This window comes from Gavia stellata, chromosome 1 (assembly GCF_030936135.1).
Source record: "Gavia stellata isolate bGavSte3 chromosome 1, bGavSte3.hap2, whole genome shotgun sequence".
NCBI classification, from domain to species: domain Eukaryota; kingdom Metazoa; phylum Chordata; class Aves; order Gaviiformes; family Gaviidae; genus Gavia; species Gavia stellata.
The window spans coordinates 19,733,409-19,877,587 of NC_082594.1; the positions used below are offsets into that span (position 1 = coordinate 19,733,409).

Below are 144,179 nucleotides of genomic sequence, written 5' to 3' on the forward strand. Positions count from 1 at the left end.
AAGCCATGGTGCGTAGGTTGCATCTGGTTGTGTAGGGAATGAATGTTCCTGGGTTGTAGCAAGATGTTACATCATACTATTAAGCTAAGCTTGAGAAAGAGCTGCTTGATAGCTCCATACAGTCTTTACAATAGACTGAGGTTTTGATCATCAGACTTACGAAAAGTCAAATGATAAAAAGTGGCTTTCTATAATAAGGAAGGATAAGAACTCTTGGAAGTAGCTGAATTAAGGAATTAAATTATGTTATGATCAAAGAAATGTCAGGGTCAGGAATTGATCATTAGAACCGTATAGCCTCACAGAACATTGAGACGTGTTCAGATTCATCTCTTACCTGATTGTTTTGCTTAAATGTTGATACCCATTCCCCAGCTGAAGTCAGCCGGACAGCCATAGGACAAAATTCAGATTTTGAGTAAGTGGATAAAGCTTCCATGAGGCTAGTGACATTTCTTCTGCATGTAAGAATATTACTATTCTTCTACTAGGTTAGATTAACTGCTGTACTAGTTTAGTAGACAATTCAGTAACATGTTTGCAACAGTGATGTCTAGGAATAGAAACTTGGCAGTTATAGCATGATTTTTCTGCAGGTGTATGCTGGTTTTCAGCAGCTGGCTGGCTAAGGACTTTCATAGAGTTGGCTTTGGACCACTGTGTTTAACAGTCATCAGTGCATTTATTTTCATGTTTGCCCAATCCCTATTTGAACTGGTTGCATTTCTGGCCTTCTCTGAAAAGGGGGTGACCTGAACAACTCTGATAAAAAAACATAGCTCAGCAGCATCTTGCTTATGTAGTGACCGATGTGTTCTGTATTGTTCTTGATTCTTCTTCTTTTATATTGTTTTTCCTCTTTGGTCAGTGATGATTTGAGTAGATTTGATTTTGAGAGAGTTGCAACTTGGATCTTAGACTTCCACTTTAGAGGAATTGTTATATATGTAGTTACTCTCTTCTCCCTGTTCATTACCTTGCATTTATCACTAGTGATGTTGCCTGTCATACTGTCTGAGCATTCAGCTCTGCGATATCCTTCTGTAGTTCTCTACAAGCAGTTTCTGTTTTCAGCTGCTGTGAATAATTTTGTATGCTTAGGGAACTGTCACTTTGGTAGTCACTGTCTCTTATGGTTGATTTATGTATGTTGACCTATATAATTTTATTTTGGAACCCCTCTGGTAACTTCTCTTTATTGTGATAACAGCAAACAACACATGATAACATGATATTTTTCTCTTTAAATAATTACAAATCCCCCAGAGAACCCTTTCCCAAATCTTCATTATAGATAATTTCAACTGCAGTCTTCAGTGAGGAATGTGTTTGAATGCCTTTTGGAAGTCTTACGTGCTGTACACCAATTTAATCAGGGTTGGTCAAAAAGTATATGAACCCTTCAAAAGATCTGACCGGTAGTCCTGTGAGGCATTACTTTTTCTTTGCAAAATCCATGTTAATTCTTTCCCCATATATTATTTTTTCTTTTGAATATTTATTCAGCTGTAGTTTTTATCAGTCTGTCTAGTGATGGAGTTAGGACTGTAGTCTGTAATTATTTGGGTAATTGTTATCACCTTCTGCTTAAGTAATTGGTTACAGATACTGAAATACCAGATTGCTGACTGTCTTTGGAAATCTTATGTGAATGCCATGTGGCCCCAGTGATTTTTTTCTAAAATACGCCTATGTTAGCACTTTGATATGACATTTTTTTCCTCTGAATTGACTCCTAGAAAAAGAGCTTAGGTGTGGTCTTCCCTGATCTTTTCTGTACTGAACATCAATGCAAAGAGTTTATTCCATGTTTTCTGCTGTGGTTCAGGCTTCTTGGGTACTCCTTTAGGAAAATTTTACTGTTTGTAAAATTGGCTATGATTTGCATTTTAGACAAACCTTTGCTCTGACATAGCTCACTAGCCTGTCTTGAACCATGTCTAGCAAAAGGTAAAGAATACGGCAAATGTACTAGGGTGAAGTTTCACATACAACTCCATCATCTTTTTAGCTCAGAGCCTTCCTGATAGTAGTCTTAATGGTTTTTTGAGGTATTTAATTGTATACTTAATATGGTGAGGTTTTTAAATGGCCTTCATGCTCTCAAGAAGCTTTTTGTTCTTCTAGCTGCTCCATTTCATTTCCTTTTAACTGGATTTCTCACACTTATGTGATTCTCCTTTTTGAAGTCAAATGTTGATGTAATGAATTTTTTTTTTTTTAATTCCCCTGGGAGTTTAAATACGCTCTTCTGTAGTGCGATCTGGATAATTACATCTTGAACTAAGTTGCGTGGCTCAGAATTAGATCAGGAGTTGTTTTTTGTCCTGTTAAGTCTTGTAGCTGGTTGCAGCTGGCTGTAAGAATTTGTCTCCATGATTCAGTGGTGGGGTTTTTTCTTTTTTTTGGTCTGACCTGGTCTTCCCCTAGTCTGCATGCACAACGGTAGTTGAAGTCTTCTGTTACTACTTTGCAGCCTCTGTTGTTCCCCTTATCTCGCATGTGCTGTCGCCATTGAGTGGAAGTAATTGATAGTATACCATTAATACCCTATTTCTTCTAGTTTGTATATGGAATTTAAATGTAGCACAGTACCTGTTGAGGTAAATAATTTAGTTAGGATACTGTGCTTTCTTAGCAAAAAGTAGTATTCCTTCACTGGGGCAAATCAGTCACTCTTTTCTTGTTCCTATGTTTGTACCTTAGTATAATAATGTCTCCTGAATTTTGTTCATCCATTCACTTTTGAAGATGTCTCAGTCACGTATTCTCTCAATGGCAGTCTTTCAAGTTTTCCTTCTTTATTTTTAGGCTTCTAGCCTTAATATGGAAGCACTTGCACATGCTGGTCCTACTTTAGATGTCTGTTTCAAGTGCCCTGCACTGGTGGAACTGTAGCTTTGGCTGGATTTTAGTGACTTCTTTTGATTTTTGTGACTTTGCTCCAAGTGTACATAACCGTGACTGTGCTATTCTATCACCTTCATCCCAGCTGTTATTAATGGCACTTAGTAAAGGCTTTTAAATTCTAATTTCTGCTTTTGTTAAAGTAGAATTGACTTTTTTTTTTTTTATTTTTAGGCAGACCCACATGCCACCCCAATTTCTGCAATTCATGATAAATTTAAAACTCTATTTTATCATTCAACTATGGAGATAAGACTTAGCCTCTGAAGTGTTACCTAGCTGTCTGTCTTTAAAAGCTGTAGTATTTGCCATCCTTCCAGAGAAGTGCCTGCATTTTCCTTTTATTTCTTCCAGCAGTTAAGCCTTGAATGTAGCTATGGGATTGTAATTTATTTCATCATGAAGACTTTTATAGATGAGTGGTGTAGCCTAATTTAAAAGGAGAACACACAAAGCCTGGTTCAGGAAGGACTGTTGTATATTGGTAGTGCCTCTGTTTCCATTTAACTGTAATTTTGGTGCCTGTGTGCTACCACAAAGCCTCGAGCTCGTTCTGCAGCAGTATTGAACATGCATTTGCTGCAGACTAGGTTTCAGCAATTTGTGTTTTGTTGGGTCTCAACAATTCATCCAGTGATCAGTCTAATCAGTCTTACAGGTTTCTAGCAATTGTATTTCTATTGTTAAGCATCTTTCTCTGTTACCAGTTGTGAGGTGTGAGGTTTTTCCTAGTTTCGCATTCTAAACCAATTCTTTTCACTCTGTAGGCCATTCCTTTTCTGGTAGTTGTTCGTTTAGAAATGCTGACTGTGACATTGCCTATGTAGTCTTTGTGTTTCTCGTTGGTACCAGCATTTTTAGAAAACAAGCTACCTCATTTTGGAAATTTTTGGAAAAAATACTTCTGATTTTTTGGGGTAATTTTGTTACTGAGTTTTGCAGAGGTAGTAGCTGATATTTGTGAGGAAATAGATGCAGATTTTACTTATAATGTGCACTAACATTTAAGCACATAAAATTTTCTTATTTTTATGTCATATCTGATAATACAGGTCATTAAAACCGTTTTTAAAGCCTTATTATTTGCCTAAATAAATGTATTTAGGCAAAAAGATGCATGTTTTGGGTCTTTGCTACATATTATGTGCATGTACTGTAATACAGCCCAAGTCTGTCTTTCTATTAAGGATCTGTAAAAATAGGAATAGCAAAGATTGGAGTCAGGCCTAAGGTGTAGTCTTGGCATAGTCTCGTTTCTTCTTTGCTCCCATCTGTTCAGGTATATTTAAAACTTTATTAAAACCTTTATGTGCTTGTGATGCTTTTGTCCTTGTAGAGAAAGAAAACATGTGGAATAAATCTGGGATACTTTAAGAATCAGTTACTGAATGAATTCTTTTCAGCAAAAGCTGAGATGTAGGGAAATCTAACTTTGAATTATTCAGCCCTAGAGAGAAAAATAAGATAGGTAAAAGAGAATATTGGATTAAATTAATTTTCAGTGTAACTGACTGATTTCCAGGGAGGTACAAGCCAACTGCATTGATAATACTATATTTTTTTTGGTAAGAAAACCTCTTTCGTTCCAATAGAATGCTACCTTTATTGCAGTTCAAATGCTATTACATAATGGCATTAGGCTGTAACGCTACCATATGAAGGAATTAAAAGGTGGTCGCCTCTCTTCTAGGATTAATCTGGTTCACAGCTTTGCTCTTTGGTTCCCTGCACCCCCACCTCGCTTCTGCTCAGTTAATGGACAAGGGGGCTTGCATAACGTTGTAAATGCGTAGAAGAATATTTGAGCTTTATTCCTCTGGGCCTCTTTACTGTTTGGGGATTTTAAGGGCTGTCCTCAAACAGTAGATAACTACACAAGTTGATACTCTCTATTTTAAAAATGCTGCCAAGTCTGGGAAACCTAATGACTGTTATAAAACCTGAAGAACAAACATAGTCCTGGACTTTGAACATTTTCAGTCTCTTGTGAATGATCACATGTGTTAGTATAAATGATGGATGCCTGAACCTGTGCTAAGTATCACTGCAGTGCATATATACAATTTGAAAATTATTAGCAATGTAAGGTTTATATTGCATTGTAAGCATGACTTGTAATGTATGTTCTGTAATTTTCCTTTTGCTATATCTTAATTTTAGCAGAGTATATTCTGCTACAAGCATCAAGGAGGTTGACACGATAAAAAGCAAGGAAATGTAACTGCTAAGGTTTCTTTTCTCTAGCTCAGTTTACTTGAATCATTTATTTCCTTAATACTCTATTACAGATACACTTTTAATTATAGTTTTTTATAGTTAAGTTTAATTACTTAATTGCAGTTATGTCTGTCTGTCTCTTACCAAACATTGCATTTTTTCCATCTATCTATAAAGCATCAAACAAAGGATTCTGGAAATGTGATGTGACAGAGTGGAAAATCTAGAATAAACAGTACTGTTCCTGCTTTACTTAGGGCAATGATTGTATAGGCTGACATTATCTCTTTAATGTTGTAGGATGGTAGTGCTAAAAGTCAGGTTTGTAAATTTGGAAGGAAGTCAGTGTAATGAGTATAGCTGGTAAAAGAGGTTTGAGATGAAGAAACTGTTTCAGCTATGTAATGTTTGTTTTAACCCTGTTTCAGAACACACTGCTTTTGTGGAGGGCAGCAAGTTGATACGAGAAGAGCAGGTTCCCCACAGGAAAGAAAATAAAAACTCTTGGAGCAACTTATTAAGGTAAACAGATTGCAGTGGATTTCTGGATGGGTAAGTATTGATGAGCAGGATATTGCTACTTCCTCTATTTACCTTCCTTTATAAAGGATTTATAAAAAAGCACAGAAAGCTATTTCTAGCTGTTCACAAAAGCTGAGTGATGTCACACATTAGTGTATACTCCAAGACATACCCAAATTACTATGTAATTATGTCTGTATTTTTCTTGTTGTGTATATCAAGATCAATTTAATTTACCGATTTTTAGTACAGATGTTTTTTTAGAGAGATCTTAGGTCCTTTAGCACTGATTTTATACAGATTTGGAATGACAGGTACAGAAATCATCTATGCAGGTTGCCTTTTATAATTTTTTAATTCGTGTTAGAATTGACAATTATAAACAACAGATTCCCCAAACTGAACAATTACTGAAAGCAAACAGAAACCACCAGGGAAAGTAGCTGTTGGGAAGGAGCCTGAAGAAGCATTGCAAAGTTTTTGAAAGTTGCAGTGGAACATGAGGTAGTAAATTAGGACCTCAAATAAGCTGCCTCTGGTAGTGGCTAGAAATGAGAGGTTGCTGTGCATCTTCTGCTGCTCAATAGTGTATCTGTTCTCATCATGTGCAGCAGTTCCATATCTCTTTTGCTTACTTCTGTGTTCCAGTTATATTTGGGCTACCTAAGGAGCTTCGGCAGTGTAGGATTGGGGGAAAAATCAGTTGAATGTCAAAGTTGTTAATATGCAAAATGAAGTTGCTTTTTTTTGTTGTTTTGCTAGGCGTCTGGATATGTGCTTCAGTCTTTTATTGTATAAGTTTATCGATATTGAAACTAACATTTCTAGTAGGAATGAAATTTAATAGGGATTCAAATTTTCTTTCTTCATGTCTGTCTTGCTTTGCAGTCTAGCAATAGCAGTGTTAGAGAGCCATTGTCTACATGGTGGGAAAGGGACTGAGAAATCAGGATCATGTTATAAATACCATCAAAAATTCTATTTCCTGTGTATTGCTAAACATAATGATGTGTAGCTATTTTGTGGGAAATGTTGGTAATGGCAGTATTTTTTTGCTAGTATAGGATTAGAAAATAAATGAATGTTAAGGCATTCAAAGAGCATAGAGAAACTTTGTTTTTTCTTTACATGATCTCGGGAAGAAAACAAAGCAAAAGCTGGAACTATTAATTCTGTGGTTATTTTTAAGAACTGTTATTGGAAAGTTACATCTTACTCTGAAGTTAGGTGTGTTTTTTCTTGCTTTATGTTTTTCTTTAAACAGCTGACCTGGAATGGACACAAGTCCTCTGGGAGGATTAGAACTGTCTGAACATACTCCTGGTCTACTAGGGAATACCACCATGGCAGCAGGTCTTGCAAATGTAGGAAATACATTTGGAGGTCCACCAAGTTCTTTAGTTTCCAGACCTAATAAATTCCAAAGCTCACCTGTAGAAGATGATGATGATGTAGTGTTTATTGAACCTATACAACCTCCACAAAATTCTACGTCACTGATAGCAGATCAAAGGAACACTGCTTTTACATCATCAAAAAATGAAGAACTTCAAGGGAATGATTGCAAAATGCTTCCTCCTCCAAAAGACTTAAATTCTCAAAAAGGGAGTATAAGTGAAACTATTATTATTGATGATGAAGAAGACATTGAAACAAATCAAGGTCAAGAGAAGAATGCTTCCAGTTTTAATGAACGAAGACTTCCAGAGTGTAAAAATAGAACCAACGATATGGAATTCTCAGCTTCCAGTTTTTCAAGAAGTAAGGTAAATTCAGGAATAGGTAGTAGTGGTATAACCACAGAACCAGACTCTGAAATTCAGATTGCTAATGTTACTACATTAGAAACAGGTACCATGAGCTCTGTGAGTGATGGTCATTTAGAAAATGCTGAAGGGCGTGACATGAACTTAATGATTACACATGTTACATCACTGCAGAATGCCAACTTGGGAGATGTATCTAACGGACTGCAGTCAAGTAATTTTGGTGTTAATATGCAAACATACACCCCATCTTTGACTTCACAGACCAAGACTGGTGTAGGACCTTTCAATCCTGGTAGAATGAATGTGGCTGGAGATGTATTTCAAAATGGAGAATCTGTGACTCATCATAATCCTGGTAAGTTGCAATTCTGAACATTTCCTTAAAAGCTGAAAATAAAGAATGATTAAAATATTTTTGGCAGTGGCGCTGCTTAGTTTTTTAGCTTAACTCATATGGAAGATCTTGCTTCCCTTCATCCCCATCAGAATCTTATCTGTGACTCTGGAATAAAATATGCTCAATGACATAATGTATTAAGTAGGTAGACTATCCCAGTTTAGCAGTTAGTGACACCTTCAGATATTTTGAGACACAATTATTTGTATCTAAAGCAAAGCTGTCTTTATGACTTAAACGTACCCCTTTTAATTGATACAAATAAAGGTTAGTGTATCTATGTAACTTTTTGTACTTTTTTGTGAAGTTCTGTGACTGTATAATGCATCAAAGTTATTTAAGTATTATTTTGCTGGTCTCTTGTCTTGCCATCTGAATATAACTTGACATGCAAAAAACCTGAATTTGAAAGCCTGACCTTAAGTTGTAAGTAGCTAGTAGTCATAATTCATTGCATACTGAGCAGTTATCGATAATTTACAATGCTTAACACAATGGGGTCCAAGTTACTTGTGGACTTGCATATTCCTGCAGTAAGTTATATACACTCTATAATTGCTGTTTAGTCACCTGTGATAATACGTATTTCTTTCATACAATATTAATTAGTTTGAATTGGCTGGTTTTGTTCTATATCTCTGTGTAAATAGCAGTATATTGTCTCCTGATTTAGCAAGTAAACAGATATTGCTAAAAGCCAAATGGGGCAGCCATGAATGGTCTTCTGGAACTGCTAGTCTACAGAATTTAAGCTTTCACATAAGCAATTTAAAACGTTCCAAGTTCCAACATATGCTGGTACTCTGCTGTCCAGTTAGGCTAGAAGTGGGGGAAGAAGCCAAATTACCACTTTTGCTACAGGTTTAACTTCAGACTAGTTAGGGTCATTTTAAAAGGAAAATTTAAAACAGTTAGAATCTAGGTGCAGTAGACGCTTGTTAATGCATGATTTCCTAACTTGCTCATGTGCTGATTAAAACACATGGATTTTTTTTAACCTGTTTTTCAATGAATATTTAAATAGCACAGTTCTTCAATTTGGTCATATATTACCAAATGTACTTTTGCAAAAGTATTCATACCTTTCATGTTGTATTATGGAAATGGCAGTATGAAGTTAGGCTTGAAGTAGGATGTTAGGTTGTGGGTTTTTTGTGTTAATCTTGAAACTGATTTCAAAATTTGACTTCTGAAGTTGAAAGCTGGGAAGTTTTTCTAGTCTGGATGTCTCACGGAATAATTTAGAAATTCAGTTCCTAATGTTTTAAAACCAACATTCCCGCTATTGCTAATTGATCCCTTAGACCTGGGGTATAATAATTACATTATCACAGATGGTCAGGTATTCATGGATGAGAACTTAAATCATTTGTTACCTTAAAGTAGTGCCTTTGTTTTTCTTTGAGAAAATGCACCTTAAGAAAATCAGCATGTGCTTTCCCTTAAACTACTGAACTTTTATTTTTGGTGTGATTAACAGAGACACACCAGAATTTTGCCAGTATGAAGTCTGATAGGCTGGGACCACAGCTGTATTGAAATAGATTGAGTTCAGAGAAACAGGATTAGTGGCTGGGAGTCCTTTTAGGGCCTTGATGAAAAAGACTCCCTCAGAAGGGAGGAAAAAATATGTTTACAAGTGGATATGAGAGATGTATTTCAAGGTGTACATATATAGGATTTTTTTTATGGCTGTGGTCTTTGTATGTGAAAAATAGACCAGTGGGTTCAAAAGGAAGCAGGAAGGGCTACAACAGGTTAAAAGGGAAGGAGAAAAATACCAAACGAGAGGAATTAGAAAAATGGCAAAGAACATGAGAAGAAGAAACAAGAGGAGGAAAGAGGGAAGACAGCTATAGTGGAAATGGCTTTTACACAAGAAAAAGCCTGAGACACGGTAGGTGTGGATCATTTACAGTTTTTTGTACTTACAAAGATGTAAAGGAAAGGTGTTCAAGATACGTTTCAATTTTGTTCTTTTTCCCTGGAATTTGCCTCCTTTTCTTCTAGAAAACCTTGTCAGTAGAAGCTAACCCTGCCTATTAGAAACTTTGACAATATGACAGGAAGTATTTAAATATGTTTAACATATTCTTCGCAATTCCAGTCTAATTTTGCTAAGGATAGATTCATCTTTTCTGGATCAGTGGCATTCCATCTGTTCTGATATCCAGATTTCTAAAGTATTTTCAATAGACATGAAGATGCCTGCTTAGTTAATTTAAGCCTACTGATGATAAAAATGCTTTGATTTTTATGTAATTTGAAGATCATGGATTGAAAAACACTGCTTATAGTTCAGAAATAGGATGTAAGAAGTTGGATAGCAAACTTCGTTTTCAGATACCACAACTTTCTTTAGATATTTGCTAGTTGGCATTTGTTGAATGTGAAAACTTCGCTTAAGGACGTAATACCTCAGTTTACAGAGCAGTTTTGCAAATCTCAGAACTAGCCCATTACCTAAAGGCATTCTAGCTTGCATCTTGGACAAAACCTGTTACTCATGTTTGCTTCCTACATAGAGGATTTGAAGCCTTGAAAATGCAAACATGTATTGTTTCCTGATACTTCTTTTTTTCCCTAGTGACAAAGGAATTGGGACATGTGACATCTGTATGTTCTTAGAAAAATACTAGATCAAAACTGTTTGATATTGAGGCTCTCGCAAATACATTATATGTATTTGTGTCAGAAATAGTGTGACCAGGAGGACTAGGGAAGTGATAGTTCCCCTGTACTCGGCACTGATGAGGCTGCACCTTGAATACTGTGTTCAGTTTTGGGCCCCTCACTACAAGGAGGACATTGACATGCTTGAGTGTGTCCAAAGAAGAGCAGCAGAGCTGGTGAAGGGTCTAGAGAGCAAGTCCTATGAGGAGCAGCTGAGGAAACTTGGGTTGTTCAGTCTGGAGAAAAGGAGGCTCAGGGGAGGCCTTGTTGCTCTCTACAACTACCTGAAAGGGTGTTATAGCAAGGTGGGTGTTGGTCTCTTTTCCCAAGTAACAAGTGATAGGGTGAGAGGAAACGGCCTCAAGTTATGCCAGGGGAGGTTTAGACTAGATGTTAGGAAACGTTTCTTCACTGAAGGTGTTGTCAGGTATTGGAGCAAACTGCCCAGGGAAGTAGTTGAGTCACCATCCCTGGAGGTATTCAAAAGATGTGTGGGTGATGTGCTTAAGGACATGGTTTAGTGGTGGACTTGGCAGGGTTAGGTTTACCGTTGGGCTTGATCTTAAAGGTCTTTTGCAACCTAAATGATTCTATGATTCTGTGTGTGGTTTGGAAGATTTCTTCTGGATCGGTGTTTGTCTGTTCCCCTCAGCTAAGAATGCCTCCACTGTATGGGAAGCAGTAGGTGCATGACAGAGAAACTTCTGTCCAGCACATTAATTCAGAACCTAATGTCCCCAGTAAGCATTGGAGTACATTTGATAGAATAGTTTGGTTTGGAAGGGACCTTTAAAGATCATCTAGTCCAACCACCCTGCCACGGGCAGGGACATCTTTCACTAGCCCAGGTTGCTCAAAGCCCTGTCCAGCCTGACCTTGAACACTTCCAGCGATGGGGCATCCCACATCTCTGGGCAGCCTGTTGCAGTGTCTTGCCACTTTCATCATAAACTTATTCCTCATGTCCAATCTAAATCTACTGTCTTTCAATTTAAGACCGTTGCCCCTTGCCCTGTTGCTACAGGTCTTGATAAAAAGTATCTCTCCATCTTTCTTGTAAGCCCCCTTCATATATTGAAAGGCCACAATAAGGTCTCCCCGGAGCCTTCTCTTCTCCAGGCTGAACAACCCCAACTCTCTTTGCCTTTCTTCACAGGAAAGGTGTTCCAGCCTCCTGTCATTTTTTGTGGCCCTCCTCTGGACCTGCTCTAACAGGCCCATGTCTGTCTTGTACTGGGGACCCAAGATCTGGACGCAGTACTCCAGGTGGGGTCTCAACAGAGCAGAGGGGCAGAATCACCTCTCTTCACCTGCTGGCCACACTTCTTTTCATGCAGCCCAGGATATGATTGGCTTTCTGGGCTGCAAGCACACATTGCTGGCTCATGTCCAATTCTTCATCTACCAGTATCCCCAAGCCCTTTTCTGCAGGGCTGCTCTCAATCCATTCATACTCCACTTTGTACTGATATTGAGGATCGCCCTGACCTGGGTGAAAGACCTTGTACTTGGCTTTGTTGAGCTTCATGAGGTTCATGCAGGCCCATTCCTCAAGCCTGTCAAGGTCACTCTGGATGGCATCCCTTCCTTCTAGCTTATCAACTGCACCACTCAGCTCGGTGTTCTCTGTAAACTTGCTGAGTGTGCACTTAATCACGGTATGTCGTTGATGAAGATATTAAATAGTATCAGTCCCAGTACAGACGCTCGAGGGACACGGCTCATTACTGGTTTCCACTTGGACATTGAGCCGTTAACTATAATTCTTTGGACACAACCATCCAGCCAATTCTTTATCCATCAAATCCATATGTCTCCCATTTAACAGCAAGTATGTTGGGGGGGACCATATCAAAGGTCTTGGAGAAGTACAGGTAGATAAACAGAAGTCCATGTAGATGAGTTTCAAGTGCTTTTGGAGTGGAACTTAGGTTTTGTTTCTCTGAATGGAATCTAGTTCTTGTGCATCAAAACTGCTCCAAAAACAGAACCAACACCTTGTAAGTTGAGGATGCAGTTCAGAATTTCCCTGATCTGAACCAGGTCATTAATGCAGATGTAGGTGAATATGTTTCAAGAGCTGTATACCTCTGTAAAACTTCATTACTGTCTTCCTCCCCATGTCTGCCCCAACTTGTGCTGGTACAGTTCTTTCAGCTTTTTTTTAAAAGACATAATTTCATTGAGCCATTTTTGCAAGATGGCTCCACAAATAAATGTATTGATGCAAATGAGAGTAAGGAATCATTTTATAGCAGTTTAGAGCAGGAATGAGTATGAAAGAATGTGAACACTCTGAACAGCCATTATAGTAAAAAGAAATGGAACCTGAAACTGTACAGTCTCATGAACTTGGCCATTAAAGAATTGCAGATAGGAACCCGAAGGATAAAGACATAAGGGCAGTGAAGCATGGAAACTCATCAGGAGTCAACTAAGGAAGTGTGATACACCTTTTCAGGTCAAGGACACGAAAAACAGACTTTACAGACCCTTTGTAGAGAATATAAAGTGGAGGAGGTAACATGGTTCAAAAGTGAGATGTGATGAAGACTCACAATATAAAAATCAACATCTCTGAAGGTGTGATGTGGAAGAAGTGAAAGCAAAAAAGGAAAGGCAAGAAGATCTTTAGATGTTCTTGTGATATGTTTGTGGAAGGAGAAATGCAACAAAATGTCAATTAAGGAAGGCTGTCTGAAGCCTTAAGATACTAAGGAAATACTGAAATAATCTTAATGAGGTACTAGGAAGTCATGGTAGAAGTTTCAAACTCAAATGAGACTAGGAAACTGAAGTTTTCATGCGTGGCAGTTACACGCTGCTGGAGTTAAAGCACATGTAACTTTACTGCATGTGCTATGTATTCCTGATAAGAGATACCATGTGTGCTCCCACTTGAAACCTATGAGAGAAGAGGAGAATCTCAAAATACTTTGAGGTGTTAAGGTGCTATCAGACTATAAATATATCTGAGGTAGTAGACATAATAGCATAGCAAAGTTTGAAGAAGGCACTCAAGTGAACTTTAGCTTAAAGCACTGTGGTAACTTATCTTAGTTTGTCAGTATGGACACTCATGCCTTCAAAGGTAAACCTCTTTAATGGTTTAAAGAGGAATGTATTTTGTTCTGCTTCCTTTCCCTCCTCCTCTCACCTCTTTGTTCCAGCTCTTCTATTTACCCTCAAGCATTACAATGGGTAAATTTCCAACTTGCCTTACATGTCTGAGAAATAGGACATCCTTCACAGCTACAAAGTCACACTGGAAAATTATCTACTTTCTAAGGAATGTACGTTGTTTGTTGCTGTGACAAGGGTTTTTGGAACTTTGTCCCTAGAAGAAATAGTAAAGCTATGTAGCAGAATATGTTGTTAATAAAACCCTCTTGGAGGAAGAGAGGACTTTAGAAAATAGTATGAGGAAAGGGTGCCTTCTATTTAATGAATGATTATAGACCAAGATAATGTCCCTTAAGAATAAGGTATGGGCACTTGCTGAAGTCTATAGGTTAAGGTTTTTATTACCTGAAGTTACAGAATTTTAAATAATCTTTCTTATATTTGGTTGTTAATACTAGTTGTAATAACACTCCAGGAATACAGTGAGTTCCTGCAGTAAGACATACAAGGCTTTAGTATTTTTATTTGGTTACAGTGTATTTACTCTTTACTTGAACGTAGTAGCACAGGTACTACCAAATACAGTAATATTTATGCAGGTGTTTACTATTCAGTAAGTAACAGTGTAGTACTGTTCTAGATGCTGGGAATGAAAAGCTTGAAAGGTAAGTCCCAAGTGCTGTGACAGTATTTGGGATAGCTGACACATACTATTGAAAATGTGTGTAAGTGTTTTTTATAATGAAAAGAAATTCCTATTCAGGTTTTAATTCATGCTTAAGTAATGTCTCATTCTTGGCATTCTTCAGAAGCTCAATGTTCCTAAATTCTGGTGATAATTATTTAAAATGAAAGCTTAAATTCCAGAGAAAAGCCTAGAAATGACTTTTTACTGGGGGATTCCCCCCCCCCCAACTGTATATTCTGCTCCAAACCAAGATACCAAGCATGTAATTTAACAGAAGCATGTGATCTTTCTAGATGTATTTCTGTTGGAGAAAAAGTTTTCCTTAACTTCTTGTTATGCAGGTTACTCTGTAGCATGTTATGCTATAAAGGATCGGGCAAAGGTGACTTCGTTCCGTAGTAGTCTATTGTCCAAAAGTACAGACGGAAGATTAATGGAGTCTGGAACACAGGGACATGGATTTGTGTACTGCCAGAACTTAATGAAGTAGTATTTTCTAGGCTCATTGATTTCTACTGAGGAAGACTTGGAACTCTCATGACTTTGCCAGTTTACATATTAAGTGGTATTCTTTGCATTGAAAAGGTTATTGAGGAAAGCAGGAACTCTTACAGGAATCAATGACATAGATGCAGATGCCAGATGTGGAGCCACCGTGCTTCGCTCTAACTGCAGTATAGTTGTCTGGCTGCAGGCTGGACTAGGAAACTAGTATGGGGAAGCCCAGCTCTAGGGTTTATCACTGAGGTCGCACACATGAACATTTACAGATGCTTGTTAAAGCTTTACAACAAAATAAGTAATGAAAATCTAAGATTTCATGTTCTTATAAATTTGCAGAGTTTATATCTCAAACCTTAGTTTAGAAATTCCATGTTCTTGGTTGTTTTTTTTATTGCAGTTGGTAATTGCAGTTTTGTTTGTCTGAAGATAAAATTCCCAATTTGCAAGTGAATTGAGGTCTGCAGAAGTTGTCACTAGATGTAGGATAGGACCATCCTGAAATTTGTTCACGTTCTGAAGTTTTGTAACAATGGCGAGTGGTACCATCAAAGAGCATTTTACTTTAAACTTGAATTTCTAAAATGTCATCTTTCTTCTGCGAATTGTCAGTTCCAACCAAAAAATGATTTTATGATCATAGATCTGTGAATATTATTCTATATGTATGTACATGTCTGTTCACTTTACTGTTTGTTTGTCTGTTTTTTTTGTCTTGAAGATTCTTGGATATCCCAGTCAGCTTCCTTCCCTAGGAATCAGAAGCAACCAGGTGTGGATTCCTTGTCACCTGTAGCATCACTTCCTAAACAGATTTTCCAGCCTTCTGCCCAGCAGCAGCCTTCTAAACAGGTTAAAGTCACATGTGCAAACTGCAAAAAGCCTTTACAAAAGGGACAGACTGCATATCAGCGAAAAGGATCAGCTCACCTTTTTTGTTCTACTACCTGCCTCTCATCATTCTCACACAAACCCACTCCAAAGAAACTTTGTGTTATGTGCAGAAAGTAAGGGATTTTTTTATTTTGTTTCATATTAGCAGTTAAATCCAGTAATACTTGAGATTCTCATGCACGTATGAGAATTGCTCTGTTAATGATACAAAATCTGACTATACAAGTACTTTATATAGTGTCACTTTAATGTTGTTTGGAAATATTGACTTCACTGTGTCTGCTATAACAAAAGTCTACCAGCTTTTGAATTTGGAGTATGGCAGATTGTTTCTATGAAAGCCAATACACTAAAAATTACGGAATTTTTTTCTTTTAAAGACAAGGTGTCCAAGTTATAATATAGCCTGTGACAAGATGTATTCTTTATATTTAAAGTCGTTTATGAAAAAAGTGGATCTTCTGTTGTATAGAAAGCATTCTTTTTGATAGATGAAGATACAAAATCAAGAGGCTTTAAAAGAAGAAGCTGATACTTGCAAGAAGCTGGAAGAAATTTGAGAGCTCTTCCACTGTTGGCAGTGTGGGGAGAGGAGAAGCCTTAGACTTTTCCCATAGTTAGGGGCAACTATGGCAACTCCTGAAGCTGAAGATGCCTTAAGTGGGCAGTACAGAGGGAGTGACAAGCATACCTAGAAGTGGCTTATTCTAAATTATTGGTTAGGTTTGACTTGCAATTTTTCATTATTTTCCAAACTTAAAATAGAGATGTCTTCCCTAATTGTACTATTGTAGTGTTAGGTGTACAAAACAGCTGTACTATCTTTTTCTTTCAGTGTGCTGGTTACTGAGATACTTGCACTTTTTCATATTTTTTCAGTAAAGTCTCAAATCTAGTATACCCAGCAATGACACTGGTTAAATGATGAATTCTTGCTGAACTAAAGAAGGCTTGCAGTAAAGACTGCCTTCATTACTGTATGCTTTGGAGAGGGTGCTCTTTGCTCAATCACATATTTAAACTAGTGAAAAAGTTTTACTTCAGTATGCAGCATAGTGGATTAATGGCTTATATTCAGATGAAAGCTACTGATCGGAGTATCTTTTATTTTTCTTGAGTCTCAGTAAAATTAAACAATAGAAGGTATTGATACCCTGTGTATTCCTATGTTGGTACACTGAAAACCTAGCAGATCTAACATATTTTAGCTTTGTTAAATACATGTAAAACTCAAATTCTCTCAACCCTTGCCTCTACAGAGCTAGTTAAAAGTACTCTGTACTCCTTCTGTTGGCTTGTACATGTTTATACACTATTTTTTAGAAGTAATCTGGTGACTACCTTATTCAGCTAGCTGTATTGTAGATAAAGATGAAGATTTGACTGATCTTTGTATTTCTGACTGAAATCTTGAAAATTCATGGCTAAATCTGTGCTTTCTTGCAACTTTGGAGATACTTATCTGTGTACTGTAAGAGGCTACGTATAAAACTGCCCTAAGTGAAAAGGCTTTATTTTTGAATTATGAGGAAAAGACCTCATTTCTAGCTTTTGGGATTACTTAAAATAGTTTGTTTAGTGTATTTGATGTCTAGAGGACCTCTGTGAAGTCACCTTTGACAATTTTTGAGGTGATGTTGGTCTTTGCTCTTCCACTAGTATGCAGTTGCTTACTCAATCACAGTTAAATAGAAGGCAGTATATGCATGAAGTTATTCCTCTGTAGCACGGCTTCGTTGTGAAGCCCAATCTTAGCCAGGCTTTTTTTGCTTTATTGACAATTTTTTGCTACCTGGTGGTAGCAAACTCTTTGCTCCATACTTTCTTCTGTGTTCCTTTCCTACTGAAGCAGACATAAGATTGTCAGATTGCAGTTCAGTGAAAGGATAAGGGAACTCTAGCAAAATCCAGGAGATCCTGAATGTAGGTTGCATAGATGATAGTAGTTGCTATGTCATAGGTCAGGCTTTCAGAGGTAATGCTCAGATTTATCTTTACATATGTAGATTAATTTAAGTGGAAAAAGTGAAGCCTACAATTATTTGTTAAAAAAATTGTATAATCCCATTTGAAAAGTCAGAATTCTTACGTATTTTATTGTAAGCCACTTTTCTAGAACTCTTCTGAACCTTTTGTAACTACATAAACAGCATAGGAATTACTATAAGAAGGAAAGTATAAGAAATATCTGGCATCCTCCTTAGTGTTCATAGTTTTTATTGACTTGTATTACTCATTTTGACTTGTGTCCTTTGATACAAGTTAATAATGTTTAGAAGTCCTGGTGGAATCCAGCCAGAAACTGTAAGCTCCTCAGGGTAGGAGCTCTGGCTTTGTTTTGCAGAACAGAACTGATAACACACGCCAATACAAATCCTTACTAGTTTACCAAAGGGCAAGCCAAAATCTGCTGACTTTCCTTTGATGGAAGAAGGCAGGTTTGCAAGTGTTGATATCCAGGGGTGGTACAAGTTTATTTTCAAGGGATTCTGTCTAGGGAAGTATAACAGCATTTTTCCAAGGTTTTCCACTCATCCTAGTTTTAGGGCTCCTAGGTATGAGTGTCTGGGGCATGTCTTTTCCAACTGGTGATCCATCATGATGTCAATACAGATCCAGACATGCCCAATCAATTTTTAATTTCCTGCCCAATAGCATTTCCTGTATGTTGATAATAGTTTTTTTACGTAACAGGGTAGAGGGGGAGGGTTTTATTTCTTCTCCTTACTGCTTCTACTTTATCGTATGTGATAGTTTGGGATTAACAGTGAGACTACGTTAGAAATGGCCTTAGAAGTTTGGGAGACTTGATAACAAAGGTGCACTGACAAGCATGGTGTTAGCGACTTTGCTAAGTTTGCAGCATGTGCAGCATACAACTGAAGATCAAGGAAGTCTAGAATTAACTTCAGTGAAAAACAGTGTAAGTCAGTTTGGTTAGAAGAAGGTTTATTCTATTTCAGATTAATTTTATTGATGGTTGCTTGTCTGGCTTAATGGATTAAATTGGTGCAGTTCCATGGGCAACTGCATCAACTGTTTAGGTGCTTTGGAACTTTAAAGTAATGATGGCATTAACTTTTTAAAAATTTTAAATTATAAAACTTCTAAGCAAGTTAGTGGTAGTTTTTTAAGCTTTTTGGATGTATTTATGAGAAAACAATCTTCTCTCCTCCCCTCATCCTATCCTGAGATTAATACTGGAAATGGTGGAGTTACATACAAATAAAGACCATTTCCATGTCTTTTGCTATAAATTTTGAATTTTTTCATATGAAACTTAAGTGTAGCTTTTGTGTAAAATGGCAGAAGGGCTAGTTTGAATTTGCTGTGTTAATTTTTTTGTATACGATTGAGTTTGCCACAGCTAGTACCTAATGGTGCATTGATGTTACTTAGTTCTAGAATAATGTAATGGGAAAAAATAAACCCAATCTAAACAAAAAATAGGTTTTTACGCAGGAAAGACATGGTACTTGCAGAACTTGTTAAAATATTAAACTTAGTGTTTGATATGTGAATAACAACTACACCCACAAAACTGGTTTGAAATGTAAGCATTAAAAGGAAGGATGAATCTTGTAAGATGTAAAGTGTTCTTGTTTAATGCATATATGTATGTATACACAGGCACACTAGAGGTTTTTTTGTCTTTCAGAGATATAACAACAATGAAAGGTACCATTGTTGCTCAAGTTGATTCAAGTGAGTCTTTCCAGGAGTTTTGCAGTACATCATGTTTATCCTTCTATGAAGATAAACAGAATCCCTCAAAAGGAGTTTTGAATAAATCAAGATGCACTATCTGTGGTAAACTAACTGAGGTCTGGTTGACTGTTTTTTTTTCCCTCTTATCTTTCTCAGTAATGACAATATTAATAACTTATATTCTGAAATAAGAGTACTGAAAATAAGGAAATTTAAAATATGATTCAGTATTTTCATATGCAGTGAGATATTAAGATACGCAGGCTTAATATTCATGAAGAGCAACTGAAGGAAGAAAGAATTCAAAGAGGTTAATATTTGATTTTTGTTTCAGAAACTTGAAATGCCTTTTGCTGATATCTTGTAGCTACTGTCAACAATTTTTAGGTGTAGAATCTTGTAATTATAACCCAGATCTCCCATGTAGAAGAATTGCTGTTGAAAAAAGTAAAGATGTACTGTATTATTTACTTTATTTTTACTCTATATTTTGAAAGACTGTGCAAATGTTTTTAGAGATATGTAGAATATATGTAATTTTAAATTCTCACTAATGTATTAATTTACTCTTGATGCCGTTACTGGGCCCACCATAGTTTCAGGCTACTGCTTTACACAGCATATGTGTCTGGCCAGTCTTAATATGCCATGTTGTTAGCCTGCAAATTAAGTATTTTATAAAATTACATAAATTGACCTCCTGCTCTAATATGCAATTATTACATCCTTCCCTGTGATCTTTGCTTCTAGGCTACAAGAACAAATGGGTCCAAGATTTTTTTTCTAGAATTTCGGAGACAACAGAAACACCAATTTCCTTTTCTGTATTTCATGGTCATTGCAAGCATCTCTGTTCTTAAATAGTGAGCCAGTATAATCTGGTTTTAGTTATTGTACTTGAATGTAAGACTTTTGGCTTGTCTAGTAGTTTCAGGCAACTTTGTGCTTGTGTGGTGATAGAATACATTTTTTTTATTTTTTATCTTTTAGATTCGTCATGAAGTTAGCTTTAAAAATATGACTCATAAGCTGTGCAGTGACCATTGCTTCAATAGGTACAGGATGGCAAATGGTTTAATAATGAATTGCTGTGAGCATTGCGGGGAGTATTTGCCCAGTAAAGGAGCTGGAAACAATATTCTTACTATTGATGGTCAGCAGAAAAGATTCTGTTGTCAGAACTGCGTTGGTGAATACAAGCAGGTAATTACTTCTTTACCTATAGATTAAATAAGTATTAATAATCCTTAAATTTATCCTGCTATTCATAACATGGCTTTACTTCTCATTAGAAGTCTTAAGAAACAAAGGCTTTTAAAAATGAAATTAATTCCAGAGAGGGCGGACTAGCCAGAGTGGACCTTTTACTACTGGCTTTTTTGATGTTGCTGTAATAGCAATACATGTTTGTTATTAATGAAAATATAATTAAAATTAAACTTTCTGTTAATAATTTCTATTTTTTTCTAATGGGTGTCTCATTAGTGTATTAATAGCAAGCCTGACACACAAGCTTACTGGTCCTTAAGTGATGTTCTTTTTTAGATACAAAAGCTCGCTTGTATGCGATCGAAACACTCAAAAATGTGCAGAGCATACAGATCGGACATTGCTGCGAGAATGCTCTAATGGATTACACATTGTCTGTGTACCTGTACTATGTCTAGTCTCCTTCCCTGTACAGCACAGGATTTCAAAATTTATTGTTACTTTCATCCTTCCACATGTTAAATTTTGTGCTTTTATTTTCTTTACTTGGTTTGTTTTTTATTTATTCTTAAGACTGTTAAGATAGTAATAATTGTTGTGGTTAAAAATAATTCCAAATCAAGAAACCTGATGCTGATGTCTTTTACATATTACAGAGCCAGCTTAGCTCTGAACCATTGCTAATGCTGGCTGGAAGGTTTTAAATGTTAATCACACTATTTATGGTATAATAGGATAGCTCTGAAATATTAAATATTTTGGGGTAGCATATGCAATTTGGGGATTTTTTTTTTTCTTTGGTCTTTTTGCTTGGTACATTCTGCTCTGAGTTCGTAGGGATAGTGTTATGAAATCTGAAAGTACTGTTTTATTAGCAAGAAAATCTTTGTCTGATTTTGAAGCTCACACTTGAATATGGGAGTGGCCCCAGTGCTGCACATTGCTTTGGGTTCTTTCTTCATTTCTTTCCATTTTTAAGAAACCAGTGATCCAAGAGAAAAGGGAGTGCAGTGCTGAATGTTTTTAAGTTCTTTAATGTTGCATCATGTATGTTTGTATTTTCTCTTTGGACATTCAGTTCTGATACTTTTGGGGATGGCTGAAAGTACTGTTTTATTAGCAAGAAAATCTTTTGTCTGATTTTGAAGCTCACACTTGAATATGGGAGTGGCCCCAGTGCTGCACATTGCTTTGGGTTCTTTCTTCATTTCTTTCCATTTTTAAGAAACCGGTGATCCAAGAGAAAAGGGAGTGCAGTGCTGAATGTTTTTAAGTTCTTTAATGTTGCATCATGTATGTTTGTATTTTCTCTTTGGACATTCAGTTCTGATACTTTTGGGGATGGCTCTTCTTGTGTATGTGCAATGTGCAAACAGCAAATCTGGAAACATGCATATGTAAACAACGTAACTGAAAACGTAACATAAGCATTATTCTTTTGTCACAGCTATACCAAAAGGGACAGGATAGGTTTCCAAGATACTAAAAACATAGTCATGCCCAGAAGCCATGGAAAGACTTGAAGAAACGTTGAATACTGTCTCTCGAAGAAACAAAAAGGCATGAAATTAACTTTGAACTTGAGACATTCCCACACAACCAGTGTAACATGCACTGCACACGGAATTATGAAATGAACATGGAATTTTGAGAGGTCAAATGATACATCTGTACTTAACTCTCATTACAGACTGTACTCTATATTTGTTCAGATATTTTTGTATTTTGTGTTTAGATATGTATTTGAGAATGAGAAGGATATGGGTAGCGAGTTGTATGTTCTGGTTTGATTTGGGGTGAAGGAACAGTTTGCAGTACCAGGAATCTTCACAAGTAGTGTTGGGTATCGTGTGTTATTGTGAGGATCCTTAAGAGAACCTTTAAAACTGAGACGCATTGTTTTGGTCCATTCAATTCTGACAGCAGACTGTATTCAAGCAAGTTCTTACATCTTTTGTGGAAATATTTGGTACTGGGGAACTGTAATAGGGTGTGAGAAGCTTAATTTCTAGTGCTCATGTGCATCTGGTTTGGAGTGGTGATTAAGTGTAATACTTAACTGGTAGGTTTCAAATGTTCCTGGATTGTGGGGGTTTTGGGGTATTTTCGATATTAAGAGAAACTCAACCTACAAAGTCAGGAGATGTTTTAGTGTATGTTGTTGTAGGTGCCAAAGTTGCTCAGGACACAATTATTTGAGTATATTTAGTTGTCTAGTAGGATTTATTTAGGTTTGAACTTCCATTTGTTTTAAGGTTTTTTGAACTGAATGTATTCAAGGAATTCCTGTTTTTATAAAAGGAATTTAGACTTCGGAAAATGTGACTGACAACTCATTGGGTGACAATTGGTAAATTGTAGGTTGCTTTATTTAGTTGTAACAATGTTTTCTTGGAATTTTTTTATTAGATCTTGTTTTTAAAGGAGAACTGGTGAAGGAGAGAATATGGGAGAGTCACTATTACATACTGAAATAAACTCCATCGAATCAATAATACAGGAAAAGTTGATGTATCATTTGATTAGAGCATTGTGTTGTACAACTGATTATCGTGTGTCGCGTAACAGTTTTAGCAAATGTTTTCTTACAAACAGTTGTAAAATACATAGGTCTTACTGGTATGAGCTTTGTATTAAGCAGTTTATACTGTAAATGTCATACACGTATCAATATGCTATACATTTGTAGTAGTAATAAATGAAAACTGATTCTTATTACTTGTACCTATCTATATACTTGATCCCTATTTTTTTGAATAAATATTATACTGATTTGAACAATTCATTTTCAATAACTTATCATGGACATTTTTTCTTCCTGGAATGAAAAAATTAAAATTGTGGGTAATAAAAATTACTGTGGCTCTTGGAATGGCCAGTGAGTGCAAATAATCCATCGGCTACACAAGGCTTCTTTCCTCTGCTTTAGACTGTTGGTGGGAGTAAGAAACAATGTTATTCCTGGTATGGGGAGTAGGTTTTTTCTGAAGCGCGTAAGTCACCTTTCAAGGTGATGGATGCGCTTGGCTTTCTACGTCCCAGTTTCAGAAAATGCTTTAAAATGGAGACACATAACCTTGAGCATTGCATCCTGTGTTTTGCTTTTCTGAGAGATGATGGCTGTTTTTTCTTACCTAAAACTGAAGTAGTTACAGAGCTTAGGTTTCTTTCATAGAAAAAAGCTAAGAAAAATAAATAAATAAATTATGTAAGAAGGTTTAAAAAATTAAATAAATAGACATAGCCTAACTAATGCTCACTGTGGTTATATGAAAGAGCATGTTAATTTCCTGATGGCACAACAGCCATTCATGAAGACAGTTAAGTGGAAGTCAAGATTTTTTTTAAAAAAGAGAAAACAACAATAAAACCCTTACTCCAAAAATTAAATCACTGTGACAATTCAGATAAAATGTCAAAACAAAACCCTTATTGAAAGTGGTTATTTTTTTAAACCTGAAGACGACTACCACTTCTAGATCATAAATTCTTTACCTGTTGCGCTGAGGTTCAAACTCTTTAACATGTTAGAGGGGCAGGAGGGACTTAAAGAATGATGCTAAACAAAACGAATTAAACAAAAAAAAAGCTTGAACAGAATGAGATCATATGTGACAAGGAGTTGGCTAAATTGTCTGTGTAATTGTGCAAATAGTGAAATATTTTATTTCTTTGAGTAGGCATTTCATGTAATTAAAATGACAACCATTTTAAAAATTACTGATTATTTAAAAATTAGTATCTATGCAACAAATTGAAACAGACCCCAAATATGCCAGCCATGAAGAAATATTAATCAAAAGCACATACATCTGTTGTTCCAGTGTTTTGTTTTCTGATACTATTGCATATTTTCTGTCTCTACAAAATTAGTTGACTTTCTTTTCAGGGCAGTTGCAGTGTTGTTTGTGTCGGGGTTTGCTGGATCTGGGTACAGGCTTGACAACCTTGTTCTAAGGAACAAGTGAATTCTGTGACTTGGCTTGTGCAATGAACCGTACCTTTTAATTTTCAGCTGTTCAACTAAGATAAAGCTGAGTCTTTAGCTGCTTTGCTTGCTGGCCGAATCGGTCCACAGTGTTCTTGATTCGGACATGAAAGCATTTAATGCTTTACTAGTTGAAAATGTTCCTTTACTTTTTTTTTTTTTGCTTTGTTGCTTTAAATTTCTTGTTAGAATATGACCTGGGATTTGCTTGCTTTGGGTGTTTCTTAAAAGTTACGGTCTTCATGTGCTGTCAAAAAAGGGGAAAGGAGCTCTAGCTATTTCTTCATAGGCTTCTTAATAGCTCTGGAATGAAGTGAGTACCAGGTGAATGCAAGCCAAATGAGTATTTTCCTAGTTGGAGAGGATGGTTGCAGTGTCTTTTCACCTAGTGAAAATTTTCCTTCAGTATTGAATAGAAGTGCATTTGATTGACTTCCTTGAGTAGATGAAGACTTACTACTGAATGTGCTTCGAGACTAACCAGGCTATGCCATCCTTTTAAGCTATTAACTTACGAGCAATAGAAAAAAACGCAACCTAGGCAGTTGTTGCTTCCTTGTTTTGAATTCTGCTCTATGCCACACAACTGCTTTTCTAAAACTCTCTTAAAACTCCTTTCATCCTCTTTATCTGTGTGCAGGGGTTTAGGAGCCTTCACTGTATACAATAACACGTGTCAGCTCTGCAACTTATGATTCATTGCTTATGGAGAGTTTGTATTTAGTTTCACAAAATGTATTTTTATCTACTGGTTTAAATCTCACTGAATGCTATGCTAAAACGTCTTGTCATATAGCACTTCAGTGGAAGCATCTAGGGTTTTCAACTTTGTCTTGTCCCATGCGGTGTCTGTTCTCTTTCTGGGCTGCTTTGCTGTTAAGAGATCTGTCCTTCTTTTTATTTTGATAGTACAATTAACTGCAAAATCTGCTGCTTCCTGCCGTTGTTACTGCTTTGTAAACTCTTGTTTCCCCAAGTGTCTGTTTCAAGAGTAAGCACTGTTGACAAAACCAGTAAGAGTTGAACAGCTCCTTAACATTGAAATATTAGAAATACTGACTTTTCAGTTATTTTCAATTTTGTTTTTTAAATTTCTGGTCACTTTTAAAGAGAAGTTCTATGGTTTCAGCCAGTTCAAACTGTGGTTTAATAGTGGAATCTCTTCCTCATATGGTAAACCACTTCTGTCTCACTTGAAGTAATACTTAGTTTGGTATTAAGTAATGGCTGATAATACTGAAGTCCGATACTGTGTACACTTCTACAGACAGAGATAGCTAGATGCTTTTTACTCCATCTACCATGGTTGAATGACAGAAATCTTTATCCACCAAGAAATACTCAATTCACCTTCCTTCCTGCTTAGTGGTGTGGGGGTTTTTTGGAGGCCTTTTGGTATTTATGCCTCTGGTTTCTTGCGTTTCTGATGCAAATCAAGTTCTTCTAGAAACTATCCTGTTCTTCTACCTTTTCTTCTACCTTTTATTTACTCCTGTTTCTGGAACCATTTATTTTGCCATTTCTGCTTCAATTGTCTGTCTTCAGCTGTAGAATTTGCTGCTCTTCAATAACTGTATAATCAGTTTCCTTAAGCACCTGAGTATCATTCATAGTAAGTGTTCAGGTGTTGTTTTGTCAATATTTCAGAAGATAAAATGGGATAGGTATAACGGAGATGTTAAAACAGCTTTGAAGTTCTGAAGAAAAGTACTTATGGCAGTCAAAATTGGGAGGTGCGATCTGTATGGGAGCGATCTGTATTAGGAAGAGAAAGCAAGGAGGTGATAAGACTAGGTATCAGAGTTAGGACAGATATAACCACATCTGTGCACTGCTGTACCTAGAATAATTGAACAGGATTGAGGGTAAGAGAGAGAAAAGGCAAAACAGAAACAGCTGAAACATTCACTTAATGTAAGAGTAACTTGCCTTTTGAGGCAGGGGAAGAAGGGATTTTCAGCTCTGCTTTTCTTGAAGGTATGAAGGCAGGTGTCCTGAGAGCGGGAACAAAACTGGCAAAAAGAGGGAGCACTGGCAGTTGGAGATGCCAAAAAAGTTACTGGACAAGTTACTGATTTGGCTGTTTGCAAGAGTTCAGCTGATGGAACATAAACACAGATAACTTGGTGTTCAAGGGCCACAAAAACCAATTATTTCAGCTTTTGCTTTTAAGTCTTGGGCAAATGCTTTTGAGGTGTTATTAATCTTAATCTCTTTTGTTGGAGCAGGGAAGAGTTTACAGTGGTTATTTTGGGGAGGAGAGATGATTTGGGTGCAGTATTTCAAAAGACTGTATAAGTAATACAGTTTCTTCTTTCTTTGCTGTTACAGATTCTGCTGACATCTGGCTCTTTTCTTAAACGTGCGTGTTGCTTCTGGTTCCATCCAGACCATCCTCCTTTCAAATACATCTGAAGTAGTTTAGCTGCTATTTTCTTGATTGCCTTACTAATGGATTTCTGTTACCACAGAATTCCATGTAGTGCTTTTGTACTTACAGAAAATTCCTATCTTCTTTCTTCTTTACCTTTCTATTTGAACACAGTTTGACCATCCCAGAATATTCTTTTCTAGAAGATATCCTGGTATTTATCTTACTGCTAATCTGAAGCTGTTACTTTGTAAAGCTACCAGAGCAAAGTTTGCCTGGATTGAGAAGTATATACTGATCTGTTTTACCATGGACCATGTGAGTTTAACTGCAAAGCATTTTCTTCAAATGGAAACAAATCTTTGGGCTGCTATGTAGTGTTGTAGCAATCAGCTGGTATTCTGGTGTTCTCAGTCCACTGGCCCTTGCATGGGAGAAGTTGTAGCAAGAATGCTGTCTTGCACTGTAGGCATGTTCTTCATTCTGGTCTCATTCCTTTTGAAGGCACATGAAGCAGATCATACTGCTTTTTTTTCAGCCAAGAATAAAAGTCTGTAGCACAGATGCCTAGATGCAAGGCACTAACAGCTTTATTGAAATACTCTTGCAGCCAGAAAGTTCAAGAACAGAGACTTTCATTAGTTTCAGTTGCAAACAGAAGTAAGGCTTACTTCTAAAATACCATGAAATTACAGTATTGGTCTGATACTTATTTTGGGGCTTCATCTTTCTTCCTAGTAGGATGTATGCAAGATGAGCTCTAGACTTCAGCTTTCGTGATCCTTGCAGTAAGATGGAAGATAAAGATTCCTTCTGAAATGATTGTTGCTGATAATGACAAGAATCAGAAACCCTCCAAGTGAATTTTCTCTTATTTCCAGGAACTTGGATTTCTGTTGCAACAATACTTGTATTGCTGGAATATACCCCATTCATCTGTTTTGTCTTGCATTGCGATAGCTGCTTTTGTAGTTGCCAATTTGAGTTCAACACTGTCCTAGTGGACAGAATGAAGATTTGAAATGTATATAGAACTAGTAACTTGTAAGAATTCTCAAATTGTGTGAAGTGTTTTATAATACGTCTTTTCTCAGTTATCTATCATGAGATACCTGTCATGAAGTAGACCTGATTTCTAGGATTAAGTCTCTAATAGGTTATACAAACAAGTCATGAAAGAGTGAGTGAGTTTAGAATCAAATATATAAGAGCAGAAGAATATTCAGGCTTCTGCATTTTTCTTAGACTTTATGCTTTGGAAGAGGTCAAATCCGCAATGGGATCTCGCTAAAATTAGGTCATCTCAATGTAGAATCTAGGTGGAGTAGTGAGGGAGAGGTGTACTCAGACTACTTTGCATCAGGCTTCCCCTCAGAGGGCACTGGGCCATTATTCTCTAGAAATTTTGCCTCTGGATTAACTTAATTTTTTTTTGTACTTAGTAATCTAATTGATAGGATTTTCTTTACTAATTTGACAGCAGTGTTTTTACTTAACATTTTCCTTAAAATAGCAGTCCTTAAACTTGCATATATTTTCATAGGTCACTGTAGGTTGAATTTGCCAGAAGTGGTGCATGGAAGGAAAATCCTTGATACTTTCTCTTGTGGATTGGGTCTGAGTTAATCCATCTTGGAAGGAAACATGAAACTGAGACTAGTTTGAATGTGCAGGTTTTTGTCTATAATCACTTCTGCTTACCATTGAAGTATCATGGGGAATGCAAGAATAAGCCAATACTTCCTCTGGAATGGAAGATAACTACCAAGAAGGCAGCTGTGGAGAAAAAGACTTGCGTGTCCTGGTGGACGACAAGTTGAACAGGAGATAGCAGTGTGCCCTTGCAGCAAAGATGGCCAACTGCATGCTGGGTTGTATCACAGAATGCTTGAGGTTAGAAGGGACCTCTGGGGGTCATCTTGTCCACCCCCCTGCTCAAGCAGAGTCACCTGGAGTAGGTCATCCAGAACTGTGTCCATTTCAGTTTTTTTAATATCTCTAAGGATAGGGACTCCACAGCCTCTCTGGGCAACCTCTTGCTATATTAGCATGAGTGTAGCCAGCAGGTCAAGGGAAGTGATTTCCTTGCCGTGTCCCCCCCATCCTTCTGTACTTCTGAGGCTGCATCTGGAGCACTGTGTCTAGTTTTAGATTGCACAGGATGAAAGGCATTGACATACTGATGCAAGTTAGTGGAGAGCTACCAAGATGTTTAAAGGGCTGGAGCATATGACATAGGAGGAAAGGCTTGGGAGACCTTAGTTTGTTCAACCTGGAGAAGGCTGAAGGGGGGTCAGTTATCTAATGGGAGGGTATAGAGAGGACAAAATTGGATTCTTCTAAGAAGTGCACGGTGGAAGGATGAGAGGCAACATACACAACTTGAAAATGAGGGGAAACGTGATTTAGCTAGAAGGAAAAGCTTTTTTTTCTTGAGGGCGGCAAAATCCTCCAGACAGGTTTTGGAATGCTTGTCCTTGGAGATGCTCAGATTTGACTCAACAAGATCCTGAGCAATCAGCTCTGCACCTGCTTTGAGCAGGAGGTTGCACTTGACCTCTGGAGGTCTCTTCCAGTCTACATGATTCTGTGATTCTATACTTCTGAAACAAAGAATTAAGCAGTGATGTATAAAATAAAGAGTCAGGACGTTCTGTATTTTTTTTGCTCCCTCTTTACTTAGTCAGCAATGAAGATTTTGGTATTCTTTGTTCTGTTTTTCTCTCTACTAGTGAAGTTTGTTCTTTTGTCTCCTGACCATGAAATATCGACAACAGTAATGCAGCTTTACATTTTTCTTAATTTCTTTTCTGAATACCCACTTCTCCTAGAGGATGGTTAAAATATTCCATTAAAAAGAAAAATCTTGTGTAATAAGAAGATAAAAACAGCTATTCTGGTTCTGAACAGGGATCAGACTCTTGCAGTGTATGTAAGTGGGCATGCAAGGAAGAGTAAGAACAGCACAGGTACTTTGGATATCTTCCCCTGAGCATACTCTTAGCTTCTGACCCTCTAGAGGTCAGGGGATTTCTTGAACATTATGCGATGCTCCTGTATGCTGCTTTTAGTGAATCTCTTCAAGTGCTTGCCCAGTCTCCTTGTGAACACATACAAGCAGTTTTTCCATCCATGACGCTTTGGTAAGAAGTTTTGCTGACCTGCTGTTTGTTATGTGAAAAGCTGCCTCCTGTTGTTGGTTGTGAACTACTTCTGTTGATATTCATATGATTTCCCATAGTTGTTAATACTAGAAAAGACAATGAACAGTTGATCCACAGTGCCCCACATTTATACCATTTTTGGTTCTGTCATTATCCTCTTAAGTTACCTTGTTTCCAGGCCAAAAATCCTTACCTCTAAGAACGCACTTTGACCCTATGTATTACTGTAGTTCTCCTTACTTTTAGTGAATTTTCTGTTTTGTTTATTCCAGCTAGAAGAGTACTTCTAGGGAAAGGATTCTCAAATCTTTCTCTACAGAATGAAATTAATACTGCAGATTCTTAGAGATGAAAGACAACATGTTGTGATGAATGTGAGAGTAGAAATGTAAGTTACCCAAGAACCTTGAGAAGAGTGTGTCTTATCTGGAAAGTTGACGCTTAAGATGTCCCTGCTCACTGCAGGGGGAGTTGGACTAGATGACCTTCAAAGGTCCCTTGCAAGCCAAACTATGCTATGATTCTAAGAACAAGAGAAAATTCTTGGTTTGTATTAGGGCTACCTAAAAACATAGGGGATAGTACAGTACGAGGTTCCCTGATGTTGTCAGTGGAGGAAGCCTTTGAGTTACATAGACTATTTTTGAGACACCTGTATAATGCTGATTGATTAAATACTTCCAGGTATGCTTTAATCTTTTTTATAACAGTGTTGTACTCCTTGGGTTTTGAATGGTTTTAATATTCAAACTTATAAGTTTGGGGAGTGCTGACAAGAGTAATAAAATGCAGGAAAAAGTTCAACTTGAAGGAGATAATGATTACGAGGTTTGGGGAGCAATAAATTTGAAGAGGTTTCAGGCCTTTTAATTTTTTTTTTTCTTCACTGGTGTCCTATCTCCTTCACTTGTGTAATAACAAGTTGAAACTTCTGATAATGCAGAAATGCTCAAACATTCTTCTGAGTTGCTGTGACAAGAATAAAGTGAGAGCTTTGCTGTTAGGCTTTTGTTTCTACCCAGAGAATCTTCTGCATCCTTGGTATGTTTTTTGGAAATTCATGTTCTTTGTAATGTTGATAATTTAGATCTAAGTTTGCTAGATTATTACTAGATACTGGCAAAGTTTCTTCATGTTGCTTTTAAATCTGAAAGATCTAGGATGAAATCCGTAAACAACTCCAGTATTTTACGGATGTTTGAAATTTGGAAGTGGTGGACATGATGCTGCACTGCACTTTGTGTGCATCATCCTTTCTTGACATCAGTTAAATAATGAGATACTTGATGTTGGTTAGCAAAAGCTATTTCTACTTTCAAGGGATTTTTGTTGAAACGTGTGGTCTGTTGACACAATGAATCTTTTCTGATTATGTTCTGATCAGCTTACTATAAATTAATTCATTACAACCTGTATTTTCATCTTGCTGTCTCTTGAAGTCATCATGGCCTCAGTTTGATTTTTCTTTCAGACCTAGAACTTGCGAAAGCTTCACTTACCTGCGCATGGTTTTCTGATTATATTCCTGAATGCTCTTTGTTAAGCTGTTTGTCAGCATATTTGCACCAGTGCTTCTCGATTCACATTTTGGTTTATTCTAGAGGTACCAAGGCTATCTGTGCATGCAGGTTTTTTGATGGTTGTTGTCCATTAAGCTTGTTCCAAGAAGTCAAGTCCTCCGTAAATTGTGACCTCCTGTGTTCTCACTGGTAATATAACTTGAACTATTCTTGATGTCCTGCTTTTGTCTATTAGCCTGTCAGAGGAGATGAATGTATATTGGAAGAATAGCTCCAACTCATGGAACGATATAACTGCTGCATTTTGGTCTTGGTACTTAGTGTGAATTTTGTCAATATTGTGGCTGATTAGGAGGATTATTAGGTGCTGGGTAAAATTTTTAAAGGCACACAGAAAAAAATGAAATAAGATGGGAAGGAAGGATCCTGGAGTTGCGTAAAATAACCTTCTCTAGGTAGGAGCTTGATATCTTGACACATACTCCTTTTTGGAGGAAATCCACAGCAAAGGTTTCATCAAAACAACATCTGGAAATTGTGAAGTTGTGTGGTATCTTGAAATTTTGCTGGTCTCTGCAAGATGCTACACCCAATTTGTGGCAGAGGCATGTCTATTTGTACGTTTTTGTGTACATGTTTTAATACAGGAAAGATGATACGTGTTATAAAACTGTAAGTTTCTTCTCTGGCTGGCTGTAAGACTGGATTTAGCTAGTTCTCAAATGTAAGTAGTTAAAGATAGGACGAGTGAAGATACCCACTGAGGCTTCTGTTACTCTGAACAAAGTGAAGCATCTATGAAACATGCTTTGCCTTTCCTTCCCTCTTCAATCCTTGAGAAGAGGGAAAGAGGGAGAGGTAGTGCCAAAATTATTCCTCAACAGAAGGGAAGAAATCTTAAGTGCCTAAGTGTCAATAGGGTATTTTCTAGTACTCAATAAGAAGAGAGTCTGTCTGATAGGAGACTGGTCACTGTTCAGATGAGGAATTCTCTGTGATCACTGTCAAAACCATGATACTATTTTTGTGGGCAGGGAAGGTGTCTAGACAGTTTTTTCTGAAATTTGCTTTATAGTGCTTGAGATGTTTGCCTAACACTGAAGTATGTAATACATGTAGCAGATGAGAACTATTGATTTTGTGTGCTGTCATTGGTATTACTGCTTGGTGCGACTTTTCTGTGCTTTTTATAGAACATTTGTTCCCTTCTGTGAAAAGTGTTGAGTGACTGACTGCTGTGTTGAGAGATGTCAAAATTGAATCTTAGCAGGTTCACGGAGTCACAGTTCCTCATTGGATCCAATGAGGAGCATAGGAACTCTGCAGTGTGTTTCTCCTGCCTGGAAGAGTGGAACTAGGAGAGTTGAGAAGTTAGAGGTTCTCCCCACAGTGCTGTTACCAAGAAACTGCTACACCTAGCTCATACTTGATAATATTAAGGATGTTATCATTTGGAGAGTACAATTTTTTTTCCAAGTTTAGCACCTTTATTTATCCTTCATCTTTGCTGTGCCAGACTCCTGTTTATTTTCTTAAAACCGTTGTCCTATCAACAAGGAGAGAGGAACAGCGCTGTTTCAAACTCTCCGACTCAGCACAACTTGCTATATACTTTCACCACAGCTCACAGTTTGCAGATTGTGGAGTTTGGGATGGATTTTTTTTGTTGGTTGGTTGCTTGGGTTTTTTGAGGGGTGTGTGTTTTTGTTTTTTGTCTTTACACAGAAGTTTAGTTTTAGCCAGGTTCCCCCCAGGAATGAGAGACCCAACCGTAGTGCTGAATGCTCTTGAGAGGATGATCGTTAGAGTTAGTTAATGTAGGAAGGTTCTGATGGGGGAGCAAATTGCAGAAGTAATTAAGTAAGTTTTCCTCTGTGTTCATAATACCATAATTTAAAACCAAAAGCCAAACATAGTTTTAACTAATGCATTGTTTTGCTTTGTTTTATGTTTTAGAAATATGGCAAATTAACATCTTGTACTGGCTGCAGAGCTCAGTGCAGGTTTTTTGACATGACTCAGTGCATAGGACCTAATGGATATATGGAGCCATACTGCTCAACTGCATGCATGAACACACACAAATCAAAATATGCAAAATCACAAAGTAAGTGAAAAGGATGATGGATTTTCATCACTGATAAGAGTAGATTTTTTTTTTTTTAAAGTTTGAACACTGGGGGTGGGTTGTTTTGTTTTAGAATCAATCTATGCAAATATGGCTATAGGTTTTTAAACTTATTTAAAAAAAAAAGGAAAAAGATCATCTTATATTCAACACTAGTAAATGGACCCATCATGGGTCATTTTCCCTGCTGGCCGCCTTTTTGCTTGATGTCGGAAACCATTTTCAACTGTCTTGAGGCTTCTGGGGAAAAAATGTTGAGACATAATGTGCTCTGTTGTGTCACAGAATCATAGTGCAATTTTCATGCATATGAATTAATATTCTCTTGTCTGTGATCCAACCCCACTCCTGAAGCAACAATTGGAGAAGGATGGAGGTAGTTATAATGTATATGGATATTCTTTAGGTAAGAGTTTTTAATCTGGGTGAAAGGAACTGGTAAATAACTCAAAACGTGTGTTCTTTAATATGCAAAGCAGGCATTAGATCTTAATTCAGCTAACTCAAAGTTGAAAGTGCTCTAGTGAATTTTATAGAAGGTGCTATTTCATATTTAACGCTGGTCTTCAATGGAAGAATTCAGCAAAACCTCTGCAATTTCTTTAGTTTTATGTGACTTACAGAAGCTGACTGGAAAACAGACAAATCTTAACTTTTTACATTGAAATGTGGGAAGAACTGACCTGTAATCCAGTGGGGTTCTTTTACGCTACTATTTGGTGTTTATTTTGTTTGTAAACTACGTTTTTTTTTTAGGTATGGGAATTATTTGCCACTTTTGTAAACGAAACTCTTTACCTCAGTATCAAGCCACAATGCCTGATGGAAAACTGTACAACTTTTGCAGTTCCAGTTGTGTAGCTAAATTTCAGGTTAGCTGTTGTGTTAAATCTTTTCCTCCCTAAATATTTGTGTACCTGTGTTTGTGTTAAGTATTTGCATATTAAACTAACTTGCTTGTATATACATGTTTATGAGTTACAATTAACATAACAGATGCTTCTGGCTCATAACCATTTCTTTGATCAAAGTACTGTTTCATAGTGATAACACTAGCCACTATCTTAAACTTCGAAAATCGGATAACAACAACCCATTTCTTCTTGATACCCTAAGAAAACGCAGAGCAATATCCCAGCTCATCTTATTTTTACCACCCCAGTCTCTTTATGGAGATGAGCCTTGCTGTTTTGCATTGAAGATCAACAAATTTCATCTCTTTTATACTAAATACAGTAACAGAATTCTTGTGTTGAATATGGTACTAACAAAGGTGTGTCATGGGGAATAGTGACCGCCTGTGAAATGAAAGGTTAGAGCCTAAGCCATTAGAACGTTTATGGATGAAACTAGCCGTTTAAATTATGTCAAGAAACCAAAGTGTTCCAAGCCTAATGATAGGCACACTGGAAGAGGCTGCTATGCTTTTTGAAAGTATAATATTTTTAATACTAAAAATAATTATTTTAATTATTTTAATAGTAATAAAATATTAATATTTTAACATAATATTTTAATGTTAACTTTTAAGGTTAAAGTATATGTAAAATCTGTTGTAGTGATTAATCTGTAGGTGATCAAAGAACATTTTAAAAGAAAATACTACAATTTTTTTAAAAACAGCTTTCCCAGATGTGCACTGTGTGATTGATAATTGCCTTCTCACGTGTTTTTGAACAGTTATACCCATACAGGGTTTTCCCATTTGTCCTTAAACTTCGCTGTTTTCTGTCAACTGGAAAGCAAATCAGTTTCTTAATTGCGTCCTTAATATATCCTGGATAGGACCTCCATCATGTAGCCCTGTTCTGTGCTTCCATGCTAACCAGTGTAGTAGATGTCTGTCAGTAGAACTGATGAACAAACTAGATATACGGATTGTTAGTATGTAATGACACATCTGTAATACTTCTTGCAAACTCATTCGGCATTATTTTATTCTACATGGACTTACAATTGATTGCAGCCCCAAGAACTCTCAGAACAAAACCTTTCTGGTATTTGAGTGAGAAAAATAAAGCTATTGAATGACAAATACAGCCTGGGCCTTCTTGGATTTGCAGATAAGTCAAGGTGAAGCAACATTATTGAATATAACTGCCGGATCAGTTGATGCTGGTTGTGAGTTTCTGATCTTACTGAGACCTTGCTGATGCTTCTGTTGCAGTTTTAGTGCTACATGTAGATTTGTCTCTTTAATGTTGTAGTGTAGTTTAATTAGAGCAGCCACAGAGTCTGTGAGTTCTCAGTAAAGACCCAAGAACGGGTAGGTGGTCACTTGCTTACAGTTAGTTTGCTCAAACATCTCTGTCAGATTCTGACTTTTGATAGTTTTTATATATTCACTGTCTAGAAGAGTAAAATGTGTTCACCATTAGTTAAGAGTTGATTGTATGAGGACAGCTTATTTGTTCTGTTCATTTAGTATTTAGATGGAAAGGATGGTATACCACAATGTGAGCATTGGACTGTAAGTGTTCCCTTGAGGCTTTTTTATACGTTGTGATACATAAGGGATCAAACCTAAATTGAGAAAACCTAAATTGAGAAAATGATTTAATCCATTTGGTCAATTGCAATGCTTTCTGCAATGATATTTTGAAAAAATGGCTGATTTACTATGGTGCTCCATATTTTTCACTGTTTACTAATGCAGATAACTCTTGTTTTAATTTTCTGGCATTGTATTAATCCCTTTTACTTACTGTGCCTGTTCTTCCTATATGTTTTTCTTTTGTTAGGGTTACCCTTCTCGGAACAGAATAACTGCTGTTTCAGGTCTGTGTTGCCCTTCTGCAAAAATTTTAGTCCTTTTGGTTTACAAATGGGTTGGAATATTTAAATTCCCAATTTGTTTACAGTACTTTAGGGTTGATTGTTTTTTATGTTATGAATAACCTTTTGTTTCTAGCTAACTGTTGTTTTAATGCATTAAAATATTTGAAAGATTCAGCTGAGCTGCTTGTTGTGCAATGTATGTCCATATCTATAGTCTCCTTTGTGCGAACAGCTTGCAAGAGCATTCATCCTTGTAATAAAGAGGGTAAAAGAGGGAGAATAGCCTGCTTGATGTGATTTTGTTTGGTAGTTGGTGGTAGAATAGTGTGACTGTATCTTGTCATCTTTCATGCTGTCTTGGAGAATGTTATTGCGGAGTTAAGGACGGAACTGTTCCCAAGTTGTATTGTTTTAAGCCAGTTTTGCTATTGGTACCTTTACTGGGTCAGTTGAAGATCTTGCTCTGAACTTGTCTCTTGAAGAAAAATAAACTGCTAATTTATTTATTGTGAATGTGGAGGCTGTAGTACAAATGTCTTCCCAAAGTCAGCGAATGTATAAGTGTCTTAAAGTACAGGCTATCTTGCAAAACATGAGTCTGTGCAAAATTTTCAGAAAATTTGTGCTGAAGCTTTGATTGATTCCCCCCCCCCCAGTTTATGGATGTATGTGGAGAGTTGTAGGACTAGTATGTCTAAGAATAAGTACAATGTTTTTTAGCAGGTTACTCACTCTGGTTATTCACTAATGTTGTGTCCTCTTTCAGCATCATTATGGTGTCTGTAAGTGTTCTTTGTTACATACCTCTTTCTCACACACAGAGATACATGTCTTTTAAAAAAGCAGTATGTTGCAGTGGGAAGTGTGGAGGAAGCTTGGCATGCTTGTCACAGAAATATTTTTCCAAATTTGATCATAATAAAAATATTTGAGTCTTCCATGCTGAGGCTGGAAGGTCTGTGTGTGCATGAGCGTAAGAGGAGCGTTTGATTCCTTCCCTGTTTAATTTGGTGCCTCTGATTTTGCTTGTGGAACAGTTCTAGTGGCTATTCGTATTTAGAAGATTCCTCGTACGTATTTGCTTCTCTTTTTCACGTTAAGAACAACCTAATTCTTTCAATGTTATTTTTTAAGTAGAAAAAAAACCCTGACCACAGTCTGGTTGCCTACTAGCCCTTCCACATATACATTTATGTACAGAAATGTTTCCACAATTTGATTTTTGTGTTGCTGTGAGCAAGGATAACCCCCTCTATCGCTTATGCTGCAGTGGCAGGGGCAGACCAGAAACTGTGCTACTACGCTCGTCTTCTCAGAGGAGTCCTAGGCTGTGTCTGTCTACTGTTCATTAGTAATTTAGCAGCTTAGAGCAGTTTGAGGTGGTTGCATTGAAGGCGGAAAAGGGCTTTACAATGATTTTTCACTTTGCTTGGTACTTCCCATGCTCCTGTTGTTCAGGGCAGGCTCAAGAAAAGTCAGATTAAACAAAACTGTTTCTTGATTTAATCTAAGATATTCTAAAGAGCAAATATATATATATATATAGAGAGAGAGATGATTTCAAAGATATCTTTGATAAAGCACAACATGGATAAAACCTTGCTGTTCGGGGTGACATGTGAAAGATTTTAGTGAATTTATGATCTCTTTGCTGCATTATTCTTTCTGTCAAATAATGCTACCAAATAATTCCTAAAGATATTCTCTATTCTAAGCATCTTGTGAGTTAGAGGAGAAGCAAGATGATGAAAATATTGTGTGCATGTCATCTTGACTCATTAAAATACTATACAGAAGCAGTCCTTAATTGTAATCAGGATAATAGAAACTTTGAGAAGGCATAAAAAATCATCATGTGATTAACCATTGTTTTTACAACCATCTTCTGCTTGGTTTAGAGCTTTCAGTAATATGAATTCAGTTCTTTACTGAGTTCTGTGGGAAGATAATTTAGTCAACCTTAGGAGTTTGTGATAAAAAACCACTGGTTTTGTTTTAGAAGCAGTAATGCTTAATTGTTTAGATTTTTTTTATCTACAGTTAGATGTACGTATTCTTTAAAACAAGTTTTAATTTTAAACAGATTCAAACTCCATTGTTCTCACATCTCTAGCTTTTGTTATTGTTCAATTACCAGCCCCCTAGACTATGTAGGGCCTAAATTTCTACCACAGTAAACAGTTGGGAAAAGAAATAAAAGAAGTTAACAGTACCATACATCAGAAAATAACAAAAAAGCATGTTTTACTTGTAGCCCTCACAATAGGGTGTTTTGGTCCCATATTTAAAGGTAATTATAAACATCAAAAAATACAGTTGCTTTTCACTTGATGAGCACTTAAATATATTTCATCTTCATTCATCCCTCTGACTTCAGTGTTTCTGTACAAGTAGTCACATCTGCTAGTTCTTTAACATTTCCTTCATTCCTCAACTGGAGGTGGTGCATATACTTGCTTCTTCATTTCTTTTTGTTCTCAACCAGAACTTCTAGGACTTTCATTGTGCTTGCATAACCCATATGGCAGCACATGTTGAGAATGGTGTTTGCTCTGTGAAGGAACCTGCAAATACACAGATTGGACCTTGACCTTAAAATGCCTTTGTGGCTCCCATGTTAGCACAAGTTTTCAGCTACCTATTTAGAGCAGCCATAGTCTAGCAAACCGCTCTAAACCACAGGGACATTTGCTGGATATAGTGGGGAAAAATATGACAATACTGTATGTGGGCATCAGACTGTGTTAAAGTTGTTATGGGACAATGGACCGTTGAGATAAAGGTGGCATCTTTTCTGCTGTATGTGGCATTTTGTTCTCGGGTCCTGTCCGTGATTGGCAAATGTGCATGACTTTAATGTCTGCAAACTCCTGATACAGAATTAGTGCATCTGCATAAAATGATACTGTTTGCACTGCTAGCTAGCACTCAGCAGTACCAGTCCACTTATGTGAGGGGTTATATCAGTAATCAGTCTCATCACAGTTTTGGGTTTTTTTAGTGTAGGTGAACCCTTAGTAACATGAGAGTCTGAAGAAAAGTATCCTGTAACAGAAATGTTTTTACTTTTTCACTGTTACAAGGTGGAGAGGTAGTAACAAATCTGTCTGAAGAGAACTTGTCATCTTTAAATACATTTGTCTTGTTGCAAACGGCGTGGGAAAGTTTGTTGAGAAGATGGACATAAGAAATTTGTCCTCTGGATTCTTCAAGTGACTATGATCACTACTGATTCAAATTTTATCTTGAACATTGCATGTGCAATACACCAATAGTTGTTGCTTGATCTAGGGAACGTGCAAAAGACTTATGTTCTGTCGACATATAAGACCTACTGGAAGACTACAGATACTGTAAAATTGAATTCTCTATCTACTGATTGCCTCAGAAATGCATTAAGTGAATTATTCAGTTACAGAATTAAATTTTCATACCTACACATGCAATCTATAGTATTTTTCTCAATCTGAAAACCGTTAATTGTTTAGGGGCTTGCTGTTTGAATGATTGCATCTTCCTGCCATGGTGATTGAGGCCAGCTAGGACTATTAGCTAGTTTTCTCTTTAATCTGAGTAGATGCAGAGTTTCTTACTGAAGGCCTTTTACTTTAGTATTTATATTTTCAAGTGGTATGCTTAGGTAAGGTGTTGATAATCTGCCTTTGTGAGGTTTGGATTTGAAAATACTTGTTTATAGGTCTTTGAACTTCTGTGACCAAAATAAGGCAAGCTGTGAAACATATTTATCTGAAAATACATGTTTTGTGATTAACAGTTGTTCAGTTCTGGGAGACTGGTTTTTTTGGCAGTTATAATTACCCTTAAATCACAGGCATTAGAAAGGTAAAGTAAAAGCAATACAACCTTGAAGTAATTACAGTGGAAGTGTGGGTAAAGATTTGAGATTGGAAAACCTAAGATGACGAGGAAGAAGGAATTAAGGGAGAAGACTAACCTGTTGTGCTTTTGCCAGAAATGCTCCTGAGTTTATTTATAAACTCTCAAATTCTCAAACGCTATAGGCTTAATTGAAAAAACACATTTTAAAAGTAACTTACTTTGTAAGTGATGTGTATGTATATTTGTGTTTTTCAGACTCTCAGTGTGCAGTCTTCAACAAATGGTCAGTTTGTCTCTCCCAGTGATATTCAGTTGAAATGTAATTATTGCAAAAGTTCTTTTTGTTCAAAGCCAGAAGTACTGGAATGGGAGGTAAGGGTGTTTTTGGTGTTGGTTTTAGAATGATGAAGTGTTTAAAAGTTGAAACCTGTAACTCCAATACAATTTTTCAGATAGCTATTTTATAAGGTATTGAAGCTTAAAAAATTAAGTTAATAAAAATCGACCTGGTTCTGTAGAATATCATTTAACTTCGGTATGGATAAAAGCAGAAGTCTTTGTTCATAAATAACAAATACAAAAGCATCTGTGGAATTTAAAGAAGAATGTAATAGATCAGCTATAAGTTTGAAATCTGCTTTCATCTTCAGTTATTGTATGACTGTAGATATTATAGACCATTGTTACTTCTCTCAGTTCATAGAAAAGTGTATCTGAAGAGGATATGCTAAGATTGATTGGCATATTTTCTGTTTAGCATTTTCATATGAAATTGAGTATTTGTAGCACTCACTGTCAGCTTGAGTGAGAGTTGTTAATTTTTAGCATTAGAAGTCATACCCTAATTGTGCGTTTGCACTTCTGTTTACTTTGCATGTTAAAGTTGTGTCTTAGTGCAACTTTAATAGTTTGCCATTATCCAGACCTTAAGATTTTATGCATTAACCCTATTCGTCACGCTTTGCAACTTTGCATTTAGAACAAAGTGTATCAGTTCTGCAGCAGAGCATGTTCTGATGATTATAAGAAACTGCACTGCATAGTTACATACTGTGAATACTGTCAAGAAGAGAAAACGCTGCATGAGACGGTGAATTTCTCTGGCATCAAAAGACCCTTCTGTAGTGAAGGTATGTATGTAATTGGTTTTTTTCTAAGGTATTGGTCATTGTAGTTTTACTGCAGTTGACTTACTATGTTAATATTTCATGTTACAATTTAAGGTAACAACTCATGCTGCTGTACTTGAGGCTAAAACAGAAGTTTCTTCATTATTATTAATGAAGTGCATGTACCTGTTATTAGTAGTGCATGTACTGTTAATTTATCCAAGCTGCTTTTAAGGTCTTTTGTTGAGGTTTTTCACCACATACTCCAGGTTAAGGAAGAGTGGGCAACACTCTTTAAGTGTGTGTGTGTGTGTGTGTGTGTATAAATACATACACATATGTATGCACATACATATGCCCAAAAAAATTGTATGTAAATTCTTTTCTTGAAATTTATGCAGTGGAGCCTATACCAACACTAACTGCCTTGAGGAATACCAAGCTTTCTCTTTGATTAGTATTTTCAAAATCTAATACAACAGTGGAAATTCTGTTTGGCTTAGAATGGTTATTCAAGCCGTAACTCGAATGATGCCTGTTGATGTATGATGATTACTGTCATTATAATTTTCCTGACTAATGATTTGGATTTTCAAAAAGAAAACAAACTAAAAAGGAGGTATATGGGCATAGGAGTCTTTTAAGTTGCATTAAAATACTGTTTTAGTAGAAACAGCAAAATACAGTCTTAAGGAGAACCTATCCTTTCCACTTCTGGTGAGCTATTCTTCAATACTTGTATTTAATCTTGATCTTAGAAGTTTAACTACAAGTTTGGATGATCTATCTCTGGAGCATATAGTGAATATTTTTTTCCCTTTAGTTATAATAATAATACTTTCACTATTGTTTGATAAACCTTGCTGAAGATCTCTGCTTTCAAGCAGATTAAACAGCAGATGTGCCAATTTACTTGTAGCAGGATCCCGCTAAGCTGGAGAGGGGTGGACTGCGGGGCTGGAGGCAGCCTTCCCTCCATGCTGTTCCCTTATAGCTGTGGACTCTGCAAGCTTTTGTTTCTGATGAATGCAGTGTGGTGGCTTAGTTTTCTTTGCCATCATTACTTTCTTCTTGTGTTCTGGACTGCAAAGTGATAGCTGGAGGGGAAAAAAAGGACAAAGCAAGGCACAGTTTTACAGTGTATCATTGCAGTGCTCAGTAACATCTAGCTAGAAATTGTTTCTGTGAATAAAACGATTCCACGGAATATATTCAAAGAGCAAACTTTTTTTGGCCTGGAGATTACAGTATACGCTGGTATACTGTGAATACTTACGACTCTGTCGTTTTAAAGTCTGGTGGCTGTAACAATGAAATCGGTAAGATTCATAATGCGAGCTATGCCATGTTACTACTTCTGTAGATAGATTTCTGTATGAGGAGGTGTGAAATAAATGAGGACTTGTATTTCCTATTGGAAAATTTGAGGAAGGAAAGAAACAAAAACAGTCTCCTGCATGAATACAGTGGGGAATCCGTTGCCAGATGTCTTAGTGTGGGTCCTGAGTTTGCATGTGTTGGACTGCCAGCTTGAGGATCAATACACCAAATGTTACCATTAAAACAAAGTTTATCGGCTTACTGTGATGATCTGAACCACTGAGTAATAGAAAGGAGGTAGTCAAAAGCACCATTAAGAAGAATGTAACTTGAATAAATATTGCTCACATCTGCTGGCTGTAGCTTAGGTCTGCTTTGTGATGCATATGAAAAAAGCTGTCTGTGTTACCTGATGAAAATAAACTGCTGACCTGCACAGAAGCTCTGTAGAAACAACCTAGGCCCTGTATTTTAAAGGAAAACCAATGATTGTCATCGATTGCTGCAGAAATAGTGGAATCCAAGAGTTAACAGTGTTTAGATCTGACGTGGGGAGGAGAGGGCCAGGTCTTTAGATGGACTGAGTGGAAGTCAAGTTCCATCATCAGAGGTGATACATTTCTCTTCCCCCTTTTCCAGGCACCCAAACACCACCAGTTTTTCCTTGATGTCATAGCCTTTTTGCAGAAATATGTCCATCTGTTTGTGAAGTAGAAAAAACTAGTAGATGTATCAAATAAACTTGTTGGATATGGAGGCCATGCTGGTTTTGATATTGCAAAGTGTTCAAGAAAGCTCACCAACATAGATTATGTTGTTGAGCATGCAATTATTCTTCATCAGAAGACAATGTATAACGATTTGAGAAGAAGTAACTTAAGGTCCTCAGTCACAAAAGTTATTGGCATTTTTGGAAGAAATTGAACTCTCAAGGGAAAATACTGGAAAATTTCAGGTGTGTGTTTGTAAAAAAAAAAAAAAAAAAAAAAAAAAAGCTCCTAGATAAAATTAACAGGTGTTGAAATTCTGCAAGAGTGCTTATTTGTTTGTCTTCAAGCAAACTGATGGGAAAGCATATGTAAGATCAACCACAAATACCACTTGACTGCTTATGCGTGCCTAGGTGGAGTACTGAAGATGTCGTCATTCCTCTGCTCACATTCTTCATACCTGAGGGTTTTTTTTTACACATACGTATGTATTTACACACAAATCCTGGCACCCACATTAAAGTCTCTGGGATCAGTATTTCTGTGCAGTTTCACTCCAACTCGGTTTACTTATATGTTTCTCTTAAGATATTTAAAAATAGGTGCAATGACCAGCTGAAAATTCCATTGCAATAAGGTGTAATTAGAACTGACCTATCATTTGTGCTAAAGATGGTTATTAATTATTTTGTGGAGCACAGTATGCTTTTTCTGTTTCTGTCCAAAACTGGGATGCTACGTGGAGGATGAACAACCTGAACGGACTAGTTGAAAGAGTTTAATCTGTTCCCCTGGTACTGAGGCTTTGGAAATTAAACTGTCCTGGAGTTTTGCCACTAGAGTGCCTCATTCCAAAATACCAGTATCTAAATTAAATAAGATGTATGTTGTATATGCTAAAGCAAGAAGATAAAGTTGCTTGTAGATTTTTATGTATGTATAGTTGCATGAGTGACAATTGAGGATAGGCTGTGCAAGTTTTTAATCCTGAGGAAATCTTCAAGTTATTGAGGTTTAGGTTTTTTAAATATATATCCCTTCTGAGGGTCTAGGAGAACAAATTAGTCTTTGGCAATCCAACAATGGAACTATTTTATGATGAGTTATCACTATAACTTTTACTTGCAGACTTATTTTCCATTTAATTCATCTTTTCAATAGAACTAAGTGCTATGATTTAAATAACAGAGGGTTTGTAATAATTTTATAATGTGAATTTTAATAACACTGATTCATATACAGTGGCCTGCTTCTTGGAAGGAGAAGGTCAGTAAGCTGTGGAGTAACTCAGTTATCTGATGCTTGGGAGTTCCTTTCAAATGTATAATACAGATAAAAGCCAGTTATGAAACTATCAACTGTACTGTCATCTTGATAGTGTTTCTGGGATTTATGGATTCTGCAAATTAAACTCAGTGTAGACAATTCTGATATTTCATTTAAGTACAGATAACTCGCTTTGAAATACTGTAGAGCTGACAAGTGGAAAAAGAAATGTAGGAAATTAAGTGATTCTAGAACTGCGTATGTCTAGGAAAGATGCGTATTTAGTTAAAGCATTGTAGATTTTAGAGTGGCATTTTTCCATTCACTGCTGCACAGTGGATTGTTCAGTAAAGTATACTATTAAATGTTTAGTTGATTAATTTTTAGATTTACATGAAAACATTGCAGATATGTGAATAGCCTAAAGACAAGTGTGTTAAATTTTATACAGGTGCTTACATATGAATGTTTCACAACCAGTTAAGATATTACCTAAAATTTATAGCAATGCCTGTTGTTACTAGAAACATTAACAAACTGGTTTCAAAACTGATGTGTGATATGAAGTGTTGCTAAGACTTAGTTATAGTTGCTGGGCTTCTCCGGTAGGTGGAGAACCGCGCTGAGGAAAAGTCAGTGCGCTGGCCCTGCCGCGCTGCGCTGCTGTGTTCCCCTAGGTGAAAGGGGTTGCCATCAAGCCTGCTTGAACCTCTTCATTCCTGATGTCTGGTTTCTTTATTGTTAAATGTGAAAGCTACAGAAACTGTTAAAACACAGCTTTTTTTATAGCTTACGTTATCAACTATCTATTTTTAGAGACACTGTTATACCTTTTAAAAATAAAGTGTACAGAATTTGAGCTAGTGTGCAGAAATTTTTGAAGACAGTAGTAAAGCACCCATTTTTATGAAAAATTTTATGGCATAATTACAACTTCTTAACTGCATGCTACTTTGCAATAGGACTGCATAAAGCTATCAAGGATTGGTAAGTAGTATAGAAGGTAGTTAAAGAAAAAAAATTCTATTTAGTATATGTAAAATTTCATATCACAGTTAGGTGTTTTGCATAATAAATGTTCTGTTACAAGCTCTCGGGTTTGTGCTTCACAGAGCTGTTACTTCCCTCTCTGCAGCTCTGACAGTGACTTAACCGTGTTAAAATAACTTGTGCTTGCTATGGTGCCTTTTCAGCTTTAGCCTACCATGTTAGACAGTTTGGTTTTGCTTCTGACCGCTTCTTTTGGCAGTGTCTCTCTGAGACGAAACCTAACCTGAAATACCAGCTTCCTTGTGGCTTTCTTTTGAAGGTTTATTTGGTGCTGAGTTGGAATATCCTGGCAAAAGGGGACAAATGAAAAGCAAAACACATCTTAAATACTGTAAAATGTATGATACATAAAAATGCCCTTTCACAATTGCAAGAGTCATGTTGTTACTGAAGGAAGGTATTCCTTTCCCACCAATCAGGTTAGGAGAAAAGTGGAAGCCAACTTTGGAGGGATTTTGAGGTGCCTGAGTCACTCTGAGAGAATACAATCTCCTTTAACTGCTATGGACAAAAGTTACAGTGAGACATCCCTGACATCCATTTGAGCCGCAGCAGTTTTCATTAGAGAACTCTGCATGGCACAGTGCAGTTGTTCAGGCTATGTCATCTCATTTAGTAGTCTGGTATTAAATCTTTGAGCTGCAGATGACTATTCCAAAAAAATTTTGTTACTGTAAAAGCTCAAAGATACTTTTCTGCTGATAAAAATGAATTAAGGTAAAAAAGACAGCATATTCAAATCAGAAAAGTCCCTTATGAACTATGTAACAGGCTCCCTTGCTGCAGAAGCACCAAGTGAATGCGCTTGGCTATGCTGAAGGAAAGCACAGGTCCACACCTTCCAGACAAACACACATGGAAGAGCTGGAGAGCTGGTTATTGTGGTATTCCACTCGTGTAAGAGTCTGATCATGTAGATGTAGTTTCCAGTTAGCGCTCGGTGGATGCGTATCTTCTGGAATGACTTGAAAATTTTAACTTGTTAACCTGGATTTTGATACTTCTGGCATTGTTGTTGTAGTTGAAAAATTGGAAAGATAGAACTATGCTGAGGAAGAGATTCTATGTTTATCTTCCCTCTGTCTATAGAGGGAGAACATTTGATACACTTAATATAACGTCATTTAAAATGTAATTTGAGTACACGTGCTGAATCTTGAGATTTCTTGTTCATGGAGAGCTATTTTCTAACATGGTAAAGAATATCAAGTGAAATCTTGTACATTGTTCAACTACAGTAGTCCTTGTTAAATTGGTGTTCTTTGGTGTTAATTCCACTGTTGTGTCTTTGAAGAGGTTTGAGACAGGTCTTCACTTGAAGACAACATCGGCTATTGCAGATAAGGGTGATGAAAATTTAAGGTGCTGAGATTATGAGCACAAGAAGAAGAAAGCTTATAAAGATGCTTCTTATTAACCTGAAAGAATAATCAACTTGAACAGATTTAAGAACAAGCAAAAACTGAGTAACTGGATGAGAGTAGGAGGGAGGAGAAAGGAAGGAGCTAGTATCTAATATAGAAAATACTAGGATAAACTGAGGGTTTATAAAAGTTGAGTTGAATAAGAAAGTAATAAAACATTCTTAAGCAGAAGACTAGGAAGGAAGTGGGTTACACAGCCTCTCTGTAACACAGGGAGGGTGGGGTCTATTTTAATGGTAATCCAAGCAGGACCCACAGTTGTATGCATTGCATCTGTTTTCATAAGGATACTGATGTTTACTGTGAAGCCAGAGACACCGGATTATAGGAATGTGGGTATGGAAGAGGTGGCTATTGCATTCAAATCAATACAGAGGGAGGCAGCAGAATGATGTGGATGGAACATAGCTCCAGAAATCTTCAAGACCTAGCTTGTGATCCTACAGGCTTCTTGGTACTGTAGGCTTGTGATATGATGGGCCTGTTGTTATTCTTCTCTAGATGAAGTTGTTAAAGGATAACAGTTGAAGTTATTACAAGATGAGAGAACAGGTAAGTTTTGTATGTAGCTTGAAGGAGGAGAAAGGTAGTCTAGTAAGTACAGCCTTTCAGAGGTAAAAAACTAATTTTTTTTTAGGATGAAATTATTACTTTCTAGAAAAGATGTTATTCTCTGTGGTAAGGAGAGACTGGTGTTGAGGCCTCAGGAAGTGTTTCTAGTTCAGCATTCCTTTTTCACAGGTGCTTGATGTGTGAATGTACTGAACTTCCCATAATTCAGGTAGATGCTGCTGGTAGAATAGGATCAGGTTCTTAGTAACTGGCTTGCACTGAGTCTGCAGACAGTCAAGTGAAGCATGTTTCCTACCATGGGTAGCTCTGCAGTGCTGGATCTGGCAGTTCTTGGGTCTGCCAAGAGAAAGGAAGCTCTCTTGACCTGGAACATGCCTGAAGTAAAGGTTTGGAGGAACTGCTTGTGTGTTGTTCTGTCAGTAAGCCTCTGTTGCGTGTGTTCAGATCCTTATCCTCTCTCTACAGTTTATGTGGGGAATCAAAGTTCAGGGCTGTTGGAAGGGATAGGTTTTGTGTTGGGTTTTGCTTGGAAGCCAGAATTCTAATAGCATAATTAAGGATATGTTACGTTGATTTAGCAATTACTCAACTACTTCTTTTTTTGCCTGGTTCAGATTTTGAGTTGGAGATGTTTCATCTGAAAATGTTCCTTAACGGTCTCTCTGAGACAGTTGAGTTGCAGGGTGGTCTTCTGTTAGAACTTTGCTAAAGAACATAATTGATTACCTGTGCAGCTTGAAACAAATGACCTGCACTTACATTTTTCTTTGAAATTAAGAGCTGTTTTCTCTTAGAGACACTTTAAAGCACTAGAGATTTCCATCTGGTCACACTAACTTGTGTGTATGGTGTTATAGCAGAAATCCTGAGCAACTTAGGCTTTTACTCATATATTTTTGTTCAAAATGTTGGGGCTGTCAGCTGTTTGTCTTAGGCAGTGCTTATACTCATGAACCCCAAGTCCCCGGGGGAGTTAGGCTGGCCAAACCCTCAGGATTTTAGTGTTGATATTGGGAAGATGAAACAACAGGACTTTTTGTATTACTCGTCCACAATCTACTGTCAGTCAAAGTCTACTTCTTGGTCTCATCTACAAAGCCAGCATGGATGCTGCTGCTCTGTTGATTCAGGATTTACATTGTACACTGTGAAAACCAAGTTGTTAGAGCTCAGAATCTGTTTTGCCAAAGGCGAATACCTTTTTCCATACTTCAAAGAAAGTCTTACTATTCCAGTCAAAACCATAGCATTATAATAAAAAGTTATATCCTAGATACGCACAGAGTACGAAGAACCTAATTAAAACACATTCTATAAAAAGAAAGGCATTTTTTCTTCCTTTTGTCTGAAGTGACATGATCTTGAAGCAACCAAATGTTCCCTGGTCAGGTGGATTAAGTTACCTATTACAAGGACATAAAAAAGTATCAGACAAATCTAAAGAATTTTGCTCATGATGTTGCAGAAAAAAAAGCCTGTACTTCCATTTTAAAAGTCTTCAGTGTTCTAAGAATCTTCTGTCAACATTTGAAGTTTTATGAAGATGGATTTTCTATCTTCTGTAGAGGCCTTCTTCAGCAAGAAGCCCTGCAGCCAGTGATCTATAGAAAACCCCATGTTTTTCAGGCATTTAGTCTTAAGGGCTGAAATTTTGGACTTTTTGTTTCCCCTTACTTAATGTTCACTGCTCATTATTTTCCATGAGTCACAAAGATGTGGGAGATGTTTGACTGTAGAATGGAGAATTTCTTACCCGATAACTTTTTTTAATGTAACAGCAGTATCTTCAGTTTTACTCCCTACAGTTTAGCAGCCAAGAAGAATGTCAACTTTGTCCGTTCCTTTTTGTAGACTATTTAGCCAGATGCACATAGCTTACCTGATTGGTGGTAGAGTACTTCTACTAATCTAGTCTTGCAAGGTTGATGCAGCATTGAATGGCTTTTTTAAGGCACAGCTGAAGAGGAGGATACACTGTGGTGCTGAGCTATCTCTGGAATTGTAAAGAAGTGGAAAGAATCTGATGCCCCACACAATAATGAGAGATACAGCCAGCTGGAAGAAATACTGATGAGAAATTTTCAGTGCTTTAATGGGTACTTCTAACTACTAGCTTGCGCACACTGGTATCTTTAGGATTATTATTTCCTTCAGAGCAGTGTATTTAACATCTGAATTAGTTGCACTGTAAGGATGATTGCTTGATTTGGCACTTTTCATCTGCACTGCCTGTTTTGTGTGTTAGTAATTTTCTTTCTTCTGTTGTTAAAGAATCAGATCTATAACTAAAAAAACACAGTTGAAACCAAAGTTATTACCTACAGTGTTTTATTTGTATGATATTCTATAACTGTCTTTGTTTGCATTGCTAATAAATTCAATTTGTTAGCAAAGCTTGTAGCATTGCAAGTTAAATTTCCAGAATAACCTTTTGCTTTTGGAAGATGCTGTCTGCTGCCGCTTCCACTTGTATTCTTGTGCTTTTAGTGATTTTTAAAATGGTATCAGTTTCACACATATGAAATTCTACCCTAATAGTCAACAGCACAAGTCACTTAACTGAAATCACTGAATACATTATAATTATAGTATTTTTATATTCTGTATGCCAGAGGACATGCAGCATATATGTTACATATTGAGTTTCATAACTTACCAGAAGTACAGAAGTCTGCATGTGTTAGACTGTATGCCCTAGCAGAGTGTGCACTTAGAAGATGTGAGTTCTGGTCTTGGCGGTACTGTGATATTTGGGAGATCATGAAAACAGGTGCAGTACCTTAGATGAAAGGTCTGTGTAGATGTTACCTTGTCCATCCAGTGTTAAATATAGACAGTTACTTCATCTTCTTATACTGTAAAATTAGCACAATTAGACATGTTTGGTATATGATTTAGGCATCAGCTGAATAGACAGTAGATTTGAGGTAGTTCAATACATTATATTCTCAAAATAGCTTATGTAATAGCTACAGTATTCATCTTCTAATGCATTTAATACATTAGAATGTCTTTTCAAATTTGCTTGAGGGAGGATTAGATTATTGAAGAATATACCTCTCATTATGGCAACCCTGAAATTATGACTGCATAGCAAATGCAGAAAAAAAAACACCTGATGTGAAAAGAAAAAAGATGCATTGCATACAAATCCTACACAAATTTCATATGTAAACTCCTATCATTGCATAATTATTCTCAGTACTGATCATTGCTTACTTTATAGTTACTTTTTTAAGAAACTCCTCAGTTCTTAGGTCATCTTGTAGCTGTTAGTATTCTTAAAAATTAATGAGTTGTCTTAAGTGGTTTCTTGTATTAATATGAATGAAAGTAGTAATAGAAATAAGTTGATCGTTGAAGATAGGTATCATTTTAGTGGATAGTGTTGTCTAGCTTAATTTCTGCTCGTCATTGTCTGGATATCTAGCATTCTGAGGATGTGTAACTGAGCAATGTAATTTGAAGTCAATGCTTTTGCATGGGTCTATATGAAAAGAAAATTACGTTTTTTCCCTGACTGTTTGTTCAGGGATTCAGTAAGCGCAGATTCAAGCATAGTGTTTTGAAAAAGATGCAGACATCGCATGAAACCATAGAATTGTGCAGGAAAGATATTCAGGTAAAAATGTCTTGAAATATAGTCTATTATGCAACCTGAATTTTTCTGAAGCCCCAATCGTTAGCTGTTGTTGTATTCATTTAATTTTCAGTATTTAACTCTTAACTGTGATATCTCTCTGTAAAAATTACTTTGTTCCTAATGTTTAAAATCTGTTTCCAGGCTGCAAGCTGCTATATAAACAAGACTTTGCAAGACGGTTAGGACTGAGATGTGTTACTTGTAATTACTGCTCACAGCTGTGCAAAAAGGGAGCAACTAAGGAACTTGATGGTGTAGTGAGAGATTTCTGCAGTGAAGAGTGCTGTAAAAAATTTCAGGACTGGTACTACAAGGCAAGTAACTCAGAATTTTTGACGAGAGCTCCACAGTTAAAAAAACCAAAAATGCACGTGTGAGGATATCTCAAGGACTGTGCTGCAAATATGGCTTACTTCAGCAAAGCATTTGCCACACAATAAGCAAATTTAATAATTTCATCATTTCAGTTTTCTTAGATCTTAGAGCAGCATTTCTACCATCTGATTTTATTAATTTATTTGGCAAGGAAGTCTTGAGTTACAGAAAACCAAGAAACTACTATGTATGTTTGTTACCTTACAATTCCATTTTTTTTCTCAATTGATATAGTATTTTTCTTGTCAAAACTTCTTAAATGTGTATTCAGACTGTTGAAAACACTGTTAATAGCAACTGGATGATACCTTGAGTTGACTGACGATAAACTAGGTTAGCAGAGTTTTTCTTGTTCCTGTTTTTGCCTCCGTTTTTGCCTTTTCCCTTCTCCCACAGTTTGAACTGCAGAGGCTTTGATTGTTCAGTATTTCCCAGTGGAAAGGATGCCAAAGGGAAAAGCAAGACCAAATGGATTTCTAATAAAAGTTTAAATCATACAGATGGCATCTATTCCTAAATCTCTGGAAGCTTAACTACCTTGTGAAGCACAACCAGCAAAGAGTTCACGTTAAGAGGGTTTTTTCTTTCTTTCAAAAAATGAAAGCAAGGTGAAATTGGACTGGGTTTAACCTGCGATTAGTACCATGGATAAAATACTTGATCTCTGGTGTGAACATCCTGGAAAGCTACACTGATAATATCAAAACAAGAACTACACTTGTGGATGCAATTGCAAAAAAGACAAAATTCATCACCTTACCAAAACTGTACGCAGCCTGGAAGGCAATAAAAAGCTTGAAGTGTTAGAGGGCTAGATACAAGTCCTGTAACTCAAGATGATCCACCTACCATAAAAGAACTGAATCTGAAGACATATCTGATATTTTGGAATGGCTGGTTCCAGAAATGCTACAGCCAAACGTTGTAAAGTCTTTATTTTGAATAATGTATGTAGGGTCCTGTTAGACGTTCCTGAAAGAAAACTACTGAAGACCAGAATGTGTTTCTTCTGTCTCATGTGAAAATAGGGTGACGAAGCTTGGCTGCAAAGTTCTTAAACTTACAAAAATGTTAACTTCGTACAATCATATTTAATCTATATGCCTTAAAACTTGAGGTATGGAATGAAATTTATCCCTGCATAAAAAGTGCCTTCTGACAGAGAACTTAATAAAGCTTCAGTGTGCTTTAGAAATCTCTTGGTGATTCAGCAAAGAATATAGCCTGGGGTTGTGCATACCAAACTAGTTTCATGTACATAAACTTCTATGGAAGCTTGTACTCTGATTCAGGTTTGAGAACCACTTGAAAACTCTGACTTCAGGTTATGCTTCTGATCTGCGGGATAAGGCAGTAATAACTTAATTGGCCCATTAAGTCTGCTTAAGAAATGCTGTTGGTACTGTGGTACAGGAAAGTTAGACATGATGCCATGAAAAGGCAATTTAATCTAAACAGACTTGCTGGTAACTAGCGACTTTTGATACTTTTGATGATACTGAAGTGTTAGATATTTTTACTTTTTGAATCTTACGCTTGCTAGTGGAACTAGTGTTACATGATGTTGAATTGTTGATTGTCATTTTTTTTCAAATACTTAAAGCCTTTGCCTAATTCAGTTCTGGTTATAAAAGTTTGGGATTTATTACATGGGGAAGACATGTAATAGGTTTTGGGAAATTGTGTGTTGTGCTAAAATTGTCTTTTTTCTTTACATCTTTGCTGGTAACTTCTCCCTCTTTTATGAAAGTCACTCCAGATATCTTAGATTTGGTAGTGCATTGTTAGCTGATGTTCTTACCTAGCCATAAATAGATAATGATCAAAATACAGGAAGACAGAATAGATACGGACCCCTCCCCAAATTTGTACTTCATTTGCTGTTTTGTCTGTTAGCTTCTTAAAAGAATAGTTACATATGTATGAGCTTTGTCTCATTTATGCAATGTCCAGTGTAATTTTGGAGTTTCAATGAATGTATACATGAAGAGAAATAAGTAGTAATAACCTAGTAATGTTTTAACATCAGCATTGTGTTCATTAAACAAGTGTTTGTCTCCATCTTCTTTGTCTACTTTTTTTTATGGACACATCTTTCTCATGTAGTATTATCTGGGAAACATCTTAACCTTTAAAAATAATTAAGTATTATGGGAGAGCTTCCCTGAATGCCAAAATTCTCTTCTCAAAAAGCCAGAAGAAGGTAGCAGTGGTAGAAGCACAACAGACTGTTATCTAGAAGTATTAGAAGCACATCAGACTTATCTAGAAGTGTTCTTCAAAGCTAATATGAGGGATTGAAATGTAAAAGAATAGTTCAGTCCCAATAATCTGTTGGGTGACAGCTACAGTTACCAGTTGATGCCGAGTTCTGAGGAAATTTCTACTGTATGGTGTCTCTGCACCTCTAAGATGAGGGGTAAAATTTTTGGTGTCTTGAGGTTAGCTCCCAAAGTTATTAGCGCTCCTCCTGTAAACTTCAATTGCATGCCATGGTTTGGATGTCAATCTGAGAAATGCCTGGGAAATTTCAATATAAATACTTTAGTAGCCTAATGTTTGATGACACTTTCAATCATTTGATGTTACTTAGACTACAGCATTGAAAGTACCTTGAAAAAGGGTATACAGTTCTGAGAACAGCACAGAAATCTTTTTCTTTAAATATACTTTGTGAAACATTGCTGAAAATACTGCAGCTGAAGTGCACTTAGAGATCATTCAAGGCTACAGTGGAGTATTGATTGTACCGAGCATGTATGATGATGACTCTCTATTCAGTGGAGGTCAGGTGTCTTTAGCAAAGACTAAGCAGGACACAGGGAACTACAGTCTGAGGCACAGAAAAATTACGGTGGCTGGTAAGCTCAGATAGCAATGGTTGTCAACAGTGGTAAAATTTGAAACAATGGAGCCAGCATTAATCTAAATGGTAAAGGCAGGAAGACAACCTTGTGGAATTTATCTTGTCCAAATTTAGCCAGTGTATAGTTGGGCATCTCAATTTCAAGTAGATACTGCTTCAGAACAGTTGATCTCCTTTCTCTTATAATTACTCACGCTCTGGAAGCATCACTTGCTTCCTATTTATTGTGGATTGAACTCTGAATAGACAGTTAAGATAGGTCAAATGAATAGCAGTCCAAACCACTGGAGAACATTTAGGAACAGGTCCTTGTAGGATTAAAAATGTAAATAAGAGCCCCACATGGGAAAACTTTGTTTTTAAACCAAGTTCAGGGCAAACGTTAGTGATTTGTACTGATCACCATGCCCATTTGAACATTTGAAGTTGGACCTGGAAAAAGAATTGGACCAAAAAGCAGTCATGAGTGGCAAAGGAGTTATGCGCAACTGGAGCACAGAGAGTATAGATGGACTTTTTGGAAACAGAGATAGAGCAGACCTGAAGGCAGGTATTTTGGAGGTTCAATTAACATACAGTGCCAGTATCCCAAATGAAAACAAATGGAAAGGGAAAGGAAGGAAAAAGCAGAAAATCCTGAATTCACACTCTTGCTTTCAGTTAATTCCTTGGTCAGGGAGGTGGGGAGAGCAAGCAGGTAGTAGGAAACTTCAGTGCGTGGAGCAGTGTATAGTATTGACTGCAAGCGTGACTATGGAAATGGTAGCATTAAGGTGTAGCAAATGTTAGGGATAAGAAGTGAGGCATCCTTATAAAGAAATCTTGGGCTTGCTAAGGAAAAGTAATTTCCATGTGGAAGCAAACTAAAATTTTTTTCACATAAATACCTTAGTAGCAGCCCAGAAGAGACAATAATACACTTATTCAAAGGCCTAAATGAAAGAGCAGAACCAGGAGAGGAAGAAAACTGTTGCAGGAAGGCTGTAGTTGCTGCATTTGACAAGATTTGTCACCTTTTTCTTTCTTTGAAGGATGAGAGAAAAATGAGCAGAAAGTGGTGCTTTGGTAGTCAAGCAGCATGCAGTGGGTCAGAATAGGAGGGCTTTTCTGTACATGGGTCAGCTGTCATTCTTAATCTGTGTTAGGCGGGCTTGAGATTTAAAATTAGAGTGAATTATAGGTAATTTTTTTTTCTACTGGTATTTCAGCCTTTTGGTGGCTTTGGAAGATGCATTTGCATTAAAAGTGTGAATTCACAGTTTCCCTGAACTGATAAATCTAGGCTATTTTGGCAACACTCCACATGTCATCTTCTTCCCCACTCCTGTCCAAGAATACAACTTACTTGCTCTTTTATCCCACTGACATCATCTCTGCTGCAAAATGAACTGTGGATCAGCATCAGGTCAAAGCGACAAATGTAACAAAAATTGAGGGAGGATGGGGGTAATGCAGTGCTGTAAGGTCCCTGACCTTGTGTACCCTGCGGGTGCATAAGCACTACTGCTGACACCTGCACAGAGGAGGGGGAAAAGAAGTACCTGCCCTTCCAGGGGCACCTGGTGCTTAGTGTGAGGTGATCCTGGTGCCACAGCTTTAATTGCTCCCAGTTTCAAGCCGATTATACTCTTAGAATCGAGTTTCTCTGTGTATCATCTTAAAATACTTGAAAATTGCAACTGAGAGCTGAATTTGCTACATGGACCTTTTTCTAGGGTTGTTTTTTTTTTTTTTGAGCCATTAGAGCCTTGTGCATAACTGCAATGTTGTGTATGGTTTTACATATTAATGTTTTATGTTGTATATTATCATAACTTCCCTCTTCCTCTCCTGGCTATATTATTAGGTTGACTTATTTTGGATTCCTGAGCATCCATAAAACTTCTGGTTTTTTAAGGACTGCTTTAGGATGGAGGTTGCAAGCAATATCAAGGGGAGTAGTAGTGCAAACAATTCTTCGCTTACTTGAAGATATGAAACTGGGGCTACCACTGTTCAGATAATAACTTATGCCATGGCTGATTAAATTCAGTGGAATCTATTTTGGAGAAAAACAATGTCTGTCTTAGTGATGCCTCGTGAAATTATCATGTAGGCTGGTGAAAGATATATTACTTAAATGTTTAGCTAGGGATACAGAAGAACAAAGTTTTGAGTTTCAGGTTACGTGCTAACTAGATTTTGTGGAAACCTCTTTAGTTTGAGAGCTATTGTTGTTTATAAATCATAGAGAAAGTTTGAACTAAATAATTGGAATCTAAAATTGTTGTCAAACTACTAAAGTAATGAAAATATAAAAGTTATACGCTAGAGGGCTCTGATTTGGTACCTAGATAAGTGATTCTCTTTGTGACTTAAAGGCCAAACTCTTTTGGGGAAAAAACCCAACTCTACTTGTCCTTGTTTCAAGAGAGTCATTAAGGAGTCTCAGTCACTTTCTGCTCTTGTTTTGCAGACTGCTTCAGTGGAATAAATTACAATTGATGCATAAAATTCATTTTTTACTGACTATCTAGAAGTGAGCAATTTCTAAAGATTTAGTAAAGACTTAGGGAAACAAAGCAGATTTATTAACCCCCAGCAAACAATTGAAAATAAAGTGACAGATACGCCTGTATGCACAGGTTAGAAGGTAGTGAAACTATCATATAACCTACATGAGCAAGACTTAACTGTGTAGTGGTAATGATTCTTCAGTACTCTTACAAAATGTAACCTTTTAAAATGTAGAAATAATTTTTTTCGAAGGCTTGTTTAAAAATGTCAAAATCTTCCTTTGTATTAAGGCTGCACGATGTGACTGTTGTAAGTCTCAAGGAACTCTCAAAGAGAAAGTGCAGTGGCGCGGCGAAATGAAACACTTTTGTGATCAGCACTGTTTACTCCGTTTCTACTGTCAACAAAACGAACCAAATCTGGCAACCCAAAAAGGACCCGAGAACTTACACTATGGTATGTGCTGCTTTATGGCTGCTAAATGGCAAACAAGATGCTTCCTTTAAATGAAAAATTTAAAGCTGCATGAATTATTTATTTGTTGTAATAAACTGTGTTAAGGATTACCCTTTTTTATTTTAGCATCAGAGGCATCATTGAGCTGCTTGCTATTTTTATCTTAACTCTTTATTGCTTTTTCAAGAGCTGAAACATTGTCAGGTAATCAAACAATTTGTAATCACGTTTTAAAAAACAAATCTTCTTTTAGGTTAAGCATAATTTTAGTGTTGTATCATCATGGGGACAGAAAATGTTTTCCTCTTTCATTGTGCTCAGGTTTGTCATTACTTGCTCTGTGCAAACACTTCTTTTCAAAATGTGTTTTGGTCACAGAAAGCAGATAAATGCACTAGGAATGAGAAAAGAAATAAATGAAATTAAAAGGAAATACATGAAATGGAAACTAAATGAGAATGGAATGAAAGTATCTAGATAAGAGGAATACATTGCTTTTTTTTTGTTGGCAATAGGTACTGTGTAAATTTGCTGATGATGGCTGAATGCATGTTTATGTAGTTTAAATGGCAAGTCAGGCAAAGTTTAAATAAATCAGCTTTTTAATTAATGTAATTATAGCAACACAACTTCTTTGTATGGCCATTTTCATATTTGAACATTCTGGTATTTACTTTTCTGAAAGAGGCTATATTCATGTCTGGATGGAGCATTGATTTAGCATTTGCCTTTGTGTAAGGTTCAGTACTGGAGTATTGAGGTGCCTATGAATGAGAAGTCTTGCGTGCAGTTCTCACCTGCGATACAATACTAATCAATGCTGTTAATTTAATGTTATCCTGGTGATGTTGTCTGCGTTGCTTACTGAAATTTGCTTTGATTCTGAAAAAGGGAAAAAAAATTCTAAAAATGTTTTCTTACATTTTTAGATCAGGGCTGTCAAACCCCCCGAACAAAAATAACAGTAAGTACATATATTTAACATATATATAACATAATTAGATGTATTTAAAATGTGAGATCCTGGTGGCTTAAAGGGATGCTATTAAAACCCAAAAATTAGCATCTTTGAATAATACTAAGCTAAATTTATGAAGTTTTTTAGTCTTTTTCACATCAGTAGTTGAAATGTTGAATGAAACTTTTAAATGTTCGTATTTTGTCTTTTCAATGTCTTTTGGGAAACCAAATCATCAGCCATGTATTTTACATCTATAGTGCATGAAAGCGTTAATCCACAAACTACCTGTACCTTATTCACGTGTTTAGGCTGATGATACGTATTTATTGAGTGTAGAAAGGGAAAAGAATTTCACTGGTCGATTGGAATATTAAGGTTGTGTCTCATCTTTGAAAGGCTGAAAATAAATCTTCAGATCTTAAGTTATAATTCCCAAGCGTAGAATAATTGGTGCTCAAGGTCTGATTGACTTTGCTGCAGGTGACAGAGTAGGGAAGTGTAACCTTTTGCAGAATCACTGTCTGAGAGGGTGGGGATCATCAGTGGAGCAGCAGCCTTCATTTTTAGTTTCAGTTTTTATCAGCTTGTCAAAAGTATTACTAATAATAATTTTTTCACTTAGCTTAGTGTATTTTGTTTGAAACTTAGTTTTGTTTTGATTTGTTTGTCACATGGAAGATCTCAGAACTGCCTATTTTTCCATTAAAAAACTGACTCACCTTTTTAATGCAAGTAGGCTTCTGTAAGGTGAATCTTAGATTTAAGTGAAAGCATTTTGATGGCATTACAAAATACATTAACGAAAAACATGGAAAATAAGATTGCTTAGGTAACTAGAGATATAAGACAAGCTAAACTGTCATGTTAAAAACATCTGGTATTTTATGTTTAATGATGTTCATTCAGTCCATAAATTTTTAAAGATCCCATAAAAGCTATGTGTGATACAATTTTTTTTAATGTATTTTAGAAAGTGTACGCCTGTTAAATCAAGTCTACTGCTGTTCTTATGACTTGACTTTCTTTCCATATTTAAAAGGATGTGTGGGGCTAGTCTTACTACATATAAGCAAATAAAAGTGACGGTCTGTTTCTTAAATCGCGTTCTAAAACAGGTGCTAGGGGACAGAAACCATGTCTGGAACAATAGGGGTTTTTTACCTGTTGACTGTGAGGATGCAGTTTGAGCACTATGTGATGTTCCCAACTGTTTGTTGTCACTGTTGTAGGGCCAGCAGGGGGAGCTCGAAGTTCATATTTTAGGTATTAAAAAAATGTTTAGAGCTCTTTTCTTTAGAAATAATTTTTTTAAAAAACGTGATCTTTGGATTATAGCATAGATCAAGAAGGTTAGACCTTGAGGCAAAAGTATATTGTGCTACTTATAGTGAATTCTTTTTACAGCTAAAATTAATTTTTAAGTTATAAAACAGCTTAAATTGCTATTTATGAAAGTTATACTAACTTTCACTTAAACAAGAATGTAAAAAAGAATATCTCAAGAGTATCTTAAATTGAAAAAAAAAGAAAAGGAAAATGAGCCAGAAGTTGTTAATCAAAACTGAGCAAAATACAACTCTGTTACATTCCTGGCAGTGGCAGCTCATTACTAGAAACATAGAATAGCTTGCAATTAAAGAAGAATAATGGGTGCTGTTGTGTTGTGCTGTTGTGAGCTTCCTCTTCAGTATCTCATATATAAAAAGTATAAACTGATACATTAAATCAAGAAATTTGTACTGAAATCAGTGTGGTGTAACAGCACGTTCTCTTTTGTTTACTTGTCTGTAGGGTTCAGCACCACCACCTTCTCCAACACCTAACAGAGAAATGAAGAACAAGGCAGTTCTTTGCAAGCCTTTGACAATGACAAAAGCCACATACTGTAAACCTCATATGCAGACAAAATCTTGTCAGACAGGTAACTCTTGAACCGTACTGGAACTACTCATTTCTTCATTGAAGATTTTTTTAATTGTTACTGTCTGGGAACGTATTGCAAATATTCTGATTTTTTCCCTAAACAGCAAGTGTAAAGTATATTTAAGTACCTGGCAGTGTTTGCCTTTTTCTTTTTTCTTTTAATAGAAGATGATTGGAAAAAAGAATATGTCCCAGTGCCTATTCCTGTACCTGTCTATGTTCCGGTGCCTATGAACATGTATAGTCAAAATGTTCCTGTTCCTACAACGGTTCCTGTTCCTGTAAGTGAGACTTCAGCTTCATTTTTAAATTGGCATGCATCCATTCACATGCATGTGTGGGACCACTTTGTATTGTTGACTGTTTTCACTCTGGTCCATCTAAAGGATTGCAGGATGCTGTGGTACTATTTATTGAAAAAGCATTAGAAATCTGACAGTGGCACTTAATTTCCTGATTGTTCTTTAGGACCCATCTGCCTGCTTTCAGTGTGAAAATCTTGTGCTGCTGAACTTTTTAGGAACAATTCTGAGTGATACTTTTGAGTTTGCTGAATAAGTATTAAACAGCAAGATTTTTTCTGGTAATGGGGTGTTGTGGTTGCCCCAGCCGGCAACTAAGCACCACACAGCCGCTCGCTCACTCCCCCCCAGTGGGATGGGGGAGAGAATCGGAAGAGTAAAAGTGAGAAAGCTCATGGGTTGAGATAAAGACAGTTTAATAGGTAAAGCAAAAGCTGCACACGCAAGCAAAGCAAAACAAGGAATTCATTCACTACTTCCCATGGGCAGGCAGGTGTTCAGACATCTCCAGGAAAGCAGGGCTCCATCACGCATAATGGTTACTTGGGAAGACAAACATCATTGCTCCGAACATCCCCCTCTTCCTTCTTCTTCCCCCTACTTTATATGCTGAGCATGACATCATATGGTATGGGATATCCCTTTGGTCAGTTGGGGTCAGCTGTCCCGGCTGTGTCCCCTCCCAGCCCCTTGTGCACCCCCAGCCCACTCGCTGGTGGGGTGGTGTGAGAAGCAGAAAAGGCCTTGACTCTGTGTGAGCACTGCTCAGTGATAACTAAAACATCCCTGTGTTATCAACACTGTTTCCAGCACAAATCCAAAACTATCACTTAGGTGCCAAATCTCATCCAAATGGTGGGAAAAAACACTGAATTCCTAAAATTCCATGTTTCACAAGGAAGCTGCTAAAACAGGATGCTTATTATTAGTTTGAAGTTATAGTCGGACAGGTTTGAAGCTCCAAAGTCCCTTCTGTTCTTACTTTGACCCACTATGTTTTGTCATATTTAATTTTTTACTGTATCCTTTTCTGCTTTCCCTTCTGTTCTCAATCATTTATATTGAATTTTTTAACCTGTCAGCATTTTTTTGTTAGCCCAGACTGAAGTGATATGTTTCTAATCTGTATTAACTCTGTGTTTTAGAAGAGGGGTGTAGGGTTTGTTTCTGTGTTGACTGCTATTAATGCTTTGCAGCATTTTTTCTTTTCTAATTATCTTTTCCTCCTTGTCTGCACAGGTGCCAGTTCCAGTTTTCTTGCCCACTACTCTGGATAGCAGTGAGAAAATCCTTGCAGCAATAGAAGAGCTAAGGGGAAAAGTTCCCTCGGGTGCTCTGGAAACTGAGCTACTGAACTTGTCAGGGATGGTACCTGAACATGATGGAAAAGCTGAAGCTTCTGATGTGGCCAGTGAGTTTTCTGCCAAGTTTTTGACTCTTTGGAGTGCTGGGGTGTATGTGTGAGTGTGTGTGAATCAAGAGACAGGTTGGGATTTTTTTTTTTATTTTAGGGAAAAATCTTTGAGTACAACAGTGCTATTATTAAGTTCTTATATTAAGTTGAAATCTTAATTATTTAAATATTTTTAAAGATCATTTTAGCACATTTGAAATAGAGGAAACTTTCTGAAGTCTGTTGTGTGACTTCAGTGTGCTGTACCAGACCTTTGTCTTTAAAAACACAGGCATTCCCTTTGCTTGTGCCAGCTCCCTGGCTGATGGCAAGCCATCATCCAGGATTGCACACACATGTTTTCTTCTCAGCATAACTCAAAACAAGCCAAAACCAATCCATTCTTCCTGAAAAACTCAAGTCAAAAGTTTAGGGAAAGTGATCTTCATAGCTGTGTTTTTACAGGTGTGAACACAACTTTCTCTGAACAAGGTGGGATATGACAGGGGTCTGATGTCTTTGTAGTAACACATTACTTACGTACATGTTATGTTGGGTGTGGAAAAGCAGGGACTATTAAAACTAAGAGAGACATACGTTTCACAAGTGGAACTGTGGTCAACAAAACCATGTGACCTCATGATGCTTTTGCTCTTGATTGATCCTGACCTGCAAGTATCATCTCCTTGAAGATAGTAATGCATCAGCTGATAGATCATGGGGGTTGTGATGCTGAAATGGCTTGGCATCCCACCAGCTCACCTGAAAGGAGAGAACTGTCTGGGACAACTTTGCAGCTGAAGATAAAAAATCGCACATATCCTGTAATGATATTTTTGCAGTGCACATACCTCTTTGCCCCTCTTTACTGGCTCTGCCTCCCAAAATCCTCAAGTTTCTTCTGTATCTTCCCAGGATAATTTCCCTTCTCTTCCAAAAACTAGATTTTTCCATGACTCGGGTGAAATTTGGGGTTGGTTTTTTTTTTTTTTTCCCCCAAGCTCTTTCAGCAGATGTCTCAAAGGATGCTGATGAATGACATAACTTACGCTTTGGGCCTGGTATATAGGAGGCCAATGGTGCTGCAGTCCCAGGAGGTCTACTGTTTTCCAAACTATTGCCGTTCTGTCAGTAAAGATGGATATTTCTGGTAGTGCTGCAAGGTTGTCATTTGCAATTCCTTGTTCTCTTTTGCTAAGTACAGCTAGCTGAATGAGTAGATGAATGGGATCAGAGCTTGCTCGTTTGCAGAGAACTGAATTTGGAGAAATCCGTCTTGGCCAGAAGTTGGAAAGAGGTCAAGCTTTTGTTTCTCTCTGCCTGCCTGCCTTGTTTACTTTTGTAGTATCTCTTTCACAGACTTGAAAGTCTGTTCTGTTGCAGGCAGAATCATGTAGAAAAATAGATAGTTAAGTTTGTCAGGCTTGTTTGAGTTCTGTGATTGGTTGATATGATCCAGATTCGCCAGTATTTGATTTTTTTATACACATGCTTTCCTGACTTATGTTAATGAAGAAGGATAGATGGGCTAGTAAGTATCTTTTCTGTTTGAAGGAAAACAGATTGGAGAAGTAAATCTGAGATCCCAAGAACAACAAAGCCTAGGATGGTGATGAGCAGAACAAGCAGCTTTTAGAACACTAGAAGCTGAGTGGTTCTAATCTGCCCTGTTTTGACTAATCCATGTGTTGGTTAAAATAATGAAATAATGAGAGGTTTTCCTTTTTTTTTTTTAAACAGGTGTGATAGTTGAGTCAAACCTACTAAACTCAGAAATAGAGGCACGGACAAGCTTGCCTGATGTTCCATATGAACCAGACCTTGATATTGAAATAGACTTTCCAAGAGGTATTTTTTCTGTCTTTTTAGTAAATATTGTGAAATGGAGATTGTGGGCAACCATCGTGCTTTATTTCATCATCCTTTCAGAGGAGCTTTATTTGATTGCAAGATCCACTTGACTGACTGTTAGGTAAAACTTTGCCATGTCTTTGCAAGACTGGGAACTTCTGAATTAGTTCTTCCATCTTTCTAAATACAGTATTTGAAACAGAATGCAAAGAAAAGGGAGAATTAACCTTTCACAAACTAACTTGGCTGCATCACTTGGTTTCGGACATGGATTTAGGAAAGCTATTTTGAAGGCTCAAAGACTCTGATGGCATGTGTCATGCAAAACAATGATGAATGCATTCTTCAATCACCAGGTATTTCCATGGGAAATGGTGGTTGTAGAGCAGAAATGACAAAAGGGGAGATTTCTCACTCAAGTTTGTTAGAAAATTGCAAGCTGGTATGCTGCACATCAGTTGTGTACCTTTTAGTATCTTGTTAATGTCCATACCTGTATTTGAAAAAGGTAGCATTATTTGAATTAGCAGGAAAATTACTACTTTGAGACCTTTCTTGAAAGTAGGTCTTGGGTTTATGTATTACAGTTTCTACCACTCTACAGAATGCAGGCAACAATGTCTGTTTCCTTATACCATGTCCTAATCAATTCAAGATCCAAGAAAGCTCCTGGCTGTAGCTAGTGTCTTCCTTGACATATAACTCTCATACCTCCCCTGGATAGCTTCTATATCTGATGTTGAAAGTCTCCTTTTGCCTTGTGCCATAGATATCCACACCAGATGCCCAGACTGGGTTTCTTACTTTGCTGCACGTCTAATTTAAAGATCAAGTCTAGGGGTCAGTCTGACCTTAGTCTTAGGAACTTTATTAGCCAGATACATACTAGATTTTTAACCCTCGTTACAAGTGAGGCTTGGTACATGAGAAAGAAAAACCATGGAAGAAAAAAACAATCAAAGTGGAATAGTAAATAATAGCAGTTTGTAATCCATATTGATTACACTGAGATAAGTTTCTTTGTGGTAGTAGGAGAAGGACTGGTGTTTAGTCTGGGGCAGAGTTCTTAAATCTTTGCATGTGAGTACTATTTCATCTGGACCAGTTTGAGTGGTGTCTTGAGTAGTAAGGTGGTGAAATCAGACTAACTATCAGAAGAGCATTCAGTTTTGAATTAAGATATTGTTTGATGGCTAAATGAGGGATGAACCATCTTCAGTAAAGTAAATAAAGGTGGAACTTGCAACATTAAATCCATTCATATGTTGTCTCATTCTGCTGTGTTGCGTGAAATAGTCCTTCATACTACCGCTAAAATATTAAGTAAATAGTATTTTGACATATTACCATATATCTGTTTACTGAAATTACTATAATATCCATCATGAGTTAGACCTCCACCACTTGTATAAATATAGATGAAAACCAATTCCTCTGAGAGTTTACGTTCTGATTCTTAATGTTTTTAACCAAGTATAATGTGCCATATAAAATATAAAACATGAATGGAAATGATGGAAATATATGAACAAAAGTGCATGTAGTAAGTTCATTTGTATTTTTTCCACTCACACCTGCTCATTCTTACCATAGCTTAAACTTCTTAATCCCAAAGACTGCCTAGGCGGGAAAAATCGTGTAAGGATCCATAGTAGGAAATGCTGCTATGGTGACTTCAGATAGTGATTTTAAATGTTGAGCAATGTGTCCTTTACAATTTATTTAGAAATAAACATTTTGATAGCTTTGCCTTACTTTCAAAATAAGAATAGGTTTATTTCCTCTTATCAAAATCCAGTCTTTGGTAGTGTTTATATGGGTGCTTTATGTGGACCCCTTATGTTAATACACACTGATATAGTTCATTGTTTTTTTCAAACCAACATTATTCAAAATATGTTTAGAAATAAGTTTCTGTCAATGTATTTTCAGCAACTGAGGAGCTTGATACAGAAAACGAATTTTTGTTGCCTCCTGTTTTTGGGGAAGAATACGAGGAACAGCCAAGGCCTCGGTCCAAAAAGAAGGTAATTTTTGTCATGCTAATTAAAAAAAAAATATCGAAAAAGCACAAAATTTAAGTGGGCAAAAATATGCCAGGTTGTGTTTTTTTCAAGTCTCTTACTGCTCTAAAACGTGTTACTGCCTATTCATATCTAATATCCTATCTTTATGATGTAAATTTATATATTTCAAATAATAAAATCATTTCAGTCCTATGTCTGTTGCAGTTAACTGTTGGATTTAATAGGACTGTGATTTCTAAATTCTGATGCCATTTTTGCTTCACATTGGTAGAACTGTTGATGTAATGTGCTAGTGGCGCAACTTGTGGCCGTTTCCTCTTGTCCTGTCACTCGTCACTTGGGAGAAGAGACCAACACCCACCTCTCTGCAACCCCCTTTCAGGAAACTGTAGAGAGCGATGAGGTCTCCCCTCAGCCTCCTCTTCTCCAGACTGAACAACCCCAGCTCCCTCAGCCGCTCCTCATCAGACTTGTGCTCCAGACCCCTCACCAGCTTCGTTGCCCTTCTCTGGACACGCTCCAGCACCTCAATGTCCTTCTTGTACTGAGGGGCCCAAAACTGAACACAGGATTCGAGGTGCGGCCTCACCAGCGCCGAGTACAGGGGCACAATCACTTCCCTACTCCTGCTGGCCACACTGTTTCTGATACAGGCCAGGATGCTGTTGGCCTTCTTGGCCACCTGGGCACACTGCTGGCTCATATTCAGACAGCTGTCAGCCAATACCCCCAGGTCCTTTTCTGCGGGGGAGCTTTCCAGCCACTCATCCCCAAGCCTGTAGCGTTGCATGGGGTTGTTGTGACCCAAGTGTAGCACAAAGCTGAAATGGTTTTGTTGCAATAACTGCAGTAGATACTGCAGTTTAAAAAAAAAATAAGTAACTTCTAATAAAGCTTTCTAAGAATAAATGTCTTTCTATTTTTAAATTTGGAGTCTGAACTGTTGGTATTATCCACTGGACATTATTCACATATCCACTGCTGGACATGCATTGATTTGGGACCAATGCTGGCTTTTCCATTGATGGGTTCAGTTGAGCCTAAAAGTTGACCTTCTGACATAGATTTGTAGCATCTTTAACTTCCTGTGCATTAGCACGATGAAATCCTATAAATACATGGAATTATTTGGTGCATCATGTGTTTGTTGCTTAATACGATATAACCAATACAACAACTCCATTATCAAAAATTACTCTGTCTGTGTTAGGAACCAGTTTGAAAGGCAAGTAAGAAACAACTGTCAGCTTAAGTAAATACTGTCCTTAGAAGTACATTCAACACAGAAACTACCTACTGAATGAAGCCTGTGTTTCTTTACACTGAACATTTGGTTTGTAATTTGGTGTGCAGCTTGCTTATTCTGCCCAGCTGCTGTGTTATTGTTGTCAGCGGCTGTTGGCAGTGTTAACCACTGTGTTTCAATGGCAGGGGGTGAAGAGGAAAGCGGTGTCAGAATACCAGTCTCACGATGACAGCTCTGAAAACTCAGAGTGTAGTTTTCCATTCAAATACGCGTATGGTGTAAATGCATGGAAGCACTGGGTAAAGTCTCGGCATTTAGACGAAGAGCTTCCAGAATTAGAGGAACTGAAATCAAGTAAGTACTTCCAAAAAATCTGGCATCCAGATTCTTATTTGGTAGGGAAAATTGCTGTACTTGTCTGATTTTCAGCTGCAATTTTTAATAAAAGTTTTCACATGTCCCTACTGTTCCCACAATGACTGGGATTATTTTAACACAGAGTTGCCAAACTCTTTTTTTCCTAGTTTTCCCTAATTGGTTCAAAATGCTGGGTCTCACACTTCTTGTGCAAGCAGGAGAGCACCTTCCTGGCTCTTCTGACTGTCTGTGACCATTTTGATTTCTTGGTTGCATCCTGTTCTTCCTTATTTTCTAACTCACCTTGGAGTTCACACCTTTTCTGGACTCCTAAATTGCAAGGGAGAGGCATCCTACTCTTTGTCCCAGAAAGACATCTTCATCGGAAGCTGACATTACCTGGCTGTGGAGCTTTGACATGAGGTGACCTTTGCTCCTGTGGAGCCTTGCTGCTCTTTCTCCAACACTCCTCTGTGTACATTTGTACTGTGAGGGAAAAGGGGGATTGCTGCTACTCCTGCTGTTCTTCAGCTCCCACATGCATCTTAATGCCCTTGCGTTATGCTGTTGGATCTTTGGAAACTGCCGTTTCCCCTGAAGGTCTCCCTCTACAGCACTGTGTTCACTTCAGCATCTTGGGCCACTTCTGTGTCATCCTCAGCTGTGCATGACAGTACATTCATCACTGAGTGATACTGCATTTGGTTAATTAGACTTTACTCTGGTAGCCTTGTTTATTTTAATATAGACCTAATGTTTGAACTACTTAGTACATTTAGATTCGTTCATTGGTTAGTGGAGAGGACATCAAGCCAGTTTCCTGCTCTCCAGTCCAAAAATACCCCATCTCGCCCACACCGTGTAATAATACTGTTGTATAATGTAGCGTTTTTTTCTTTATTTTACAGCAAAGTCTGTGAAATTAAAGGAAGATCTATTATCACATACTTCAGCTGAGTTAAACTATGGGTTGACACATTTTGTCAATGAAATTCGAAGGCCAAATGGAGAGAACTATGCACCTGACAGCATCTATTATCTGTGTCTTGGGATTCAGGAGGTTAGTAGAGGCTGTAGAGATGGGAAGCAGAGCTGCTGATTTGACTCTAACCCATTTCAGTGGAAGAATGGTGATAATGTGGATTTATTGGCTAGGAGCTATTCTTAATATGATGGCTATGATCTAGAACACAGAGAGGCTGCTGTGTAAATCACATTGTAGAAATCTGTCTGTATAGTAGATGAGTTTACAGACCCATCCTGAAAACTCAAATGTAAACTGGTATGTTGTAATAATTTTAAGCTTCTTGTTGTGTTAAAGCAAGGAATTTGCAGTCTAAAATGACATAATTTTTCCAAATGCTGTGCTTCATTTTATTTGCTAAAGATGGTTTAATGTAAAAGTAGAATAAAACAAGGAATAATCTGTAAAGGTTTTACTAATTTAGTTACTTAGCGTATAGTGGAAAGAAGCTATTTGAAGTGTCTTTTTGGGAGAGTCTGAATATTTACTGAATATTGCAGACTGTGAGCGGTCAGGCTTTTTTGTAGAGTGCAGGAAACTCTGCTATATTTACTGTCTTTTACACACACACACACCTGCCCCCAAATTGCAATTACATCGTATTTCAAAGCAAAAGGGAGTCAGTTTAGATGTATCGTATGTGAAGGCAATAACATACCACTAGATAATTAGAAAAACTATTCCACAGCTTATCTTTCAAACAGAGGATGTCTTAATTTTTGGTACATAAGGCAAATCATAGATAAAATAAGCTGCATTCAGAGCTGAGAACACAGAAAATTTGATTCAAGTTAAAAGGCAATAAAAATGCATATGATGTGGAAAGCAAGCTATTCACAGGCTTTGCATTCCTGCTTAAACTTTTTTTTATACTTAAGGTGGACTTGAATTAAATAACAAATCTTTTAATCAAAATCTTAAAATAAATAGCACTCAACTGATTTTTCTGTATTGAGAGTATGCAAAATTAAGGAGTTAGTTGATATCTTTCCCTCATGGTTGAAATTTGAGAAGTGAGCATTAATTGTTCAGCATTTTAGTCAATATTGCTACAAAACATGTTTCAAATTCAGCTAGCTTTCTGCCATTGCACTTGCATGATCTACTGTCTCTCTGTATCTTTCTGTTGAATTGAAAATACTCGTATTAAGCTGATAAACAATACATAGAGTGAGCTATGTGTTTATAAAATGGAACTCAGCTAGTATCTTTCCGCTTTTCACCTTTCTCTTTGTGCCTTTGACAATGTCTATCTTCTCTACTGTGAAAGCTAGTTATGTGTAAAACATTATTTCTTTTAGCTCATCAGAACCAAAGTTTGTGTGACACAACACAATTATCCTGAGTCCTAATACACATACACAACACTGGAACATTAGAGGAACAACTTGTGGTCATGTTACTGTAATTATTGCGTATACTTAGTGTCCAGTATTTAATTTGGGTGATATTAACAGCCCCATTTCATTGGCCCTATTGTGCCACTGCTACTCAGACTGGTAGGAAGATGTGCCTTGTTCTGAAGAGTTTGCATTTCACAAAGGCAGACAGCAAGTGAGGGACAGAAACACGTAAGCTTGTGAGCTATCAAGGGCTGCAGCCAACATCTGTGTGCTATTGGCAAGTTTATGTATATGGGTATGGATTACCCTTCTGAAGAAACAGGTTTAAACACGTTAGTGGTACACTAAATGCAGTGTAGTTGTCGCAACGTGCAACAGAACTCCATTGACTTGTAGTATTTTCTTAGTCATTCTTTCCGTCTGACAACCCTGACGTGTACTCCTGAAAGAGAATAAAAGAGATTGGCTCTGTTTAACTCAGAAGGGGCTCAGAGGAGATTAAATGATGCCATTTGAAGATAAAGTTGTGCCAAACATCAGCACTATTTTTCTAACTTAGAGTAAGTTTCTCCTTAAAGGAAGAGAATGTGGAAGCTGTAGGTTAGAAAAAGAGCACTTTCCCCCTCCACCAGCATTACTGCACTCACTGTGGCTATATATGGGCTCAGGCTGGAGCTTGTCCTCCTGGGTGTGGTATGGTTTGAGCACAGTGGAAGTGCTCAGGAGTCTTAGGTTGGAGGTTTTTTGTTGGGTTTTTTTTTTTTTTTTTAAAGGAAGCACTTGGGAAATCTGTTTCATGTTTCAGCAAGCTAGTCCCAGAGTCAAACTGGTACATGTTCTCAGTTCAGGTTCATTTGCAGCTGAAATTGTTCTGCTTCCAGCCAGAAATGGTTCACTAATGGTTTTGATAACTCTGAAGTACACGTCCTGAAAAATATCATGCTTAAAAGTAAAGGTTGTTGCATGGTCAGGCAGGCATCTGATGGAAAGGATTCACCTAGAAGAAGGTGTTAGCCTGCCTCGCTCCCTTGCTGCATTATGGCCTTTATTCTTTGCACCAGCACAGATTGGGGATTTTTTGTTGTTGTTTTTCACATGTGTAATAATGGGGTTGTTTGGGCAAAATTCAGGCTGATGGAGCTTGGCAGATGTTTGAAGGAGCTGTGGGTAGTGATTCAGCCTGTTCTCTACTGTGGGACTCAGAGGTATGTCGGGTTCCTTCCCTTTCTCTGCTGTTTCTGTAAAGCTTATCTCAGGTGGAAACTGCTTGTGCTGATCCTGTCCCCTCTAGAGTTTGTGGAGTAGCAGAGCACAGTGTTACGGTGTGGAAATGGGGTGTTTCTACTGTGGGGTTGTCAGGGTTTAGCCAAACACTTATTCTGAGCCAGGAAGCAGCAATATTTTCAGTTGAGTTCTCATAGGCTTGTGTGGGAATTGGTTTTGAACCAGTTTTCAGTTCGATTTCAGTTTCACTGCCAGCGTTCAGTGTGAGTAGTTAATGCAAACCAGAGAAAAAGAAAATTCATGGAAGGAAAATGTGGCAGGGAACAGAGGGGCAAACCCCATGAAGCTTATAGTACGCTGTATTGTCTGGTTTAGAATTGCTTTGTAAAATCAAAAATGATACTTGTATAAACAAGCACATTTTGAGGAATATTGTGCTTTGAAGAATTAGTTAAACATATCGTATAAAATAGTTACCTAAATTAAGATGTTGTGTCGGAGACTTCTACAAACTGTATTCATTCATTTTTCCGTATTATAAAACTAAGTGCAAAGATAAGGAAGTCAAGATATGCTGAACTGCCTAGTATAAAGGAGGGCTGTGTTTAATGTTATTTCAAGTATGTGTACAGAAATAGATGCCATTTCCAGAAGTGAGTACGGTTTTTTGTGTCTGTCACTTTTATTGTATTCACTAACAACAGGCTTGTTCACGCAAAGATAACACTGAAGTGGAAGATTTAAGAAGCCAATCCTCTGTTTCTTAGAAATGCCTCCAGAAAGGATAATGTCAAATACTAGTATAGCCCTCAGCCATTAATTCTTGGTAAAGGTTCAAAAGAGTTTCTGTCTGTAAGGTCAAGAGGGTTAAGATAATTAGATTGCAGAATAAGCAGGCGCCTTGCACCATCCTATCATTTTTCTTGCACTGTTGCATATCATTACCACAAGTATATAGGGGTTTTTTTTGCTCTGACTTCTGTGGTGAAGATGGTTTTGTCAGTGTCCAGATTTCACATTTAAAATGGCAGGTTCTTGCTAAACATTTTTTTTTCTTTGAAGACCTAGATGGAGGAAAAGGTAATTTAGTTGGTTGGGTTTTTTTAAAGAAGAATGTTAAAGTTGTAATTAATCTATGATTCATATCCAGTTAGAAATTTAATGCATACATTGTATTGGAGGTAACTTTTAACTGCTAAATATCAGAAAAGTGTCATTGCTGTATTTTTAGATACTGGGGGTTTTTTAACGAAAGTGCAAGCATTGTGCTGAAAAAGACCTGTAGCACAGGATTTGTTGTAATCTGGAATCGTAAATATTGTCTGTCCTTCTCTCCTCTGTAGTATTTATATGGAAGTAATCGGAAAGACAACATATTTATTGATCCAATCTACCAGATGTTTGAACAGGAATTAAATAAAATCCTTAGAAGTTGGCAACCAAGCATACTTCCAGATGGTAATTTTCTTTTTGGTCATGTATGTTCTTCATCTCTTAATAGTTCTGTATACTTAAGCATGTAGATACATACTTATATTCTTAAGCATGTAGGCTGCCCAGGGAAGTGGTGGAGTCACCATCACTGGAGGTGCTCAAGGAATGTGTGGATGTGGCATTGTGGGACATGGTTTAGTGGGCATGGTGGTGTTGGGTTGATGGTTGGACTTGATCATCTTACAGGTCTTTTCCAACCTTAGTGATTCTGTGTGATACAAACATTTTAGGCATTGCAATAGTAATTGATTAAAAAACCATAAAGATCTCATCTAACAGTTCAGTTAAGACTGTACCTGTTCTTATTGTCTTGGTTTTTGGTAATCCGTGCTGCAAGACTTATTTTTGCCACTGCCTGTTAATCTTAAATTGACTATCCGTTTTCAGGAGAGAAAGTTAAAATAAGCAGTTGCTCTTCAACCTGTACTTTTTACCTGAGCTGAGTTTATTTTTTGCCCACGTGAGTTCTCAGATGGGAAGCAGGCAGGCACTGGGCTCAGTGTGGGTAGGGCTGACAAGCTATGTATTTAGTCTTTCTCAGCTGGATTGGGAGGGCGCTCTGCTATGAGCCTTCTGCTCAGGACGACTGTCAGTTCATGGAGAAAATGGGAATTCTCCCCAGCAGGTTGACATTGGTGCTGAAGTGTGAAAGCCACTGTTCTTGCATCTTGCTCACGATCCTCTCTTGAGTGAGGGCTCATCCCTACCAGCCCCTTTCCTCTCTCTTCTTGATATTGTCTTTTCTCTCTATAGCTTTGGAAGGCCGCTATATATGGCCCTCCCTATACCTTGATGCAGTCTAGGAGGGGTACTTTCCAAGTGAGGTATCCATTAGCCCTAAGAAAGAAAACGGTATAGCTATTTGGAGGCCTTGCCTGAGCAGAATAAAATGAACTCAAAACAATGCTTTTTATGAAGGGATTAAGATTAGCCCCTTCAACATTTGTTTTTATGTAATAATATATGGGAGCCACATGTAAGCAATGATGCAATTAAACAGAAATGTGTTCTGTGTGAAATTGCCTATACTGATACTTCTCATTGACTGTCTCCTCCTGAAACAGTGAGTGTCTGTGTCTTTAAGAGGTGGTTTTGGGGGTGTGGACATATAATTAAATATGCTTATTAGAGGCTTCTGTCATGAGCATTTTGTTAAATTTTATAGCAAACAGAAACTTTGATTCTTTTACACCTGGACAGTTTATGGGTTAATCTGTTGTATTTTCTCTAATATTCTTTTTCTGAAGGATCAATATTCTCTCGAGTTGAAGAAGATTACCTTTGGAGGATTAAACAGCTAGGATCACATTCACCGGTTGCTCTTCTGAATACTCTCTTCTACTTTAACACTAAATATTTTGGCCTGAAAACAGTGGAGCAGCACTTAAGACTTTCTTTTGGCACTGTTTTTAGACAGTGGAAAAAAAATCCCCTAACAATGGAAAGTAAAGCTTGTCTTCGATATCAAGTGTCTTCCCTGTGCAGAGCTGATAGTGAAGGTACTATGACAGTTCCAAAATAAGTATTGCAGGAGCATCCACATTGCGCTCCTCTGATGGACATCTGGGCACCTTGCCAGGAGCCAGAGGTCTGCCTTTGCATGAAGTTTAGCAGCTCTCAGCTCCTGGGTCTTTAATCGGAGTGTGTGGTCTGTGGAGACCACAGGGTCTCTGTGTTAAATGAACCCTTTGAGCCCACTGGTCTCCATGCTAAATGCTCTATCTGTGTTGTGGCTGTGGGTTGCATTTCCAGTTTGCAGATATGCATAGTTGTGGCAACCGCATTGCGGTACTTGGTGGGCTGCCCCCTCTGGGAAGTTTACTAAAAAATGTAAAATAACTTCAAGTTATGGCTTAGATGTTGTTGATTTTCTTCTTAAAGATAAAATTACTACTGGAAAAAGGAAACATGAAGATGATGAACCAGTATTTGAACAAATTGAAAACACGTCTGATCCAGCTAGATGCCCTGTGAAAATGTTTGAGTGCTATCTGTCTAAAAGGTAAGTATGATATGGCGTAATAGAGAAGTGGTCTAGAGCACACCAGGTACAAAAGGGAAATGTTTTGATGCAACGTGAAATACGCTCAAGCAAAGGGAATGGATTGAGACCTGAAAAATACTTAAATGAAAGCACTGAAAAATACTTAAATGAAAGCATTGAAATCTCCAGTTCTGTATCTGGGCAAGACATGCAGAAAGTATGGAAGCAGCAGAGAACTTCAGTGTTAATTGTTATGGACTCCATCTGGGAATGACAGTATGATTCAGTTTTCTTACTTGGAAACATGAAGTATCTCTGTGGAGAATTACCAGCAAGGCATCCGGTAGGTTTTGCTGCCGAAGGTTTTGTTTGTGAGGTCCTTGTCTCTTCAGTAAGAATTGGGTTGAGACAATGGATTTGCTTAATGTTGAGTTAGCATTTGAAATGTAGATGCTTTTGAGATACCTAGTTTGAAAGCATGCTTGAAATATTTTGCAGTAGAAAAAAATACTACTGACAGTAACCCAGCATTTAGAAATAGCTTGTTTCCTTCCAATCACAGAAATTAATACATTAAAAAGCAAAGCTTAGGCAACTCTTCCAAAAAAAAAAACCAAACCCAACAAAAACACCCCCAAACAATTTAGCAGCTAAGTGTTTTGGAAGTGTTTGAAAACAGGATTTCATGGGAAATACTTTTCTTTAATTGGAACAGCCATTCAAGCGACTGATTTTAATGGAGATTTTATGTAACTCTAAGTGAAATATCGGCAAGTGATACTAAAGAAATAAAATCACATTGCATATACAACACAATAAATCAAATGAAGTATGAGACCAAACATGTGTTAGGAAACAGCATCTTATTCTTGAAAGTGAAGAAAGAGCTTGCACACAATGTAGGCAGAAGAGCAAGTATGTGATGTTCTAGAGAGAAACATATAAAGAGTTACTTGTGGTCTGTTAATGCAAATACCTGTTTTTCATCAACTCATTGTTGTAGGGTTTGGTGGGTTTTTTTTTTTGCCTTCATACTATCCACTGTCATGGTTTGGAGAGGGTATATTGTTAAAAGTTGAAGCTGGATTTTTGAGCTGAATTACACAGCCAGTAGGGGGGAGAACAAATAATTTCTTTTTCTTTAGAAACATCTCAACTTTGGAGAAAAGAATGCACTCAGACCTATTTTGAGCATCATTTATGGTGTGGTTTCAAGTCCTGCTATCTTACAGATACTGGTCACCGTTGCTGACTAGAGCAGCAGACTGCTTCTCCTGGTTCCACTTCTACTAACATATACCTTGCATCTTTGATGAAATAATTTTAATAAAATATTTAACACTTTAAAAGCTATTGTAAAATTTAAGGTAATGCCAGCTGTTTGAAATCTACTTGGCAATCAGTGGACAGTTGCAGCTGAAATTTCAGGATCCTCTCATTCACAGCTATGAGCACTGTATCATTGCTTGTTCCTATAAAAATACTGGCTTGTCAGAAAAGTAGGAAGGGGGTTAAAATATTTAAATCATTAGAATATTTTAAGCTATCATATTTTGGCTTCGTATCTGACTCTTAATCTGATTTATGTGAGAGCAGAACACGCCAACATTCACGCCAGCAGGTGAAGAGCAACACCTGAAACTTTATCAGCTAGTTTGGGAAGATGAGCTGGTAAAAATTCTTATTTTTACCAAAGAAATGTGAAATACAGTTGACGTCTGCAGTATTTATGAAGGAGGGAGCATGAGCGAGCACTTGTGCATGCAGAATTGAAAATTGTTTTGAGACTTGCCTAAATGGACAAAATGCTAGTATTGCCTTGAGGGGTCTTCTCTAGTGGCTTAGAGAACATGTCTGAGCTGGGTGAAGCATGTATATGAACTCCAAAGTATAGCAGGTCAGGAATTAATGCATTTTAGGACTTACAGTGACCAACCCTTCAAGTAAAATAGGAGGAGGAGGAGTTTTTAGCTTGTATTTCTGTGCATCTCTCAGAACTACCAACCTCGACTTTCAAGGGAACACCAGGCTCTATATTCAGAGATAGATAGCTGCATCAGGCAGCGGCACAAGCAATTACTGATGTCAATTTTGGGCCTCTGCAAATCTCTCGATCAGGGGTTCCTAAATAGTTAGAAAGTACTTTCTAGTTTAGCAAGTCCTGGAGCTGCAATTATTTGGAAGCTGGGAGAGTCTGTGGTCTCCCGTATGCTTGCTCAGTCCCAGGCTTTTGGCTGCTCTGAGGATGTGGGACTGGTTAGGCTTGGGCCAGACCTGGCACGGCTCCTTCTGTGAACAAGACCGCATTTCTCCCCATGAATCTTCTTATTGTAACTTGCCTAAGTACAGTTAGAGTTTTGTTTACAGAGGATGCCAGAAGTGCTAATGTGCTGTTTTGTCCTGTGAGGCTGTTTTTCTAACCCCTCTTGTTTTTCCCCCCTTGTAGCCCACAGAATCTGAATCAGAGGACGGACATGTTCTATCTGCAACCAGAGTGCTCTGTCTCCGCGGAGAGTCCCATCTGGTACACTGCCACTTCACTGGACCGCAACACTTTGGAAAATATGCTCGTACGGGTTCTTTTAGTAAAAGATATTTATGATAAAGACAATTATGAACTGGATGAAGACATAGATTAAAACAAACTTCCAAAAACCGTCAAGAAAACAAACAGCATTAGATATAGTCATGCTGCTAGACCTTTACTATGGAAAACATTTCAAGTTTACCCTTTGTTTTATGAGTTTTGTAGCAGTGTGTACCCTCACGTGGGTATTACCATGTAAATAGTCTGTGAGTGAAAGTTTCCATTATTCTGTGTAGTGGTTTTAGGATACATAACAAACACATTTCTGATTCTTTTTTTATTATTTATTTGATTAGGTATGTTTGTAACTTTTTACATTGCAAAATATGAACGAGAATGTGCCATGTGTAATTTTTTTTTTCCCTTGTAGTAAGAGGCATCCATATTGCACAACTCTGCTGTTGGAAGCTCCCTTGAAAGGAGGCTCTTTTAATGGTTTCTTAAAACCGGATGGTTGTGTATGAGTAGCACCACTAAAGTTTAGAACTTGCTGTGTCTTTCAGAATTTTTAAATAAATTGTAAACTAATAGGTTTTTTACTTTTTAGTTACTGAAGCCTTATAAGGTTATGTAGAGAGATTCCATCTTATGTACCAAAAATAGACAAAAGAGAATGCTGTCAATATTGGTGTACTGTAATGTGAATCTATTCTGGTGAAAACATTTTTTTGTTGCCCTTATTAAAACCTTAGTGTCCTTTCCTTATTTGTGACTCTCTCTCAATTGCCCCCACAAATGAAATATATATATATTAAAAAAAATAAATGAATATAAGCTTAAAGCATGTGGTCATCAAGACATGTATTTTGTAAAAAACAAAACCAAAAACTGCTCAAAAAAACAAAAGGAAAAAAAGAAATGTCTGATGACAATGCTATATAGTTCTTTTCCATCTTTACTTTTCTGACCATAAATGCTGGTACCTCATATTACTGTAAATCTGTCCTTTGTAGCCTTAGCAAAAGGGATTTTAATGCTGTATTACATAAAGTAATATGGTATGCTAAATTTTTAACTTTTGTTTCTCCTTGCATGGCTGTATTTAAATACAGTCAATACTTGACTATGGGTGGGAAAATTCTTTTAACTAATGCCTCCATTCAAAAGCCATATGAGATGTGAAGTTGCAGAAAGTTGAAAGATAATTTTTTTTGAAGAAAAGTCCTTTCATTTGTTCTATATCCTTTCATTGTGTTTACTTTGCATAAGGAGTCTGATTTCCAGATACACATCTAGCTGCTTAAGTTTTGTTACTTGCTCTTGTTTAATTGATGCGAGCAATATGGTGGTTCATGCAATGGTTTTGCTATTGTGCTGAAAAAAATGTAGTAGAATATTCTACTATAAAGTAGTCATAAGTTTGGCTCTTCTAAATTACATTAAGCATCTGTTGAGAGGAATCATCTACTAAAGGGGAAACTTTCTATGTATATATATTACCACTTTAGGATTTATTTCTTGCAAGGGCTGCATGGCTTTTTCATTTTCCTTAGCTTGAAAGAATGCACTTAGGGACGCCTCTTTCTTTATAGAGAAATAAAGCTTCAGTTGCTTTGTTTTGTTAAGCAAGTTTATTTAAATTTCTGCTGTTCTTGTGTGTCTGTGAGTATGTATTAACTTTAGATACACCACTATTTCAAAAGTAGATGGAGATGTACATGCTTAATTTTTAATTTTTTTTTTTTCTGGTGGCTCTACCCTTCCTGTGAAATCAAGAAATACTATGCAGCAACAGTCAATAGATCACCCACAGCTTCAATGCTCTTTTCCCTTTGTGAATGAGTACGTAAGAACTTAGTTCATTAATGCTTGTTTTTTTTCAAGCGACATCCATAGAATGTGTCCATGATACATAAAAGTGATAAAATCAGAAATTGTAATCATGGTTTTGTTCTGGCCTCTCCAGTTGAACACCTGACTTGACCATAAGTTAAATTTTACATATGGGAATCATCTTTACTAATTACCTGCCTAAAATGCATCATGTGCTTAACTTGAAATACTTCATTTAAACATACGTATCAGTTTTTTGATAAGTAGCAATAAGAATCACTTGTAGCCCCTTCTCTATAGTTTAGACTTCCAAGTACTTCAGCAGGGGCTTTAATCACTCCCTGTTTAGGATAGTGGTTAACTACAAACACACTTTTGTAAAACTACAAACTTTTAATGTGAAGCTTGAAGTACCCTAAATCAAGACTAAAGTTAAGTATGTGTGTGTTGAGTGTTTTGTCTTAAACAGAATTTAAATTCTTCTTCTCAAAATCAGGTTACAGCTATTTCTTAAATAAAAAGGTCAGTTTTTAATACGGCGTGCTGTACAACAGATGTGCGTTTTCAGTGTTATTAGAAAAAAATGAATGCGCCCTGAAGTTTGTCAGAAATCACGTTATTATCCTAAATTCCTCCCACTTTCTACCCAAGATTCACCTTCCATGTCAGTAAAAATATTCAAGTTAGGTTTTGAAATAGAAGTTTTTACACATAGATGCACGTTGGAAGTGAAAGGTGGTTGTCAAGAAAGTAACTTTTCTTCCAGAAGATGGAGCTATTCCATCATCAGCAATAACATTTTTAAAGTGGTGAGTGTGTTTAGATTGAACGTTGCAAACTGCTGAGACATTGCAGTCAAAAATGCATCATGGCAAATGTATGCAGTTTGTTCCTAAATTTGAATGGTCATGCTAAATGCAATGAAAGGCCTTAGTTCTGAAAAGATAAAGACATGCAATTTTATAATAATTAGGAGTTCACGGCAAATACATTTTCTTTTTCTTTGTAAGAACTGTCAGCAGCTGGACTAGAATCAGGTTGGCCTCACAGAGTTACCTACAAGTTGCTGTGCAGGAAAACGTGTGATGCCCTGTTCTACACAGAGCTTCCAAGTTAATGATGCATATCAGGAACCTGCCCTCGCTTTCCACCTTAAGAGGGTGTGAAGTGGCAACCTGGCTGTTCCAGCGGTCCCTGGGAGCCCTGGCACAGCTCACCTGAGAAATGCAGCATGGGGACTATAGTGCTCGGTTGGCACCGAGCCCTGCGTGCTGGCAATGCAGTCCAGTCTAGATGGGATTTTTCTAACTTCTCAAATCATGCCAGCATGTGCTCTGCGTCTCCTCAGTTTGAGCTCCAGTTTTGAACGCTTCACAGGTGAAGTAGTAGCCTCAAGATCCTAAGAAAATTAGATGGCAGCAGTTGGCAAATTACATACAAAATATAGTTCAGTGTGAGAAATGGTAAAAAATTCATGCAATTTTCAGAAAAGAAATTTGCTTTGTTAGTCATCTTTTTTTCTATAAATACTTGTGTGCAGTCATTGAGGAAAATGCAGCTTCTTGTAATTACTGAACTAAGCATAAATTATGGCACTTAATTTTTTTTTTGAACAAAAGGTTGTGGTTGTAGAGTAATGTCTATGTCTACAATATTAATTATCTTTAAAATGCTCACAGTGTGACTCTATAATGCAGCCAAACTTGTTTTCTTCGTATCTAGGACTTTGGCCTGTGAGAGGCTGTGTGAATAGGTGGGAAGACAGGAGAGATGGCCCATAAACCTTGCAGTCCCAAAAGGAGGAGGTGTGTAGGATGGAAGAGGAAAGGCATGAATGGTGATAAGCACTCACCCCATTTCCATTTTCGCTGACCTTTTATTATGTGGAAGTGTGTTTTTCTGTATACTTTTCCATTTTTGTCTGTTACTGTTAGGAAGGGCAGTTAAATATTTTAATTTCCATTTTGTAAACATTCACTTTTCAGGTTGTTACATTCATGTTGTGCATTATGTGACATGCATTACATGTAAGATGAAGTATGATTCAGAGTCAGTGGAGTGGGAGCTCTTTGATTCCTCTTGCACCGAGTGTGGCGACTTTCAATGAAACTGGAATTCAAAGTGTTTCAAGGCCAAGAAGTTATCAAGACTTAAAAGGGCATTAGACCTTCATATGTGACTCTCCAGGTTATAATGGCAAATGCTAACGGTGCTTTGCAAGTACTGAAGGTTGAGATACCCTTTGTTTAGGGTTAGAGCGAAGCCGTAAGATTCGTGTGAGAGGTCTGAATGTGGCCACAGCGCTGGACACGCTGTGCCCAAGGGCGTGGTTAAGCGTGGCAATTTCCAATTTCTCAAGCCAGAAATAAATGTTTCCTCTAGCAGCTTTTTAATTTGAAATGTTGAAACCCGAAAGGCTCAGCACATGAGCCACAGCATCAGTGCTTGAAACCAGCATGTAATGGGACCCGTGCTGCCAAACTTAGGCTGGTGTTAGTGTCTGTAACGCTAATTACCCATCTCTTTGGACACCCAGGAGTACAGCAGACATCTCACAGACATACAAAGATGATGTGGGGATCAGTGTCTGCTCGTTGTGCTACTCCGGTTGGAGCTGGCAGCCTCTGGCAAGCGGCTCTGCCTTGGCAGGGCCCCAGCTTGCTGCGGGTGCTGGTGGGCAGCGCTTCCCCTTCCCTGGCCTCAGGCAGGGCAGGACCTGCGCCGCACTGGGGGGCATCTCTCCTGCTCTTTCCTTTGCTATCGGGTTGCTTCAGAGTTTCTTGTTGGTCTCTGATGGAAAATGCACAACTGCAACATGAGGCAAGTTCATGATTGAGTGAGAAATAAGCCTTGGGCAGGGAAGGAGCTGAAATGATAATTCCACCTCTTCCTTATCCCTTAATAAGGCATAATTACACCTTAACGTTACCTTTACAACAGCCTCCCCTCTCCCCAGCCCAGTTCTCAGAGGCAAAATACTAGAAGGGATTTGACTGAGACACTAGAGTGGTAAAGAGCTTCAGGGATATATAGATAGATACGTGTGTGTGTGGTGACTAGACAAGCTGATGTTGGTGGGCAAGGAGGGTAAGCAAACGCACAAGGAGAAGGGGCAGGAAAGATTGACTCTATCCATTTTGAACAGTTAACGGGGTTTAGCAGCGTGGGTTTAATTCATATTCTGATGATCCCTTCCGAGCTTCTTGTTGCCTGTTCCAACTTCCCGTATAGCCTGGCTCGGAGGATTTCACCCAGTGACTGCTGTATGCTGTCAGTGGACATGGAAATGAGGTGTGTATTTAAAAGTGCTTAATCTGGCTAGCTGTATTTTCAGGATATCAGGATGTTGGTGTTTCCAAATACGTATGTCTGGGAAATACTTGCATTTCCTCACCCAGGAACCAGTTGTCTTCATGAAGTAAAGCTACTGATACAGCAGTCACAGCACATCTGCTTGTGCATGATTTGAGTAGGGAAGGATGCAGTTAAATCACTGTATTGTGTCCCAGGTACCACCACTGGCGAGGCATCACAGCACTTCAACTAATTATTTAATCAAATGTTTTTCTACCTCCAGTGTCCTTTTTTTGGTTTTGTTTTCTTTTTTTGTGAAATGAAAGGAGAAAATCTCTGAAGATAGCCCAGTCCTTGGAAAAATCCTTCAAGGACACTGTTGGTCGTTGCCTCCATTGCTGGCAGGAGGATGTGAGAGCTGGCTATGGGGTGAGGAGCAACAGGGTGACCCTCTTCTTTGTCGTAGCTGGGAAAAGCAGCCCAGATTGTTGCTCTCCTCATGAAGCATGGCTTTACCCAGGCAGTCCTGGAAAGACTTCTGAGCAGAACAATTTCTGCAGAAGTTCACAAAAAGCAAATAAAGAAAATGAGATCAAGCTCAACTTCGATTTCTCGTTCAAGTAATTTTTCGAGTTCCAAGGATGTGAATGTGAATGGGACTTGAACGTGGTCTGCGTTTTGCTTTCTCCGTGACATGGCGTTTCTCGGAGAAGTGGCATGTGGCACTTGGTGAGGGCCATTTCTGGCTGCCCCCCCCCACCTTGGGGCAGGGGACAATGTCAAGGCAGCAGCAAAGCAGCTATCTTCCTTCCTGATGCAAGTGCTGAAAGCTTTCTAGAGTTGCTTCCCAAGTTTAAATCTTTATTGTACTGGTTTTACCTGCCTTTACCCAAAATGGTGAGAGTTTGCCAGAAGGGCAGATACTGAAAACACATATCCCTCTGTCTCCTGGTGATTCCAGCTGTGCAGGAGGTGAAAGCTTTGGAAAGCAAGGCCTGCTGGTGCTGAGCAGGAGAGCTGGCAGTTTGGACTTGAGAGGTCTGGAAAGAACAAAATCTAGCATTACACCAGCTCCTTCTTTGAGCTATGGCTGTTCCCTGAGTTTGAGTTTGTACACTTCAAAAAAAAATCTTTTTTAAAAATGCTTTGGTGGCTGGTTCTTCCCAAACATAAGCTGACTGGTTTGGCTTTAGCAGGTTGTGTCATGTACAATGTTCCTAGATACTTGTAAGTCCTCTATTTTGTTTTTACACTAAAATTCTGGTTCATAAAACATGAAACATCTTTGTCCCTTCTGGGAAATGAACAGGAACATCCTTGCCATCTGTGTAATTTAAACTGCTGACATTTCACTTGTGCCAAACCACTGAAAGTGCTTTACTGGTTTAAAATATGAAATATTATTTTATTTCTTAGTATTTGCTGAGTAACCAGTATGCTTACTCCAGTCATGAAGATGATTTCTGCTTTCAGCATGCATTATGCAAGGCAATATAAGTGTAGTATTTGCATTTCTAGTCTTTAATTAATATTTTTAAAATATGCTACTTGGAAGTGAAGAGAAAGCTTTTCAGCTCAGGATAAAGCTGGGTCACTAAGGCAAAGGAAGGGGCCTACCATCATTGCAATATCATCAGCCTCAGTACCTCTGGAAAAAAAAAATATCCCAAAAGTCTCCCCTCATTACATCTAAAAACATTTTCTATTTGTCTTTTCTCTAGCCCCAGACATGACATCCACATTAGTACATAACAAGTCTATGGTGGTAATCAAAAGAATAAATATCACAGGATCACAGAATGATAGGGGTTAGAAGGGACCTCCAAAGGTTTACAGTCTGATTTCCATTAACTTAAGAAATAAAGCTTTTTTTTTTTTTTCCCCTCTGATGAGTTCTGGCTGTATCAGTGACCGTATCAGGATTAGAGGTAAAAGTTTTAAAAAATGATAAATAAAAAAAGTTTTGGAAGACAATGGGAGGAAGAGCAGTCTTTGATGGACTTAATGTCAGCTGAGAGAACTGAAAAGGAAAGAATATGGGTTCTCTACCAGCATGTCCATTCGGTTCAGGTTGGTTGGAGGATAGGAGCACAGGCATCTTTTGCAATGTACAGGCTTGTTCACATACGTGTTCTTGTATCTTGGACAGCTCCTATAGCCAATGTATTTGACGTTACATACTTCAAAGAAGTATCTCTAGATTGCAGTATGTATTTTTATATGTATGACTGTTCATTCAGAGAGATGACCACATTACACTGAAGCAGTCATGTCTGCTGACCTCCAGGCAAAAAGTGTTTCTTACAATAAAAATCCCACCTCATCCCCAGAGGTGATGTCAAACGTGTATTTACACGTGTTTGGAAAAAAAAAAAAAAGTGTGCTCACCCTTGAAGGAGAACATTCTTGTCTGTGTCATCGGTGTCTCATCGTGAAGTAATGTGATTTCTCCTCCAGCTTCAACTGGAGAATCCCACAAAGGAAGAGAGGAGGAGGTTCAGAGCAGTAAGTAACTCCTCACATCAACTAAATCCCCAGAACCACAGGCAATAGCTTAGGTGAGTTAAATTTCAGTACATTGCCAGAATAAGAGAGAATCCTATAAAATTTCTTGGTAGCTCTGCAGTCAGTTTAACAAGGGACCAGCCTTTGTGCTGCAATTATCGAACTTCCTAAGCAAAGATGTGAAAAGGATTTTCTGGGAGAAAGACTGAACGATTTGGACTGGTTAAGCTCAGTAAGGAGGAGGTGAATAACAAGGTATGTTACTACAAACTGTCAAGCAAAAGAATTCAAAATTAACAAGAAAAGAGCAATGCCCCTTTCACAGTGTGTTTTGTTACTCTGCAGAAACCCATTGGGATGTGATTTCAGGGGGGAGCAGTGCTAAGTCTTCTAGGTAAGGGTGGATGTGGTTTTGCATCAGGAGAGCAATCACAGAAACAATGTATAGATTTTTTCTTTAAATGCAAGTATCCCAGCTCCTTCTGCTCCTCCAGCAGCACCCTGGGACAGACTTCTGCAGTGCAAGGAGAAACAAGCAAGCAAGAGGGCCTCAGAGAAATAAGGCCATCTGCAAGTTGTTTTGTGCTCTGCCTTCCCAGAGACACAGCCGTTCCCAACACAGGGAAGGAGGTTCTGGAGTCGAGGGGGAGCTGTCTCATGCTGCTGTCTTCTCCCGAGATGATCGCTACCAGGAGGAAAAAGATTTCTCAGTGCCAGCAGCATCCTCACTGCCGCCATGGGCTAGAGGTGCACCGGTGGGGGCTGCGTTTGGTCTGGTGGAGGAGGCTGGGAGCTGAGGCACTGCGCTGCTGGCAGCTGTGGAGGTGCCTGTCCCCAGAAGCGCCTCTCCAGCCTGCTCTTGTGTTTGGCTGCTCTTGCCTGTTAGTTCCTTCTCACTAATGGAGTAATTCCCATGTCCTGCTGGAAAAGGTCCCTGCTCACAAGGGGCAAAGCAGGGGCAGCTCCACCCTGATGCCGCAGGGTGACCACTGTGCCCTGCCTGCAGAGTTTCTGTGGGGGAAGCAACCACCAGCAGACTCACCTCGTCACAGATCCTGCAGGGCTTGCGGTGGGAATCACATGAGCCCACAGGGCTGAGAGGGTGAGTAGTGCGAGACCTTCTTCCAAAATCCCCAGGGGTGCATTTGGGCACTAGTCCAGATTTATGTCAAGATGTCCCAGATGTTAATGGATTGTTCAGACCGGGAGCTGAAGACAGGGAGCTATAGCATAGATGTGTTGCTCTCCTATAGGTATCGATTGCAGAAGATCTGCCTTAACTTTGCGGTCCTGGGGCGTATCGGCCCTGGCAGGGTTTTGATGTTTGACGACAGCAGAGCCCAGAGGTGTATCCATCCAGAACCTGCTGTGATTTTTCACTCACATCGTGGTGCACGTTAGAGTTGTATCCTAATGTTAAAAGACCAAAATAATAAAAGCAAAATGTTTTTATGAATGACTCCTGCAGTGGGTAGCCACATGCACCAGCCATGCCTGAGAACTCCTGTTCTGGCCTTTACATCTCCGACGGAAGCCTACCAGCTCCCCCAGCCACGGTGTTCCTGGCAGACCCTAGGAGTACATGTGAGGGACAGGGAATTTAACGTAAGCTGACTCATTTAAATGCAGCTCTGGAAGCTTTGCTACAACTTATTTTTGTATGTTTCTCAGCTTATGGGGGAAATTAGCATTCAACTTCCCAAACTGTATCTTACAGAAAATGCAGGTACCAAGGAGAGTGTTAGGAATCCTTTAAGGGCTTGGGCTGCTTTTCCTTTGAAAATATTTTGAAGATGAGCATTTATAGCCCATCATTTCTAGTTCATGACAGTCACTTTGCTGAACCGTTGCTAGAGGAATCAATAGATCCAAGCTTCGTGTTTCAGGAAGGTAACTAACATAGCAGCGAAGGCCTTCGAAACAGCTTTGCTGGCCCTGCAAATTGAGATCATGACTATAACAAGTCATGGTTTGGACTCTGTAAAAGGTCTGTTTCTCTGTCTGTGGCTAAGAAAGGCAATACAAATATTGCCAGGGTCAAAAGGGAGGGACTATTCCAGGTTGCCTAGCAATTGGGTCAAATTAAAGAAAAAGCAATGTTGTCATCAGCACAATATTTCAACTTCTGAGAAAAACTTTTCTTCGGTACAGGAAGGGAGATCAAGCACAGGAAACTAATCTTTTTGTGAATCATTTTCAGCCCATTAGGAGCTGGGTTTGGTCATACAGAGACCCTGAGTGAAAGCTGATTTCCTACGGTTGTACCAGATGATAAATATCAATGTGAGGGCATGTCTCACCCAATGGCAGACACACATGCATGCACATTTGCTATCAGAGTCTTGCTAAGCTTGATTTCCTCAGAAGGAAACTTCTGTGGTCAGAGCAAGGAATATGTGACAGGAGGCCACATCAGAAACAGTTACGGCTTTTGGCACTTTTCTGGCCAGCACATGGCAGGTCTTTCAGATGGAGAACTTGGGCTGTTTTGCCTGCCTCAAGGGTCAAAGCTTGTTGAACATAGTCATGATTGCTATTCGGCCCCCTGCATGCTTCTGGAGATGTTCTGCTGCCTGCGAGACCACCCAAACATCCCACCTCTTCAATAGAAACACCTGAGGTGCTCTTATCTTGCAGCAATTTGTCTTAAACTATATCTCTAGCAGGGATAAGAGGCAGCAGATTTCTTTCGCTGATATGTGGCGTTGGTTAAAAAATTATCATGTTCATGATGTTTTTAGAAGGTACCCCTTTAGGTTCATCCCAAATTGAGCTGTCTCATATGTGAATGGGAGAAAGCCTTGCTAAGGAATGCTTATCTTGAAAGACAAACTCTTTTCCCTGCAGATAATTTGCAACTTCATAGAAAAAAAAAATTCTACATCAGTTACTTGATGTTTGATGCATGAAGTTCAGAGGGAAGAAATCACAGGCTTTCCCTCCTTTATGTTAGTGCTTTAACCCCCAGTTGTGCTCATTTTACATTTTCTCTATCTGGCCTAGAGACTCTTGGCCTGTTCTTGCCAAAACTTTACAGCTTTGGCAGATTTTGGGTGGAGCCCAGTCTGACAGAGAAGGTCCATCCTTGCAGCAGACTCGTGGCCTGAAAGCGAATTGACTGGCTGGTGACTACTGCCCCAACCGAGGTGCACGTGGACGTGCTCTTTAGGTCTAGACCAGCTGCTGACGGGTGCATCAGGGATTTTTGCCAACAACTTCACCGCGTGGCATAACCCTGGGTGGCCAAAGTAGAAAGGACGTAGAACAGAAATCCTCAGCACCTTTTCCAGGCCATGGTTGCTGCCACAGAGCAGGGACCTGAGCATGTTTTCTCAACTCCAAGATTTCACCCTGAGCTCATGGAGAAAAGGGGTCTGTGAAGTGGTTGCTAGCCGAAACTATTTTGCCAAATGGTCTCCCCTTTCACAACTGCCTGGCAGTTAGCAGGGCTGCTCTGGTTTCTTGGCACATGTTCTTCCAGGCATATGAAATTCCTCTAAACCTGCCCAGACCAGCCTGCCAAACCCTCCCATCAAGCCACAAGCCTTTCTGCACCAAGTCAGCGATTTTGGGAGTTGCCATGTTACTCTCAGCATGTTGCTATGAGCACAGGCCACCAGCAAACAGCTTCTCCTGGGGGCCAAACCCTGCATCACCCAGCCGCCTGCCCACCTCCCAGCTTCATCACTGTGGGTCTCTAAGGGCTAATCCTCACCTCTGCTAGTGAGAATATTGCAAGAGATAACCCTCCTTTGGCCCTGATAGTAAGACCCATGAACACTGGGAATATAAAACAGGTTCCTCCCTTCTGCTGGTTACCAAAGGCATGATAAAAGCACTGGAAACCTGGCAAAAGAAAGCATTTCACAAGGGAGAAGCAGGGATCTTTTACTTGAACTGCAGTGAAAATTCCTCAGTTGCCTTTGCTTCTTTGGCAAGCTAGGAATTCTTTCCAAGCCAGAGGAAACAGAGGTCTGTTCCTGCCATGATGCTGCTCGTTTGCTGTCCTGTTTGCTGAGGTGACTGTAGATATGAACCCAGTGAAAGGCGCAATGGGAAATTGCTGTACAAGCAGTTTCTCCCAGTGGGATCGTGTTCACTAGTGATCTCTGAGCACTTATAACACACCTGAGACAAATAACTTTTTCTTTTAAAAGAAAATGTTCTTTTAGTACTAAGCATTTTGCATAATAATTATATTTTTCCCCAGTATCAAACATATTTCTTTAATACAAAAATACTGCATGTATTTTAACCTTTGTAAGAAGCTCATCTCATAGCAGCTATACCACCTGCTGCCAGGAGGTCCTGATCTAGTGGTGGCTGCAGGAAAGGAAAGCAGTGACATTGGTTTCCATGAACTTTGGACATAGCTCAATGGACATATTATGGTGATTAGGTTTCTCAGTTACAGTAAAACTTAAATCAGTTAGATTTTTTCTGTAAATGGGAACACGAACTCCGTTTACTATATATTGCTGTAGTCTCTGCCAGATTTGACTTCCGTACATCTTGGGTCAGAAGTTCAACAGTCATCTTCATGGAAGAAACAATATGTGTCAGCAGGCAAGTACCTTATATATAATGCTACTTCATCATTTGTACTCATTTTCAACATTATTTTCAGCTGTTCAATCTTCTAAGTGTTGTAAAAGATAATCTGGCTAAACAGGAATCTCACTAGCAGTGCCAGGCAAAACAGCTTATGATATATGAGGGAAGGCAGTTCGCAGTCCAGCCATTACGTGTTTCTTAGTGAGGCAAAAAAGCATGCTCAAGAACGGATTGGGAAAATTTCAGAATTAAGTCCATGGCAATTGGTGATAGATTTATTTTGAAGCAGGAATTTAGGTGATCAAAATCAGTTCCTTAAATAATATGTGATGCTGTCAGCACCTAAATTAATATTGTATTAATTGCATTAAAAGATAAATGATACATCAGAGCTACCTACTAAAATACATGCTCTTGCTACAGAAGACAATTGTTTGAAATCTTTTTCTTTCTTTTTTCACCAAATTTGATGTTGCTGACAAGACGGGAGCCTTTTTATGCCATTGTATGAGGTGTCTGAGACAGTCACGTGGGCACGCACGTAGCCGGTGCCTAACAAAGCCCACAGCGCATAACTGACACCACATACAATGAAAGCTCGATGTAACCACATTTTTGTTAACTCTGTGAAAACTCAGGAACATGAACAATGCAGGTCTCAGAGAGTTTCATGTTAAAGTGAAATGAGATACATTAATTGCATAGTACTGTTAACAAGCAAAAGATTTCAAAAAAATCAATGTAATTTAAGAACGAGGGGGAAAACAGTAATCTAATTTCAACTCTCTTCTTTTCCGGAACCTCTGGGTCAGTGCTGCTGTTTTACAGGCATACAGATGTGCTACAATAAAGCAGGGCAAGACAGAGCCAATGTTAACCAGACAAATTCAAACAAAAATCTATGATTAAAAAGCAGTCAGAAGCGGGGCGGTGTGGAATTTTACACTGCACATTTTTCTTTCCTATTTGACAGACCAGAGAGAAATGAAGCCAAGCAGCAGAGCGCTGCAGGAGACCCGCAGCCGCCCCTAGCCATGGGGCATGTGGGTACCTGTCCTGGAGGAGGACTGACCAGGGCAGTGATGATTTGACAGCTGACTCCCTCAGCATGGAAGGAGAGGTGTTGGGAGACAGCACCGAGACCTGGTGGCCTGAGAGAGGCAGCTGGGTCTGAGACAGGAAAGGTTGCAGCCTAAGCAGGAGTGCTCTGCCACCTCGTGTTAAAGTTACGGCAATTTTCCTGACACCTCCTTCATGAGCGGCTGCACAGGGGCCGAGCTCTCTTCATGTGCAGAGACACAGGAGCACCACGCTAAGGACCGTGTCCCATGTACACAGGAGCACCATGCTGAGGACCATGTGCCACGTATACAGGAGCACCATGCTGAGGACCATGCGCCACATTGCAGGAGCACCGTGATAAGGACAATGGACCAATTACACAAGAGCACCACGCTGAGGAACGTGCACCATGTACACAGGAGCAACGTGCTGAGGACTGCACACCACGTATATGGGAGCAACGTGCACAGAGGAGTACATAGGGGAGCACCATGCTGTGGACAGGTTTGGACGGTGATCACAGTTTTTGTTTGTGGCAGTTTTGGGAAATGTTCAGAGGTGAGTTGGGATGACCCGTACACAGCATCACCACATCCTCGCACGCAAAGTGATTGTACTCTTGCAAAGAGAAATTGCTGGCCTAAACTGGCTGTGCCCATGGTTCTGGGTCCCAGAACAGGTAATGTCTGCAGGCCAGAGGAAGCCTTAGCCACATTTCCTTCTATGTTTTATGGAGAGCATGTCTTGGCTGGGAATGCTTTTCATCAGGAAAGAGGAGCTTTATTGCAATAAAAAGAAGGTGCATGCTGCTGGGATCACTCTTGGAGCTGCATGGTGTTTGTGGCCTTCAGTTGTCTCTGCTCGAGCCCCATAGACACCCAACACAACTGAGGAATAGGGTCTTTCAGGCAAAAGGGTGTGGGAAGAGGTTATGATGGGGTCTCTAACTCCAAACTGAAGATGAGAGCCCTGGGCAACTCACAGCAGCAGCAGCAAGGAACAGTGTGGTCTGGGGCCACCAAAACCAGTGACCGGGGAAAAAGGATGTGGGGGAGGCTGGGGAGGGAGCAGGGTCCCTGGCTGGAGGCAGGGCTGGGGGTGTCTACCTAGCGCTCGTGGCACTGGCAACCATAGCATCGAAAGCTGAAGAAACAAATCTAGAGAAAATTATTCCAAAGGAATGAAAGGGAGAAATTACTCTAAAAGCTGGTGCTCTGTTGCCTGCTGGCAGCCACCCTGTGGGTCCAGCCTCGCCTGCTGCAAGCTTCCTGTGGGCTCAGATGGCGGATACTTGGACAACAGATACCTTTTGTAACTTGAAGATAAACAGAAAAATCATTGCAGCTTTTCATACCAGAACACAACACTGTGGTGACTCTTGGAGTGGGAAAGGTTGAGCATCACTCAGTGTTTTCAATCACCAGCACATCAGTAGCCACCTCTGTTAACAGAGCAGCAGGTAAGAGCTGCAAGTGGGGAAGTGCCCTCCATGATGCCGGGATCTCCATTACAGCTCACCCCCTCAGGTCCCTCCAAATTCAGTAAGAGAACAGGCAGTTTTGGGGCACAGGTCTCTGTTGTACAAATCCCAGTGCAGCTATCTGAAGCAAATCAGATGAATCACACTGCAGAAGTGCCTGTATCTCACCATGAACTCTAAGGGAACCCAGATTTACTCCTGTCTAAACTTAGATGAGTTGAATCCCATCCCAAATATGCTTAAATGACCCAAATAATTCTCAGAGTCTCCATTTCTTTTATGTCATCTACTTATTTTTCTAGATGTAATAGATGTAAACATGCAATATCCTGCCCTGTCAAAATCAAGAAGCTATCATGGAGGGGCGTTAGAGAAATATTTCCGTGTTAATAGCCATATCACACCTGGGTATTTTCATAGCCCACCTGAACTTGGGTGTCCTGAGGTGGCTGCACCACAGCTTTTCTGTATGGCTGTGGGCAAATCCACAGCTGGAAAACAAAAGTAATGACATTTCCCTTCCTTGCCTGGGTGCTACAAGCTATGAGGAGGTTGGATGCTACAGTAACTACCGCCACGTAAGTACTTAGGTACTGCTTGAAACAATTATTTAACTATTTGACTCTTACTTTTGCTGTGTAAATGCTGATTCAATGGTGAAATTCAAGGATACTGAGGGAGCTGGCGGAAGTGCTCACCAAGCCACTTCCCATCATCTACCAGCAGTCCTGGCTGACCGGAGAGGTCCCAGTGGAGTGGAGGTTAGCAAATGTGACACCCATCTACAAGAAGGGCTCAAAGGAGGATCTGGGGAATTACAGGCCTGTCAGACTGACCTCGGTGCTGGGGAAGATTACAGAGCAGATCATCCTGAGTGCCATCATGCAGCACGTATAGGACAACCAGGCATGGGTTTATGAAAGGCAGGTACTGCCTGACTAACCTGATCTCCTTCTATGACAAGGTGACCCGCTTAGTGGATGAGGGAAAGGCTGTGGATATAGTCTACCTAGACTTTAGTAAAGTCTTTGACACCATTTCCCACAGCATTCTCCTGGAGTAAATGACTGCTCATGGCTTGGACGGGTGTATTCTTCACTGGGTAAAAAGCTGGCTGGATGGCCAGGCCCAAAGGGTTGTGGTGAATGGAGTTAAATCCAGTTGGCAGCCGGTCACAAGTGGTGTTCCCCAGGGTTCAGTTTTGGGGCCAGTTTTGCTTAGTATCTTTATCAATGATCTGGATGAGGGGATCGAGTGTACCCTCAGTAAGTTTGCAGACAACACCAAGTTGGGAGGGAGTGTTGATCTGCTCGAGGGTAGGAAGGCTCTGCAGAGGGATCTGGACAGGCTGGATCGATGGGCCGAGGCCAATTGTATGAGGTTCAACAAGGCCAAGTGCCGGGTCCTGCACTTTGGCCACAACAACCCCATGCAGTGCTGCAGGCTTGGGGACGAGTGGCTGGAAAGCTGCCCTGCAGAAAAGGACCTGGGGGTGTTGATTGACAGACAGCTGAATATGAGGCAGCAGTGTGCCCAGGTGGCCAAGAAGGCCAATGGCATCCTGGCTTGTATCAGAAATGGTGTGGCCAGCAGGACTAGGGAGGTGATTGTGTCCCTGTACTCGGCACTGGTGAGGCCGCACCTCGAACACTGTGTTCAGTTTTGGGCCCCTCACTACAAGAAGGACACTGAGGTGCTGGAACGTGTCCAGAGAAGAGCAACGAAGCTGGTGAGGGGTCTGGAGCACAATTCTTATGAGGAGCGGCTGAGGGAACTGGGGTTGTTTAGCCTGGAGAAGAGGAGGCTGAGGGGAGACCTCATCGCTCTCTACAATTACGTGAAAGGGGGTTGCAGAGAGGTGGGTGTTGGTCTCTTCTCCCAAGTGACAAGTGATAGGACAAGAAGAAATGGCCACAAGTTGCACCAGGGGAGGTTTACACTGGATATTAGGAAAAAATTCTTCCCTGAAAGGGTTGTCAGACACTGGAACAGGTTGCCCAGGGAGGTGGTGGAGTCACCATCCCTGGAGGTATTTAAAAGATGTGTGGATGAGGCGCTTAGGGACATGGTTTAGTGGTGGACTTAGAAGGGCTAGGTTTATGGTTGGATTTAATGATCTTAAAGGTCTTTTCCAACCTAAATGATTCCATGATTCTATGATTCTAAATAACCCCAGTAGGTGATGGATTCTGGAAGAAATGGAAGATATGTGATAGCCAGCAAAAGGGTCTGGTTTTGGTGAGCAGAAGATGAGAAAGAGCTCCTTTCTCGTGGGGAGTGAGCGTCCAACAGCTGCAGGAATGGTCACACTGATTCTGACAATGGACCCTACTCACATGGCAGAGCTGTGTGGTGTAAGCGCAAGCAAAAGGGGGCGGCAGTTGACTGATGCCCATGGGGCTGGACCCAGGTCCAGGAGGAGAGCCGAGATGCAACAGGACCATGAAAGCTATGGAAAGGGCAGGATATCATCAGCCACACTGGAAGAATAAAAGAGATCCACTGTAAGGCAGCCCTGAAACCTGGACTTTAGAAGATATAATGAAAAACATGTTAGTGTGCAAAAAGGCCCAGCCAGGATAACCAGCCTCTGCAAAACGAGCAGGGAAGATTTTGTTTAATTTTGAAAATCTGAGCAAAGTCCCCCAGTGGAGATGTGAAATACTTTGGACTGTGGGATGTCTCATGTGTTTTTTCTGTGCACAGGAGTTTGTACACATCGTTTTTTGAGGGCTATGAGAGATTTGGGGAAAGCCTGAGTCTAGCTTGATATTGCCAAGCAAAAACGAGGCCACTGGAACAGACTGTCTCTTCGTCCCAGAAGAAAACGTGAGCAATTGAGAGAGGAGCGATAATCACTGTGGAATAGGGGTTTAAAATGGAAAAACTGAGGTGTTGTGATTTAGATCGAATGGTATTTTTTCCCTCAGGAAAGGGAACTGCCATTGGGTGGACTCTGGCCACCATTGTGCACCTGGATTTCAGCAAAGCTGGAGAAGATTCTGTTCAGAAGATGAGTCAAATTGGCTCCGACACAGGTGTAGCTCAGAAATGTGCAGGTGGCTGCGCTTGGGGCCCAGAAGCAGGATTACAAGGACAGAGGGACATTTTCTGCCTCACCCCAACCGCACCATGCACACGCCCAACAGCTTTCATTTGGATCTGCTACTCTCTAAGGCTATTCTAAAACTGCTAAATAAAAGTCCAGACCAAATCCCCAGTTCTGAGGCACCACAAAGACAGCACCCACAGTGTCCCGAGCCAGCCCTGTCTCGAGCAGGTTTGCTGTGGAGAGGTGGGTGGCAGAGCCCGTAACGAGGCAGTGTGGACATCAGGGGTCTGGTGCTGTACTTACAGTCTGCTCCTTCAGTTTGGTCAAGCAGGTGACCCCATCAGACAGGCCACAAGCGGAAAAACAAGCAAAAACCATGGCAATGTAAAAAGGGTAATGCAGGCTTCTAGATAGGCTTTTTTTAGCGAGTAAAAGAGGGCAACAGTAAAGAAAATTGATGGGTGCAAACATGAAGGCTGGTTAGGAGTTAAATGAGTAATGATGAATAATGGTAACTAAGTGTAAGTAGCAGAGAAACACAAATGTCCAGGGTAAACCTCAAGCTGGGCTTTCTTTTGAGCTTGGGCTTCCTCACCGTATTTCCACCTGGAAGCTCTTGGGGCAAAACACAAGAGAAACAGGCTGCAGCACCACCAGCCTGCGGAGTGCTGGAGCCCTGCGGGCTGGATGCAAAGCCCTCCTTCCCTCGCCCGCAGCAGGGCTGTCTGCATGCCTCCCGTCCCCCAAAACCCCGACACCGGCAGCAGCCTCACTGCCCCTCCATGGGCCCCAAGAGCCCATGGCACAAACCTGCCAGAAGATCAGCTCTAGCAAAACTTGGTTTGCTCAGCTGCAGACGGCACCTCGCTATCTTTTATTTTCACAGTTTTGATATGCAGCTCTCTTAAAAGAAAGAGAGGAAAAATGAAAGAGCTAAAAGAAGAAAGATCTGTTTTGGCTGTTTGTGTCACCCCATAGAGACATGAAAGCTATTTTCGTGATGTTATCAGCCAACTGTGTGTAACAAAGTTGAACCATGAAGGTGTGCTTTTGCTCTGTTATAGCCTGATTTCTTTCCTAAGCAATACGTCAATGCTGCATTACCTATTACAAACCTAGACAGAAAGATCTAATCAGTAGCCTTCAACCTTTTGATAATTATCCTCATATATTATCATATATATCCCCATATATTATCAGTGTGCCAAGAAAGAAAATAAACACCACTAAACAGTGATAGTGCATAAAGTATGAAGCTGATACTGTATTAAATCAGGTTGTCTTGAGTGGTGTCCTATATTTCTGTGAAAGAAGATTCTTGCTCACTGGTTTAGTTGTTCAGTTTATTTTAAACACATCAGGACTTTTTTTTGGAAGATGGAGATTTCTATCGAGCAGTGTTGGCCAGACTCCAGATTTCTTCTATTCATCTAGAGCTATAACAGTACTGAACACATAGCTGTGAGTGTGAAAGCAATGTTCACCCCTGCATTTTTGTTTCTGTTCAGTCCTCTTGTCCTTTTAGACAGCATAATAGAAGTGCTGCAGTAAGCAGGGTCAAGTAGGATATGCCAGTGAGAAATGTTAAAATGAGACTATAGGCTGCGATTATGGGCTCTAATGTGTGATGAATCCTTTTTAATCACATGATATGAACTAATGTCACTGTTTATTATAAAACAACAAAGTGTTCAACTACAGGAGGAATAGAATGGATGACAACTGCATTTTTAAATGTTTTGTTTAAGCAAGTACAGTGTGATCTTTTTAGATAACTAGGAAAAACTGAAGTTAAAATAAGTGCAAGTATTTCCAGCTGGTTTTGGTTAGAACAAATGTCTTTTCAGGGCATGAGGATTCATCCCCTGAAAATGGGATGTGCAATCAGTATCCACCTCCATCTCTGAGCTCAAGTGACAACTAAACTTGGTTATTATGCTAAAAAAATTGCACAATTTTAAATAGTGAATTCAAGATGTGTTATTAAAAATGTAAATATAAAAAGTTCAACTCCAATTCTGTTCTAAAATTATGTCTAGTGGTTATTTAATTATAATTTTCTTAAGCTATAGACTTTTTTTTATGCCAAAATGTAGGACGAAAAGTCTGAAAAAGACTACTGCCAATTTTGACACGTCTTCAACTCTTCATCCAATCTTCTAGTTGCATATATCACAAAATATTTCTAGTGTTCAAGACCGTCAAAAAGTATTGTATCTGAAGGAAAATTATGTGGTGAGACATTCCGGTGCCATATCATCACTCAGAAATCATGGTTACAACACTGTTATCAATCTGGGGACCAGTCTGCCCAGCCACCCCTGTTGCTCGAGATCATAGAGCTGACTTGTTGAATATATTCTGTCTTATATGACTAATTTAGCTCATTTCTTATCTAGGTTAATTCACAGGACTAAGAAAGGGCAGTAACTCCTGGCAGGGGGTAGGGAGAATATCAGTGGGAAGCACTGACTTAAGTTGCCAGCAGCCAGGTAAACTTGTTTGATAATAAAACTGGGGACACAGTCTCTCTGGGTGGCCTTTTAAACCACTTGGAAGTCCTGGTTGGAAGCACAAAGGAATTACCATGATTTCCACTGCCTTCTGCCACCCCAAACCAGACTGTCATGCCTCCCCTCCACACTGCACAGCAGCCCTGATTCCTCAGCTTTCTGGAGTAGGAAGCTGCACTACTCATCTCATCACCCTGCTCCTTATCATTAACTTTTAACTGAACATTACTATAAAGCTATATGTCACTGATGTCCTGGAGACCGTGTATCATTGGAACCTCAGCAACAGGACACATTGGTTTCACAGGTCTGAAATGCATTGATTTAGAGAAAAAGTGGCAAAAAAATCTTCATGACTTGGGTTGTAAAATAGTTTTGTAAGAAATGTTTTGGAAAGTATATGAACTGGGAAATGTAAATTTGGAAGAGGTATACCATGGCAGAATGTCTTATAGACAACAACACTGCAGTGACAGAATGGAAGAGTTTCTTCCATTTCCAGAACTGCAGGCTCATGAGTAAGAGCATGTCACCATTCCTGCACAGGCTTTTTCTTAGCGTGTGACCACATTTTTAGTTTTTGAAGGAAAGCTCTGCGTACAGTTGTCTGGCTTTGTTGTTACAGGATCTTTGCTGATAGATGATATAAACATTGCCAGAGTTTGCTCTGTCTCGTAGGCTTTCACAGAGTCACAAAAGGGTTGAAGTTGGAAGGGACCTCCAGAGGTCACCTGGTTCAACCCTCTCCTCAAGCAGGGCCACCTACAGCCAGTTGCCCAAAACTATGCCCAGATGACTTTTTAATATCTCCAGCGATGGAGACATCATAACATCTCTGGGCAACCTGTGCCAGGGCTTGGTCACTGTCACAGTAAAAAAGTGTTTCCTGATGTTCAGGGGAACCTCCTGCATTTCAGTTTGTGCCCATTGCCTCTTACCCTGCCCCTGGGCACCACTGGGAAGAGTCTGGCTCCAGCTCCTTTGCGCCTTCCCTTCAGGTATTTATATATGTTGATAAAATCCCCCTGAGCCTTCTCTTCTCCAGGATGAACAGTCCCATCTCTCTTAGACTTTCCTCATAGAAGAAGTGCTCTAGTCCCTTCATCATCTTCATGGCCCGTCGTTGAACTCTCTCTAGAAGCTCCATGTCTCTCTTGTACTGAGGAGGCCAGCACTGGACACAGCACTCCAGGTGTGGCCTCACCAGTGGTGAGTAGAGGGGAAGGATCACCTCCCTTCATCTGCTGGCAGTGCTCTACCTAATGCAGCCCAGGATACCATTAGCCTTCTTTGCTGCAAGGACACATTGCTGGCTCCTGTTCAACTTGGTGTCCACCAGGACTCTCCAGGTCCTTTTCTGCCAAGCTGCTTTCCAGTTGACTGGCCCCCAGCGTATACTGGTGCCTGTGGTTGTTCCTTCCCAGGTGCAGGACTTTGCACTTCTCCTTATTGAACTCCAGGAGGTTCCTGTTGGCCCATTTCTCCAGCCTGTCGAGGTCCCTCTGGATGGCAGCACAATCATCTGGTGTACCAGCCACTCCTCTCAGTCTGGTGTCATCTGCAAACTTGCAGAGGGTACACTCTGCCCCATCATCCAGATCATTAATAAAGATGTTAAGCAGGATAGGTCCCTCTATTGACCTCTGGGTTATGCCACTAGTTACTGGCCTCCAACTAGATTTTGTCCCACTGATCACCACCCTCTGGGTCCAGCCATTCAGCCAGTTTTCAATCCACCTCATTCTCTGCTCATTCAGCCCATACTATGGGAGACAGTGTTGAAAACCTTACTGGAGTCTAGGTAGGCAATATCCACTGCTCTGTGCCCCCTTCTAGCAAGCCACTCATTTCATCATAGAAGTTTGTCAAGTTGGTGAAGCATGACTTCCCCTTGAAGCTAAGATCTTTTTTTTGCAGCAGACAAGATGGGCTGACATCTTCAGAAAAAGGTCTCTTTTTTCTTAGTTACATGCTGCTGCTGACTCCCGCTATTCCAGGCCTGTTGAACAGCTATAACTAAACCAAATTAAACCAGTGTATAACTGGGCGTTCTGCAGCACTGACTTCATTGTCAAGTGAAGCATAAGAGTGACAAAGTAATTATGAGTAATATAGCTGCACCTCGGTGTCCAGTCATGTTCAAGCTTTACAAATGCACAGTAAGAGAATTATGAAGTTGAGGTTTTTCTAATCTGAGAAATCAGGACAAAACAGTAGAGTGAGAAAGAAAGAAAAAAGCATTAATTCTGCACATTTCCAAACAACAAGCAGTGAAAGCGAGTGAATGACTCAGCCCAGGTCGGATGGGAAGTCTACAGCAAAGCTGGAGCCTAAACCTGTGTCTTAGTCTTTCTCTAGTCTTTCTCTCTCTCAACCACAAAATCATTCTTACGCTCTTTATATATGGAAAATGTCCCCTAAGTTCTTGATGCAGGATGTCTCTTATGGTGATTACAATAAAATTATCTTTTTCAGTGTATATTTGCAAAGTTTGCACCTCATTAACATTCACATGTGTGCCAAAATTCACAGAGGAAATAATTACATCAGGTTAGCATATGAATTGTCTGAAACCCGAGGCCAATACTGTCTTCCCTGGAGACAGGGAAGTGCTGAAGTCCAAGGTGAAACAGGAGTTACTGCAAAAGATGGACACAGACCTGGCTGTATGTCAGAAAATCATTTTCTGTAGCCCTGAGAATGAGGTGACTGCAGCCAGGAAATATGATTCACTTGTCAGCTATGTATCACTTGCCTTTTTCATACAGGCTTTTTCTTGATGTGAACCCCTTTCTACCATTATTTCAGCCTCTGAATACCTGGCAAGAGCATGATGCAATGTTCTGCACTTGAAGGACAAGATAAAGCACTGCAAAAAGCATACGTGAAATGAAGGCGGCAGCTGCTGATTGTTGTGTCCACAGTACTTTCTCTTGCTTGGTTTCTGTCTCCTTTACAGTGACGACAGCAACAGGACTTCAAAATGTGGCCTTTGGATCAGAAACATTTTCACACAGCTCTGCTAGAAGGAAAGAGAAATTAAGGTCAACAAGAAAGGAATACTACTGTGTATTATCAGAAATCACGTCCATGGTTTCCCAAATCCTGGAGCTGCATGATTTACTGCAGAACTAAAACCAATACTGCTAGAACATTGCAATACAGTGCCCCATCTAAGTGATCAACATGGAAATTTTTTATGTTTTAAAAGTACGAAGTTGAAAAGAACTAAAGGAGCTAAAGGGAAGATCGATTAAGGAAAAGCATGCTGGAAAGGCTTTAGGCTGGGCCTGCAGCACAGCATTAGAAGGACCAGTCATCAGCAACAGAAAAAAATCCCTAAGCCACTCAAAGTTAATTCAGAGTACAACAACAGTTTATTCTTCATTGGGTAATTAGCATAGGACATTGTCTTCCTTCAAAACTCCCAGGAGAATTGATGTTCAAGGCAAGGTGTTGCCTCTGAAGCTGGAGGAAGAGAAATGTCAGAGGACACCTGGCTGTTTATCCTTGTTACCTCCTCAAGAGCAAGGATTATGTTTTTCATGTGAGTAGAATTTTACAAACCCAGATACTCCCTGAGAAACCAGAAAGACCTGGCTTGATTATTCAGTGACGGCATCTTCTTGCATTGGAACACACTCTTCTCAGAGAAAAACCTTTCATTTCTCTGTAGGTAACTTCATAAGTATGTCCAAACAGTGACCATGGCCTCCACTTCCAGCCAGTTCTCTCTTGGCAGCTCTATTCTGCTGACGCTGGGTGTAGGCATTACGTGATATCAGTGTCTTTTCAACCTCTGACCTTCATAGAACAGCAATTAACAAAAGCAGTATGAACAATTTAAATGGCAGGAAGAACGCCTTTAAGGCCCATGACTAAAGCAAAGCACTAAAACCATGGTTGCTGTATGACAACAAGCAAACAAGCATGTCAGAAAAGTGAATTATTTATTAGGCAAATGTGCCCTTAGAAAAGGATTGCTCTGAAAAGTGTTTTATTTCTCCTAATGGACACTGAGGTCCCATACGCTTGTGCTGGGTGACGGGTGGGTTTCCTGCCCATGGCTCACCAGCCCCAGGGCCTCTCTGACACTTTTGCCCCAGCTTAGGAAAGCACTTGCCAGAGGAAAACATGGGAGAAGTAATGAGAGGTAAATTGCTGTTGGGCAATACCATTGTCTCCCCATTGCCTACTGGATGAGCCTGCTTGAATGGGATGGACCAGCTGTGCAGCACTTGGGCAGCTTGGATGAGATGTGTTCTGCCCTTCACACGGGGAAATGGGGTGTGGAATTAAGAGATGTGACCTGAGGACTAACCTTTTACATGTTTGTGCTCTAAGATAGGTTTGTCTACTGTAGCTGGGCCTTTAGAAAGCACATTGCCATTCCCTGGTCCAGGCACCCCCTGCATTTGATGAGCTGCTCTGGGCTTTACCGTCGACTGTCCCTGGACTTCTGAGTAAGCCCTTCAGAAGTTGTATCAGGGGTTATCAGCTCTGTAGGGAGGGAAGAGTAGAGCATAGAAAACTTCCAGGAAAGTAGCTATTGTTGTTCCTTGCCATTTTCTGAGAAAAGCAGGAGCCTAGGCAGCCCATGTGGAAATACAGGTGTACAGAAACTTAAATATCAGGTAGACTGATGACTATATTTCTGAGGTGTGAAAATATGAACAACACAGACTTCTGGTTTGTGCACATAGAAAAGCCAGGTAGGATCAAACTAGACAGAATTGACTGTTTTTCCCACCAGAGGAAAGCTTGTTCAGGTCTCCAGCAGGTATTATTCAGAATAATTCTTTACTTTATTGGCAATATGAATAAATATAACTGGCTCACTCACCAGCTGTGTCAGGAAGTTATCTTCCACACACTCCAGAAACCTCCTAGACTGTTTCCTCTCAGTTGTATTGTATTTCCAGCAGACATCTGGTAAGTTGAAGTCTCCCATGAGAACAAGGGCTAGCGATTGTGAGACTTCTCCCAGCTGCTTATAGAATATTTTGTCTGCCTCTTCATCCTGGTTGGGTGGTCTATAACAGACTCCCACCATGATATCTGCCCTGTTGGCCTTCCCCCTGCTTCTTATCCATAAACACTCAACACTATCATCACCATCATCAAGCTCTAGACAATCAAAACACTCCCTAACATACAGGGCTACCCCACTGCTGCTCCTTCCTTGCCTGTCCCTTCTGAAGAGTTTATAGACATCCAGTGCAGTACTCCAGTTGTGTGAGTCATCCTACCATGTTTTTGTGATGACAACTATGTCACAGTTTTCCTGCTGCACAATGGCTTCCAGCTCCTCCTGTTTGTTGCCAACGCTGCGTCCATTGGCGTAGATGCACTTCAGTTGGGCTATTGATTCCACCACCTTTTTTGGGGGAGAAACCCTAATTCCTACATGATCATTCTCAGGTGCTTCCGTGCTTTCTAACACATTAATAACCCTTGCGTCTTTGCTGCCACATGACTCTCCATCCCCTACCTCCACTGAGATGGCAGACTGAAGGACCTTGCTAGCACACCATCCCTCAAGCTTTGGCATGCTGCCCCCAGGGTTATCTCTAGTGAGCCTGGTTTTATCCCTTTCCCCCTTCAAATCTGGTTTAAAGCTCTTTCAATGAGCCCTACTAACTCCTCCAGGATCCAAAGATCCTTTTCCCCCTCTGAGACAGGTGTACCCTGTGTGTTGCCAGAAGGCCTGGTGTCATGTAAACTGAACCATCATCAAAAACTCCAAAATTCTGCCGGTCACACCAGGCCTGGAGCCAGGAATTGATCTGCTGGGTCTTCCTGATTCTTCCCTCATCATTCCCTGCAACTGGAAGGATAGAGGAGAACACTGCTTATGCTCCCGATCCCTTAACCAGTCATCCCAAGACCCTGAAGCCTCTCTTGATTGCCCTCAGACTTCTTGTTGCAATTTCATCGCTGCCTACCTGAAAAATCAATAATGGATAATAATCTGAGGGCTGTAACAGGGTAGGAAGTTTTCTCTTCACATCTTTAACCCAGGCTCCAAGGAGGCAGCAGACTTCCCTAAGAAGTGGGTTTGGTCTGCATAATGGGCCTTCTGTTCCCTTCAGAAGGGAGTCTCCTATGACAATGACCTGTCTGTTTTTTCTTTATAGAAGCAGTTTTGACGAAGGGCATAGACCGACTTAGCCTTGGCCTCACCTCCAAGCTGGATGAACCATTGTCCTCACTATTGTTTGGTTCCACTTGCAGAACAAGGGCACCTGGGAAGGTGGGGTAGTCACAGAGGAAACGTGCCTGCTGCGCCAGGCAGGAACTTGTTGCCATTGCCCCTATCCCTTGTGCCACTGTGTTCAGCCAGGTGGAGAGAGGATAGGGAATCCTCCGTATCATGTGTCCTGTCTGCCTGTTGGGCCTGTCTGAGGGGAGGTAGGATGCGAATCCAGTAGAAGACATCATCTCCAATCCCCTCTGTGTGGCACAGCACCAAGGGAAATCTGATATTTTGCCATCTGAATCCAACACCAAATTAATTTCCTAACAAGAAGCTGAAAGCATTTCAGCTCTCTCTTTGTGTTAACCATTTTCCCCCAAGCTTTCTGTAAAAGCTGAAAGTTACTGTCTATGGGGAACAGCATTTTGATGATGTTAAAGTCCTCTTCGACAGATCAGAAGCACCTTCTTCCCTCCATGCTAGTCCAGAGTACTTCCAGATGGGATCTCAAGTGCTGGCATAATGGAGGAGAAAGAGTGAAGGACTGAGTGCTGCTGCACTTTTGGTGCTTGACCTCATCACTAGCACTGTCAGCAAGTTGTCTCTTGTGACGGTGGCTTTCAGTGTGTTAACATCTGCACAGGAGAGGGGAGATGAACAGCTGGGCATCATTTCCATCACTGCAGGCTGGATGGAGTCATGTTCACAGCCCAGACACTTGTTTGAGTCCTGCCAGTCCCTGTGTCATCCTGTCCATCTAGTTCATGTCCAAGCCTACTCCAACACACTTGCTCTCCACTTCCTGAGATCTTCCAAAAAACAGATTGCCATCTATAACTGCCTTCTGAAACCAACCATAGGTAGCTATTTTCCACTGAAGGATTCTGTGGCAGAGTTAGTAGGATCTAAGAGACAACCTAGGAATGCAGAATCAGTAAAATGGCATTATAAAAATTGTTGTCTTGATCCCGCAATATATTTTCAGCAGTAGCTTCCTGAGACATGACCATAAGCTCCTTCTGCCTCTGTTAGTAGTCCCAGTTTCACAAAGACATTGCACCTCATTTTAACCACAGACATGCAGCTTCCTCAAAAATAAAATCTCACTGCTTGGAGGGTTCCAAAAATGTAATGTTTCAAAATGTGGGAAGTTTCTTATAGTTTTCCAGTGCATGAAAAACCAGTTAACACAGATAATCAGTAACACTCTGCAGTTGCCTTCTCATGATGGACAAAACAAGCCTGGAGATGTACAGTTTGCCCCTCTCACCTCATTTCCCCATGTGACACTGTTTACATCCCCATCAGTCATGCTTTGGTGCTTTCCATGTTACACTGAACCCCCATTGCTCATGTCAGGTCTTCAAATTCTTCCTCAGTTTGGGACTTCCCTCTAAAATTACTCTGCTTTTATTCTAGGGACTTGGTGGAATGTAATTCAGATGAAAGAAGACTGTTAATTGTCATGGAACTATATGGGACGGTTTGAAATGTCCTTAGCTAGTTAGTGAAGCTGTAGAAACATGGCAGGGATTTTTAGAGTTGTAGCAAGGAATGAAGTGGTATAGAGAATCAGCAGTGTTATGATTAGAAATAAATAATTTTGTCATAGGTTGTATTCTGCAAGACTTGTGTTTTACCCATCACATACAATTTGCTAAATCATGCTTGCTGAATTTTGACTATTATAGTGTGCGTGTGTATAAGCAAAAACTTACACAAATTACCGTAGGCAGTTCTTACAAATCTGCCTCCTTTCCAGTGGCTAAAAGTATCTCTGTACAACATAAACCCTCTCATCTGCCGATGTGAAAGCACTTCTTAAAGCAGATGAAAGTCATGGCCCCCATTTGCAGATGGGGAAAGGGAGGTATTCGGCAGTGACAAGACTTTCTCAAGGTTAATGCAAAGGCATTGTTAAGAGAATGCACTGAAATACTGGGGGATTATTCTAGAGGAGTATAAAAGTAAGCTACTACACTTAGTTCATCTTAAGAAGGGTAGTGAGTGCCAAAGCTTGCCTTCTGTGTGAATCCAGTCTTGGCAGGAGGTCATTTTTAGAAAAGGTTACTCCGGCCAGCTAGCCCTCCTCAGAAATGCCGGGCTGACAAATGCAGACAGTTTGCAATTCCTTGCCTTTCTGTCATGAACTCAGAGATACAGAAAAATGTTCAGTCAAGTTAATAGGTCAGTTGGATTTTTGATACTCAGAATGTGCTTTTCTGGCTTGGTGTCCTGTACTTTGCAGTTATTCTTCTAAACACACCAGCTGAGCTTGCAGGAATAAGGGACATGAACCTGATTATGCTTCCTGGGCCCACTTCACTGTGTCATTCATGCCTATCTCTGAGCGGCACAATGATAACACAGCGTTGTATATAGAAGGGAAAATAGTTGCTTGGTGACTACTCTACATTTTAGATTTAACCCTTTAGCTCTCCTCTTCAGGGTTATCCATGTTTGGTGCATACATAAGGACAGCTAACAAATTGCAGCTTTGACACCAATAGACAGAATTTTATCTTAGTTTCTTATATGTAAAAATTCGGCATCTTTTAGCTTGAAAAGCAGAGCTCAAAAAATTCAGTTGACCACTGCTGGCCAAAAGACCAGCCAGCTAGCCAAGTGTTGGTGGCAATGCATAACAAAGGACTCTGTCTGCAACCTCTAAGAGGAACATTCCTGGTGAGGAGCCCAGCTGGGACTCCCTGCAGCCAAAAGTTATCATTCTTGGCCAGTAGCTGGAAACAGTTAAACATAAGCAAGTTCCCTTTGCATATCACAGATATTCATTTGTTATTTTTCTGTTACAAAATATTTATAAGTCAAGCACGGATGTAATCTGCGAGCATGCCCTTTTTGGTCCAGGGAGGCAGTAACATACCAAATGACCTTCTCCACGATCGGCTGCTCTGGGAGGAAAATGCAGAAAGACCCATCGTACAGTTACCAGAAAATCTGGCTAGAGACACTGTTGCACAGGGTCTCAGTGTGACCGGGCTCCTGCCACAGGCAGATAAGCATCCTGAAGTGAGCAGATTCCAGTGTGTGGGGATGCGTCAACACTGTTGACTGCAGCAGAGTGAAGAGATGCCTGAGTGCATTAAATGAAATAACTTGGGGACTAGAACCAGATGAAGAGTGAACTCAAGGGCTCAGTGCTTGATGGAACATTTCATTCAAGGCAAAAAAATATTTCTGAGCCACGAAGAAGGCAAAATATACTTTCAGCCTGCCACGTCTGGGTGATACTAGCCAACCTATCAGGAAAAAATATTTTATTTTTACAGGCAGAGCTCTCTGTTTGTCCTTGGAAGCTGTCCAGAACCAAGCAGGTTTCTACGTCTGGATCTCTTCATGATGTGTGTTTATCTTTCAGATATTTAATATGCATGGGCCTGCTTAATTTTTCATGACTGACCTTATAGGGTGCAACCCAAGCACCTTTCAAGTTTGCATCTTTTAAGACTGTTATCTCTTAAGCTATATTTTAAGTGTGTCTCAAGAAATCACCTATGAAACTTTGCTTAAAATTAGGCTAAGGGAAGGTTCACAGTAGCATTAAGCTAAATCAATATGTAGGCACATTTACAGAAGGCCTAGTTTTAGAAAAAAGCAGAGTAGCACCTGGTCCTAGGTGAAACTGGTCTCTCAATTTTGTAACTAACTCACTCATATTTAGGTGTTGATGAGCAGATTTAAAAGCAGGGATTTCAAGAAGCTGGAGATGATTCAGAAGCAGAAATCAACACTGACTTTCACCAGAACCTGGAAATCCTCATTATACTGAAAACTCCTTGCTGGGCCTTCACAGGGTCTAACTTTTGGCAATTCAGTCAGCAGAAGAAGTTGCTTAACCTTTGTTACAGGACTGATGCTGCCAACCCACCCTGGTGAGCGAGACCCAGGAACCTGGCACAGTACTCCTGCATGTCAGGTAGCTATAATGATTATAATGTATAGGCACCAGCGTGTGGCGTAGGTAGTGATACCTCCAGAGCCCTTTCTGAAGCATAGGTATGTCCCACTGATGGCCCCCAAGGTCTTGAGAAGACTATTTCTGGTGAGATATTCCTGTGATTTGGTTCACTGTTCCCCAGGTGGTTAATCTGCTCCACACGCTCTCTGACAGTGCTGGGAGAGGTGACCAGGACTGCAGAGGACGTGGACTGGCTGATGCCAGGACATGACATGGCTCAGCAATGTCAGCTGCAGGAAGCCAAGTTCAAGCAGACTCTGAGCATAGGGGTAGCACCAGTAACAATATCCTACAAGATGGCACAGAAAGCTTAGAGGATCAGCACTAACACAATACCACTCCACACATGTCGTATGTTAGAAATATTATTCAAAAATACTTTTAGCAGTCTTTGTATTAGCCACAGTGTAGGCAGGTCCCACAGTGTAGGCAGGGCCCAGCTTTAAGAGCGTATAGAGAAATTTCCACAGAAAATTGCACCCAGACAGTACCCATAAGTGACCAAATGGATGGTAGTATTTAGTATTTTAAAATGTTTGGAAGTGAAGGTCATAGACTGTCTTTTGACTATGCTGAGCTGGAACTGATGATCATCTTCAAAATGATGTATTTGACAGGCTGAGGTTTTATCTTGGAAATTCCTCTGGGAATGTGTGATAGCCTCCTCTGGGAATGTGTGATAACCCCCCAAGGACATGATAGTTAAGTCTGTAAGAAGTTCCCCCAAAACCCACAGTCTGTAAAAAGAGAAGAGTGGGACACTATGAAAAGGGACCCATCAAACTCCTGCAGAGTTGCAAGAGCAATGAGATGACTCCTTGAAGGGACATATGGAAGACTGATTAGCGAGGTAAGCACAGGACAAGGAGAAGACAGAAGAACTTCAGAAAGAAAGGAGGACAAAATTTCAAGAAGAGCATGGCTCCTGAGGGGCTGAGGAGTGTAACTGTGAAGCACCAACTCTGAGCTTTGGCCACGCAGAAGGCATTAAAGGCAGTTTGGTGTGTGTGGTGAGTTAGCAGTAGGGAAGGAAGACAAGAGTAGAGGGAGGCAAGAGTGGAACAGAAAAAAAGGAATTACAGGCACAAATCCTGAACTATGGTGATTGAACTTCAAGATATTGGAAGGTGGGTGACAGACATCCAAGTGGAGACCCAAAGGTTTTCCTTTTTTTTATAGGCTGGAATGCACTAAAGCCTGTTGTGTGCAGGGAAAGAGCTTGAGGACAGGCAAATGGAGTAAGAAAGAAGAACAGGGTGAGATGGAGTGGGTGTGAGGAAGAATAAGAAATTGGGCAAGAGAGGATAGGGGACCATTTGGGCAAATGGAGTTACTAGAAGGAGAGAGCAGAAGATAAACTACGTCTCCGACAGCCGTTGAGTAGGGGAAGAAGAAATGTGAGCTGGGGAATGGGGGAAATTAGGCTATATTCTGCAGAGACTAGTAAGATCCTTTGTGAAAAGAAGAAGTGTGATGAAAGGATAGTTTGAGAAATGCGCCAAAAGACTGATGGAAAGGTGAGATGTTTATCTGGAAGAATGAGGAGTTACAAAGAGCAGCACAGGGGAATGTTGCAGCTGGCAGTGACATTTTTAGAGATGAACTGGGTGTCCCAGAGACAGCAGGAGAAGGGAGGGAAGAGGCGGACACGTCACAAAATAGTGAGGGTGAGCGTCAGGCAGAAAGGACAGAAACAGGGGAATGGCTATGGTGGTTGCCACCATAGAGAAGAGTGGGGATGTGGGACTACCTCTGTGCTGTTAAGGTGAAGGTAGAAAAGCAGGAGGCAAGGGAGGAATTGTAAAGGGATGGAACTGCATGTGTGGACAGGAAAGGGGGCAGAAAGAAGCACAGAGTTACAGCAAGAGTCAAAGAAAATAGCCTAGATAATGTTTCTAAAGAAATCTGTCAGTGTGACATTTTCAGTGGTTCTCAGGCAGCCAGGAGGCAGTGACCGCTGCCTCTGGAGGGACTGAGTGGGATGGGAACATCCTCAGATGTGATCCTCTAAGGGCTCCCCAGCAACCTCACCCAGAATCTCAGTCCAGCCCCAGTACTGGTTGCTTCCCTTAAATAAGCCCTTTTTTAAACCTCTTAACACATGACACAATGTCAAGCTTTACGAAAAACAAACCAGTAAGACCACCCCTGCACTGCAGCAAGCAATACTGCCATTAAAAAAGTTCTTGTGAAAATATAAAAATGAGGATCAGCTGTACAGCATGTGGTCTGGTTAAATTTAGAACTGATGAGTTTAGAGGCCGAGACTAAGAAATAAGCTCCCTTTTTCTGAGCATTAAATTTAATAATGAATTCTTAAGCACCTATGTAGATCCCACATCTATATCAACCCAGGTCACACTGTCAGTGCTCCAGGGACTGCCTAAAAATTCCCTAACTGTAGATGAGGTACTTCGTACGAATACGCTGAACTCCAGTCCTTCTGGAAGTTGGTTCCAGCCAACCTTCAATATCCTCCCTCTCTTCCTTAGGAGGGTTTTCCTCCCTAATACTCAGCATGGTGGTTCAAACATCACCTCTTTGCACTTCACCTCAGGCTTTTCACAAAGGACTGATATTGAGCAGAAAGTCACTGCAGACACAAGTGCCAACACAATGCCGACCTCCAGCATCTGGTTTCCAGAGCCCCTCCAGCAGCACAGCATCAATAGAAACCAAAACAGCACCAGGCACAGGATCAGGAGGAGGCCATCACTCTTTGGCCATGCTGTTCAAAACATGTGTCCTGATCACTGCCACCAGACTGTACACTCTCCGCAATAGAGCCTCCCTGCTTCTGCTGGCATTTACCTGAGATCCATCATGCAGATGGTCCCTGCAGGGCACTGACCTGCCCCCAGCATGAGCAGTAAGAGGTTCCTCAGCCACAGTGCTGACAGTAGCTGGTTGAGATGGGGACAGGGCTTTACATCTCACTCCAGGATGCCAAGGAGAAAAGACACTAAAGGAAAAAGGACCAGCAATGCAAAGGCAATGCTCTGCCATGCCAGTCACAGTGCCTGTCACCCCAGGATCTCTTGCTCTCCTTACAGATCAAGGACACTGTGCTTTCCCAACAGCTTTGTTGCCTAGACTGCCAGAGCCAGCACCAAGGCTAAAGAGTCCATAAACCCAGTCTCCAGAAATCTCTGACATTTCCTTAGGTGAACAACCAACTAACCATGACCCCCATGGCCAGCAATATCAGAGCTTCCCAGGACCTCTGGACAGCAAGAGATCTCCTGGCTGGATTCCTTAAAGGATTTCTACCTGATTAGAAATTGCAGTCACTAAGAGAAGTCCCCCAAGCTCTATGGCACATTGTCTCTGTCCCTGCCAGCAGAGTCCTTTCCACTGACAAGAGTATTCCCAAAGTACCAATGCTCTTTAGCAAACCCCAGCCACTGCCTAGCCAAGCTCCAAATGTGTGGGAGAATATTGCTGAGAGCCCCCCAGAATCATCAGCACTTTTATTCCTGCCTAAACTCCGGGCTGTCATGGCAGCTGTACACGAGACTGTCTGCCAAGACGCAGACATGCCAAAGGCACATCAGTTCAGGGGGGCCATTAACCTCGCTGCAAGCAGGGGTTGAAAATTGCAAGACAATACTGCCTGACATTGCAAAGATGAGACTATCCCTTGGGCAAGATTGTCTCAGGGTGCTGAAAAGGACCTGAAAGTTAACTGTATTAAAAAAAAAAAGGGGGGTGGGGAGGCGGGGGGGGGGGGGGGGGCGGTATGAGCAAGTTGCCTGTACAGCTCTGCTGAAGCACAGACACTGTGTCTGGAGCCTTAATCATAGGAAAAGCATCGCAAGCAGCAGCTTTTTAAACTCTGAGAAAGGCTAAACTTCCTTCCTCTCTGTTATTGAAAGCTGCCCTGAGATCCCTAGTTATTTATAAACCATGTTGCTGTAGGAAACCCTATAAATATCCAAAGCGATAAGGGTGCCCTTACTCTTCTAGAGCGGCCAACTAAGAAAAAACGGAAATCACCTTTGGTAGCTGAAACCTCTTCAGCTACCTCCTCTGTACCCACCCCACCCCATCAAAGCAGAATTGCCAGGTCTGGACTTGACCTCACATCGTCACAGTCAGCTCTGCAGCCAGACCTGAATCTTTGTATCTGATGAGGTGACAACTGGGTATTTGACCAGTACACACAGCTAATAAACCCAAGAGGGGATACAGGACATTCGATAGACAATGCAAGAAAAAAGACAATGCACAACATAGAAGACAATGTTCTTCTAAGTGCAAAGATTCTTGCTAGGAACAGCTCAGATAGGTTCAAATCTGGCCCTAGCCATGATACCAAACATCTGTAAAAACTATCTCTGTCTCACACAGAAATATTTCTTGATTAATTCTTCCAGAATATACTTTGCAATGCTTTCAGTTTACTTTCTTCTGGGTTCACTTGTGTTTGATCTCTTCTTGCTGCTGAAACTTTTTAAGGACTACTTCAAATATACCTGTGAATCAGAAATCTCACTCCTGCCCCAGCAGAGCTAACTGCATACCTCTCTGAATGCTCGCTGTCATGCTACGGCTGTCCTTGGAATCATCTTCTCAAGGAGGAAAGTGAGGAGAACTTGCTTAATTTTACTCAGCACCGGTGAGGCCACACCTGGCGTGCTGTGTCCAGTTTCATGGTCCTCAGTTCAAGAGGGATGTTGAGAAACTGGAGAGGGTCCAACAATGGTCAGTCAAGATGGTGAGGGGCCTTGAGCCTCAAAGATGTAATAGGAGCCTAGAACTACTTGTAAGGGAGTTACAAACACAATAAAGCCAAACTCTTCTTGGTCATGACAGATGGTGTAAAAAGCAGCAACAGCCAGAGGCTGTGGTTTGGGACTTTCAGAGTGGACATTAAGAAAACCACAGAGGATAGTGCTTGTGGGATTACCATCCTTGGAGGTATTTGAGACTTGGCTAGACAGAACCCTGGCTGACCCTATTTAGTTTTTGGGATAGTCCCACTTTGAGTGAGAGGTTGGATTAGAGATCTTTGGAGGTCCCCTTCAACCAGCATTTCTATGATTCCATGATACTTGTTATCTCCTCTCCTTACACAAAAAGCACGAAGAAGCAAAAGGTATTTGTGCAACTCTGACAGATAGTGATTGCCTAAAATATAGAGCCCATGTGTTCCTCTGGTGAAGTCTGAACAGACAATGCTTTCCAAAAGAATCACACTCACTGTAGGCTGAGGGACTCAGCAGGTGTAGCAATAGCTGGTATCACTTACAACATTTATAACTGAAAACTATACAGAAATCAAGTCTGAAATCAGAGAAAAATTAATGTTACATTAACTTATCTAAAGCTGAGTTATTTTTTTCTGGATCTGATTTGGTTTAGTCTTCACACTCTTCAACTCCTTCTATTACTTTTGAGGGTTCTTCTGTAAGAGCATTTCAACCCCTTTTGAATTAAAGAGGTAACTCAAAGAGTTAAACTGAAACATTTCAGAATTGGTGAAACAAGTAAACTGTTTCTCTGTATTTGGTTATAATTTTATTTCAAACTGCACAAAAGAGTTAAGGCATACACGTCCCAGAATAAAAATCGTGTCTGACAGCTGTAATGTCACTTTGTAGCTGGGGGAACATTTCTGCTATCACTAAAATACCACGGATGTAGCCGATTGAACAAAAATGGTACTGTCTAAACAAACTCAACACACAATGGCTAGTTCCTAGCTTCAGAGGTTCAGCAGACCAACTGTGCTCCAGACAATGCTGAGTTTGTTTAAAGTGTAATACATTTAGTTGTGCATGCTTATATATGAGTTATTGTAAAGTTGTTTTGGGCTAAATTCATTCCTGCTGCAACACCACTGAAATGAGTGTACTTACAGTGGAGATTAATTTGGCCCATTATGTACTAAACTTGCAGATCTTTCTTTAAAAAAGAACTATTCTTTCTGCAATTGATCTTGTTCACTACAGTCATTTAACACAAAGAAAGTCTTATCTGTGTTACACCAGCGTGGTGGAGTTATACTGGATTTACATTGTTGCAACTGAGAGAATTCTTTCAGCTGAAAATAAAGACAGCTGCCCAAATTACATGCAGATCATTGCACTTCTCCTATACACCAAAAAACTTGTAATGCACATTTCAGTGTCATGCATGACTTGCTATAGCAGCTGTAGGGAAAAGGAATTCAGAGAGATACACAAAACTTTGTTAGAAAGTTAGCTCATGGCTTTAGCTGTAACAGATTTCAACATCTAAGCAAATATGTTTAAGCTTTTCCATTACGCAAGGATGGCAAGCAGTCCATACTCTCTCCATTTTACAGGGCAGCAATGGGGTTATTTTCCCATCTGGATCATCTACAGAGATGGCACTTCAGCATTCTGGGTATGAAAGCTTTGAACTCAAGGATGAAGGAAAAAGATTCAAAATAACAACTAGGTGTCTAAAACACAACTATACCTGGAATTTAGGTGCCTAAAGGGAAGAGCTCAGAAATCACCTCATCATCACTACCTCCACTTTATTTGGCTTGATGCTGCATGAGGCGCAGCTACCCTTCACGTGTTGCAAGATAATTTCAAATTAATATAAAATAGAAAAAAGAACTAAATTCCAGAATGATACGTTGCTTCCAAAATTATCATCTGGATGTTTTTATAATGCAAAATGTTTTTGAGGAAATTTCTCAGGCTTGGTTTCATGAAGAATATGTGAAAATATTGCTCTCTACAATTACCTGAAAGGCAGTTGCAGAGAGGTTGGCCTCTTCTCCAAAGTGACGAGTGACAGGACAAGAGGAAATGGCCTCAAATTGCGCCAGGAAAGGTTCAGGCTGGATATTAGGAAAAATTTCTTTACTGAGAGAGTGGTGAAAGACTGGAATAAGCTTCCCAGGGAAGTGGTAGAGTCACCATCACTGGAGGTGTTCAAGGAACGTGTGGACGAGGCATTGTGGGACATGGTTTAATGGGCATGGTGGTGTTAGTTGATGGTTGGACTTGATGATCTTACAGGTCTTTTCCAACCTTAATGATTCTGTGCTTCTGTGAAAATATATTGCATTCTCTTTTGAAATCTCAGGATCCCTTGGGAAATAGAAATTCTGAATGTCAGCTGACCTTAGTTGCAACCATCATTTTGCAATGATGAGCTCTTATTTCACAGTCCAGATCGACAGAAGCAGGGATAGTCCTCTTCCTGAAAGCATTTTTCTAAGGCCTGTAATCTTTCTGTAAGAGAAAGAAGATTTTAAAAAGTAACGGGTAGCAAAACAAAGCCAGGCGAGGGAAACTGATTGTCAGCAACAAGCCTACAGGTTGTTCTGTTCCTCACAAACAATTTGCTTCCCTGTTGAGGATGGTGGTGAAAAATTCAACTATTAGTGATCTTTTTGCATCCAAGGCTTTATTTTAAAGGCAAAAAAGAATAAAGAAAAATAAAAAATGGCCATTTACTGGGTTCAGCTCTAGTCTCTAGTTCTGTAGCCCTAAAATATGAAGGGAGTTTGCTTCCAGTTGCCTTCTCACAACCGATCTTGTCTCGAGCTTGCCTCCTTTTGCTTCATTGAGAAACTTCAGCTCCAAATGAAAGAAAACTCACTGAGTTGTGGGCAGTGTGCAACGGCTTTTCCCAGTTCAAAATGCACTTGTTCAAACAAACTACTATTTCTACAGGAATAGCCATATTGGTACATGACTTTTTACAGGCTTGGAAAGATTTGCTTGCTATTTTAGTCATTCTATAAACACATGAATGACAAACGGGGACTCTTTTTGATCTTACTTGATAAAAACATCATGATGAGTGGGCAGCAATCTTGCTTATTATTTTTCAGCCCTAGAGGATTGAAACTCTATGAAATTTCTAGCGTTGTTGGGACCGATGAGATATTTTTCCTTTGAAGAAATGTTGGGTACACTGTGGACAGAAGCTACGATTGCAGCACACTGCAGGGAACTGTGCTAACTGGGACCTGCAGATATTTGGGTTTCCATAGCAGGGAAGCGACACAAAAAGATGGACAATGCGAGAATCACTGAGGCACATTTTATGGTTTTATCTTACACAGGAAGACAATAATTTCCTCCTGGTCTTCAGTAAGTCCTGAACCTTAATTAAGCCACATATAGCTTGGATGAATTGGGATCAGCCTGTACTGCTGAGCCGCCCTGAAGGACTGACTTTGCTTGCTGCGAGAATGGCATGGAGGCGGCCAACAGGCGGGCACTTGCAACTCTACCTACAGACACAGATAATGCTGAAAAAAGGGTTCACTCATGCTCAAACAGTGAAGAACAGAGCTTTTAAAAATACATCCCAAAAGTTAGACTCATAATTCTCATGCAGGCCACAGCTAGAGGCGGGTGCAGACTGCATCCTTCTCCGTGCTGCAAAACCCCAAACCACTGCAGTCACTAGTACAGCCACATTCACAGACAAATGTAAATGTGGGCATTATTTTGTAGACTCTTGGCCAAGAATTTTGCTCTCAAAGCATTGGGCTTTACTACTTTAGTTGAGTAGAGAGTTTAGAAGACTTCAGGATGCTGAAAAGCCAGAGAGTCAGCCATGTGTGTGTCTGGTACCCCAGCCAGGCTGGCTTTGCTGCAGGTTTTTCTCAGTTTGGTCCAGGTCATGTCAACGGTGACTGTCTTCTCAAGGTTTACAAAAAAATCAATGTTTTGTTTGAACAAACTATGTGTAACTTCTGTTACATGTGACAGTGACAGTGATGAGTAGAACTTCATAGTCATAAATAAATTAGGACAAATCACATTCAGCATTGCAACAGATATTTATGACAAAACTTCAGCCACACTTAAATGTGGTTAATATAAATAAGTTTAATTGATGCTGTGAGTTCTGACCATTCATTCTGTTGTCTGATTTTGTTGTTTTTACTGTATTCAAATTTCAGTCACAGGACTATTTAAAGACATGTACCAGGCTCTAAAGGATATACCGGCAGTCTGAAAGACAGAAGCAACTTTATGACTTAAAGAAAAAGAAAAATTTAAATCCCTCTTACAGAGCTGAGACATAAAGGAGGGATGGTGCATGGGGGTATGAAAGCTACCTCTGTTTTAGAGACCTGGTGCAATTCAGCATTAAACACCTCAACAGAGAACTGGAAAGAAATGTAACTACTCTTAACTCGATGACTCTGCCTTTCCTCATCTTCCACCACTCCTAATGAAGAAGATTCTTTCCCCTCAGAGTATCCATTATCCAAACATGAATGAGTTTGCTTAGGCAAACCATCCTCAGCTGCTTACTTCTGCATTTTGTGCAGAATTTACATAGCAAACTCGACTACATAAGCCATGCAAAGCAAACAGTAGGTTCCTCTGTGGGGCTGGATAATTCAACCATAATTATCCCTTAGTCTCTGCTCAGAAGACCACAACATTCCTTAAAGCCAAAATCTTTAGAAAGTTTAATCTTCTCAAACTGGGAAGTGAGATATACGATAGCTGATAACTGTTTGCTCCTTTTTAGTTTTCATTTAATTGAGGAGTATAGAAATACAACCCATATTCTCATGTGGGAAGTAAGGTTTTATTTCACTTTACTCCATCTGTTCACTGACTTTGGTGGATCTTATGCAAACACAGGAAAAATGTATCCCATGGAAAAATGTATCCCACAGAAAAATGCATTGTCTTTTTGAGAGTTTGAACTTGTTAAGCCCTTTGTATTTCCAAAAATATTCTCTAGATAGCACAGGAACTCTTTAAAAAGCCATGCCTCGCACTACTTAGAAATGCAAAGGTCTGGACATGTTAGTATATTTTATCACGCTTTCATGGGACAAATAAATAATGAGGATGAAGAATTGCAGGTATTTGTTTGGTTGTTTTTTTTCTCAGGAGGCAGCCTCTAAAATGACAGAAATCTGCTTGACAAATGGCACCCACCACACATAGGTTAGTGATGCAAACACAGTGAGCCTGGTGTTAGCCTACTCATCCCTGCTCTCTGCGGCACCAGGCTCCTTAACCACATCTGTAGCCACTGTCATAAGTGCTGAGGGTCACCCTTAAAAACAAGGTATGATGAAAGCCCACACATTGAAAATCCTCCTTGAGATACTAAAAATAGTTCTGATAGAACCTGTACTACTACTAGTGACACAAAAATACACAGATCACCTATCACGAGAAAAGAAAAGGAGGTAACTACCCATGAAGGACAACATTTTGTTACTATGTACTACTAATTTCTTTCTAAAAATGAAAAAACTTATACAATGAAGTGCAGCTGGTGCAATCCAACTGTTCTACTAATGCAGTAACAGTACTTAAAGTTACCTGTAATTCTGGCATAATAAATTCTTTCACATACCTGTAAGTGCTAAAATGTGTATTTCCTCAAACACCCTGTTTTCCTGGACTATGACACTCCAAGAACAACACATTCTTCCTAGACCAACTTTGTGAGAAGGCTCTCCAGTTTTGGGATTTTGGATAAGCATCTGCTTATTCTATTGTCAGCTGAAAATAGACACAAAGACAGTTAGACCTGATGCACATCCAGTTGCCAAAAATTATCAAAACGCCAGTCTAAGGCCTGACTATCTGAAATCTGTTTCCTTGGGAGACAATGTGTATTGCCTTCATTGCTATTCCCGCTACCGAGTGGGAAAGCAGTGATGAAGTTAGTTAAATCCCCTTCTTTGTGCAGTCACAGTGACAGTGTTTGCTAAAGCCCAGCTGATTGTTCTCGTGCCAATTCCCTGGGGACAACAGCAGCAGTGCAGGAGTGTGTGGGATGCTCCTTATTTGGCTTTCAGCACAACTGTACAGATATTTACTGGAGGAGGTTAGAGAGCTCCCCCCAGTACACCTTTTCCCATTACCATCAGGATCTTCACTGTGCAGCTGTGGATGAGTGGGACACACCTTTCACCTTTCCTCCACATGCCCACATCAAGCTGTCTTGCTCAATGTGGCAGCAAAAAGTACCCACTCCATCACACAGGCCTTGAGAGATCAGTAGCAACATTCATATTTCATACTCCAGCCAGAAATTCTTTAGGAGACAGTGGCTGCATCACAAGCGATAGAGAGCCCAGTGCACAGATGCATCTGCACCAGCTGATGCTCTCGGCTCTCTTGGGAGTGCCCTGACTGTCCATTCTTCAAGTGACAAAATCGAGCAACTTTGTGATGAAACATGCATGTAAATAGAAAGTATGCAACATATTCTGTCCACATGTATTTGTAATAAAAATTGCTCTTGGTCAGAGGCAAGTGAGTCATCTTTAGCAATACAGCTGGTATTACCATATCACTTTATTCACTTTCTTCCTTAGCTTATTTCTGCTAAGCATCATCATAGTACTACCCATATTATACTCCTGTCAGTTTGCTTTACCCCTGCCCAGTCTTCAAAGACAGTGAATAATCTGGTTTACCATATGGATATATCATGTAAAGCAGAAACAGCATTATCCGAGCACATGAGGCACCAAAAAAATACACTCAACAGTACTAACACAAGGGAGACACTCAGTACTCTAGGACGCAAAATATCCTGCCCTGCCAGGTCCATATAAGTGCTGCATATGAAATAAAGATTTACAAAACCTTCATACTTATTTTAAGACTTCTGCAAAAGTCACTTAGTCTTGCCCACATTGCTGCTTTTCACAAGTTAAACTTCTTGGAAACCTGAACATGGCCTCTTCATGAGACTATACAATGCTCAGACTAACTTGCCATTAGTACATTGTACATTTTCAGTACAAAATTGGGTTACACTTTTGTGTGCTGAACTGTGAATTTTGCCTATAAGGGGCAAATCAGCAAATTTCAAATGTTGTGGGTACCCCGCATTATCCCCAGAAAGGACACATCTTCCCTGCACTAAAATCCTTCATGCATTTACAGGTAACAGTCTCATTAGACACATCAGCTAGATGGATAAATCAAAGTTAGTGAGTTAGCACTGGGGGAAAAGATGGGAGTCACTATTAACACCACACAACACAGCATGAGATGAACAGTGACTCATGGGTGCCAAAATAAGAGCCAAGGGTGAAACCTGTATTCGGCAGAAGGCAGAGGCAGACCTCCCACTGATTTCAAGGGGCCCAGCATTTCACCCCTTGCACCTGCTAGAGTGGGTCTTGATCACACAGGTCTTCTGGATTGTGAACTTCCTTTGAGGCCACTGGGAGTTCTGCATGGAGACGGGTTTCAACATCCAGTTTTCCAACAGATGAAATGAGTAAGCACTTCATATGAACAAAGGCAGCAGCAGCGTAAGTGAAGAAAAGGGAGAGAGCTAACTGACTTTGGTTAACTGTTCCATCGTGTTAGTATTTTAAAAGACCATCTACACAACCATGAAAATTTAATCTAAAAGAGACAATGCTGTGGTACAAAAAGTTTATTTAGTCACGATTTTGTAAACATATGAGGTAAATTAACATTTACATCAACTTGTTTCTTACAGAACTTAATACACAAGGCACTTCTTTGAAGACAGCACTTTTAACTGTTTTTAGCTGTTTTTATTGTTATTACAAGTTCCTGATAGCCCAGAAAACTTGTTGTGTTTGTTGTCAGATTCTATCATGTAAAAGACAAACATCTGATAAGCAACAAGAAAGCTCTGAGTAAGCTTTCTTATGCTTTACAACCTTGAACTGTGAAAAACAGTGTCAATGGGAATAGGAGTATATTCTCCATCTTAAAATATGTTCACATATCTTGCATAACTCTTCAAGGACTGAAACTTCTGGAATTTGATTGGCATCTTACAACAAACTTAAAATGCAAATCTACAATTTCTTTTTTACGTCAGCATTTTTTGCTTATGCAAGTAGTCCCATTACTGTTAATGGTCTTATTTGCAAGAGTAAAAATAACTTGCATGAAATTGTATTTGCAGGCTCAGAACCATATTTTTGGCTAGAAAGCAAAACATTTATCTTTTGTAAAATCTTCTACAGTGTAACAGTGCAGTGTTTCTCCACAAGTATTTTGTTTGGAATTTTAAACCAGGCTGTAAATTTAGGTCTTAAAGGACACATGTCACAGATGGTTTTTTTTCATTGAACCTCTAAACACACAAGAAGGCATAGCAATAATCATGAAACTTAATTTATTTGGCAATAATTGAGTTCATGATGAAAAGTATCTTTTTCCACAGTGTGCTCCCTATATATCCAGCTCCCATATTTTAAATATACAGAAAAAAATGGTACTATAGATCAGTGATCAGGCTAAATTGTCTTTAATGGTACTGCCCTATGTCTGAAGAGCTCCTGTATTATAATAAGACATTTCTTTCTTAGGTTTAACATATTGGCAGAGTCATTCGTTTACTTCTTACACAAATGTAAACTTAGAAAACAGTTTATTTCATCCAAATGTGCAATCTGAAATCAAAAACTGAATGTAAACTTCAGAAAATCAAAATTACAAGAGCACACTTTTCAAAAGAAAAATCAAAGTAAATGAAACAAAAACATTTGGAATTCAAAAAAAAAACAACAGCCTGTTCAAATCCACGGTGTTAGTGTCTGTATTAAACAAAAAGATCTGGGGGCTCAACGCTCTGCTTCTGCACACTGTTGTCACCCACGTGAACTCAGTGGAATACAACAGTTTGTATCAGCTGAGGAGGTGGTCCCATGACTAACTGAAAAAGGACCTAAGTACTGATCTGATTTTTAAAGCTTGCCTTAATTATTTTACTGATCCTACACTTACGTATTCATACCAGAAAATAATCTCAAGAGCTGCAAAACGTCAGACATTTAATTAGCTCTACGTGCCTTTATGAATGACAAATATACTGAGCCAAATCAATCCTGGTACCACTTCGCACACAACTGGCTTCCAAATTACACTGGAAAAGAACATAGTTCATCTGCTTTTTCAGTGCATGCTACCTGTTTTCAAGAAGCTATGATTTTTCAATGCTAGCACAGACCAACAAATTCAAGGAGCACTTTTTTATCTATGAAAAAACAAGATACTGGTTTTCATAGATAAAATATTCCACTTTAATAAAGGGAAGGTTCTAGCAGGCTGTCTTCATTTAATCAAAATACAAAGGGAAGAAATGTGGGCTTTTAAATTGTCTGTACTTCATTTTCTTTTGTATTAACTGACAGCTGCACTAATTAAAAAAGCCCAGTGATAGAAAACAGATCAACTGGGCCCATGGCCAAGAAGCTGTGTATTTATGTGCAATGAAGATATACTTTTATTATATCTTTGTAAAACTGTTATGAAAAATGCAGTAATGAAATCAGTGATTTGGAAAATATGTTTCATATAATCATTGCAGTTGGAAGGGACCTCTGGAAGTCATCTAGCCCAACCCCCTATGCTCCAAGCAGGGTCAACTATTACCAGTGAGTTGACTTACTGCAAAAAGTAGTACATCATACACCTGGTAACTTGTTCAAGGAGTATCTTTTTTCAGTTTTCTCCTTTTCTTTACCATAGCTTACCTTAGCATTTTTTTTAACTTCAAGTAAGAGAGAGAACAATTTTCCCACAATCATTCTACTCAAAGAGCAAAAATGAGTGGTGGTTTTTTTCAGTTTGCTTAATATCAGGCATGATTGTGTTCTGACTTCCACTTTTGCAGTAACTTACCTACTGGTTTCTTGTTAGGTGTGCGTATAAGATCTTTCAGGATTGTGGCTTGAACAGCCATATGACCAGGCTAAATCAAAGTATCATTTGCTACCAGTTCCCTCTTTGGAATTAATTGATCTGAAAGATGAAACGACTTTGAAATTAGCATACTATTTTTGTCAACATACTGTGTTCTGCAAGTTAGCTGGTGTCTGTACATATTTTCTGGAACTATGGAAGTCTGCATAGTTATGCTTTACTCATAGCATGTTGAATTCAGTGATCATTCATGAGTAAAGATTAATTAAATTACTCAAAATTGGCCACACCAGTAAGATTTTTTTTCAACAAACCTGATTCCAGATGTGATGCAGCAACTAAAAGCAGTTGTAAGCACTAAGGGGGAGTTCTGCCAAAATAGTTACCTGGGCTTAAATGAAGAAACAATTACTGGATTCCAAAAGAAATTGTAGGTTACCAAGAAGCTTGATGCTGTATAGTTATGTAATGAAACTTAAGCTGATCTTAAAAATACAACCTGTGAGTTGTAGCTTTGCTTTCTCAGACCAGCACTGCTTGGATGCAGAGGCTGCTCTATCAGATTTCTCTTAAGGGTTGCAATAGAGTTACATTTCTCCCCCTGAGCTTCACCTAACAGGAAAAATTATCTTTTACAGTTTTCCAGTAGTTGCTCTGCTTGAAAATACCATATATATTCCACAAAAGCACCTGAACTCTCTGCACACACATTAACTTGAAAAGGGCAGACTACGTATCAGTTGATTCTAAGTTAAACCTATCTATCTCTGTTATTATTTTTTATATACAATATGGATGCAATCCTGCAGGACACACACTGTGAGGGTTGAATAAAGAAAGTAAGGACTGCCAAGATTCAGAGCTCCATCAAACAGTAAGTCAGTTTTGCTCTCAGGCATTGATATAAAAAAGTACATATTCCCGGTGGTCTAGTTTATATAAATACACTCCTGAGAGACTTTGACTTCATTCTTCAGAAGCATAAAAGAAAGAAAAATATAGCCCATGGATTTTGATGTACTAAAATACAGAGATGCATATTGCATTATTTCAGCAATATAATTACTTGGCATTTAGCAAAACTTACAAAACTGCTACTATCATGATAGAAAATCTAAAAATTGAGTGTTAAACTCTGCCTTTGTTTACATCTAGGCAACTTTATCAACTTTAGTCTAAGTTCAGCATAGTTGCATGGATACAATAGAAAGCAGAATTTAGCTTTTAGCTTTCTTGCAGAAAGGGTTTTTATGGCTTGTAACACAGAAAATTCACGAGACCATGCCTGAAGCTGAACACGTAAGAGTAAATATCTTTATTGTACTACTGTACATTGACTTCTAATGCAGTGTCTGCCCCCAAGATCAGTGGCAGCAGAAAGACTTCTCCTCACCTGATTCACCACAAGCAGGTCAAGGAAGTCATGAGACAACATGCCCAAGGGTTGCAGAACAGTGCCTCTGATCATGAGAAACTCTTTGTGTCTACTCAAAAAGCAGTAAAAATAAATGTTTACTCTTGAGTGGTGGGAATATATTTTAACTGTTGCATAAAATAAACACATTCAGGAAAACATTTAACAGCAGAGATAACTGGCAATTGTAACTATTTGCTACAGGGTGACCCTGCTTTGCCTGAGTAAGGACTGCACTGCCAGGCCAAATACTTGAAGATGCAAAGAGCTATCCCAGTGTGTTTGGCTGCTCTTCTCCAATTACAGTACTTTCGATTTATAGCAGCAATAGGACTGACTCTGAGCTTCAGTTCTTTTGGCTTTTGCTTAGAACTGAAGTTGGGCCTAATCCTGCATTCCTTTTGTACCCAAACTCTCCCAAGCCTTATCAGGCATTCAAATTTCTGACTAATGTCTGTGAGAGTACTTGTTACAAAAGAACAAAGGACAGAGCCAGCTGTAAGTAAAGCTGAACCTTAGGAAAAAAAAAATACCCAGCACTTTCCTCCACCCATTTTTAAGGGAAACACAATTTTCAAAAGCAGGATTTTAATGTCTTTATCTAAGGCCCCAAATCTACATTCCTTCTGGCTCCCAAAACTCCATGTGAAGGTTAGTTTTGCTTGAATAAGGCCTGCAAGATCCATCCCCAAATCTTGCTCCTTGTTAAATTGAATGGAAACTCTGCAAGTGACTTCAGTGGGATCAGAACAGACCCTTCAGCCACTGGATGTTGCCCAGATATTTTAGCCACCTTTTCTGCAATACAGTGTTGTCTAAATCTGTTTTCACTGACCTGTAAGACACTACAGATTATTGTTAAAAGAAAGGGTAGAACACAACAGGAAATAACGTTGCTTTGGGAATTTTATCATTAGTAAGTTTCTTTCCCCTTACATTTTCTTGTAAGATCAAAGATCAAACTAAAAAGATTAAGTACACAGTCAAGTAACTTTAAACCTACAGATCAAAATTATTCTCAAAATGTTCAAATACTTAAAAATATGCACTCAAGTTTACTTCTAAAAAGCATTTTTCCAACAAACTTAAGCTGATACCTAATAGTCTAAAATGCAGAGCTGTACTTTATCCTATTGTTTGTCCACGGGCAACGTATGGGGCCACAATGTATTGAAATCATAATCCTTGCTTTCTGAAGAGAAATTGTTCTGTGTAATAATTTCTGAGGTGTGGTTTAAATTCCTGTCCTCCTCTAAGCAATTTCAGAAGTCATCTAAAATTATAATCAAACATGCTCAAACAGATTTGTGGGCTTAAAAACATGGTGTGATCATGGTCAGCAAACACTGGATAGAAGGTCAAACCGAACACTTCCTAACAGGTCAAGAGTAAAAAAAAAATTATAGAAAGATGAACCTCAAAAATCTATTATTACAGGGGTTACCTAAACTTTGCCTGGCCAAGGACCACACTGGCGATTTGCCATGAGCACAAAGGCTTCATTAAGTCATGTTATATGGAAGAGACTGAGTCACCTTTAATATGGCAAGTTGGTTCGTAGAGATGACAGGTGCCAACAGGCAATATGCCACCCTGATGTTTGCCCTAGGGCTACATAAGATTTAAGAGGAAGAAAATAAGTCATCGCATCTGCTCAGGTAGAGCTTATGTGATAAAGGGTGGAAGTGAAGGCAAGGGCAATAGGGAGATGATGGCCAGGCACATGGGCGCTAGGGATATTAACATTTTTCTCAGATGAAAGTCAGCTTCAGGGCACATGACCACCTACCATCACCACCTGTTAGCTGTGCAGGCCTCCCCTATAGCTGCCCTTAGGAGATCTGCCATGGACATGAAGGAAAGCAGGATTGGTCCCCTGGCCCACAGGCTGTGCTTCGGCCACCCCTGACCTATTAGAAAATGTTGATATTTTTCCCCACTACAACTCACAGAGTGCAAAAACAGCAAGCGTCAAAGTTTGAAACCCAGGCCTTCCCACCCACGCCAGGCTTGGCCTCCTCAGGCAGCTCCCCTGCCCACTCTGCCCTCCATCACCTGCTCCTCTGAGCAGAGGTGACCGCACTACACGGCCAGGTCATCTGACCTGGCTCTGCAGCTGCTCGACTTACTGGCCCTGCTCAAGCGCCGTGTGTCTACAAGCAGTGGTGGCTCATGCATCTCCACAGTGGTGCAGGCAGCTGAGATGGGCCGTTCCTCTGACAGCTCTTCCTCACCCTCCACATCCCACTTGCTGACGCTTGCCCCACTCAGGCTGGTGCTGCTGCCGCTGTTGGCTGCAGCAACGGGCGGCCCAGCTGGGGGTGGGAGTAGCTGCTCCAGTGGCTCTTCCTGCTCCGGAAGGGGATGCCGGACACTGCTGGGAGTAGAGGAGCCCGCCGAGCTGGAGGGCGCCTTCCCCTGCTGCTCAGCTGCCATGTTGACCCAGTTCTGCTCGACCGCCAGGGCATGGCTGTTGCTGTTGAAGTAGTTGATGACAGCTGGTGTGGGCGTGGGCATGGGGGTCGGGATGGTGACGGGAGTGGAGATGGGTGTGGGAGTCACAGCATGGTGCCTCTCTTCAGGAACTAGTGGAGCAACAGGGTAGCTGGCCATGGAGGCCGTGTTGGAAGGGGGCCGTGGTCTTGGAGAAGCCGCAGCATAGTACGGTGCCATGGTCACTGGGGCCAGCAGCGGTGTGACAGCGCGGGTGTCAGGCAGAACAGGGAGGGGCGCGGCAGTTGTTACCACCATGGGTGGTGCGGGTGGGGGCAGGGCAACAGGTTTGGACTCCCCTGTTATCATGACTGGTGTCATTGTTGCGACAGGCATCTCAAGGCTGTACCGGCTTGTCATGCCCTGCTTAAGCTTCTTCCACCCCAAGTGATATATCTCAAGCATGTTCAGCAGCAGGGAGACAGAGGCCACCACCAACATGAAGATGATGAAGATGGTCTTCTCAGTGGGCCTTGAGATGAAGCAGTCCACAGTGTGTGGGCAAGGTGAGCGACTGCACTGGTAGACCGGCTTTAGCTCAAAGCCATATAGGAAGTACTGGCCCACAATGAAGCCCACCTCAAACAGTGTCTTGAAAATGATGTTGAAGATGTAGGTACGGAGCAGGGCACCCCCCATACGGATTCTACCTCGTTCGTCACGTATCGGGAGCTTCTCCTTCCCCCTTTTGCCAAAAGGATCCTTGATGTTATTGCTGCCTCCTCCACCACCACTGCCAGATGCTGCTGCTCCTGGGTAGTTGCTGTCTTTGATGCTTCCCCTTTTTTTCAACTCTTCTTTCTCTTTCCTCTTCTCCTCCATGCGTACAATGTGCAGCACATGGCCCAAGTAGATGAGGGTTGGAGTGGAGACAAAAATGATCTGCAGCACCCAGAAGCGAATGTGAGAAATGGGGAAGGCTTTGTCATAGCAAACATTTTCGCAACCAGGTTGCTGAGTGTTGCATGTAAAGTCCGACTGCTCGTCTCCCCAGACCTCCTCAGCAGCAGCCCCCAGCACCAGTATCCTGAAGATAAACAGTACTGTCAGCCAAACCTTGCCAATAACCGTGGAGTGCTCCTGCGCATTCTCTAACAGTCTCCCCAGAAAGCTCCAGTCACCCATTGTTTCAGATTTCTAACCTACAATAAGAACATTAAAGCAATTAGAGCAATGTTAAAAAAAACAACTTATAATTACACAATGCCAGGGCAGAACAGATTGATCCTTGACAAATGACATTTCTTAAGTGCACTTTCCTTTGCAGAATATGGCACACCTATGTTAAGAACTACATAACCCTGTGACCCTGCAGCCATGGGTTTTGGTGAGCACACAAGTGGGATGTTTAGTCCTTTCACCTAGCCGATACAGGTTTAAGTGTCTATACACGATGACAGGCCAGAAAGACTCTTAACTAGAATTTCTACAAGATTTAAATATTTAAAAAACATGACTTCTCTATTTCCTCCACCTGAGATGCTTCTAACTGTTCTTGCCTATTTTTAGGAAAGAACAGATGGAAAACAGTTCAATTAAACAGAATGTTCCTAGTATTAATGTGACTGCACTTATATCAGAGTGTGATAGAAAGTTTGCCTAACTCTAATCATTTTATTGTTATCAGGACTTATTTACTCTAGCATTCAGGTTAGTAATGCCTGAGGTCTCTGCTATTTTCATACTGTACAAACACAGAAAAATAATTACTCAAAACCTACAGAATTTACAGTTTAATTTTGGAATGTGTACACCACCAACAAGTATGTTCTCAAAGCCTAGTCGTGTTTGAGTTTGTTTCTTTCTAAAAAGAGAGAATTATATGAATAACTTCAAATATTGGGAAGAATGAGATATTCTGAGAGGAATGGTGGAAAGGTTTCTATGCCATTTCCCCTACTATCCTGCCAGCTGGTGTTACTGAACCATATGTACTGCAACATTATTTTAAAAAAACCCAAACCTCAAGGGCACTTCAGCAACCGTGCACAGATTTTCTTGGAAAAATAAAATTACATCCTGTGACTTTACTTCTGTGACAAACATATATTCTCAGTAGTTTCCACCAATTCATGTATGATGGGCTTCCCATGTCCAATTCTAGGCAGTGACACAACTTCTGATTTGGAAAGGCTTAAAGTACAACATTTTTTTCCAAGATCAGATTCCTCACAAGCTGTCTTCAACTGAGAAACAAACTATTATCTGCTGGTCTCACTTCTGTTATCCTTGGCCTGTTCACAATTGGAATATATGCAAGAAGAACATTTCATTCTCCTAATGAACACACTTCTATATTTTATGTCAATCTTCAACTGAAAACAAAATACAAAACTTTACTTTCAGCTAAATTCAATACTTTCAGAAATATTTAGATCATCATTATAATTCAGATATAACAATTTGCATGCAAAAAATCATTATCAGAAAAGACTGATTATCCTCTTGTTTAAAATCTCAGAATATTTTATAAATACAACTGAATTACACTTTACTCTCTATTTTTATACTTACACTTCTTGTCCAAATACCCATGTGTCTTACAATTCCCAAGAAGAAAAGGCATTCATCATTACAGGTAGGAATTTACCACTGAGAAAATGTACCATTCTCAGTATTATATTTACTGTGATTTCCAACAATGATGTTACTGTTTTCTCAGAGGAAGCATTTCCAAAGTCTGTACTGAACTTCTTTCAGGCTTTTAGTTAAGGTAATGAAAGACATTATTTAAGTTCTTTTTTTTTATAACTTAATTTTACTATGAGGCAATGAAATACCTGTAACTGCAGAACTGTATACTTTCACACAAAAAGCAACAACACACCCACTAGTATATTGCATTTTTGTAAATCCTGGAATACTACTTCACTTTGTATCCCCATCAAGTTAATTCAAAAAAAAACTGCCCCTAAAAAAAAATAGATCTTTGATATTCTGCAAAAAGGCGTTCCCTTTAATATAATTAAATTCTTTTTCCAGCATAGCATGATAAACTGAAAATGACGATATTAACAATGAAATACCAATTTTGTGTAGTAATGCCCCTGGTCTTAAAACAATTTTTAATCATTTTTTAAAATATATTCAGGTTTTTTTTGAAGAGTGTATTTTTTTTCCCCTCTTAAAATAGTAGCCCAGAACTGAATAAATTTTGTTAGAATACTTTTTTTTAATAATCCCAATTTAATATGTTGTTCTGATTTTAAAATTTAATCCTCAATCTTAATTTTATGAGGTTTACAATCTTTTGGATGGTGAAGTAACATTAATCTTGAGAAGTATTAATTTTTCAGGGAATAATGAATTAATTTTGTATCTTTTTTACTCAAAACCATTTGAAGATATACTCAGTTTAGTTCCATCTTTGGACAGAACTAAACTGTTCTTTGGGAATGTTCTCATTTTGAGTAGGAAAATGTAGGAACAGCAAAATGAATAATGTGATATTTGATGGATTAAAGAAGTTTAGCATAACCCTAAGTTCAGTATTTAATTTCTCTGCTATCCTTTGCATTATTCTGTGCCTCTCAGTTGAGTTCTCTCCACCTCACTCTTTGTTTTCTACCCAGATCAAGCAAAACAGGCAGCTCAGATAAGTAGTCAAAGTTACTGTTTGTTCTTTTGTTACTAATACTTGTAATAGAAAGCTTGTTAATCAGCAAAAGTTAGCACATTAAATCTTCTTTAATTCATTAATTATGGTCCATTTTCAGTATGGCTGCCATTACCTTTGCTCCCAATGGCACAGAGGCCGCACGCTGTTCTTCATAAAGACAGATGTTACCTTCTATTGTTTCAAAAAATGAAGCTGATCTGCCCTCATGAAAAATTATAACCCCTGCACTATAAGGTGAACAGGGGTAGTAATCTTTTTTCTCTGTAGGCACACTGTAATGTATCTCTTACTAAGATCGATAGGCAATGTTGACTACAATGAAAGTAGGATTTTTTGTGCTTTTCTGAAGAATTATCTAGTGATTAGTGGAAGAAGAAAAATAACAATTTGTAAAAAGTAAAGGAAATATGACAAATAATACCATCTACTTTATTCTCAATCATTCTCCATTCACTAATCCTAGTGAGGATGTTTTTTTCTTTTTACTACAGGCCAACAATGCCCAGGCTGAGACAATTCAGGACACCGAAGACATGACACGAAGCATTTCTCAAAGGATACACTTAAAAAAGCTATTCTAATGCTTACATTAATTAAAAGATTTATTTCTGTATATCAGAGTCTGAAAATTCATCCTGTAAACAAAGTGTTTAAGCAGTGAGCAAATACTTCACAGCATCTTAAACACACAGAGGTGAAAACCTCAGTGTTCATCTTAGTATGAATTGCAGCAATCATTGCCTTCACTACAAATGTGTATTACCCATAGTACATAAATACAGGAAGGACATAATTTCCAAGGGCAATGCAAAGATACCTATCTATCTCCACTGGCTAGAGGGTTGTCAGAAATCCGGGTACCGTATCTTTCTTCAATGTCAATACATTCTCCAGTGAGTAATTCTTAAAGCTAATGTAACTCATCCAAAAATGACATCAACAATTTTAAAGGGGTGCCTTGATACAAATAATAATTCAATGACATCAAACAAAACCAGAGGGCTCACGGAATATTTGAGTTGTCACCATCAAATCCAACAATAAAACACCTAAATCTAAATTTGAACAGCCACAACTCAGTATTTTAGCTGAGAACAATTCCAAACTTCAGCTGTACAGTACTTCAGGTACAGAGCTCGGCAACTGTTAAGCCTTAGTCTTACATACAGACTGTAAAGGGAGATATTTTTTTCTTCCTGTGCTTGGAAAAAATGCAGATTAAGAAATGAAACATCTTTATCTGTATTTCATGACATTCATGCAGAAATACCCACTAGGGAATGACAGAGAATCTGTCTCAAGAAAGCAATCCAATTCAATGGCATGAAAAGCAAGGACTTCACGAACCTTGGGATCATTTAATAAGAACTGGGAGTCGTATATTGTTTGTGTCACTTAGAAAATCATTCCTCTGAGACAAATATTGAAAAATGGGCAGTTCATAAAAACTGTCATGGCATTCTGTTTAAGAATCAATGTTGTGCCATTAATTACTAAGTTTAGTACATGTACAAATACACTTTGTGGATGGTGTGTGTGTTTGTGTGTGTGTGACAAGCAAGACAGAGAATAAATTTTAAAAGCTGTTATGTCATATATATCCCTCTACAGGAGAGAAATAATTATCATCTGGCATCTATAAACTTGCCAGTTATTATTTCTATTTCTGATGACGTCACCAGAGAGGTTCATCACTATGTATCAAGTGTGTGAAATATGATATTATAATTATTTATAATTTTCACAGAATGATCATTTTTATTTATAATTTTACTCATACATGTATATGTTTATGTATTTATATACATGTATGCACAGATACACACAAATAACTAACTACACGGCTATGTTACATGCATTACCAGATTATGACACCTGGTGTATTTATGATTTTATTATACTGGTATATCTAAAAATATATCCCCTAGCAATTATTTAGAAACCTAACATGTCCTTGCCTGAATACAGTTTCTTAAATTCAGTCCACATTTTCTTTCATTTCTTGTGACAGTCTAAAATCTTGGGATTTGGTTTTTATCTTCAAAATTATCTAGATTTTACAAACCAGTATAAGAAAAAAATGCTGTTAAAAGAGAAAACAACTTGCAATATTTCCTTTGTTTTTACACTAAACAATCAGGCATCTCCATTACTACCAGGTTTTTAACTCTGCTAATTTAAATCCGATAAAACTAGTCACCCTGCATAAAGTCTGCAGCATGACCATGTCATTCCAAACAAACTGGAAGATGTGGAGGGACAGAACGAGCTACTATAATTTCCAGTGAAACCTAATGGTATTTGGTCATGTACATATATATGAAACACCATGGCTGAGGTTTCATAATTTGCTTTATAAACTTGTCTAAATGAGGACTTTAAAAATACCCTTCTTCTTGCTCACAGAGTTATACTTTCAGACACATCTACTATCACTTTCATTGTATTTTAAACACTTGTTAAAAATGAATCCCTTAAATGATCTTGTTATTACCTTAAACTTACTTTACTGCTATGGATCCTCTTCCTTAAATCACAGGCAAAACTTCTCTTGAATTCTTGACTTCACTTGACCTCTGAGTGAAAATTTGGCCTGAGTAAAGGAAAAGCGCAAGGAGCGCAGGGCTGAGCCCAGCAGGAGAGCTACACCCCACCTGTTCAACTCCTCTGTTCCCTGGCATAACAAACCTTTGCTCTGATTTGCTACTCACAGGAGAAAAAACAGGAACAAAAAGTAACCCCTTTTCTCCCCCCCCCCCCGAATACTTAAATGCCATCTTAGAGCTCTACATTGGAATTAAAAGACAGTGACTTACCAATAAAACTCTGAAAGGTGTGAAGGGTGTGGAGCTACCAGGGGACTACGGAATAGCCGTCAAACACGAGGGCAACAGTCCCTACATGCCGAGTGAGTGAAGCATGAATGAGATAGATCTGTCAGGTGCCCGCATACAATCAGCCACATGGATCTAAAAACTGCACAGTAAGGAGCGTCCCACCCCCCGCCCAGATATACAAAGGAAAGACAAGGCTTTCTGGCATTCAAAGACTCAAGATCCTTTTTCACTGCAGGGAAGCAGTTACCCCAACAGACAGGTATCAGTCCGAGGGGACTTCAGGCAAGTTACAGTAACTGCAAGGGAGACAGTGCTATACACCCCGTTCAAACTTCTTAAAGTGCATTTTTGTCTTATGGAAACCACTTAAATATTTTTCTAGTTTAATTCTAAAATGTTCTGGTAGGATTTTCCCTTTTCCCTTTAAATTTCCTTTAAAGAGAAACTCTAGTAGCTCTGGCTACTCAGTTCAATTCCTTCTTCATATCTGTGCCAGTGTCTTAAAGACCTAACACACACTCAGGATTCCTAATAACATCCTAGGCTTATGTGATTTCTTCAGTGCGTTAGGGATGAACCCAAATACTTTTCTGATACTCTTTTTGCCTACAGGAAGAAAAAACAAATGAAACAACTTTTCCTGCTTACAACAATAGCAAACTTCTGCCTAATCAAGCTATAAATATCTTCCAAAGAATTCCAAAGAATATTTATTCATCTCAAATACTTTGCATCCCTCGTGAGTCCTAAGTGAACAAGTGAGTAACTGGCATGTTTTTGGTAACTCTCAGACCAAAGATGTGACCAGAGTGAGGAAAAAGCCTGGTCAATGCAGGGAGACCACCTAGCCGTTTTCCCCACTATCAGGAGAAAGTGTTTTTAAGGGCCAGGTAACACAGAGCTCACCTCAAGAAACCCCAGAACCATCTTGGGTTACGCTCGTGAACTCCGTCATTCTGTGTGGCACCACTTACAAGGGTGACAGCAATTCTGGCTCTCTTTTATATTTAGGATTTAACTTTACTCCCAATGTAAAACTGGCTTGAAATGCACATCAATGTTCAAATGTTAGCGGTAACCCTTAAGGAAGAAATTACATGCCCCTACGCATGCACACTTGGGTGGGCAAGAGCCGCAACAATCCCAGACACAAACGGTATGTGGTGCTTCCCCCTCCACTGCATTTTCTGAAGTATTTTGTGAGGTTTGGACACTTTTCCCTGCCACGCCTGGTTCAGTTATCAGTCCCATCTGTGAGCACCGCTACCTGCCCCCCTCGGCGGGGCAGGAAGAGCGGACACTCACCCCAGGGTCCCTCACGGAGGTATTTAAAGCAGTAAGGCCCTTTCTACTACTCCTTCTCAGCACGATGCGCAGAACTCGGCCTCGCCCTGCCCTTCCCTGGCGCCCAGCCCAGGGCCGAGGGGCACGGCAAACGGGCAGAGGCCCCCGGCAGGCGCCCGCCTCCCGCCCCCAGGGCAGGCTCCAAGTCTGCCCGCGGCCACGTCCCCTCCGGCGGAGCCCCCCTCCCCGGGCTGCGGGCTCGCGCCCTGAAGCCGTCTGCCGAGCGGCACAGCCCAGGGTCGCTCTACTTACGCTTTGCGGGAGCAAGGCTATTTTAAGTAGCAAAAGCTTAACTCGTTCGGAAGAGTCCAGACAGTGTTGGCGCATAGCTCATTTAATTGGGGGGAAAAGAAGTCCCCAAACTTTGCTCGGGCTATGGAAAAAAGCGGCGGAGGGGGGTGCAGGGGCGGGGCGGGACGCGCCGGGAGGCCGGTGCCCAGCGCCCTACCTGCTGCCTCGGCTGGCAACGCGCCCCTCGGGCGGCCGGCTGCCCACAGCCCGCCTATGGCAGGGGACCGCTGACGGCCTCCCCTGTAGGCACCGGGCACCCGTCCCTCCCTCTCTCCCCTCCCCTTGCCCGCCTCCCACAGCGGGCAGAGCCGCCGGCTTCACAGGCAGCCCCTTCCGAGGGGCTGCGGTCCGGGCCGGTAGCCCCGTCTCCTCACCCGGCAAGCTCCGAGCGGAGCGGCCGGGGCGTGGCTTCTAAAACGTTGTCACTGTGCAGATAATCCAGCCGCCTTCGCGGGCCAGGGTGGGATTTCCTGAGAAATGAACAGCTTCTTCCTCCGAGAGGATAAAAGCGTAAGAAACCCCTCCCCGCTGGGGTTTCCGCCCGCCCCGCAGGGCTCCGCTCGAAGGCAGCGCGGCGGCAGCCGCCACCTGTACGCCCGCCCGCCTCCTGCTCCCCCTCAGAAACCTCAGTCCCGGCCGCCCGGGGGGCGCTTGGTAGCCGGGGCGCGGCTGCCGGCACTGTCTGCCGCAGCTTGACGGCCGTGGAAGAAGGGTCATCGCCCAGGTGGGCCCCCGCCCAGCGCGGGGTTGCCGTAGGGAAAACGCGTGTCCGACCGCGGATCTCCGGGCCTCCCGCGCACCCTCACGCTCCCTCACAGGGCGGAGCAGCGCCGCCCAGTGGCGGCCTCTCGCCCGCCGTTGGCGGGCTCGTAACGGCTCGCCGGAGCCGGCTGGCTTCAGTGGAGAGCATCTATACGGTTTCCTTACTGTCCGTAAATCTTAAAGGAGAGAATCTCACTTTAATCCATGAGGTGATAGATATATCTTAAAGCAAAAATTTAAAAAAACCCAGACAACAAAAAGTTCTTCACAGAAAGAAGGTTTTTCTCCTGAGAGGAGGTAAACTTCGCTGCTGCTGCGGCCTGTGTGTCCTGTATGAAGAACCCCAAAGGGCTGCCGGCCCCGCGAACCAGGGTGCTTCACAGGCAGCACCTTCGGTGCACCTTCGGTCAAGGCAGATCCTTTGGTTTTCAGACTGAAGGCAGCATTGCATCAACTCCTTGCAGTATCTCAAGACACTTGTCAAATTTTATAAATTATAAGCCTGGGTCTTCAAAGTTTGAGGGCCTATAGCTGGGACTGAGCCTGTGTTAGCAAAAGAAGATACTGTGGATAATTTTTTTGAAAAATATTTTCCCCACAGATTTTCCTCAGTCAAGATTAGCTGTCGAGCTGTTGTGCACAGACCATCTGAAAAACCAGATCAGTTGCAACTGTTTTCAAAATTATGATATAAAGGTGGCTTTTGATATTTTCAGCATCAGTACTCAAAAATATTACCATCACCTATATTTTGGTTAGGCTTTTGTGCGTTCACAGAATCACAGAATCATTAAGATTGGAAAAGACCTGTAAGATCATCAAGTCCAACCGTCAACCCAACACCACCATGCCCACTAAACTGTGTCCCACAGTGCCACGTCCACACGTTTTTTGAACACCTCCAGTGACGGTGACTCCACCACCTCCCTGGGCAGCCTGTTCCAATGCTTCACCACTCTCTCAGTAAAGAAATTTTTCCTAATATCCAGTTCTTTAATGTTGCCCTGAGAAAAAAAAGCATTAGACAGAATGACTTACTTAAACTAGCATGACAACTTGACGACTCCAGCAACAACATACGAGTTTCTGTTGATAGCTACTCTACAGTCAGAGAGCTGAAAACTTAACAACACCAAGTCATTCCAAGGCTCTCTGTTGCTCTATTCAGTAAAAATACCATCCAAGAAAAATTTTGAGATGCTTTGAGGAGCTGTGTGTAGCAGAGGACTGGTGACAAACTGAAACAGACCATCCCCATGTTCCTGTATCCTTGCAACGCTTGGTTGCTCCCTATAAATCTTTCAGCTGAAAACACTAGGGAGGAAGATCTCTGTTGACCCTAAGCACTTCTGGTGGCACAAGGACAAATGACTTTATTCAGAGATGGGGGATACATCTGAAACACAGTGCTGCCATGATTGTAAGTGTAGTACTATCACAGTGGGATAGTACAGTGGGGCATAAGGGGCTGTGATAGGGTACAGGAGGGAATCCCAGCAGTCCCAGTAACTCCTGACATTATGACTTCCTTCATGCAGTGAAGTCCCTTGGCTCATCAGGTCAGCCGAAGGGCAGGTTTGATTTTAGGGAGAGGTAGAGAGAAAGAGATCTCACTTCTAACCATCTGTCCAAAAGGTTTAATAGCATGAAGCACTGCATGTTTCCATGGGGGTGTTGATCAACAGCTGTCTGAATATGAGCCAGCAGTGTGCCCAGGTGGCCAAGAAGGCCAATGGCATCCTGGCCTGTATCAGAAACAGTGTGGCCAGCAGGAGTAGGGAAGTGATTGTGCCCCTGTACTTGGCACTGGTGAGGCCGCACCTCGAATACTGTGTTCAGTTTTGGGCCCCTCACTACAAGAAGGACATTGAGGTGCTGGAGCGTGTCCAGAGAAGGGCGACGAAGCTGGTGAGGGGTCTGAAGCACAAGTCTTATGAGGAGCAGCTGAGGGAACTGGGGTTTTTTAGCCTGGAGAAGAGGAGGCTCGGGGGAGACCTTATCGCTCTCTACAACTACCTGAAAGGGGGTTGCAGAGAGGTGGGTGTTGGTCTCTTCTCCCAAGTGACTAGCGACAGGACAAGAGGAAATGGCCTCAAGTTGCGCCAGGGGAGGTTTAGATTGGATATTAGGAAAAACTTCTTCCCTGAAAGGGTTGTCAGACATTGGAACAGCTGCCCAGGGAGATGGTGGAGTCACCATCCCTGGAGGTATTTAAAAGATGTGTGGATGAGGCACTTATGGACATGGTTTAGTGGTGGACTTAGCAGGGTTAGGTCTAAGGTTGGACTTGATGATCTTGAAGGTCTTTTCCAACCTAAATGATTCTATGATTCTATGATGGCTTTTTCAGTCTCTGGAAGGTTCCAGGTGGTATTTCGCACCACCTGTACAAACTGGCCTTGACACCTTTTTGTAAGAAAAATATTCTTACTCAGGAGAGCAGTGAGGTTCTAGAACAGCCTTTCAGTACTGCCCCAGGTTTTGAAGATAGAATTCAATACATTTCAAACAGGGAAAATCTGATGCAGTGCCTGCCTACCATGGGACTACACGCATCAGCTAACAATTTCCTTTCCAAGAATTCCCTTCTGGGTTCTTACAAGAAGAGGTTTGGGCTGTTGACAAAACCCTCTGGGACATTTGTAGAAAATGAGACAGGCAAGGGTGCAAAATCCCCCAGGGAAACTTGAAGTGAGCAGCTTTAAAAATAAAGGACCAATTACGTACTGGTGAAAGCCCAAGCATGAAGGCATGTTGAGGAGATGTGGAGGGCTATTTGTTAGTCACATACTAGAACAGGACAATCTGAAGCCAAATAAGGGGGAAATAGAAAAAGTAGTATTTGTCTCCCTGAAGAATTCATTCAGAATGAAGATATGCTCAGATTTAAGCTATGGTGTTAAAAAGTGTCTCTTCATGTGGACTTTCGGACAAAAGAATTCCCATGAAAGAGCCATCCTGGTAGCTTCCTCGCTGTCACTTATCTTCAAAGGTGCACAGCACTGCCAGTGGCCAGATGCCACTTTAGTGTGCTCCAAATCCCTAGGTCCTTATTATGTTTAAAGGGTTCCCTCCATTGTCATTAACATTAGACAGCAACATAAAACTTAAGGCAACATTTAAATTTTTACATTAAAATGCATACTTACATTGTTCTCAGCCTTCCTTAAATTATCTTCTTTAGTACCACTTCTCATCTTCCATCCAAGCCTCCATAGAGGTGACAACCCCTGTTCCATGCGTAGACAGACCTTTAGCAGTATATGATTCAGCTGGCACAGAAGCAAAGTGAATTCAAGAAGTGTGTAGACAGAACAGTCAGGCCAGGTATTTTTAAGATCAGAAGAATCAGGTTTGCATGGCAAGGTACAAAGAAAGAAGATCAAAAATAGACACCAAGCTTTAGGAAATGAAAAAAAGATCTCACAAGTTAAGGAGATATATCTTGATCTTAGTCTGAACCTGAGCTGCTGCTGCTCAACAAGAAAAACGGACATTTTTCAGATCAGTGTTGATCCAAAATAGTGTTTTACCCCATGCTATTTCTATTTAAGTATCTATTTTGAAGTACAGAAGAGGACCACTCTTACCATAACTGTGCATCCAAACACAGTTTAGTGGAAGGACCCCTAAATGGCAGTAGATGTCGTTAGTCACAAACAAGCCACGCCAAAGTAGTACATGGCTTGGCAGTGCTGATAGCAGTTCTGTCCGCACAGTCAGCCTAAAAAAAGAGCTACAAATGCCTTCTGTTCAGTTTGTTGTGGCACTGCATGCTAAGTCAGTAAAAAGAATTGCGCTTCACAGGCTGCTGCGCTACAGAAGATGGCACTAAAGATATTTAAATGCTGCTACCTCAGGAGGCACAGTTTGAAGCAAGGATTAGCGTCTTTCCTTGTCTAGTTGTTTTCTACATGGATGAATCAGAAGACTTTAGAACTAATTAACTAATAAATAAAATGGTAATAAAAAGACTGAAGTAGTAGTTTAATGTCATTATTATTGTTCCAGTTAGTGATTAGTGTTCTGTTCTGTTAGACACTACTGACAAGCACGTTAGAGAACACAGCTTATTAACAAATAAGAACTGGTAACAGGAAGAATTATTCTTATCTCTAGTTTGTAGAAGAGTTATTGTGACTTCTAGTTTGTAGGAATGGAGGCACAGGAAGACTTACTGACTCGTCCTAGGTTATACGGTTCTGAGAATGACACTGAGATCTTAGGCTGGCGTTTTACCCACCAGAACAGGCTTCCTCTCGAAAGTCCTTTGGAAACTGCGTGAAGTCTCCTAATACAAAAAAAATCCCCGAGACTGCTCTGGGATATGTAGCAGTGAGATGCTTTCAGGTCATCTTCATAGAAGCAAAAGCTCCATGTGAGATGTAACAGAGGAAGAAGTATAACTATACAAGCCAGGCATCTGTTAGGAGGAAGAATCAAAAAAAGAGACACAGGACATGTAGAATCCTAAGAGGAATGATGCTTTTTATCATTCTGTCACGGTGTGCTGCTTTTTTTTCCACACTACTCATAGAAATATGAAGAAATAAAAATATTGATATTGAAATATATTCATGCCTGCCACAAGCCTGGCAGAAAGCTTAACTGAGCTGAAAACAAATCAAAATGCAGAGTTCAAATAGTTCTCTGCTGAATTAGTGAGTTAAATCAATTCAAAGGTTGAGGGGAGATTGTATCGGAGCAAGGGAGAAGATGGACAGTAGGTGAGAAGCAGGGCCATTACAGAGGAGTAGAGAGCAGGGAAGGGTACAGCAGCAAAAGAGTGAAAAGGCAGTGAGACTTTTGCCTTTCTAGCAGCAGTCACTTATGAAAATGCAGCCAGAGGCTGTATTTTGAAATTGCAATGTGTGTAGCAGCAAATAAACTTAACGTGTTGCCATTGCCTCCTCCCCTTCCGCTCACTCCCTGCAGCTCTTCTTGCCCAACACCATGGCCTACTGCCCCACAGTCACGTCAGCATAAAAGTTCATGTGGCCTCCCCTGTAAGCCAGATCAAGGAATTGATCCAGCTAAAAACAATCCAGCAAAGAAAAACATTGGTTTCTTCATCAGCTAAAACAGTCAGCCAATCCAGCGCTGAGCGCAGCTGTGCAAACAACTGTGCTGGCACAGTAAAAGTCCTGGAGTGGAGGCACTGTGTTGAATGGGGTGGGAGAGAGACACAGACAGGGTAAGAACGAGCAGGAAGGGATGACATCAGTGTTAATGCCTTAAACTAGGTACTACCAGTGAACAATTCATAGTGCCAAACCACAACCAAACCTCCTAAACAAGGATGTTCTTTTTCATTGTATCCAGGATAACAGCAAATACGGTATGTTTTACGAGGAATATACCTTGCTGACATGCATGGTGAATTTGTAAAGGCCTCAAATACTGGCTACCTTCCACAGAAAGGAACAGCAATAGATATTTTGCTTTGAAATAGAAAAACAAGCTCACGCATAGGAAAATTTATCTACAAAATTCAAACTGCTGCATAACATGATGGTCTGTCTTTGAAATGAAAGAAACCAATAACACAAAATGGCATGCTATTTCTATGAAACTTTTCCTGGAAGCAGACCAGGCTTCAGTGAACTCCACCAATGTTTGCATATATAGTCAACCGGGCAGCAAAACTGAAAACTGATCTGGGTTTTGGTCTTCCTCCATTTGGGAGGAATGCCGATTTTGTGAGACACAAAAGGGAGGCAGAAGGAGCTTTTTACCCACTGTGCTGAGGAGAAAAAAGAAGATTGTATCACCAACTTCATTTATATTAATTACTTTTTTTTTTACTCACAATGCCCTTTCATATAGTTTGACAGGTGGAATTTATTACAGCACAAGAATGTATTATTACAAGTGCTAAAAGCACAAAGGAACCATGCTGACAGAGGTCAAGCTGGATAGACCCTGCACTGACACGTAGACCGGAATTTATATGAAAAAGATTTTGATTCAACAGCTGAGCTTTGGCTCAGCAAAAGGAACCTGTACAACCGACTCTTTCAGTTAGGGTCCTCTTCCTCACAGATTTTAGAAGCTCCCTCTGTCCTAGAGCAGAGTCCTATACCTAGACCATCCTCAACAAATGTTGGGCTGAGTTGCCGTTTAACAATCTTCAGTGATGGGAAGTCTGTCATCCAACTCAATGCTTAGCCCTCTTTACAGAGAGGTTTTGCGGTGACTAGCCTACATCTTATTGCAAGTAAGCCTATTATTTCTTCTCCTGTTGTCAGTGGATGTAAAGAGCAACATCTTCATCTTCTTTGCCACAATCTTTTACATATTTGAAGAGTGCTGTTGGGTCTTTCCTCAGACTTTTCCAGGCCAACTCATTTCTTTCAGGCTTTCCTCACAGGTTCTGTGTTTTTGACATTTGGTCATATATTATTCCTGACTCCTGGATTTCTCCAGCTGATAAATGGGCTTTTTGGGCAGATGGTGCCCCAAAGTAGGGTCTAGATAAGGACTTTCAGGTGCTAAGAAGAGTGGAAACGTTATTTCAAACATCCTATTTTTGACAAACTTTTAATGCAGGTCTCCATCCTACAGTTCTGCAAGTGCTTAGTGTTTCACAATAGTAGCATTTAGTCCTTCCTAACTTCTCAAACTGCTTTTGCCAAATCATTTCGCCTGGTGATAAAGATCTTACTGAATTCTAACCTTATCTTCCCATGTACCTGCAGCTCCTCCCAGCTGCATACAGTTTATCCCATTTGGTGGATCCTTACACTCTGACAATGAGTCATTAATAACTATTTTACTGCTATACACAAAAGCATTTGTCACGGCATAGGCAGAAATTATTCCTGACAAATCCATGTTGCAATGTCTCAGTCTTCTATCAGATAACAATGAGATAATGATTTAGTCAGTTTGTTCCTCTGTGTCTGTGTGTACATATGTGTGGGTAAGTAAGTGTATAGATTGTTTTTGTTTATTTGTGCTGGAGAGATTGTGGAAGCTATTTAAACCGTATATTAAACACTCAGTCCTTGGAAAGGATGCAACACCTAGGGCAGGGACATGACTAACCCTACGCAGACATTACACTAATGATGCAGCATACAATAGCTTTGAAATCTTTACCACACAATAATTATAAATTTTTTTTTTTTTTTGCACCTGTTGCAATGATCTTAACAAACAACTCTTGATTAAACTGTTCTGCTCCCTATGAACGTGACACAGTTGTCACCTTTATCTTTCAGTTGGGGAAACTCAGAAACAATGAGATTCAGGGTTGACTGTGTGTACTAGGACCACTATAATACTTTCAAATCAAGTGAAAGAAGTCTTGTGACAAAAGAAATGTTGATAGTTGGATACCAAACAGATAGCAAGTTTTCCAGTCACCCCAACAAAAGAAGGTGCAGCATTCCTGCTAATGTGTGGATCACTTAGAGGTGTGGGAGGAATTTTTATGTGTTGTCTTAAAGATTGAACCTCAGCAGAAAATGATCTGCAAAACACTTTTAAACCAAATTTCATGATCCCGACTTAAACAGTTTTAAGATTGCTATTGTCTTTCCCAGCTGACAAGCCTATATTACCATAATTGCCAAGACAACAGAAAAAATACACCTTGCCTAAGCAAGTAAGCCCGCCCAGCACAGCTTGTCCACTGAAAAATGCCACCTGCTTCAGACCAGAATGACTGCATTCACACACTACAGTATTTACTAGCTTGGGTACTGTGCTGGGCTGTGAGTGAAATGCTGGTTCTTAGCAGCACACAAAATATACACGGCTGTTCAAAACATTAATCTACAACAATTCAGTAATTCATAGCTCAACTGTGTATGTTCTCTATCAGTTCGCTCAAAACATATTTCCCTAAACTGTATGTCATATTGATACCGTATCACTCTTTTACCAGAAAGGCTTATGCAAGCATTTGGCTACCTGGTGGTATTCTTGGAGAGGATATTTTTTAGTAGATGGCTTATTAAAATATAATGGATTAAGCATAGAGCAGGCAGATGTAAAATAATCATTGAGTTAGTGGCAGTGATCAGAAAAAGGGAGAAGGTATATGCGATTATGTGGCCAATTCTGAGGCTGAATTCTATGGTAGCACTGGGAGACCAACCATAGCAGGGGCAAGCTATGTTCTCAAAGGTGGAAAGTCAGAGGTGTGACTTGTTTCCTCAGCTGGGTCTGCTGATTAAAGCTTAATACATTTCCAAACCTGGGTGACAAAGACTTTTTTTTGGTGGCTAGGAAGGCCTAGAGAGAAAATACCCAGGTCAGAGCTGGGCCAGCTTTACAGAAGAGAAATATATTATGTAAAACAAAATGACAAGCTGGGTTGGTCAGATGGGGAAAAAAGTGTATGTACCTCCTGAACTATCTTGAAGATCATTACTATTAGTCTTAGCTCATTAAGCCTCAGATAGTTACCATTGCTATTGCCACTGTTTACAAAGAGGTTCAAATGACTGTGTAAGACTGTGAAAAATCCAAAGAAACCTGTAATTAACACCCGGGGTAGTGGCTGTCCTGAATATCAGAACAGGTGACCACAAAATACAGTGCAATTCTTTGAGTGCGATTTTGTTGCCTAGTAAAACACATTAGCCTAAGTTGCAGGGGAGGGAGTTACGATTAGGGAAAGGAAGAGATTCATTTTCACCACGTTCAGTTTGTAGCAAAGTGCTCTTAGCTGTTGCCTATTTGCTGCAGTACACTTTTTACAAAATGAAGCAACTTCCAACAGTGTTGCTATTTTGAATTGAACCTCCATGGTACAGGAGTGCTCTTCTCTGTATGGACCATATCATTTGTCTTTTATACTCCTGCTGTCAGATAGGATATAACAGTACATTGGCTCATGATAACTGTAAAACATCTGAAGGATTTTTTATCTAAGAAAACCTTTAATAAAGGTACTTGTATATCCAGTAGTCATAGACTTGTGATTTCCTTTTAAATCAGTCTTTCTCCCATGTGAGTTAAGTTTTTTTTCTCT

General features: G+C 39.8%; 2 protein-coding genes across 2 annotated transcripts; one reads left to right on the forward strand and one right to left on the reverse strand.

Annotated features, from left to right (window-relative positions):
• The first annotated feature begins 5,620 nt into the window (after positions 1-5,620).
• ZMYM2 (zinc finger MYM-type containing 2) lies at positions 5,621-78,124 on the forward strand. The gene is made up of 23 exons (XM_059824586.1): positions 5,621-5,646; positions 6,911-7,770; positions 15,519-15,804; positions 19,350-19,515; positions 20,390-20,602; positions 33,608-33,758; positions 34,536-34,651; positions 40,653-40,769; positions 41,377-41,527; positions 51,634-51,806; positions 57,520-57,685; positions 58,615-58,649; positions 60,438-60,567; positions 60,735-60,850; positions 62,111-62,282; positions 64,005-64,112; positions 66,048-66,142; positions 67,574-67,742; positions 68,654-68,805; positions 72,680-72,794; positions 74,078-74,329; positions 74,712-74,832; positions 77,261-78,124. Exons 2-23 carry the CDS (start codon positions 6,921-6,923, stop codon positions 77,451-77,453), a joined length of 4,047 nt encoding a protein of 1,348 aa, XP_059680569.1. The 5' UTR covers positions 5,621-5,646; positions 6,911-6,920; the 3' UTR covers positions 77,454-78,124.
• A 47,783-nt stretch (positions 78,125-125,907) lies between these two features.
• On the reverse strand, positions 125,908-127,468 carry GJA3 (gap junction protein alpha 3). The gene has a single exon (XM_059835511.1). It carries the CDS (start codon positions 127,466-127,468, stop codon positions 125,933-125,935), a length of 1,536 nt encoding a protein of 511 aa, XP_059691494.1. The 3' UTR covers positions 125,908-125,932.
• Positions 127,469-144,179: the final 16,711 nt, after the last annotated feature.

Bases quoted from the DNA above. Each gene is read 5' to 3' on its own strand.
- ZMYM2 (XM_059824586.1), top strand. From the start codon at position 6,921: ATGGACACAAGTCCTCTGGGAGGATTAGAACTGTCTGAACATACTCCT. The intron at 51,807-57,519 runs GCAAGTAACTCA...CTTTGTATTAAG, and splicing joins TTCAGGACTGGTACTACAAG to GCTGCACGATGTGACTGTTG. The intron at 60,851-62,110 runs GTAAGTGAGACT...TTGTCTGCACAG, and splicing joins CTACAACGGTTCCTGTTCCT to GTGCCAGTTCCAGTTTTCTT.
- GJA3 (XM_059835511.1), bottom strand. From the start codon at position 127,468: ATGGGTGACTGGAGCTTTCTGGGGAGACTGTTAGAGAATGCGCAGGAG.